The sequence below is a fragment of the Rattus norvegicus genome, chromosome 2, assembly GCF_021556685.1.
Source record: "Rattus norvegicus strain SHRSP/BbbUtx chromosome 2, alternate assembly SHRSP_T2T, whole genome shotgun sequence".
Lineage (NCBI taxonomy): Eukaryota > Metazoa > Chordata > Mammalia > Rodentia > Muridae > Rattus > Rattus norvegicus.
This window is the reverse complement of record NC_141535.1, coordinates 65768959-65913137: the sequence shown is the minus strand read 5'-3', so window position 1 is coordinate 65913137 and position 144179 is coordinate 65768959.

Genomic DNA, 144179 nt, shown 5'->3' with positions numbered 1-144179 from the left:
CTGCAAGAGTCTATGATCATAAAGAATAAATTAAGAAATATCCTGAGTTAAGTGCATGGGAATATACTGATCAAATCATTTATGTTTACATACATCCATTGAAGAGCTTAAATCTAACAAAAATTAAATAATATTTTAAAGTCTGTAAATCAAGATTGCACATTTTACAGAATGTAGTATGAATAACATGTACTAATAATAACTTGCTCTAAACAATTTTAATGCATAAAAGAATAGAATTTGAAGAGATTAAAGTTGTTAGATATATCTTGGCTTAATAAAGGAATTAAATTTATAAAAGATAAATTACATAAATTAAACATAGTACTCAATATCTTTAATAACTTTAAGATTAAAAAATAATATATAACTATAAGGAAGATTCATGGGTCTTTTCTCTACACATCAGAAATGAACATGGTAGTGTAAAATAGAGGATGTATCAATGACTGGATGGTAAAAAATGATTAAAGATATAAAAAAGAAAATAATTAAAATATAAAAGAATATTTGAATTATGTCATGTAATTAAAAGATGCTAATTTATGGAAGTGTTTGGTTTGTATGTTCATGAGGTAAATCTTCAACTTGACAGGCAAGGACATACTACTTTTCTTCTGTCTGTCTATGAACTGAAACTTTGCTCCCATTAAACAAATGGAAAGCTGTGTAAATGGTGAAAGAACATTAAGCCTTTCGTCCTGAAAAGTACCCTAACCCCTTGGCGACAATGGTAGGCTATACACTTTCTATTTGACTGGTATATCAGTCACATCACAGCAGATTTATAGATTTTGCTTACCAGAAGGGGCAGCAATTTTGGAAATGTCACATCAGGTAATTTGATAATGTTCCTGTGGAGGAAAATCCAGTCTATTGTATTGGTTCTTCTGCTTAAGAACTAAGGAGTGGTACAGTGAGACATGCATGAAAAATGTGATAACTCAGTGGCTAATTCAATCATCAACATTTTAGTAATACTAAAACTTGGGACAGCTAGCAACTGGCATCTAACCAGGAAGTGCAGTTTCTTCTTCAGTTTTAGAGTGGCTTATCCTCGGACTTCACATATGCATACACACTACTTACACCTATTTTAAAATGTGTAGAGCTTGATAGAAAGGCAATGAAAAATTACAGTGATACATCTGTGGAAAAGACAATGTGAAATGAATTATAACCTGAATTATGATAGGAGATTCTATATGAGTATTATCTTTCTGCATGGATTTGATAGCATTCCATTCATTAATATTTAGTCCTAATTCAATCTTCATACCCCTTTCTACTTTTGTTAATATGCAAATACAGGTGGAACTATTTGGGTAGCCAAGTATCTAATAGCAACAAATATTGTGAGATCTATAATAATGTTCAGACTGAACAGTTTTAAATATTTCTTCAGTTGTAAGGAAGGCAATTTATAGACTAGCTCTGGATGCATCTCTCATCTATATGAAAATTCAGGACATCGTTCAGCAGTGATTGGATGGCACAGATATGCAACAGCCTGCCGACATTGACATGGAACGCTTCAAATGGGGTACTTACGTTAGAATTCATGACTTTGTTCAATTCATCTTCTTTCAAATATTTTTAGTATCTGATAGATATAAAGGTTTGTCTTCTCTAATTCCTGCTGTTTTATTTTTTAATCTTTTATAGACATTTATCAAACAATCTGAATAAAATTTAAAATATCCAACTACTGCTTTATATAAAGAAAAATCAATCCACATCCTGCAGCTGCACTGTTCCATTTCCAGTCAGGAACTGAGATATCTAGTTCCCACTTAGAGCTCGTATTGGCGGAGTACTCCTGGAACCAATTTTATGGTTTAGCCTCTCTAGAAAGAGAGTGAGCAAATGCTGCAAATTTGACCACAGCATGAGCCACATGGAGTCTCGAACAACAACTTTGCTGTATCGCTTGTTTCTGTGTTCCATAGGATCAAGTGCAAATTTGTTCACCACTTATTTCTACTTCTCTGAATATCTTCCACAGGTTTGAGCACTAATACAACAATGACGTTTTAAACGTTGTTTTATCTTTTCTTAGGGTTTTTAAGAACAGAATTGGTAAAAATGATTTCTATTAAAACCTGAGCAAAAATGTTTGTTTGCTGTATTTTGAGAATTTTGCAACTCCTAATGATGAGTGAGCTCACGTCTCAATGAATGGGAATATGTACCAGGATGACTACCATGAAGAATTTAAAATCACTTTCTCTGGGTATGGAAACTCAAAAGTAGTGTCATCCTCAGGTGGTGTGAGAAATAATTTCATCGAATTTTGGTGTTACTAGTACTATTGAGCTTTCTAGACAGTTCCTAGAAGATAACTATGAAACATGTAAACAAAAACAATATTCACACCATTAAGAGTGAAATGAGGATGTTTTGAACTGGTAAATGTGTGCTAAAAATATATTGAACAAATTGAAAAGTATGTATACTTCATGAAAACTAAATAATAATGCTTATTAAATGATTATCTAATGAATGGACTCCTACACTTCCAGATGTGATAACAAGCATGGTTCAATATTTTGTACTTCTACTCACTTAAATGTTTAATAAAAGCATGTTTTGTGCAATTGTAAATATTTAATGTGTTATTTACTTCATTTTCCAAACTGATTTTATTAAAATATTAATTATATGAGAACCAGCTTGTTGTAGTTTTTATTTGTTTTCCAGCTATTGGCATCTTTATTTAATGAATTCTGTCATTATTACAGAAGCTACTTAGTTATAAAAATCCAGAGACATTTCATTATTCAATAATCTGTATTTCAGCCCAAGAATTGAAATATAATTAATCAAACTGTATTTTCATAACCTTTTTATTTTCCATGATACACATTTAAAAGTGAGTGTGTGGGGTTGGGGATTTAGCTCAGTGGTAGAGCGCTTGCCTAGCGAGCGCAAGGCCCTGGGTTCGGTCCCCAGCTCCGGGAAAAAAAAAGAAAAAAAGGAGAAAAAAAAAAGTGAGTGTGTATCTCACCTCTCGAGGATAGAGAAATACCTCTCAAGTTTAAAAGCCTTGTAAGATGAAAAGGAACTTGTAATTTTATTTTAAAATATTAAGATTTAACAACATCATAAAGATAAAATAATTTATTAATGAATGAATAATTAAACTGAATCTTAAGATTAAGTTTAAGAATGACTGTGGTTAACAAAAAGAAATGTCTGATCAGTCCCACATCAATGGGAGGAAATTTCCTCATGTTTAGGAATTATAATGAAAAAGAAAATAACTATAATTCTCTGCTATAGAAGACATCTCTTCAAGAAGTAGACAAATTGGCAGGAAATAAGACAACATCAATGTTTAAGATGTTTCCAGTTGAAAGACAAAGGAAAAAGGAAAAAAGATCTTAAGTCTTTAAAAAAAAAGAACAGGAAAACAATGTATCAAAGAGCACCATGTTATTTGCACCCAGGGCAATAATCATAAGTTACTTGGCCTTTTGTATTAATGTATCCATTTTGGTAGCTGCCTCAACTAGTCCTCTGTACTTTGAGAGTACAGGAATGGATGATCAGAACATTGACTATTTGGAAAGAGTAGAAAAGTTATGAAAGGAGTTCAGTTTATAGCTTTTCACAATTAGGCAACAAAATGTTCCTGTCACAGGCCAGATCTCAGCCTCTTGACATCATCGAGACATGAACTTTAGGGAATAGATCCATGTTAAGTCATTCATTATTGTAGGTCTCTTTGGCTATCATTCTCTGGTGTAACAGGTGTTGACACTAATCTTTCTGATAGTAATGAGACTATCACTGCCATCTCTTTCCTTACCTCCAGCATTATAAGTATGTTCAGGTTAGTGATTAAACTGGAGTCTCTAAGTCTATTTCATAAGCATGGGGGATGGTGGAAACATTCTCCTCACTGAAACAAATGGTTTAGAATTTTATTATCATCAACTATGGCCAGAGGCCTGGTGCTACCCTGACACTAGAGTGGTATCAGTGACTGTGACACTCAATGGTGGTACATCTTCTTTTCAGTTTATTCATTTAATAGATTGTTTTTATTAATGTTACACGAAAAAGGCAGAAGCAGAGCTGTGATCAGCAGTAGTACTAGAAGAGAAGCTGCTAACCACTGTGGCTGAATTAGAGAGAAGCTGAAAGAAGGCCCCATGGAGTTTAGAGGTCTGGTGGCATGGGTGGGTGTGAGGATATCCACATGGAGACAGGGGAAGCAGAAGTGTGAAAGGAAGGGGGTATGTGATGTGGGACAATCAGAGTGTAGACAGGGAGGGGAATAAAATCTGGAGTATAAAATAAAATAGCAGCAATAATAACAATAATAAAGATATCATGAGAGTAAAGAAAATTAAAATAAAATATTCTATGTGGTTAAACTTCAACAGAATTGAGAAGTATTGATAGAATTATAAAAGAGAGCTAGAGTCGGGGAAAGGGGAGAGGAAGGAGAAAGAGAGACAGAGACAGTGGGGCGAGAGAGAGAGAGAGAGAGAGAGAGAGAGAGAGAGAAAGAGAGAAAGAGAGAGAGAAAGAGAGAGAGAAAGAGAGGAGTGAAAATCAGGAGAGAAAACAAAGAAGATTTGTAATGTAGTATCACCATTTGTGGCTTTGCTGAAATGGAAAATAAAAATGAAACATACTGAAAATTCTTTCTATGTTGACCCATCAACCTGTGCAATCCCTAGCTCAGTTGTATTCTACTAAAATTGAATCACTGGAAAAAATGAGTGAATTAATTTATCTATTAATATAATAACAAAAATACAGATTTTCTTTGTAATAAAATATAAAATCCACAAACGAAATCAGCAGAATAAATGTCTCTTATTCAAGTGTACTACAACATAGAACAAAATTTAACAGTATTTGCTGAATATATAATAATGACATGGAAAACAAGTAAAGCAGTCAAATCCAGGTTTTGAAGGACATAAATATATTCCACATGGATGAATCATTTGTATTATAGGTTGAAATTTCTTTTTTCTTTTATTGGATATTTTATTTATTTACATTTTAAATGCTATCTGCTTTCTCAGTTTCCCCCTGGGGAAACACCCTATCACATCCCCCATCCCCTGCTTCTATGAGTGAACTACTTACACACTTTTAACCACACCTAACTCCCCGCCCTGGCATTTCCCTACACTGGTGTATTGAGCCTTCACATGACCAAAGGCCTCTCCTCCCACTGATGCATGACAAGGCTATCCTTTGATACGCAGGCAGCTGGAGGCATGGTTTGATCCAATTGTACTCTTTGGTTTGTGGTTTTGTCCCTGTTAACTCTTGGGTATCTGGTTGGTTGATATTGTCGTTCTTCCTATGGAATTACAAACTCCTTCAGCTCTTTCAGTCCTTTCTCTAACTCTTCTATTGCTTTCCCAGTTCTCAGTTAAATGTCTGGCTGCATGCATTAGCCTCTGTATTTGTCATGCTCTGCCAGAGCCTCTCTCTGTATCAGGCTCCTGTCAGCAAGCACTTCTTGGCATCCACAGTAGTATCTTGGCTTGGTGTTTGAATTTGGAATGGATCCCCAGGTAGGGCAGTTTCTGGATGCCCTTTCTTTCTGTTTCTGTTCCACACTTGTCTCAGTGTTTCCTCCCATGATTATTTTGTTCCCCCTTCTAAGAAGGACTGAAGCATCCACACTTTGGTCTTCCTTCTTCCTGAGCTTCATGTGGTCTCTGAATTTTATCTTGGATATTATGAGCTTTTGGGCTAATATCCACTTCTCAGTTAGTACATACCATGTGTGTTCTTTTGTGACTGGGTAACCTCACTCAGATACTATTTTCTAGTTCTACCTATTTGCCTAAGAATTTTTGGCAGACATTGTTGCTAATACCTGAGTAGTACTTCATTGTGAATTTGTACCATATTTTCTACATCCATTCCTCTCTTAAGAGACATCTTGGCTATTTCCAGCTTCTGGATATAATAAATAATCCTTATATGAATATGTGTCCTTCTATGAATATATGTGATATAGCATCTTTTGGCTATATGTCCAGGAATGGTATAACTGGGTTCTTAGTAGTACTATGTCAAATTTTCTCAGGAACTTCAAGACAGTTTTCCACAGTGTTTGTAGCAGTTGGCAATTCTACCAACAATAGAGGATTGTTCCTCTTTTTCCACATTCTCACCAGCATCTGCTGTCACCTGATTTTTTTTTTATCTTAGCCATTCTGTCTTCTACGTGAGGTAGAATCTCAGAGTTGTTTTAATTTGCATTTTCCTGATGACTAAGGATGTTGAACATTTCTTTAGGTGCTTATTGGCCATTCTATATTCCTCAGTTGAGAATTCTTTGTTTAGCTATGTACCGCATTTTAATAGGGTTATTTGATTCTCTGGAGCCTTAACTAATTGAGTTCTTTGTATATATTGGATATTAGTCATCTATTGAATGTAGGATTGGTAAAGATCTTTTCCCAATCTGTTGGTCTCCATTTTATTCTGTTGACAGTGTCCTTTGCCTTACAGAATCTTTGCAGTATTAATTAAATTATTTTTAAAAGAAAGAGAAAATTATTCTAATGATATCCCATTAGATTATTGTGACATAGGGAGATTTCATTCATATTATACAATTTTCACAAATATAACATGATATTGCTTTGTCTATGCTGTTTTCTTGTGTCATCAATGTATGTTTTAAGATGTTGTAGTGGGGAATTTGGAACTGGGGACATCCAGTGGGGGTTTCCAGATGCCAGGGGAGCAAGAGGCTCCCAGGACCCAGCTGGGATGACTTTAGCCAAAATGCACAACAAAGGGGAGGTAGATCCTAGAGAACACCTCCAGTGGATAGGCATTCCTATACTGGCCCTCCCATTCATCTCCAAGTTTTTATTTCATACGTATTCCTGTCAAAAGGAAAAACAGGGACAAAAATGTCGCAGATTCTAAGGGAAGGGTCAGCTGTGGACTGCCCCACCTGGGGATCCATTGTTTGCAGACACAAATGCTGGACACTGTTGATGTTGTCTAGAGTCACTTGCTGCCAGGAACCTGATGTGGCTGTTCCTTGGGAGGTTCTGCCAGCCACTGACCAATGCAGATGGGGATGCTTAGAACCAACCATCAGATTGAGCTTGGGAACCCCAGTGGTGGAGCTGACAGAAGGACTGGAAGAGCTGAGAGGTATTGCAAACGCATAGAAAGAACAATGTCTGCTGGCCGGACTACCAGTACTCCCAGGGACTTGACCACCAACCAAGAAGTATACAGGGAAGGATCCTTGATTCCAGATACATATATAGCAGAGGATTGCCTTGCCTGATATCAATGGAAGGTGAGGCGCTTGATCTTGTGGAGGTTTGTTGCTCAAGTGTAGGGGATGCTGGAGAGGTGGGGCAGGTGAAGGTGGGTGGGGAGAAGCAGCTTCATAGAGGTAAAAGTGAGGGAGGAAAGGGTGAATGAGGGATGGGAGTTTTGTGTAGGAGTATCCTGGAAGTGGATAAAATTTCAGATGTATAAGAATGGAATGATTAATTTAAAAATTGTGTTATCTTCTCCCAACCTCGTGTAGCATTTTAATTCTTGGTGGAACACTAATGAAACTTGAGGATTGTCTTAGTTTTGTGTTTATTTCTATGTTAAAAATACCCCACTTATAAAACCAATTTAGGGTCAAATACATTCAACACAACTTACAATTCTTTTTTAGTCAACAATTGTAGGGAAGTTGAGGCAATAGAAACTTACAACTAGTCACATCATATCCAAAGTCAAAAGGAGAAAGAAATGATTTCCTGAATGTTCACTGCGTGTTAGCTAGCTTGTTCTCAACTTGATTTCTCCACTCTTCTGAAGTTCAGAATACTGTGCCCTGAGAATATGTACTGCTCACACTGGGCTATGTATTCCAGTAACAATTAAATTAAAATACCCAAAGAAATATTTATACAATGACTCAATCATCCCTCATTGAGACTCTCAGGTGATTCTATATAGTCCAAAGCTAGCAAATGAAACATATATTTTGTTGCATCTTCTTTCTATATGTGGCCTTGTCTATTTTCCTATGTCACAGCCTTAACATAAGAAATTACAAAATTAAAGACTCATTGATCAAATTTATGTAATTTAAAACGTTAAGAAGAGCAACAATTACATTTACAATAAATTCAAGATGATGTTTTCAGTACAGAAGACTCATGGATGTTTGCTAAGAGAAAAGTCCCCTCTTACTTCCCTGGCTTTTGTGTACAACAAAAATAATTGGAGTTTTGTTGGTGTTTATGAATGGAATATTAAAAAATCAGGACTAGAGAAGATTCTGCTCTTGGTTGCTGAATCCATCTCAGTATGACACATTTGTTACAATAATACAATCATAATAGTGGAACTTGGTCTTCACTTACAGGGACATTTTATCCATATTTATGTTACTTGCTTGCTGAATTTATGTCCATAGGGTATCTTGTTTTCTATACAAAACTAACTTTAATTGGGAGTTTAGTTTAACACAAGTAAAGTTGGGAATATTGTTAAGTATTTAAGTTTAAATATGTTTAAATTCATAAATATTCTGAGATAACTCTAAACTATGACTTTCCTTGAGTAGACAGCATACAGTATTTAAGTGTGTGATTTATAGTTTATCTATTCTATATTTTCTCCCTAAATCCAAACAACAAATTGACTTATGAAATGGTTCATCCAAAGATCATACCTGGGCTAGACCTAGAGACCTGTACATATGTAGCAAATGGTCTTTGTATAGCTCTTCCAACAACTGGAGCATGGGTTGTATCTGACTCTCTTGCCTGCTTGTCTGGGGATCCTGTTCCCTTAACTATACTAACATGTCTGGCCTCAGTGGGATATAATGAACCTACTCCTCCAGTGACTTGATGTGCCAGGGTGGGTTGTACCCTGGGGTTGGAGGTGTTCTCCCTTCTTAGTGGAGAAAAAGTGGGGGGATTTTATTGGAGCCTAATGAGGAGGACAGTGAGTAGAAGACGGCACTGCAAACAAGATATAGAGTGATATAATTAATTAATTAGTGGAAAAATAAATGATTATTAAATAATTCATTAAACAAGGTTGGCTTGCATGTAAAGCCCTCAGAAACTTTATGGTGTTATTTAGGTAATCATTTGCCATACCCAGTTCCTTCTGCAAATATCACAGATTTATTTTAGTAGAATCATACTGAACTAATCTTTGCAATAATGACAAATGCTAATTTCAGACAAATTCACTCTTAATCATTCTAAAAGGCTCCACATTTAATTAAAATATTATACTCTAGAAAGTACTTCTTTAAAGTAGTTTTTTAATTTATATTTTCATCTCAAGTAAAACATAGTATTGCCACAGATACAGAAATATGTAGAGAATCTTCTGAATATTGATGACCTTTTCTCTAGAATTTGGGTCTTTCCAATATAACACAATATCAATACAGATATATAGTATATATAGGATAGACATGCCTTAAGTCTTCTAATTGTATTCACTTTACTACTGTATTTTTAAGATTCATTTTTCCTGCAGGGCTTCCTCGTGTGCTATGTGACACTGATTGTTTGGCTAATACTCCTGCACTCTAATCAGAAGATCATGTACTATGTTCAGTGTTGCTTATATCAATGTATAAAGGGAGAGATAACAAAAGAAAGTCAGTCTATCACATTGCCATATTGCTTAAGAGTGGAGATATGTGAGGCTAACAAAGGCAAGCAGAGCAATGTTTAGGAGAATTATACATTATATATTATGTCTATGACTGTAATTATTACCACATTTTTAGTAAATTGGTCCCAACAAGGAAGTAATCATTGATGGGAATTAAAAGAGTGAAGTAACTCACAATTCTTAGCACACACAGTCTGTAAAGCATCTGTGAACTCTCATCAATTTTGAATGAAATATTAACATATTCTTCCAAAGTGTCAGGGGATGGGTAGATGCAACAGATATGCTTCAGTGGCAAAACTATAAGGTAACATCAGGAAACATTAACTTTAGAGTACTCTAAAGGAAAATGGATAAAAAAAATTCCTGTCTTAGTAGGGTTCAAGAGATGGGCAGACTTATCAAAGTTTATTGTATAAAATATTTTATCTATATTGTTTTGGGTTTTTGTTTGCAAAAAGTGCATTGGGACACTAGTAAATCTGTTACCTGACAATACACACATCACACAAATTAATTAATAAATTCATATTTTGGTATATTTCTTCCTCAGTTGTATTAGCTCCAGACTCAGACATGTCTGAGAAAAGAATGATCATGTCTCTCTATATACTAATTTTCTTCAGTGAAATTTGTAACCTCTCACCCCAATCGGAAAGCTATCTTGAGATTGAAAAAGAAAATTTTAATGTTAAAGGCAATTCCAGGGACAAGACAGGATTCCTGACATATTCTTCGTGAAATGCAAATTTCTGCAGCCAATAGATAAAATAATGTAGGCATTCCTCATAAAGTATAAAATGAACTTCATGGTCTTACTGTTCACAGTGCTCAACCTGGGATCAGCCAGTGTCTCCGTAAAAGGTAAATAAAGAAAATGTAATCTATACATACAAATCAGTTTTGTATAACTAGAAATAAAGATATTACTACAACATTTATAAGAAAATTATTGGAGTTAGAAATAATCATGCTAAGAATGTATTCTTACAAACACTGCATGTTCTATCACCAATAAATTATTGGTGGTACTTAGATAACAACATATTTCTCATTGTAAAAACAAACAGGCAGAAATAATAATAAGTTTGGAACATCCTTTTGCCAAAGGATTGAAAACTGTGCTTTAATACAGTGAAAGATTGAATGAGTTTGAAAAATACCTAAGATCCGCAATAGAATAAAGCAAGTACATCTTACCAAAAAACAATAGGTATGTTAAGAGAGTAAGAGAAAAATGAAAAAAGTGTAAACTTACATAAAACAATATAGAAAACAATCTATATGTTAATAAATCCTTGAAAATAACAGATTTTAATTATTAACTAGAGAAAAACATATTCAAATCATAATGAGACTTTTCACTGCTTACAGTGATGGAATACTTTGTATTAAATTAGCCCTCCCACTGAAAATAATTAGCAAAGCTCAATTACATTCAAAAGTGAACAAAAAAACTGACAAGAACAACAACAAATGAGACAGAGAGTAACAAAGACAAGCAGAATTTTATGTGCCAAGAGGTAAGGGTTGAGCAAAAGAAGTGGAATTGAGCATAACTTCACACCTAAGGTAATTGACAATTCCCATTTGGAAATGCATTAGCAGAATGCAGAACAGATGCGTAGAGGTTATAATGTGATTGGAAAAAAATTAAGAATATAATACATACATAAGACAATTAGATCTTGACAGGCTATACCCACAGAAAGGAGACTGTTTTCATTAAAAAATTGAATAGTATTATCTTTCCCGGTCTCAGAGATTTGTTAAAAACACCAACAAAGAACCTATATCTTCGTGTTTAAAAAGAAAGGGCAATGGAAAAAGGCAGAGAGGGGGAGAGAGAGAGAGAGAGAGAGAGAGAGAGAGAGAGAGAGAGAGAGAGAGAGAGAGAGAGAGAGAGAGAGATAGAGAGAGAGAAAGAGACAGAAAGTGAGACAGAGACAGAGAGACAGAGACAGAAAGACAGAGACAGATACAAAGAGGAAATAATCCAGCAAGACTGTAAGCGTGAGAACTTGAGGAATAGTTGAGCAAATATCATAACATGATAGGTCTTCTCTTTATATGTCCACAAGTGGTACAAGTGGGTCTTGTAGTAGACCTATTTCCAATTTTCTGAGAAAATGCAAATTGACCTCCAATGTAGTTGTACAAGTTTGTCCTCCAACCAGCAATGGAGCAGTGTTCACTTTGCTCTTAATCCTTGCCAACATGAGCTATTGCTTGAGGTCTTGGTCTCAGCCACTCTGAGAAATGTAAGATGGGATCTCAGAGTTGTTTTGATTCGCATTCCCCGATGACTAAGTGTGTTGAAAGTTTCTTGAAGTGCTCTCTATCATTAGAAATTCCTTTTTTCAAGAATTCTGTTTAGATTTGTAACACCTTTTTAAATTGGCTTATTTGGTTTGGTGATGTCTAGTTTCTTAAGTCTTTTATGTATTTTGAAAACAGTACTCTGTCAGATGTGGAGTAGGTGAAAATCTTGCCATATTTGGTAGGCTATAGTTTTGTCCTATTGATGATGTCCTTTGCCTTAGAGAAGCTTTTCAGTTTCATGAAGTCTCACATATTAACTGTTGATCTGAGTGCCTGTCTATTGGTATTCAACTCAGAAAGTTGTCTCCTGTGCCAAGGACATCAAATGCTATTTCCCACATTCTCTTCTACCAGCTTTAATTTATCCAGTTTTATGTGGAGGTCTTTGAGGCACTTGGACCTGAATTTTCTTCAGGGTGATAGATAAGGATCTGTTTGCACTGTTTTACATACAAGCATCCAGATAGTCTATCAACATTTGTTGAATGTACATTCCTTTTCTTCATTGTATATTTCTAGCTTCTTTTTCAAAGTTCAATTGTCTATAGGTTTGTGGATTTGTTTCTGGTTCTTTGACTACATTCCATTGATCAACTTGTCTGTTTTTATGACAGTACCATGTGGTTTTCACTACTATTGTTCTGTAATACAGGTTAAAATCAGGGTTACAATACTTCTAGAAGTTCTTTTATTATATGGGTTTGTTTTGGTCAACTATATTTACAGCAGTTTTCTTTGTAATAGCCAGAAACTGAAATGTTTCTGAAACTAGAAACATAAACAATAATCATAAAATATAGGATAACCATAATAGGGATCATCCCTCAAAAACTTAAGTAACCAGGAGATCCCAAGGAGGAACACTTGAATCTCACTGAGAAAGGAAAATTGAATTATATATTAGGGGTAGGTGGAGGGAGGGGATGGTGTAGGGATGGAAAATAGGAGGAATGATTTGGGGGGAGGTTAGAGAAAGAGAGAGTACTGAGAGAGACAATTAGATACAGTCAGTATCTCTGGCATGAGCTAGAAACCTAGGACAATGGAAGTTTTTAGAAATCTATGAGGACAGCCCTAGCTAAGGCTCCCAGCAATAAGGGACATGGAGCCTGAACTACCTCTTTTATCCAGGCAAGCATTCTGAAGGAGAGATTGAGACAGCAACACAGCCACAAAACCTTAGACCTGAAATTTTTCACCTACAAGATGTTCAGGGCTAAAAGATTGAGCAGAATTTTAGGGAAGGATCAACTAATGACTAGCCTAGCTTGAGGCCCATTCCAAGAGGGCGAACCTACCCACTCATCTTTAATGATATTTAGCAAACTCGCAGACAGGAACCTAGCCTATCATCAGAGACTTCATTCACCAATTGATGAAAACTGATCCAGAGACCCAGAGCCAAACACTAAGTGGAATTTGGTGAATCCTGGCGATAAGGGATAAAGAGATTGATGGAGCAAAGAGGTCAAGAATGCCACAAGATAGCCTACATAATCAACTAACCTGTCCTGTAGGGGGTTTGTAGAGACTGAAGTGACAACCAGAGAACATGCATCAGACATATATGTAACAATCATGCACCTGGATATTTTGGTGGGACTCATAAAATAGAAGCACGGTCTCTTCTATGACTTCATTTCCTGACTTTGGATTCCTTTCCCATAACTGGGCAGCCTTGTCAGGCCTCGATAGATGATGTGCTTAATCATACTCTAATTTGATATGCCAAGGCTATCTGGCATCCCATCAGTGGCTCCTCTTTTCTGAGGAGGGTGAAAGTGTAAAGGAGAAGGACAGTCTAAACGGAAAGGAGGGAAGGGAAGCTGTGGAATGTAAGGTACATAAATTATTTTTATAAACAAACTTGAAAAAAATCACTGTGAGTTGATTTACAACATAGACATCAAGTACACACTATGTTTCAGGTTTTTCATTATGTTTTGAGATCGACATAATTATTTTGTTTATCCCATTTGTTTAACTTGCTCCATTTGTGAATGTAGGTTTTTATGAGGCAACTACCTGTTTTGTTTTTCCTGGTAAAGCTGACTTCTTTCCCTCTTAGATTTTTCCAACTGTCTGTCATTCTTTGCAGCCTCTTGCTTCTCCCCAGTACAGATGACTTGTACATTGCTGTCAGCCTCGTTCAGCTTACATTTGAGACTTCATGTTGGTGAGACCTTACAGACACAAATATTTCTAGGAGAGATAACTCCCAGAATGTTCTCTATTTCTCTGGCTCTTTCAGTCGTTCTGCGCCTTTTCAGCACTTTTCCTGTAGCTTTAGTAGAGAAATGTTTTATAAATTTATCCACTGGATCCCACAACTCTAAATCATTTTTCGCTGCAGTTTTCTGTGGAGGTCTCTTTCTGTAGTAAATAAGCACATGCATGTTCTCTTACAATATCTGTGACTACACAAGCACAGGCAATTGGCTAGGCTCCACTACCACACACGGTTTCTTCCTTGTTGAGCTGGTCTCAATTCCAGTTAGAGCTGCTGGTAATCAACATAGTATGTGTCACATTGCTTTCCCTCAGTTTTATTTTGGAGTGCTGGCTGTTGATATACTTTATAAATATTATAGTTGGGTAATACTTTTTCTTGCCTGTCTCATTTGATATCACCTGGTACCATGATAAGTAGTCCTCAAAAAGGAGCCATTCCCACTTAAGGACCTCTGGGTCCTGTTTGTGAAGAGCATAAGATCTTCAACAATAAGGAGTTACTTTCCATTTGTGGGGCCAAACAAGGGAAATAGCAATAACCTCTTATGGAAAATATGTGCATTATAGACAATATATAACTCATAGATTATTGTTAGATATAATAAATTCTAGGAAGACATCATAATATTTTAAATCAAAATCCACTTTAACAACAACTTATATTTGTGGTGTGTGTGTGTGTGTGTGTGTGTGTAACAAAACAAAACTTAATTTTCACACCAAATCCCAGAAGTTTAGATAAAAAGGAGAAAGAAGAGTTGCTGAGTAACCCTATTTAGAAAGTTTGCTTTATGAATAGGATCCCCGTTGAAGGAATCAGAGAAAGAACTGGAAGAGCTTGAAGGGGCTCAAGACCCCATATGAACAACAATGCCAAGCAACCAGAGCTTCCAGGGACTAAGCCAATACCTAAAGACTATACACGGACTGACCCTGGACTCTGACCTCATAGGTAGCAATGAATATCCTAGTAAGAGCACCAGTGGAAGCGGAAGCCCTGGGTCCTGCTAAGACTGAACTCCCAGTGAACTAGATTGTTGGGGGGAGGGCGGCAATGGGGGGGGGATGGGGAGGGGAACACCCATAAGGAAAGTGAGGGGGAGGGATTAGGGGGATGTTTGCCCGGAAACCGGGAAAGGGAATAACACTCGAAATGTATATAAGAAATACTCAAGTTAATAAAAAAAAAAAAAAAGAAAGAAAGAAAGAAAGTCACAATAATATGATGATAACACTTGAACTAAATCCAGGAAAATAAGAATTAGACAAATGTGCATGGACACTTTGTAGTTAAGGACAGTATAAACTTAAATACTATCAGAAGGCCAGGGCAGCTATTCAGTAGAAATTTATTCAATAATATAACAAAAGTCTTCATTAAGTACACCTGGAAAAATATAAAAAAAGCTTTAGATATTACAAAAATTTTCATAAGCTATAGAAATACCATATTATCTATATTATTAGAGATATAGGTTAGTCCAACAAATGAATAATGAAGGTTATTAAATCCCTCACATGAGAAATAATAGTGTTTTCTGCACATGAGTGAAAATTAGAAAAATGCTGATGTGTATAGGATATACAAACTACTAACCTGATATTCATATTCAATTAAAAATTCCTAAACACTAGATAGTATACTTTGAGAACTTAAAATTGCAAGTAAGGATAATTTTAAATATATAAAAAGTTGAAATATAGATCTCCTTAAAGATATACATATATGCACATAGATATTCGTATCTATTTTTGAGAGTATATGTATATTTATTACACGTATTTAAAAACAGAGGAGCTTTGACAAAGTATCCCTGAGACTACCTAACCTTCATTTGTCTTTGCAATTTTTTTATATTGATATTATATATAAAGTATTCGCTACTATGTTTCTACCACAATACTGCTTACAAATATTAATAAGGGGACTGAGTCAGGCTATAGGTTTTCTTATTTTAGGTATTATTGAGATAAATAGAAAAAGTGAGATTCTGAGTAAATAAATAGCTATAAAACTCATTAGAATGCAATAGGGAACATTTTTTATGGAAGAATTAAAAGATACCAGACGGGATGGCAATTCTGCTCTGCTGTAATTATTAGTAAATGTTTCTGGAAGTATTGGACAAAAACATATGTTATAAACGCAGATTGCAGAGAACTTACTAGCTCCATCATATGGGACTTTCTACTTCAATTATCTTTAACTTTCATCCATCAATAGACAATGCTGCCTCCCAAAAGTGTCTAAACACTTGTCTCAACTCTTCTGCTCTCCTTCAAATCCCGGCATAATAATGTTTGGATCCAAAACATCCTTGGCTACACATCAATTTCAAGGCCAGGCTTGGTGACTAATTACTCCATCTCAAAATTTTAATCAGTTAAATCAAATTAAAAATTTTAAATGCAAGAAATAAGAAATACATAGTCTATGAAGTTAGATCTGATAAAAGGAAAAGATGTTACGGCGTATAAAAAGATAAAATGAAATACTTTGTGGCTCTTCTGTTAATTAGAACAACCATTATTGATCCATTTAGTAGAAACATAAAATACAGAAGTAAGCTCAAGACCATTGTGGAAAACTGGGCAGATAGAATGAGAACTGGAAGACTGGAAAAAAGTGTTGTATAGTTCTTTCTCCTGCACTAACATGTCTACAGTTTTTCTGAACTTGCAGCACCTGTGTTTATCTGAACAAGGTCAAGCTTAAACTCCATGAAAGAATAGTTCCATGAGGAAATACTGGCAGTAAGAAAGAATATTTTCATGTTAATCACATCCACATTTGATAATAGCTATAAAGCATGAACATTTGTTGCATGCTTTTAAATAGGACATTTCTTCATGTGCAAAACCTGTACTCATGTATACCCATCTAAAATCGGATCACTCCAACACTTGTCAAATACATGGAATACCTGATATTCTGATACATGAAATAGAAATTAAAATGTCAATAATTTTAAAATATTAGAGAATAATTACACCAAGACAATGCTGACACCAAGAGTAATGCTGACTCCAACAGGCATTCTTAGGGGTCCTCAAAAAACAAAAGACCTTTACCAATTCTACATCAGATAGACTGAAGAGTGGTAAAATCCAATATACACAAACAACTCAAGATGACAGACTCCAGAGACTCAAATCACCCTATTAAAAAAGATATATGGAGCTAAAAAAATTCTAGGCTGAGGAATATTGTATGGCTGAGAAGCACCTAAAGAAATGTTCCACATCTTTAATCATCAGGGAAATGCAAATGAAAACAACACTGAGATTCCACCTCACACCAGTCAGAATGGCTAAGATAAAAACTCAGGTGACAACAGATGCTGGCAAAGATGTAGAGAAAGAGGATTATTTCTCCATTTTTGATGAGATTAAAAGCTCTCCAGAAATCAGTCTGGAGGTTTCTCGGAAAATTGTACATAGTACTACCTGAGGACACAGCTATACCACTCCTGGGTATATACCCAAAGATGCTCCAACATACAACAACGTCACATGCTCCACTATGTTCATGGCAGCCTTATTTATAATAGCCAGAAGCTAGAAACCAGATGTCCCTCAACAGATAGATACAGAAAATGTGGTACATTTACACAATGGAGTACTACCACAGCTATTAAAAACAATGACTTCATGTAATTCATAGGCAAAGAAGATGGAACTGGGAAATATCATGAGTAAGATAACCCCATCACAAAAAAACATACACAATAGTATGCACCCACTGATAAGTGGATATTGGATATTAGCCCTAAAGCTCGGATTACCCAAGGTACAATCCATAGACCACATGAAGCTCAAGAAAGACAACTGAACTGTGGATGCTTCAGTCCTTCTTACAAGGTGGAATGAAAAATATTGATAAGAGGGAATACAGAATCAAAATTTGGAGCAGAGACTGTAGAAAAGGATATTTAGAGACTGCCCCATCTGGTGATCCAGCCCATATACATACAGCTACCAAACCCAGACAATATTGCTGATGCCAAAAAGTCCATACTGATAGGAGACTGATATAGTTGTCTCCTGAGAGGCTCTGACAGAACATGACTAATACAGAGGTGAGTGCTCACAGCCAACTATTGTACTGAAAACAGGGTCCCCATTGGAGGAATTTGAAAAAGGATTGAAGGAATTGAAGGGGCCTGCAACCCCTTAATAACAACACCACCAACCAACCAGAGCTCCTAGGGACTAAACCACCATCCAGAGTATAGACACTCACAGACCCATGGCTCCAGTTGCACCTGTAACAGAGGATGGACTTGTTGGACAGCAATGGGAGGAAAGGCCCTTGGTCCTGCCAAGGCTGTATGCTCCAGTGTAGGGGAATGTCAGGTTGGGGAGGCGGGAAGGGGTGCGTAGATGGGTGAGGTATGCCCTTATTAAAGAAGGGTGAAGGGGAACGGGATAGGGGATTTATGGATGGGGAAGCAGGAAAGGGGATAGCATTTGAAATGTAAATAAATAAAAATATGCAATTAAAAAAACCAAAAGAATGACTCTTCTTGTGCTTATATGGATGTGGACATTAATTAATATATAAAATATAAGTACCAAGAATTATTTAAGAATGTTAGAACTGTATGTGTACATCTTATTAATCTATTATAAATAGACTTAAATATTACAGCTAAAATAAGCAGGGATAAACAATGAAAAGACAAAATAGGTATTAATATAACTATGGTAATATGAAATAAGAATTTATTAATGCAAAAGTTGAGTTTTGATAGGATCCATAAAACTTGTAAACCTCTAGTAATGAATTTACTAATAAAAGAACAATGATCTCAGATATAATAGGAAACTATTCAATTACTGCTGACCCATGAACTTTAAAAGCCTCTTAGTTTTGTAAAGTCTCTGCATATCTTCATTTGCTCTGAATCACCAAGACCTTCTACATTTTTCATTGTAACTTGTACACCCTGAATGACACTTCTCTCCCACTTTCAGTCTTAAACTCCACCATGATGTCTAATAAACTAATATAATATTCAAATATCTAAAACTGAAGTTATTAAGTGGTCTCACCACAAACAGAGGATGTTAGAAGATAGCAATAATGGACCTCGAATTAACCATTCCAGAGCATTAAAATGTTTCAAAGGACAGGAGTTTACAGTGACAAATAGCACACTAAATATTTTTACTAAAAGCAAGGACTAGTGGATCCAATGCATACAAGTGTTGGAACTTGATCCTTACATGATATATTTTAATAGCAAAATATTCTGAGGTAATTATTTTACAAATCAAGAGAGAAATAAGCTATTTGTGACTGCTGTCATGTGGCTTTCTAAATATTGGGTGTTCTGAAATTTTAATAGAAGCAGAAATTTTGTTTTCTCCACTCTCTGTTCTAATGCCTTTTCAAATGTATTGGGCTTCAGTATTTTGTAAAGAGCATTTCCCAGCTCCACTGTGGCTGGCCTCCACATGGGAATTATGAACAAATTCATGGGATTCCTCTTTGTAGCTGTTGAGAATTTTTCCACAGATATTTTTCATTTAAACTATTCTAAAGTTCGCTTATTAGTAAATAAATAACAATATAAATAGCACCATGTTTTCTTTTTTTTATTAACTTGAGTAATTCTTATTTACATTTAGAGTGTTATTCCCTTTCCCAGTTTACAGGCCAACATCCCCCTAACCTCTCCCCTCCCCTCCCCCCTCCCCTCCTTTATGGGTGTTCCCCTCCCCATCCTCCCCCCACTGCCACCCTCCCTGCAACAATCACGTTCATAGGGGGTTCAGTCTTAGCAGGATCCAGGGCTTCCCTATACACTGGTGATCTTACTAGGATACTCAATGCTACCTATGTGGTCAGAGTCCAGGGTCAGTCCATGTAGAGTCTTTAGGTAGTGGCTTAGTCCCTGGAATTTCTGGTTGCTTGGCATTGTTGTTGATATGGGGTCTCGAGCCCCTTCAAGCTTTCCAGTTCTTTCTCTGATTCTTTAACGGGGGTCCTGTTCTCAGTTCAGTGGTTTGTTGCTGCCATTCGCCTCTGTATTTGCTGTATTCTGTCTGTGTCTCTCAGGAGAGATTTACATCCAGCTCCTGTCAGCCTGCACTTCTTTGCTTCATCCATTGCCTAATTGGGCGGCTGTATATGTATGGGCCACATGTGGGGCAGGCTCTGAATGGGTGTTCCTTCTGTCTCTGTTTTAATCTTTGCCTCTCTATTCCTTGACAAGGGTATTCTTGTTCCCCTTTTGAAGAAAGAGTGAAGCACTCACATTTTGATCATCTGTCTTGAGTTTCATGTATTCTAGGCATCTAGGGTAATTCAAGCATTTGGGTTAATAGCCACTTATCAATGAGTGCATACCATGTGTGTTTTTCTGTGATTGGGTGAACTAACTCAGGATGATATTTTCCAGTTCCAACTATTTGCATACAAATTTCATAAAGTCATTGCTTTTGATAGCTGAGTAATATTCCATTGTGTAGATGTACCACATTTCTGTATCCATTCCTCTGTTGAAGGGCATCTGAGTTCTTTCCAGCTTCTGGCTATTATAAATAAGGCTGCTATGAACATAGTGGAGCACATGTCTTTTTTATATATTGGGGCATCTTTTGGGTATATGCCCAAGAGAGGTATAGCTGGATCCTCAGGCAGTTCAATGTCCAATTTTCTGAGGAACCTCCAGACTGATTTCCAGAATGATTGTACCAGTCTGCAATCCCACAAACAATGGGAGAGTGTTCCTCTTTCTTCACATCCTCGCCAGCATCTGCTGTCACCTGAGTTTTTTATCTTAGCATTCGCACTGGTGTGAGGTGAAATCTCAGGGTTGTTTGATTTGTATTTCCCTTATGACTAAAGATGTTGAAAATCTCTTTAGGTGTTTCTCAGCCATTCAGCATTCCTCACCTGTGAATTCTTTGTTTAGCACTCAACCCCATTTTTTGATAGGGTAATTTGTCTCCCTGCAGTCTCACTTCTTGAGTTCTTTGTATATTTTGGATATGAGCCCTCTATCAGTTGTAGGATTGTTAAAGATCTTTTCCCAATCTGCTGGTTGCTGTTTTGTCCTAACCACAGTGTCCTTTGCCTTACAGAAGCTTTGCAGTTTTATGAGATCCCATTTGTCGATTCTTGATCTTAGAGCATAAACCGTTGGTGTTTTGTTCAGGAAATTATTTCCAGTGCCCATGTGTTCGAGATGCTGCCCTAGTTTTTCTTCTATTACTTTGAGTGTATCTGGTTTGATATGGAGGTCCTTGATCCACTTGGACTTAAGCTTTGTAGAGGGTGATAAGCATGGATCGACCTGCATTCTTCTACATGTTGACCTCCAGTTGAACCAGCACCATTTGCTGAAAATGCTATCTTTTTTTTTCCATTTTGGCTACTTTGTCAAAAATTAAGTGCCCATAAGTGTGAGGGTTAATTTCTGGGTCTTCAATTCTGTTCCATTGGTCTATCTCTCTGTCTCTGTACCAATACCGTGCAGTTTTTGTCACTATTGCTCTGTAATACTGCTTGAGTTCAAGGATAGTGTTTCCCCTGTCGTCCTTTTATTGTTGATGATAGTTTAAGCTATCCTGGGTTTTTTGTTATTCCAGATGAATTTGCAAATTGTTCTAACTCTTTGAAGGAATGGATTGGTATTTTGATGGGGATTGCGTTGAATCTGTAGATTGCTTTTGGTAAAATGGCAATTTTTACTATATTAATCCTGCAAATCCATGAGCATGGGAGATCTTTCCATCTTCTGAGGTCTTCTTCAATTTCTTTCTTCAGAGTCTTGAAGGTCTTATTGTACACATCTTTTACTTGCTTGGTTAAAGACACACCGAGGTATTTTATATTATTTGGGTCTATTAAGAAGGGTGTCATTTCACTAATTTCTTTCTTGGCTTGTTTCTCTTTTGTGTAGAGGAAGGCTACTGATTTATTTGACTTAATTTTATACCCAGCCACTTTGCTGAAGTTGTTTATCAGCCTTAGTAGTTCTCTGGTGGAACTTTTGGGATCACTTAAATATACTAGCATATCATCTGCAAATAGTGATATTTTGACTTCTTCTTTCCGATCTGTATCCCCTTGACCTCCTTTTGTCTTCTGATTACTCTGGCTAGAACTTCAAGAACTATAATGAATAAGTAGGGAGAGAGTGGGCAGCCTTGTCTAGTTCCTGATTTTAGTGGGATTGCTTCAAGTTTCTCTCCATTTAGTTTAATGTTAGCGACAGGTTTGCTGTATATGGCTTTTACTATGTTTAGGTATGGGCCTTGAATTCCTATTATTTCCAGGATTTTTATCATGTAGGGATGTTGAGTTTTGTCAAATGATGTCTCAGCATCTAATGAAATGATCATATTGTTTTTATTTTTCAGTTTGTTTATATAATGGAATACGTTGATAGTTTTCGATACATTAAAACACCCCTGCCTTCCTGGGATTAAGCCTACTTGATCATGGTGGATGATTGTTTTGATGTGCTCTTGGATTTGGTTTGCCAGAATTTTATTGAGTATTTTTGCATCGATATTCATAAGGGAAATTGGTCTGAAGTTCTCTTTCTTTGTTGGGTCTTTGTGTGGTTTAGGTATAAGAGTAATTGTGGCTTCATAGAAGGAATTCGGTAGGGCTCCATCTGTTTCAATTTTGTGAAATAGTTTGGATAATATTGGTATGAGGTCTTCTATGAAGTTCTGATAGAATTCTGGACACCGTCTGGACCTGGGTTCTTTTTGGTTGGGAGACCTTTAATGACTGCTTCTATTTCCTTAGAAGTTATGCGGTTGTTTAACTGGTTTCTCTGTTCCTGATTTAATTTTGGTACCTGGTATCTGTCTAGGAAATTGTCCATTTCCTGCAGATTTTCAGGTTTTGTTGAATATAGACTTTTACAGTAAGATCTGAATGATTTTGAATTTCCTCTGAATTTTTAGTTATGTCTCCCTTTTCATTTCTGATTTTGTTAATTTGGACACACTCTCTGTGTCCTCTCGTTAGTCTGGCTAAGGGTTTATCTATCTTGTTGATTTTCTCAAAGAACCAACTTTTGGTTCTGTTGATTCTTTCTATGGACCATTTTGTTTCTACTTGGTTGATTTCATCTCTGAGTTTGATTATTTTCTGTCTTCTACTCCTCCTGGGTGTATTTGCTTCTTTTTGTTCTAGAGCTTTTAAGTGTGCTGTCAAGCTGGTGACATATGCTCTTTCCTGTTTCTTTCTGCAAGCACTCAGCGCTATGAGTTTTCCTCTTAGCACAGCTTTCATTGTGTCCCATAAGTTTGGGTATGTTGTACCTTCATTTTCATTAAATTCTAAAAAGTCTTTAATTTCTTTTTTTATTTCTTCCTTGACCAGGTTATCATAGAGTAGAGCAGTGTTCAACTTCCACGTATATGTGGGCGTTCTTCCCTTATTGTTATTAAAGACCAGCTTTAGGCCTTGGTGGTCTGATAACACATGGGATTATTTCTATCTTTCTGTAGCTGTTGAGGCCCGTTTTTTGACCAATTATATGGTCACTTTTGGAGAAAGTACCATGAGGAGCTGAGAAGAAGGTATATCCTTTTGCTTCAGGATAGACTGTTCTATAAATATCTGTTAAGTCCATTTGGTTCATGACTTCTCTTACACTGTCTATGTCTCTGTTTAATTTCTGTTTCCATGATCTGTCCATTGATGAGAGTGGGGCGTTGAAATCTCCTACTATTATTGTGTGAGGTGCAATGTGTGTTTTGAGCTTTAGTAAGGTTTCTTTTAAGTATGTAGGTGCCCTTGTATTTGGGGCATAGATATTTAGGATTGAGAGTTCATCTTGGTGGATTGTTCCTTTGAAGAATGTGAAGTGTCCTTCACTATCTTTCTGGATGACTTTTAGTTGAAAATTGATTTTATTTGATATTAGAATGGCTACTCCAGCTTGCTTCTTCTGACCATTTGCTTGGAAAGTTGTTTTCCAGCCTTTCACTCTGAGGTAGTGTCTGTCTTTATCTCTGAGGTGTGTTTCCTGTAGGCAGCAGAATGCAGGGTCCTCGTTGCGTATCCAGTTTGTTAATCTATGTCTTTTTATTGGGGAGTTGAGGCCATTGATGCTGAGAGATATTAAGGAATAGTGATTATTGCTTCCTGTTATGTTCATATTTGGATATGAGGTTATGCTTGTGTACTTTTCTTCTCTTTGTTTTGTTGCCAAGGCAATTAGTTTCTTGCTTCTTCTATGGTATAGCTTGCCTCCTTAGGTTGGGTTTACCATTTATTTTCCTTTGTAGTGCTGGATTTGTAGAAAGATATTGTGTAAATTTGGCTTTGTCATGGAATATCTTGGTTTCTCCATCTATGTTAATTGAGAGTTTTGCAGGATACAGTAACCTGGGCTGGCATTTAGGTTCTCTTAGGGTCTGTATGACATCTGTCCAGGATCTTCTGACTTTCATTGTCTCTGGCGAAAAGTCTGGTGTGATTCTGATAGGTCTGCCTTTATATGTTACTTGACCTTTTTCCCTTACTGCTTTTAATATTCTTTCTTTATTTTGTGCGTTTGGTGTTTTGACTATTATGTGACAGGAGGTGTTTCTTTTCTGGTCCAATCTATTTGGAGTTCTGTAGGCTTCTTGTATGCTTATGGTTATCTCTTTATTTAGGTTAGGGATGTTTTCTTCTATGATTTTGTTGAAGATATTTACTGGTCCTTTGAGCTGGGAGTCTTCACTTTCTTCTATACCTATTATCCTTAGGTTTGATCTTCTCGTTGAGTCCTGGATTATCTGTATGTTTTGGACCAGTAGCTTTTCTGCTTTACATTATCTTTGACAGTTGAGTCAATGATTTCTATGGAATCTTCTGCTTCCTTCAACTGTTTGATTGTGTTTTCCTGGAATTCTTTCAGGGTTTTTTGTGACTCCTCTCTATGGGCTACTACTTGTTTAATTTTGTTTTCCTGGAATTCTTTCAGGCATTTTTGTGATTCCTCTCTGTAGGCTCCTACTTGTTCTCTAAGGGAGTTCTTCATGTCTTTCTTGAAGTCCTCCAGCATCATGATCAAATATGATATTGAAACTAGATCTTGCTTTTCTGGTGTGTTTGGATATTCCATGTTTGTTTTGGTGGGAGAATTGGGCTCTGATGGTGCCATGTAGTCTTGGTTTCTGTTGGTTGGGTTCCTGCGCTTGCCTCTCGCCATCAGATTATCTCTAGTGTTACTTTGTTCTGCTATTTCTGACAGTGGCTACACTGCCCTATAAGCCTGTGTGTCAGGAGTGCTGTAGGCCTGTTTTCCTGTTTTCTTTCAGCCTGTTATGGCAACAGAGTGTTCTGCTTTCGGGCGTGTAGTTTTCCCTCTCTACAGGTCTTCAGCTGTTCCTGTGGGCCTGTGTCTTGAGTTCACCAGACAGATCACTTGCAGCAGAATAGTTGGTCTTACCTCTGGTCCCGAGGCTCAAGTTTGCTCGCGGGGTGCTGCCCAGGAGCTCTCCGCGGCAGCAACAACCTGGAAGATCTGTGCCGCCGTTTCTGGGAGCTTCAGTGCACCAGGGTTCCCGATGATGTTTGGTGTTTTCCTCTGGCGTCCGAGATGTGTATGCAGAGTGCAGTCTCTTCTGGTTTCCCAGGCGTGTCTCCCTATGCTTATTTTAATGTGTGCCATTAACTTCATCCCAATTATCCTTAATGCATTTCAGTCACTACTCTAATGTAAGAGGCACATTCATATTGCTATACCATACAAATCAGATATTTAATTAAAGGTACAGTTTATTCTGAGACCAAATCTTTCTCAACTTCTCACTGTGTGGCATAAGGAGTTTTATAGAGGTACAAATATAATGCCAAGCCAAGCATAATATATCATTCCGGTTCAAAACAGATCATTCAATTACACAAAGGTGTTGGTGTCACACATGTTTAATTCCAGGATTCAAGTCAGCTGATGTATGGAGATCACTGTGTTTGAGGTCAGCCAAATCTACAGAGCAGATTCCAGGATAGCCAAGAAACTTTGTATCTGAAACACACACACACACACACACACACACACACACACACACACACACACACTACCTTTCATTTAAAAATGATACCTATATTCTCCATTCTAAAAGTATGGCCTACTAAGAAAATGCTAAGTAAATATTTTATATGAAATTTCTTTGAAATGTAAGTCTTTAATCCTCCCCCTCCCACTCAAAATACTTCCTCTCAACCAAGCATTCTACTATTTTGATGTTTTTCCCTTCAACTACTCAGTTTTAATAGGGGTTGCATGCAGATACACACTAGTGTGGTTCTATTTACTAGAAAGCGAGCAGCTGATCAATAGCTATACCACTAGGAAAAATGTGTCTCTTCAACTGGAAGATATTTACTGCTATAGCTCCTCAGGCAGTGAAAGGGCTAGATGAGTGTCTGCCCCATGTATTATATGGTTTGGGTTCAGTTGTGTGCAAGACTTCTTGCTAGTAACCATAGTACAAAAAGTTAAGCAACTCAATGGCTATGTCATGTTCAAAACACACTGGTTTGAAGTGCCTAATTAAAGAAAAATGTATCTTCCTGTGGCACTTTTTAATAACTTAAGATAGTTAACATATACAAATAAAATAACAAAACTGTTGTTTTAAGTTTCATATCCTGTTTTAACACTTCATTGTTTCATGATATATTCCTGTCAGAAATATTCAACTTGTCTTATGAAGGACATATTTCCATTATTGGGTTGTAATTTAACCACTGTGTAGAGTAAAGACAGATCTTGAGTTCTCAATTATTCCACATGGGCCTAACTCTATTACATTATTTTTGACAGTGTCAATTAATATTCCTTCCTCATATAATAAATTCACATTACCCTTACTCTTTTGGGCTCTTAGTCATTTTCAGTATGGAGTCCTCCTTTAAAATGAAGTGACAAATTTCCTTGTGGCTCACAAATTTTCAAAATCTGTTTAGTCTGATAATATAGTCCTCAGATTTTTCCCTTAAGCAATACATGTGCACAAAGGGCATTATTAATTTTGTGCATTTACAAACTCTGTATGATTTAAAACTAATGCCATTGTTCTACAAATACTTCTAGGTTGTACAGTGACTGATTAAATTCTGCTTAAGATTTTGCAAAGAAGTACGATATATAATAGTATTTTATATTCCTCTGTGAAGGGTATGGTTTTCTAAATCACTCCCCATTGTTGGCGGCAAGTTCATCTTCCACACAGTACACACTGACTGAAAAGAAGATCAAGTTTGCACATTTGAGATATAAATTTTTAAGATTATTGCCTTTGGTACTATATATCTCTCTTGTACCCAAACCTCTAAATCTTGTAGTTTTTACCACTTTGGTGCTTGAAAGATTTATCTGATGTATCCTTTGTTTATTCTGCTTCTAAGCATTATCTCTCCTGTAACATTTCCTTTGCTCTCAATCTATTTAAAAAGTGCAAAAGAGGTTTTAAATACAATTACGTTATAAACTTTCAAATTGTGTTATAAATTCAGTATAATGAGACAATCAAGCTTGTAAGCACACACACACACACACACACACACACACACACACACATACACACACGCGCACCTTTAACAAAATTTCTCACAACATTTTTGTTAAGTTCATTACTAATTTCAATCCAAACTTTATACAACTAATTTGATTATACAAATTTCAAAATTAAGCCGAAAGCTACTTCTTATGTTTTAATTGCTCACTAGGCATATAACTGTATACCTATGTCTGTACAGATATCTGTCCTTTCTCCTATAAAATTTAGTAACTATTTCCAATGGTGACAGTGCATGAAAATTTAATCAGTGGGGTATAAAGATGTTTATTAGAATACTTATTATTTTCTTCCTAACTGAACCAACCATGTAGGTTTTTGTATTGCCTATTTGATCAGAGTGATCAATAAAATATTTTACAAAATAGAAGTCACTAAGAAATTTAAGCCCTATTAAAATGCAGGCTTCTAATATTTAGTTCAAATTGTGATATTTATTTACAGGTTCTTTCCTTATCCATTCAACATATGGATATCCATGATGTGTAAGATTTGCTTTACCATTGTTTTGGAATATTTGTAACTTACCAATATTCAAATGCAAGCCTGTGATGGACATGCAACCTGTAAAAATTGGATTAAAATAGGTATAACTGGGAAAAGTTAGAATTTGATAGAATTAAAAGAGTTAAATTCGATTTTGGAAGATTGAGACATACAGAGGTGAGTTGAATGAAAATAGAAATAAAAAACATAAATATTTTGACCGTGTAATTACTTGACTCAATATCTATACATTTTAAAAGTCTTGTGGTTACATGTTCTTCTTAGAGGTTTAGTTCAAAAGCTTTAAAACTTAGCTGTTACATATTGTAAATATTTATTTCACTTCTTTGAGGTAGGAGTGGGTGGCAGGTTGGAAAACCACACTCATCAAGGGAGGGGTGAGGGAATAGGGGGTTTGTGGAGGGGAAACTGGAAAGGGGGATGACATTTGAAATGAAAATAAATAAAATAACCAATTAAAATGAGAAACATATTTACTACATATAAGTCTTCTTCAAATATTGGCATAATAATGTGATAGTACTAAAAATTGGGACCAAACTATTTTTCTTTTTTCTTTTTCTTTTTTTCAGAGTTGGGGACCGAACCCAGGGCCTTGCGCTTGCTAGGCAAGTGCTCTACCACTGAGCTAAATCTCCAACCCCTATTTTTCTTAATATAGTTCTTTATACTTCTAAAAAGATTTTACTCCTTGAGGAGGTATAAATCATAAAATTCTCATTTGTTTATTTTTACTTTTCTGCATGCCAAACGTACTTACCAGACCCTGGCCATCTTCTTGGATTCCACTAGCATTCGAACTGTAAAACATTTTTTTTCTTTTTATAAATTACTGGGTATTGATTCTTCCACACAGCATCAAAAAATGAACTAAGTCAAAAAAGCAGGAACCTAATGCATTGGTATTTCTCCATAAGTATGCCAGTACTTGGCATCATTAACATTTCTTACTTGTCTACATGACCTTCCTTATACACTATACTATAAGTATGTGTAATGTAGAAATATTAAAAGGTTTTGTCATTCACTTTCTTTAGGTTATGCATCATCTCCAAGTCATTTTTACAGTGAAAGTGCTACCTTCTTCTCTTTTCTTTTTTTTTTTCTTCTTTTTTTTTTTTCCGGAGCTGGGGACCGAACCCAGGGCCTTGCGCTTCCTAGGCAACCGCTCTACCGCTGAGCTAAATCCCCAACCCCAAAGTGCTACCTTCTTAACACAGAGGATGATTCCTTTCCTTAGAACCTGTTGGCCTGGCATTCACATATTTTCATGACATAAATGTATCTCAGGGATGTAGAGGTTTATAATCAAGATCTCCAAATTATAAATTAGTCTGTGTTTCAAGTTGACCTATATTTAGGTTCAAGCACTAGTATCTGAAACTTAAAATTAGACAAGGAGAGAGTGAAAATCAGAAAAATGAAATATGTTACCTTATATAACATTATTGACAGTTGCTCAAATGTCTTACTAAGACATTAAAATATGGAGTGTTTTAATCAATAAATCACCTTTGAAGAGTACAGCATATGTAGCAGTGTGATTCCATTGCCTACAACCCTTTACTATGGGAACTAAGATAAGAACTACATGGAGAAATCAGGAGTAGGCAGAAGTAAAATTGACTTCAGAAAATTAATGGACACATGCTTTCATCATAATTTTTAAAACATATTAGAGAAATTTTGAGTTGGAGAAATAAATCATTAGGCATGAATTACATGGTAATGTATATCATTCATTTCTCTGTGAATGAATCAAAGATTTTTCAACAATAAACTAGATTGACACTGAGACGGATGTAGTCTACAAAGAACTATTAATTGCAAGAATGAAGGAGACAGAATACCTATCGACAGGAAAGTAAATTGGTGGAGTTCTTTCTTGCATGTCATTTTGTTTTGTATTTTGTCCTTATTTATATTCAGTTTGTTTTGATTTTTAGATATTTTTGAGAGGAAAAGGGGAAGAGAATAAGAAAAAGACAAAAGGAAATGGGAGAAACAAAAGACACAGAGACAGAAAGACAGACAGACACACACACAGAGGGAGAGAGAGAGAGAGAGAGAGAGAGAGAGAGAGAGAGAGAGAGAGAGAGAGAGAGAGAGAGGGAGAACAAGCATCAAAGTGCAAGAACATCAAATTTTAAGTGGACAGCATTAATCATGGATTTCCGAAGAGTAAAGAGAGATGATAAAAATATAAAAAATACTTTAAAACTAAAACACATGAAAATATACAGTGTCCAAATGCTAAAACATTTCTCAGTATAATATGCCACATAACTAAATTAAGATATGATAATTTGTGATGGGAAGTTGCATGAAGGCTTGGGATAACATTCTCTATTGAAACCTTAAAAACTGAATAATGGTAGCCCAAAGTATATAGTGGAATTTCTCTGAAACAAAGCAGGGCATCTAAGACACTGTACTCAGTTACAGGTTCTGAGTTTGAGATGCCTATTTGACTTTCAAAGCTGTTGTGAACGAGTGTACAGAGATGAGTAATCAACTCCACACATATATTTGAGTCATGTGGTGAATGAACACAATAAGAGGTCTTATTATATTCTGTGTATAGGGTATTCATTTAAATCAGCACAGAGAATATATTAAACAGTGTTTTGCCCCATGAAAGCCCTCAGACTTTATTGCAGGGAGACTGATTTCTAAAAGGGACATCACTTATGTCAAAAATATTAGAAACCACAGCTAGAGAGATGTTTTTGTAGATAAGAACATATGTTCTTTTTATTTCTATTAATTTGTTTATTAACTATTACACTCTAATCACAGCCCTTCTCTCCCTTCCCAGTCCTATCCTTACAAACCCTTCCCACCACTACCCTTTCCCCTTCTCCTCAGAGAAGCTAAACCCCTTGGGTACTGCCCTGCTTTGGAAAACCCAGCCGCAGAAGGACTGAGTATGCCCTTACCTACTGAGGCACAACCAGGCAACCCAGGTAAGGGAATAGGATCCAGTAGCAAGAAATAGAATCAGACACAGCCCCTACACTGATTGTTAGGTGACCAACATGCAGACAAAGATGATTACCTGAAAGAAACCTTTAGGGTGTCTAGGTCCAAACCCTGAATGCTCTTTGGTTGGTGATTCAATCTCTGTGAACCCCCTTAAGTCGAGTTACTTTGATACTGTAAGTCTTCTTGTGGTGTTTTTGACCCATCCACCTTCCTCAATTCTATTCCCAACTCATCTGCAAGTTTCCCTGAGTACTGCCTGATATTTGGTTGTGAGTTGTTGAATCTGTTTCCATCCAATGCTGGATGAATCCTCTCAGGTGCCTATGTTAGGCTCCTATCTGCAAGTATAGCAGAGTATCATTAATAGTGTAGGAACTTTGCTCTCTTACATATGATGGTTTTTGAGTTGGGCCATATTGGAATTCTGTCTAAATTCCATGCCCACAGCTACCTGGCAACAGCCAGGTACGCTTTGCCCCACAATTACCTGGCAAGAGTCAAGTATGCCTGACTCACTATAAAAGAGGGTGCTTGCCCCCTCCTCATCCTTTTTGCTCTCTTACATCTTGCTCTTGCCCTCTTGCCCTCTTGCCCTCTTGCCTTCTTGCCCTCTTGCCCTCTTCCCCTCTTCTTCTCTTCCCCTCTTCCAGGTTGTCCCTTCTCTCCCTATTTCCCTCCCCACTTCTCTCCACATGCTTATGGCCTGCCTCTATTCCTCTTATTTCTACTCTTCTTCTATCATTAAACCTTTCCATGAGGAACTATGTTGGCCCATTGTGGTTTTTCTGGAAGCGAGCCAAGATTTCTACCTCAACAGGCCAAACATTGACCAGTCCTTCAATCTCTGCTCCATCTTTATCCTTGTTCATCTCAGAGGCATGACAAGTTTTAGGTTGAAGGCCTATGCTCTTGTAGTTGATAATTGTTTGGGCTTAGTAGCCATGTCATATGACTCAAAAGTACCAAAACTTCTGTACCAGGGTACTAAGAAACATTTTCTTGCCTTTATGGGAACTGTCAACCTATGAACATACTCACATATAGATATATACTCTTATTCTTTAAAATCATTAAGAAAAGTATGAAGCTAAGGTAAAATTGAAACCTTGAACATATTATCTAAAAGCTAGTTGATAATATACATTAGAATCAGTCACAGAATAATATAAATGAGAAAAAAATCCAACATCATTAATAGTTTATTTTATCAAGAGATATTAGTGGTTGTTCATATCTTGATTAACTCTAAATGCTATATTCATGATCAGCTGTTAAAATTCCTTCTACCATCTACAAAGTTTAACCAAGACATATGAGAAAAACATTGGAGTTCTCCAGAATCTAAATTCATATACTATGTTGTATCATCAAGAAGTTGTGAAAAGTGTACATAAATAATTCATCATTGAAACTTGACGATAGGCTAAATTTTGTTTTGCTACAATATAATATTCTTCATTTATTCTTAATATGTTGTTGCCTAAATTTCACAAAAACAATGATAGCTGACATCTTAAATTCAATTAGGAAATGTCCTGAGAGAAGTATAGGCAATACATAACTTTTTAGAGAAAGAATCAATGTTCTCTAGAGATTAGATCTGTATAACTTATCTAAACCCAAGTGATCATTTCTAAATTCATGTATGTACAAGCAACACTACATCAAATCAACAGGTTGTATATATATATATATATATATATATATATATATGTACATATGTATATATGTACATATATATATATATGAATGTTTGTATATCAATAATAATTGTGAAGGTCATAAAGTTGTAAGGAGATATATAAAGGACATAGTAGAGTAGAAATGATATACATACTATATTTACATATGAATCTCTCAAGCATAATAAAATATGAAATAAAGTGAAGTTAAATTATTTTAAATATTCTAAAATATTATTTGGTCTTAGTAAAAAATTAGGAGAGGAAATTCTGAAAATGAAATAAGCGGTATGGAACAATTACAAATGCCCACGTTTCAGGAAAAAATGTCAAATTATAAGTCATGTTAGTCTTCAGAACTTTGCAGTTAAACTATAAGTTCTCCAATCTACCTGCTGCCCCCCACACCCACACACACTTACAGAAAAACAAACACAGGTATACATGCATTTCTTATTTTGGGTAGAAAGTTTCATAAGGACATGATTGAATTATTTCTAACTTAATAAAACACCTATCTTATGATCTTTGTTTTTAACATTTTCATGACTTTATTTCCAAAGGTGCAGGCGTATTCTATATTGTTAGAAGTAATTTATTGACTGACAGGGTATTCAGTTATGCAATATTTCCAATATCATAAGAGGAATGACTAAACTTAGGGATGTAAAGTTTAATGGCATCTTTAAGCTAGCATAATTTACTCTGCTTCCAAATAAACTAAAGGTCACCCTCTGACCATAGCCCTTGAAGCCACAGAAAATAGTCAGGAAACTAGGTCACTGGAAGCATGGAGGACACCAGGAGAAAACAACCTCCTGAGACAACTAAGCAAGGCTCATACAGATTCAAAGAGACTGAAGTGGCTAGCACTGGGCCTGCATGAATCTACAGTAGGTCATCGGCATTTGTGTTATCATGGTTAGTTGGAAATTTGTGGGACTGATGATAATAGGATCTTGTTGATCTCAGACTATGTTGCCACCTCTTGAGATACTTTTCATCTAATTGGAATGCTTGAATCAGCCTTAACATGAGCACTTTGCACTTGGCGTACTATATCTTATTTTTATTTTATTTTATTAATTTAATTTTTGACTCATCTCTTGGATGATTGATGTTTTATTGAGGAGGAAATAGAGGAGAAGTGGGTCTGGAAGAGAGGTGAACTGAGGATGAGCGGGGAGGAATGGAGAGAAGAAAAATTGTGTTCTGGATATATTGTATGAAAAAATAATATACATTCCATATACAGTTAGCATGATTGAAAATAGGAATAATAGAATGTGAGTTCTAATAAACTACAACTGTCTGGTGCACATCTTTAAGAAACATTTTTACAGTGCTGCTTCTTTAGCATGAATATAAACATTGTTTAAAAAATAATCCTTTCCTGCACATTTGTTATCCAGGAACAAGCCTGGGAGAAATTTCTGTGGCCTCAACTAATACTCTAGAGAAGGCAAACTGTGACAAAGAAAAATATAGTTACTATTTGGATTATAAAGTAGTAGATAAATAAAGTGGTGAAAGTAAATACTGTACATAATACTGTATAGTAATGTGAAGCATACATGATATAATTGTGGGAGGAAACTTCTATGAAGAATGTCAAGTAGACTGTATCATCTCATGCAAAATGTGTTGAAGATACCAAGAAAAATCATACACTGTCATACCTAATAATGAAAAGCAACTGCTAATCGTGAGATTTGCAGTGGGAACAAAATAACAGAAGTTAATTCATAGGGGATTGGAAATCATATGGCATAGATTGTATGAAATATTCCATAGGTGTTTGTTTGTATGAGTAATCAAAAATAATAGAGAATTTTATGAGCCAAGTGGTAGTGTTGCATTTTTTTCCATCTTTATTAAATTGGGTATTTCTTATTTACATTTCAAATGTTATTCCCTTTCCCGGCTTCCATGCCAACATCCACCTAAACACTCCCCCTCCTGTTCTATATGGGTGTTCGCCTCCCAATACTCCCTCTATTACCGTCCTCCTCCCAAGAATCACATTCAGTGGGAGTCCAGCCATTGGCAGGACCCAGGGCTTCCCAATCCACTGGTGCTCTTACTAGGCTATTCATTGCTACCTATGCAGTTGGAGCCCAGGGCCAGTCCATGTGTAGTCTTTGGTTAGTGGCTTAGGACCTGGAAGCTCTGGTTGGTTGGCCTTGTTCATATGGAGCCTCAAGCTCCTTCAGCTCTTTCAGTCCTTTCTCTGATTCCTTTAACAGGGATCGCATTCTCAGTTCAAGTGATTTGCTGATGGCATTTGCCTATGTATTTGCCCTACTCTGGCTGTATCTCTCAGGAGAGATACATCCGGTTCCTGTCAGCCTGCACTTCTTTATTTCATCCATCTTATCTACATTGGTGGATGTATATGTATGGGCCACATGTCGGGCAGGCTCTGAATGGACGTTCCTTCAGGCTCTGTTCTAAATTTTGCCTCTCTATCCCGTCCCAAGGGTATCTTGTTCCCCTTTTAAAAAACGAGTGAAGCACCCACATTTTGGTCATCCTTCTTGAGTTTCGTATGTTATATTCATCTAGGGTAATGTGAGCATTTGGGCTAATATGCACTTATAAGTGAGTGAATACCACATGTGTTTTTCTGTGGTTGTGTTACCTCACTAAGGATATTTTCCAGCTCCATTCATTTGCCTATGATTTTCATAAAGTCATTGTTTTTGATAGCTGAGTAGTATTCAATTGTGTAGATGTAGCATATTTTCTGTATTCATTCCTATGTTGAAGGGCATCTGGGTTCTTTCCAGCTTCAGGCTATTATAAATAAGGCTGCGATGAACATAGTGGAGCATGTGTCTTTGTTTTATGTTGGAGCATCTTTTGGGTATATGCCCAAGAGAGGTATAGCTGGGTCCTCAGGTAGTTCAATGTCCAATTTTCTGAGGAACCTCCAGACTGATTTCCAGAATGGTTGTACCAGTCTGCAATCCCACCAACAATGGAGGGGTGTTCCTCTTTCTCCATATTCTCGCCACCATCTGCTGTCGCCAGAGTTTTTGATCTTAGCCATTCTCACTGGTGTGAGGTGAAATCTCAGGGTTGTTTTGATTTGCATTTCCCTTATCACTAAAGATGTTGAACATTTCTTTAGGTGCTTCTCAGCCGTTCAATATTCCTCATCTGTGAATTCTTTGTTTAGCTCTGAACCCCATTTTTAATATTTGTCTCCTTGAAGTCTAAGTTCATGAGTTCTCTGTATATTTTGGATATAAGCCCTCTATCAGTTGTAGGATTGTTAAAGATCTTTTCCGAATCTATTGCTTGCTGTTTTGTCCTAATGAGAGTGTTCTTTGCCTTACAGAAGTTTTGTAGTTTTATGAGATCCCATTTGTAGATTCTTGATCTTTGAACATAAGCCACTGATATTTTGTTCAGGAAATTTTCTCCAGTGCCCATGTGTTCCAGATTCTTCCCCACTTTTTCTTCTATTAGTGTGAATGTATCTGATTTGATGTGGGGGTCCTTTATCCACTTGGACTTAAGCTTTGTACATGGTGATAAGAATGGATCGATCTGCATTCTTCTACATGCTGACCTCCAGTTGAACCAGCACCATTTTCGGACAGTCTTTTTCCATTGGATATATGCTTTCTCCTGTTTCTTTCTGCAGACATTCAGAGCTACTAGATTTCCTCTTAGAACAGCTTTCATTGTGTTCCATAAGTTTCGGTATGTTGTGCCTTCATTTTCAATAAATTCTAAGAAGTCTTTAAATTTCTTTCTTTATTTCTTCCTTTACCAGGTTATCATTTAGTAGATCATTGTTCAACTTCATTTTACATGTGGGCATTCTTTCCTTATTGTTATTGAAGACCAGCTTTAGCCTGTGGTGGTCTGATAGGATGCATGGGATTCTTTCTATCTTCCTATATCTGTTGAGTCCTGTTTTGTTCCCGATTATGTGGTCAATTTTGGAGAAAGTACCATGAGGTGGTGAGAAGGAGGTATATCCTTTTATTTTAGGATAGAATGTTCTATAAATATATGTTAAGTCCATTTGGTTCATGACTTCTGTTAGTCTGAATATGTTTCTGTTTAATTTCTGTTTCCATGATCTGTCCATTGATAAGAGTGGGGTGTTGAAATCTCCTACTATTTTTTTAAGTTTTTTTTTTAAAATTTATTTAATACTTAATAATGATTCTTTGGTTTCCGGGCAAACATCCCCCTCCCCCCTCCTCTTCCTTATGGGTATTCCCCTCCCAACCCTCCCCCCATTGCCGCCCTCCCCCCAACAGTCTAGTTCACTGGGGGTTCAGTCTTAGCAGGGCCCAGGGCTTCCCCTTCCACTGGTGCTCTTACTAGGATATTCATTGCTACCTATGAGGTCAGAGTCCAGGGTCAGTCCATGTATAGTCTTTAGGTAGTGGCTTAGTCCCTGGAAGCTCTGGTTGCTTGGCATTGTTGTACATATGGGGTCTCGAGCCCCTTCAAGCTCTTCCAGTTCTTTCTCTGATTCCTTCAACGGGGGTCCTATTCTCAGTACAGTGGTTTGCTGCTGGCATTCGCCTCTGTATTTGGTGTATTCTGGCTGTGTCTCTCAGGAGCGATCTACATCCAGCTCCTACTATTTTTGTGTGAAGTGCTATGTGTGCTTTGAGCTTAGGTAGGTGCTTTGAACTTTAGTAAGCTTTTAGTAGGTGTCCTTGTATTTGGAGCATAGCTGTTTAGGATTGAGAATTCATCTTGGTGGATTTTTCCTTTGATGATAATGAAGTGTCCTTCCTTATCTTTTATGATGAATTTTGGTTGAAAATCGATTTTGTTCTATATTAGAATGGCTACCTCAGCTTGCTTCTTCAGACCATTTGCTTGGAAAGTTTTTTTCCAGCCTTTTACTCTGAGGTGTCTGTCTTTTTCTCTGAGGCGTGTTTCCTTTGGGCAGCAAAATGCTGTGACCTCATTAAGTATCCAGTTTGTTAATCTGTGTCTTTTTAATGGAGAATTGAGTCAATTGATATTGAGAGATATTAAGGAATAGTGGTTGTTTTTTCCTGTTATCTTCGTATTTGGAGGTGAGATTATGTTTGTATGCCTTTCTTTTCCCTGTTTTGTTGCAAAATGATTAGTTTCTTGCTATTTCTAGGGTGTAGCTTGCTCCTTGTATTGGGGTTTACAATTTATTATCCTTTGTAGGGCTGGATATGTAGAAAGATATTGTGTTAATTTGGTTTTGTCATGGAATATCTTTGTTTCTCCATCAGTGTTGAGAGTTTTGCTGGATACAGTAAACTAGTCTGGCATTTGTGTTCTCTTAGGGTCTGTATGATGTCTGTCCAGCATCTTCTGGCTTTCATAGACTTTGGTGAGAAGTATGGTGTAATTCCGATATTTCTGCCTTTATATGTTACTTGACCTTTTTCCCTTACTGCTTTTAATATTCTTTCTTTGTTTTGTGCATTTGGTTATTTGACTATTTGACAGGAGGAGTTTATTTTCTGGTCCAATCAATTTGGATTTCTGTAGACTTCTCCTATATTTATGGGCATCTCTTTCTTTAGTTCAGGGAAGTTTTCTTCTATGATATTGTTGAAGATATTTACTGGTTCTTTGAGTTGGGCATCTTCACTCTCTTCTATACCTATTATCCTTAGGTTTGATCTTCTCATTGTATTTCCGAATTTCCTGTATGTTTTGGGCCCGTAGCTTTTTCTGCTTTACATTATCTTTGACAGTTGTGTCAATGATTTCTATGGAATCTTCTGCTCCTGTGATTCTCTCTTCTATCTCTTGTATTCTTTTGGTGATGCTTGTATCTATGGGTCCTTGTCTCTTCCTTTGGTTTTCTATAAACAGGGCTGTCTCCCTTTACACTTTATTGTTTCTGTTTCCATTTTCAATTCCTTCACCTGTTTGATTATGTTTTCCTGTAATTCTTTCACGGATTTTTTTAATTTCCTCTCTAAGGGCTTCTAATGTTTACTTGTTTTTTTCCTGAATTTCTCTAAAGGTGTTCTTTATCTCTTGCTTAACGTCCTCCATCATCATGATCAAATGTGATTTTAAATCTAGATCTTGCTTTTCTGGTGTGTTTGGATATTCAGTGTTTGCTTTGATGGGAAAATTGAGCTCCGGTCATGCGATGTATTCTTGTTTTCTGTTGCTTGGGTTCCTGTGCTTGCCTCTTGCCATTAGGTTGTCTCTGGTGTTACCTTTTTCTGCTGTTTCTAGCAGTGACTTTATTGTCCCATAAGTCTGTGGGTCAGGACTATTTTGGGCCTGTTTTCCTGTTTTCTTTCAGCCCGTTATGGGAACAGAATGTTCTGCTTTCAGCCGTGTAGTCATTCCTGTCTATTGGCTTTCAGCTGTTCCTGTGGACGTGTGTCCTGAGTCCACCAGGAAGGTCACTTGCAACAGAAAAGTTATTATTACCTCTGGTCTTGGGCCTGAAGTCGCTGCTCAGGACTGGATTTCAGGTCTTTTTGAGGGCAGCAAACAGAAGGCCCTGCCCCTCCTTCTCTGGGGTCCCTGTCACAGGGCGCCCAGGTGGCGCTAGGCTCTTTCCTCTAGAGTCAGAAATGTGGGCAGAGAATTGTCTCTTCTGGTTTCACAGGTGTGTCTGCCACTCTGAAGTTCTAGCTCTCCCTCCCACAGGATTTGGATTCAGGGAACTGTTTGACAAGGCCCTTTCAGATCCGGGTTCAGTCTGGACCGCAGGTCTCCTGCAGCTTGAGTGCCCCTATCTTCCTGTTCCCAGAGACCCTATACAGTTTATTTTGGGCCAGAGATATGGGCAAAGGTAGGAAGGATTGGCAGTCTCTCCTGCCCTGCAGTCTCAGGAGTGCCCACACATCTGGGCGATGGGCTCGCTCTCCCACAAGTTTGGGAGCAGGGAGCTGTGGGCCAGGATCAGTGAGGTTCGGGCGCCAGCTAGAAACCAGAAGTGTCTAGTCTTAGAGGAATTTTGCCTTTGTGTGTTCTGAGTCTACCAGGCAGGTCACTTGGAGTGGAAAATTTGGTTTTACCTTGGTCTTGGGCATGAAGTTGCTCCTCAGTACTGGGTTTCAATTCTCTGTGAGGGCAGCAACCAGAAGTGGTGTTGAATGCTTTTAATCACTGCATTTAGGAGGCAGAGTCAAGGAGATCTCTGTGAGTTGGAGTCCAGCCTGGTCTACAGACTAAGTTCAATGCTACACAGCACAACTATGTCTGTCTCAAAGGGGGTGCAGGGATGATTTAACAGAAAGAGCAAAAGTATAGTTTAAGTTTCAAATACATCTACAGTTCTCTATTTGAAGTGTCATTGAAATATGCTTGATTGAATATCAGAGTCAACTTGTATAAAACTGATCCTGCAATCAAGGTGGTAGATAATGATGGTCAACAATGAAATGCAAGCAGTAAAATAGGTCAAAATACTCAAAACTGGAGCAAGGTCTTGAAGATACAGTTAATGTCTTTTGTACAAATTGGAGATTGAAGAGAATACTTTATTAAGAAGCATGTTTTACGTAGTTTTCAGGAGTCCTAATGCTAAATCCTTTATGAAGTTTAATAACATATGGTAAAAAAAAAGCAACAAAAACCAAATTAAAACTAAAACCAAAAAACAAACAAATGAACAAAACCTGTGCCTTTTTAGCAGAGTTTCTTTTTATTGTTTCAGGCAACACTGTGATTGAGGAAACAAGATACAATTTGAGAGGCAATATTCTAAAGTCTAATATCATAGATATTTTGATTTAAAAATATAATGGTAACACTGAATAAAATTTATCGATGGGAAAATCTTAGATGTATTTTCTCTTCATAATAGATTAACTAATATTTATAAATGCTAAAGTTTGTCAATTTTTTCCTGTATTATGTGAACCTGATGAACACACATTTTTCAGCTGATGTCATTTACATATGTGTGAAGTATCATGATACAGAGGTTAATTAACAGTATATTTCATAACTGAGTAAAATTCCACATATCTCAAGCAATCATTTTCTGTTACCTAATAACACCTTTGAAACCTTAAAAATATTTTAATATGATATGATAAAACTTTGTTTTTATAATGTAAACAAGACTTTATCATAAATTAAATTAATACTCATGTGTTTCCATTATCTTGAGTGTAAATTGGAATCAAATATCTGGGTTTGTAGAGAAGATTTAGATTTTCTCGCAAACCATTTATAGGGTGAAAAAACAGTCTGCAAAACAGATAGGAGGAAAGGGAGTGTTCTTGAGCTTTGTAAAGTAGTTAGATAGTGAAAGAATTGTCTTACTTAATTTTATAAGTCTTTTTCATGTTTATAATTCATTTCTCTCCCAGGAAGAGTAAGACAGATGTAAATTAATTCATTGCATAATACAAGAATAGGCAGTAATAAAATAGTGGCATTTTCCAAATTGGCAGTATAAGAATTTTTAAAAGAACATGAATATTATTTTCAGATTCTCCAAGGGGTTCACCTTTATGTTATCTGCTAAAAATTAATTATGTATTAGCTTCTCATATTTCATATGTTGGACTTTTTGGCTTGGTCTTCTTCCTCATGATGACCTTGATGCAATCAGAGATAATAGTGTACTTTGCCAAAGACATTAATCAATAACTTCATAATATGAAGCACTATGAATTTTTAAGAGCTTCATCTTGAATTATTCAAATCTTGTATCACAAAAGTTAAAATAAGCTGAGTGACTGAGATTTTTATGATTTTACTGGCCCTATTCTACATTATATTACTTTTATTTACTATTTAATATAGGTATTTGTTTGTGATACTCTCAGTTCTCAATTTGTTCTACATATATTTGTCAATTTGTTATTTGTCTACACACACACACATGCACATGCACACACACACACAGACACACACAAACACACAAACACACAAATCTTTCTAGGAGTAAGAGTTTCAAATAAAAATTTTAATAGGAAAAATTATTTAGCATCAATTATTTGAAAATTCCACTAGTAACAAAATGTAAAAATTAATAGGAGAAATTGCAAATGGATTATTAAGTGAGACTTAAGGTATAGCTAAATGGAATATTTGTTTTCAGTTTTAGATTTGTACTATAGCATCTTAAAAACTAAAATAAATAATACTATCTCAAACAAAAAGCAAAAGTACCTGTAATCACTGTTATAACTTACATAAAAGATATTATTGAATATTATTAAATAATATCAATATGGAAATATAGAATATGGAAGTGAATCTTTAATGAACACATACTCTGATATCCTTCCTTCATTCTGAGATATTGACACACATGGAATTTGAAATACATATTCCAAAATCTTTTATTAGTGTCAAAAATACTTATTTTATCAACGACTCTGTCATTCATTATATTAGAAAATAAAAACTGCTTTTTAGTATGTATATATAAACATAAATTTGCATATGAATATACATATATATAGTCACACATTAATTCTGCTCACTCAAAAATGTATGTCATATTTTAGTGCAAAATGTTTACTTTCAAGAAAATATGCTGCAGAAATGAGTCTATGTAAGATATAACTATAGTTTACTAGAATAAGTCTCCATATATGCGTTAATTCTATGAGGCCAAAGTTCATATGAAATACAATATTTGTTTATCTGAAAACAGCAAACATCAGAAATCATGACTAGTATACATTCTTTTTCTTTTTTTAATTTTTAATTGGAAAGTCATAATTTTGTCTTGTGTTTTGTTTTTTATTTTTCTATTTATATCTTTAACCAGACATAGGACCATAAAATATTTATATTAGTAGATTAGCATGTCAATGTCACTGTTTCACCTTGCACTAAACAAATGGGGACAACACTGCACCCTTATTTTGTTGTATAAACAATAGCATGTGTATTATCTTTAAGAATCATGAAGTTATGATGGTAAAACCATTATAAAGCCCCTATAGCTTATGATAGAAATTAATAAATATGGAAATTAAAACAATAAGAAACTAATTTTGAGAAACAAATGAAGGATAATGTGCTCTCCAATGCCTAATTTGGAAGTGTGAAATAAATTGCATGAAGAAGTGTGTAATTCAGAGTACTGACTACACTGTGGGTGCAAATGATTCTTTGGGTAGATGTGATCACATGGTTTCCAGTTGTTCAGGAGAAGGTAAGAAAATGAGAATAGGGTGACAGAAGAAGAAGGCCTAAACAAAGTGTAGTGATTGTGTGTGTGTGTGTGTGTGTGTGTGTGTGTGTGTGTGTGTGTGTTTCTGTGTGTGTGTCTGTTTGTGCGCATGCGCGTGTGTGGGATATTTTTCTACACAATATATAAAACAATCATTCAGAAACAATCTTTTTCTCTAAATCTCATTTCTGTGCTGAGGTTAATGCAGATGTCAGCTCTGAAGAGTAGTTTATGCAGTAAATTTGGTCTGCTTTCTTATTTTATAAAATATGAAGAATATTAACCCAGGAGACAGGCATAAATCTTTGAATTAAGATGGCTTTTATTATAACATCAGTGTTGTTTCACAGAGTAGAAAGTAGAAAACAATAATTGGTTGATGAAGATAGCATCAGGCAAAACATAACTTATAATGAACTTTGATCTAAATGCTCACCTGGAAATCTTTGGACTATTTTTTAAGTAGACAGTATTCTTTGAAAACATTACCATAAATGTAAATGTCAAGTCTTTTCCATGTGGTTTTAAAAAAATTATATATTGATAAATGAAATGTGCCAATCTATTACAGAAATAAAAAGAGATGTATTGTCTTAGATACTCCTTTGTATTATTCTTTGTATGTTAGCTTTCATATAATGAATTATCCATCCTTAAAAGCAATGGTTCTGCTCTGGTAAATTAGATATATTATTATGTATATTTATCAGTTTGTTAGCTATGAACAGACCCTAAGAGTGGTCTTTCAGAGATGTAACTGAGTTTTAAATAAAAAAACAATTAAAGCAAAAATCAGAGCGTTAAACTAAGTCCCTCTTTTACTTTATAAATTATATTTTAAGTAAAATATATTTTATTCAATTTTAACATAAAATTCTGCAGTGGTTTATCAATGGGATTTTGTACATTCTATTTTCTCTGGCACAAAGTAACTAATAGACTGAAGAGGATCTAATAAGGGCATTACAATAAGAAATGATAAAAAGCACAAAAAATAATTCATGTTACTCATTTCACTAATATAATCAACTATGTTCTATTATAAATGTATATATGGCAGTATAATAAATTATATTTTACATTATATTTGTAGAATATTGATTGTTTGGTGGGATCTAAAACTTTATGTGGGACAGAAAGTTTCTTCATTTGTGTCACAAAGTGTCATGAAGTGTATGGTTATAAATAATGGTGAAAATTTACAGAGATTTCTCTCAGATAAACATTAAATTTTAAAAAAGCTGAATCAGAAAATTAATATAGTTTCTCAATGGCATACATTATTATGTGGCAGAGACCTATTTTTATGACAAAATAAGTGAAATAAATATTTTCAAATATACATGAGACTTGAACAGAAATAGTGCTATAAGAAATTACACAAGGAAATGACAGATATATTATGAAATTTCCTCCTCTTTATCTTATTCCTCAAAGACCATCAGTACCTGATATTTAAGGAATTCAAGATTCAAAAGAAGAATTTAAATATGCCAACATCAGATGTAATTTTATTAGTAAAGGATTCAAAAGTGCTTCCTCCAGGTTGGATTTCTTTTCAGAAACATATTAGGGAGATATAGCCAGAGAGCTGCAATCAGACATTGGAACTATTTTGTTATAACATTAGCAAAGTTATGTATTGGTTTACTATTTCTTGTATATGCAAATGTGCACATAATAGTTATGTTTACACAAATCATAGGAGATATTCTTGAAAGAAACCTTCAATTCTATTGATTCATAATTTCTTGTTCATGATTATATGAGACTTGATTTTGTAATTTTGACAGAAACATAGTTTGCTTTACATCTTCAGCAAACACTATAAAGCTTGTTTGCTTTTATCTCACGAACACATATATTAATGCCTATTTATGCATACAATTGCCTTGAAATATTGAGTTTACATATGTACAATGAATCAAATCAAATTCCACTTATTCTTATGACATTCTAAGTTCACCAGCAACTTAAAAATTATTGTCAGAAAATTATTGTATAAGCAGTTTTTATTAAGTTAGATTTATATCTTCCTTCTAACTTACAATTGAAATACTTTACTATTTATAGAAAAAATTCCAAATTCATTGTAAAATCTGATATATTTTATTAATTAATTTTATTATTTTACAACCTAATCACAGTTTTCCCTTTCTCCCATCTTCCCAATCTTACATCTCCTTCCCTCAAATTATCATTTTTCCCTTTCTTCTCAGAAAAGGCAGGCCTCCTATGGGTCTCAATCCACTTCCAGTAGGACTAGTCACATCCTCTATTGTGCCTAGACATGGCAGCACAGTTATGAGAAAGGGATCCAAAGGCAGGCAAAAAGTTAGAGACATTCTATATGACAGCCAAGAGGCACAACTGTTGCACATGTGCAGAAAAACATTGTTAGTCCCATTGAAGCTCTCTGGTTGTCAGTTCTGTATCTGTGCCTTCTTACAGAACCAGATTCTCTTATCGTAACTTTGACCTTCCTAGATTATCTTATCAGTCTTCCCCCTCTTTCACAGAATTCCCAAAGATCTCCTTAATGTTTTGCTGTGGGTATCTGCCTTTGTTCCCATCAGCTCACACCGGAAGCCTCTCAGGTGAGTGACAGTTGTGCTAGGCAGCTGCCTCCAAGTGAAGCAGAAGAGCTTTAATTGTGTTAATGGTGGGTTCTCTCTTGTGCACAGGTCTCAATCTGGACCAGTAATTGGTTAGACTTCCTGTCCATTTCAGTTCCATCCTTACTCCTGATCCTCTTATAAACTGATCAAATGGTGTGTCTAAGGTTTTGTGGCTGAGTTTGTGCTCCAATCCCTTCATCGGAAGTCTTTTCTGGGTACTAGAGATGGCTATTTCAGCTTCTATATCCCACAATGCGATGGATCTTAGCTAAGGTTCAATCTCACTGATTTCTCGATGTTTCTATTATCCTATGTTTCTAGCTTGTCCTAGATAGTTGGATCCAGACCAATTCCATTTCTCTCTCTCAGTACTCTCTCCCTCTAATCACTCCACATTAGATGCCTCACATTCCTCTACAAACACACACACACACACACACACACACAGATAGACAGATAGAGAGAGAGAGAGAGAGAGAGAGAGAGAGAGAGAGAGAGAGAGTTCCTTCTTTCCATCCATCCCAGAAATATACACTATATTATTTACATAGTGAGACTTAAGCATTCCTTTTAGGGTTCTCCTTGCAACTTAGTTTCTTTAGATCTATGTAGCATGATTATCCTGTATTTTATGATTATTATTCATTTATGCATGATGTATCCCATTATTTTCTTTTTCGGTCTGAGATACTTCACTCCAGATGATCTTTTTGTTCAATCCATTTGCCTGTAAATTTCATGATGTCTTTCTTTTTTAATAGCTGAGTAACTCTGATATTCTTATTGAGGTTGAAACTAAGCATATTATTCTTTGATTTTTAATGTAGAATTAAATTTATTCAGGACATGGCAAGGGGAGTTAAGAGGGTTATAGAGACAGAAAAAGGCAGAGAGAGAGAGAGAGAGAGAGAGAGAGAGAGAGAGAGAAGAGGAGGCATAGAGGTCTGCCATGATTATGAGGAGAGAGAGGAGGAAAGGAATGAGGGGACAAAGCAATAGCAGGAAGGTAAGATCAAGAACAAAATTTATACTTTTATGTAGCACAAATTTACGTGTTTCATTGCTACTCTTTCATTTTATGCATTAAATATGTATGTATTTATTATGACATGGGGTAATACAAAGATCAAATGAATGAGACACATACATGAAATTTATGAAGTAAATAAAATACCTGTACAATATAATATAATTGTTATATGATAAACATTATATTTATCTATATCGGGCTTTCATGATGTACTCTTGTCTATAGCATTTCTGATATTTTTAAATTACATAAGCATTCCAATAATTTTTCCCATTGTGTTTTCATCAAAGAGATGTCATAGCATGGCTTTATGATACAAATGATACATCAGGTAAACATGTCAACTTTCAGCAATATTTTGTATATTTGGAATTACCATTTTATTTGTATCACTTTAATTTGTCTATTTTTGTTTTCTATTATCTCTATGAAGACATTCCAGCTTACTAGACTATCCATTCGACATACCTTTTTCAGAACTAAAGCATTACTAACTTCATTCCTGTATTCCTGTGAGTTTTTCTGAATTTTTGAATATATCCACATTATATTGAGTACTTTATATAGTATTTATTATTTATTGTGAACAGTCAATGATTCTCATATTTTACATTCCACATTCGTTCATTTTGTGTGTATGTTTGATGGCATACTTACAATATATGCATTTTGTTATACATTCCAGTAGATGGGCATAAACTCATACACAAACTGTCTATGTTGAGTGGACTCCCTGGACAAAACAAAAACAAAAAAAAGAAAAAAGAAAAAGAAAAAGAAAAGAAAAGCAAAAAATATGTAGTTGGGATGAAAAATGGAGGTAAGCATGGAGTTGGGGAGCTAGGGACATGGGTTGATGGAATATATTCTTTCCATATAAAAATTTCTTAAATAATATAAAAGAAGAATTTAACATATGCAAGATACAGAGTACAACGAAGTTGTTGCTGATATCTTTTAGGAGCCCTAATATTCCCAAATATGAATTGATTTTTACAAATGTTACACGTGAGTATTGTATTCATAACATTTTTACCACTGTTTTGTTGCACCTATAACTCTGAACTTGTTTTAGATATTCCTTCTTAAATTTGTAATTTGTTCTTCAATATTCATTGTTGCACACATACATATACATAACCTATCCATGTTATGTTGAGTACTTTAAGTTAATGTCTGTCATTTATTTTAAACAGGAAATTAAACCATATTTTACATATTTATATTCATTGTTTTATGTTGATTTTTGAGATACATGTGTCATATGCATTTTGGTATATAGTTCAGTAGCTTGACCTTCTGCCCCCTGACACAGAGACACACATACACATGTATACACACACACACACACACACAGAGAGAGAGTTATTACGTATGGCTTTTATAATCATCCTTAATTTTTTCCTCATTTCCTTCCCTTTCTATATAGTCATCTTATAGTAATCTTCTTTTTCCTTTTCTAGATGAAATTCTCCACTGAATTTTTGTTCTGGATTCCCAGTTAATAAAATCTGTCTAGTATGTTCCTCTTCAGAAATTCACCCTTCCTCCCCTATTGTTCCTTTACACCTTCCTGGCTCTTGTGGTTATCCTCTTCATTCTATTCACATGTAAATATTTATTCCTAACATCTACAAATAAGTGAAAACATGTGTTTTCTTTCATGACTTAACATATTTTCTAGTATATAATTTTTGGTTACTTAATAATAATAATTTATTAGTACCTGACTAGATATCCACTCTCTATGTATCACATTTTTTTCTGCTAAAAATTTGAAGGACATCTAGGATGCTTCACACTTATTATTAATAGAATGGCAATAATCATAGCTAACAAATTATTTGTGGACTATAATGTTGAGTTTTTGGAAACATTCTAAGAAATGGTAAGGCTGAGTTATATCGCAGATTTACTTTTAGCTCTTTGAGAATTCTTAACACTGATGTCTAGAGAAATTATAACAGTTTTCAAATTCAAGAACTAATAAAGGTTCAACTTTCCCCACTTTATTGTCTGTTGTTTTCTTAATCCTAGCCATTTTGACTGAGGTAAAAAGCAATTTCAATGTGGTTTTAATAGTTCCTTCGACACCCGCGGATCCCGGCCCGCAGCAGCTCTCTGCTCCCAGACCCGGTGAGAAGGAGACCCAACCGCCTGGTCAGGTGGGCACTCCTGAGGCTGCAGAGCAGAAGAGACCACCAACACTGCTCACCCCTGCCCACATCCCTGGCCCAAGAGGAAACTGTATAAGGCCTCTGGGCTCCCGTGGGGGAGGGCCCAGGAGCAGCAGGACCCCTGCCAGAGACACCGCCGGACCCTGAAGGAAACAGACCGGCTAAACAGTTCTCTGCACCCAAATCCCGTGGGAGGGAGAGCTAAACCTTCAGAGAGGCAGACAGGCCTGGGAAACCAGAAGAGACTGCTCCCTGCACACACATCTCGGACGCCAGAGGAAAAAGCCAAAGACCATCTGGAACCCTGGTGCACTGAAGCTCCCGGAAGGGGCGGCACAGGTCTTCCTGGTTGCTGCCGCTGCAGAGAGCCCCTGGGCAGCACCCCACGAGCGAACTTGAGCCTCGGGACCACAGGTAAGACCAAATTTTCTGCTGCAAGAAAGCTGCCTGGTGTGCTTGGGACACACAGAAGCAGAATTTCTCAAGAACCGGGCACGTTCTGTGTTTACCGGAAGTCCCACACCCGCAGATCCCGGCCCGCAGCAGCTCTCTGCTCCCAGACCCGGTGAGAGAGAGACCCAACCACCTGGTCAGGTGGGCACTCCTGAGGCTGCAGAGCAGAAGAGACCACCAACACTGCTCACCCCTGCCCACATCCCTGGCCCAAGAGGAAACTGTATAAGGCCTCTGGGCTCCCGTGGGGGAGGGCCCAGGAGCGGCAGGACCTCTGCCAGAGACACCACCGGACCCTGAAGGAAACAGACCGGATAAACAGTTCTCTGCACCCAAATCCCGTGGGAGGGAGAGCTAAACCTTCAGAGAGGCAGACAAGCCTGGGAAACCAGAAGAGACTGCTCCCTGCACACACATCTCGGACGCCAGAGGAAAAAGCCAAAGACCATCTGGAACCCTGGTGCACTGAAGCTCCCGGAAGGGGCGGCACAGGTCTTCCTGGTTGCTGCCACTGCAGAGAGCCCCTGGACAGCACCCCACGAGCAAACCTGAGCCTCGGGACCACAGGTAAGACCAAATTTTCTGCTGCAAGAAAGCTGCCTGGTGAACTCAAGACACAGGCCCACAGGAACAGCTGAAGACCTGTAGAGAGGAAAAACTACACGCCCGAAAGCAGAACACTCTGTCCCCATAACTGACTGAAAGAGAGGAAAACAGGTCTACAGCACTCCTGACACACAGGCTTATAGGACAGTCTAGCCACTGTCAGAAATAGCAGAACAAAGTAACACTAGAGATAATCTGATGGCGAGAGGCAAGCGCAGGAACCCAAGCAACAGAAACCAAGACTACATGCCATCATCGGAGCCCAATTCTCCCACCAAAACAAACATGGAATATCCAAACACACCAGAAAAGCAAGATCTAGTTTCAAAATCATATTTAATCATGATGCTGGAGGACTTCAGGAAAGACCTGAACACACTTAGGGAAGCACAGGAAAACATTAATAAACAAGTAAAAGCCTACAGAGAGGAATCGCAAAAATCCCTGAAAGAATTCCAGGAAAACACAATCAAACAGTTGAAGGAATTAAAAATGGAAATAGAAGCAATCAAGAAAGAACACATGGAAACAACCCTGGATATAGAAAACCAAAAGAAGAGACAAGGAGCTGTAGATACAAGCTTCACCAACAGAATACAAGAGATGGAAGAGAGAATCTCAGGAGCAGAAGATTCCATAGAAATCATTGACTCAACTGTCAAAGATAATGTAAAGAGGAAAAAGCTACTGGTCCAAAACATACAGGAAATCCAGGACTCAATGAGAAGATCAAACCTAAGGATAATAGGTATAGAAGAGAGTGAAGACTCCCAGCTCAAAGGACCAGTAAATATCTTCAACAAAATCATAGAAGAAAACTTCCCTAACCTAAAAAAAGAGATACCCATAGACATACAGGAAGCCTACAGAATTCCAAATAGATTGGACCAGAAAAGAAACACCTCCCGTCACATAATTGTCAAAACACCAAACGCACAAAATAAAGAAAGAATATTAAAAGCAGTAAGGGAAAAAGGTCAAGTAACATATAAAGGGAGACCTGTCAGAATCACACCAGACTTCTCGCCAGAAACTATGAAGGCCAGAAGATCCTGGACTGATGTTATACAGACCCTAAGAGAACACAAATGCCAGCCCAGATTACTGTATCCAGCAAAACTCTCAATTAACATTGATGGAGAAACCAAGATATTCCATGACAAAACCAAATTTACACAATATCTTTCTACAAATCCAGCACTACAAAGGATAATAAATGGTAAAGCCTAACATAAGGAGGCAAGCTATACCCTAGAAGAAGCAAGAAACTAATCGTCTTGGCAACAAAACAAAGAGAATGAAAGCACACAAACATAACCTCACATCAAATATAAATATAACGGGAAGCAATAATCACTATTCCTTAATATCTCTCAATATCAATGGCCTCAACTCCCCAATAAAAAGACATAGATTAACAAACTGGATACGCAACGAGGACCCTGCATTCTGCTGCCTACAGGAAACACACCTCAGAGACAAAGACAGACACTACCTCAGAGTGAAAGGCTGGAAAACAACTTTCCAAGCAAATGGTCAGAAGAAGCAAGCTGGAGTAGCCATTCTAATATCAAATAAAATCAATTTCCAACTAAAAGTCATCAAAAAAGATAAGGAAGGACACTTCATATTCATCAAAGGAAAAATCAACCAAGATGAACTCTCAATCCTAAACATCTATGCCCCAAATACAAGGGCACCTACATACGTAAAAGAAACCTTACTAAAGCTCAAAACACACATTGCACCTCACACAATAATAGTGGGAGATTTCAACACCCCACTCTCATCAATGGACAGATCATGGAAACAGAAATTAAACAGTGATGTAGACAGACTAAGAGAAGTCATGAGCCAAATGGACTTAACGGATATTTATAGAACATTCTATCCTAAAGCAAAAGGATATACCTTCTTCTCAGCTCCTCATGGTACTTTCTCCAAAATTGACCATATAATTGGTCAAAAAACGGGCCTCAACAGGTACAGAAAGAAAGAAATAATCCCATGCGTGCTATCGGACCACCACGACCTAAAACTGGTCTTCAATAACAATAAGGGAAGAATGCCCACATATACGTGGAAATTGAACAATGCTCTACTCAATGATAACCTGGTCAAGGAAGAAATAAAGAAAGAAATTAAAAACTTTTTAGAATTTAATGAAAATGAAGATACAACATACTCAAACTTATGGGACACAATGAAAGCTGTGCTAAGAGGAACACTCATAGCGCTGAGTGCCTGCAGAAAGAAACAGGAAAGAGCATATGTCAGCAGCTTGACAGCACACCTAAAAGCTCTAGAACAAAAAGAAGCAAATACACCCAGGAGGAGTAGAAGGCAGGAAATAATCAAACTCAGAGCTGAAATCAACCAAGTAGAAACAAAAAGGACCATAGAAAGAACCAACAGAACCAAAAGTTGGTTCTTTGAAAAAATCAACAAGATAGATAAACCCTTAGCCAGACTAACGAGAGGACACAGAGAGTGTGTCCAAATTAACAAAATCAGAAATGAAAAGGGAGACATAACTACAGATTCGGAGGAAATTCAAAAAATCATCAGATCTTACTATAAAAACCTATATTCAACAAAATTTGAAAATCTTCAGGAAATGGACAATTTCCTAGACAGATACCAGGTATCGAAGTTAAATCAGGAACAGATAAACCAGTTAAACAACCCCATAACTCCTAAGGAAATAGAAGCAGTCATTAAAGGTCTCCCAACCAAAAAGAGCCCAGGTCCAGACGGGTTTAGTGCAGAATTCTATCAAACCTTCATAGAAGACCTCATACCAATATTATCCAAACTATTCCACAAAATTGAAACAGATGGAGCCCTACCGAATTCCTTCTACGAAGCCACAATTACTCTTATACCTAAACCACACAAAGACACAACAAAGAAAGAGAACTTCAGACCAATTTCCCTTATGAATATCGACGCAAAAATACTCAATAAAATTCTGGCAAACCGAATTCAAGAGCACATCAAAACAATCATCCACCATGATCAAGTAGGCTTCATCCCAGGCATGCAGGGATGGTTTAATATACGGAAAACCATCAACGTGATCCATTATATAAACAAACTGAAAGAACAGAACCACATGATCATTTCATTAGATGCTGAGAAAGCATTTGACAAAATTCAACACCCCTTCATGATAAAAGTCCTGGAAAGAATAGGAATTCAAGGCCCATACCTAAACATAGTAAAAGCCATATACAGCAAACCAGTTGCTAACATTAAACTAAATGGAGAGAAACTTGAAGCAATCCCACTAAAATCAGGGACTAGACAAGGCTGCCCACTCTCTCCCTACTTATTCAATATAGTTCTTGAAGTTCTAGCCAGAGCAATCAGACAACAAAAGGAGATCAAAGGGATACAGATCGGAAAAGAAGAGGTCAAAATATCACTATTTGCAGATGACATGATAGTATATTTAAGTGATCCCAAAAGTTCCACCAGAGAACTACTAAAGCTGATAAACAACTTCAGCAAAGTGGCTGGGTATAAAATTAACTCAAATAAATCAGTTGCCTTCCTCTATACAAAAGAGAAACAAGCCGAGAAAGAAATTAGGGAAACGACACCCTTCATAATAGACCCAAATAATATAAAATACCTCGGTATGACTTTAACCAAGCAAGTAAAAGATCTGTACAATAAGAACTTCAAGACACTGAGGAAAGAAATTGAAGAAGACCTCAGAAGATGGAAAGATCTCCCATGCTCATGGATTGGCAGGATTAATATGGTAAAAATGGCCATTTTACCAAAAGCAATCTACAGATTCAATGCAATCCCCATCAAAATACCAATCCAATTCTTCAAAGAGTTAGACAGAACAATTTGCAAATTCATCTGGAATAACAAAAAACCCAGGATAGCTAAAGCTATCCTCAACAATAAAAGGACTTCAGGGGGAATCACTATCCCTGAACTCAAGCAGTATTACAGAGCAATAGTGATAAAAACTGCATGGTATTGGTACAGAGACAGACAGATAGACCAATGGAATAGAATTGAAGACCCAGAAATGAACCCACACACCTATGGTCACTTGATTTTTGACAAAGGAGCCAAAACCATCCAATGGAAAAAAGATAGCATTTTCAGCAAATGGTGCTGGTTCAACTGGAGGGCAACATGTCGAAGAATGCAGATCGATCCATCCTAATCACCCTGTACAAAGCTTAAGTCCAAGTGGATCAAGGACCTCCACATCAAACCAGACACACTCAAACTAATAGAAGAAAAACTAGGGAAGCATCTGGAACACATGGGCACTGGAAAAAATTTCCTGAACAAAACACCAATGGCTTATGCTCTAAGATCAAGAATCGACAAATGGGATCTCATAAAACTGCAAAGCTTCTGTAAGGCAAAGGACACTGTGGTTAGGACAAAACGGCAACCAACAGATTGGGAAAAGATCTTTACCAATCCTACAACAGATAGAGGCCTTATTTCCAAAATATACAAAGAACTCAAGAAGTTAGACCGCAGGGAAACAAATAACCCTATTAAAAAGTGGGGTTCAGAACTAAACAAAGAATTCACAGCTGAGGAATGCCGAATGGCTGAGAAACACCTAAAAAATGTTCAACATCTTTAGTCATAAGGGAAATGCAAATCAAAACAACCCTGAGATTTCACCTCACACCAGTGCGATTGGCTAAGATCAAAAACTCAGGTGACAGCAGATGCTGGCGAGGATGTGGAGAAAGAGGAACACTCCTCCATTGTTGGTGGGATTGCAGACTGGTAAAACCATTCTGGAAATCAGTCTGGAGGTTCCTCAGAAAATTGGACATTGAACTGCCTGAGGATCCAGCTATACCTCTCTTGGGCATATACCCAAAAGATGCCTCAACATATAAAAGAGACACGTGCTCCACTATGTTCATCGCAGCCTTATTTATAATAGCCAGAAAATGGAAAGAACCCAGATGCCCTTCAACAGAGGAATGGATACAGAAAATGTGGTACATCTACACAATGGAATATTACTCAGCTATCAAAAACAATGACTTTATGAAATTCGTAGGCAAATGGTTGGAACTGGAAAATATCATCCTGAGTGAGCTAACCCAATCACAGAAAGACATACATGGTATGCACTCATTGATAAGTGGCTATTAGCCCAAATGCTTAAATTACCCTAGATCCCTAGAACAAACGAAACTCAAGACGGATGATCAAAATGTGAATGTTTCACTCCTTCTTTAAATGAGGAAAAAGAATACCCTTGGCAGGGAAGGGAGAGGCAAAGATTAAAACAGAGACTGAAGGAACACCCATTCAGAGCCTGCCCCACATGTGGCCCATACATATACAGCCACCCAATTAGACAAGATGGATGAAGCAAAGAAGTGCAGACCGACAGGAGCCGGATGTAGATCGCTCCTGAGAGACACAGCCAGAATACAGCAAATATAGAGGCGAATGCCAGCAGCAAACCACTGAACTGAGAATAGGTCCCCTATTGAAGGAATCAGAGAAAGAACTGGAAGAGCTTGAAGGGGCTCGAGATCCCAAAAGTACAACAATGCCAAGCAACCAGAGCTTCCAGGGACTAAGCCACTACCTAAAGACTATACATGGACTGACCCTGGACTCTGACCCCATAGGTAGCAATGAATATCCTAGTAAGAGCACCAGTGGAAGGGGAAGCCCTGGGTCCTGCTAAGACTGAACCCCCAGTGAACTAGTCTATGGGGGGAGGGCGGCAATGGGGGGAGGGTTGGGAGGGGAACACCCATAAGGAAGGGGAGGGGGGAGGGGGATGTTTGCCCGGAAACCGGGAAAGGGAATAACACTCGAAATGTATATAAGAAATACTCAAGTTAATAAAAAAAAAAATAGTTCCTTCATTATTAAATATATGTAGCTTTGTAAAAATATATTCAACTACCATTTTCTTCCTTTTTTTGAGAACTGTGAATAAATTCTCAATACTTAATAAGAAATTTATATTAATTCACTACAACAAGATTCAGAAAGCATCCATGAAGAGGAAATGGAGGCCATATAAAAGCAATGGGATGGGAGAAATTCTAGAGAATGATGTTTTCTAGATATCAGGATACTTCAAACTCATTGTAATAGCAGTTGTGATTCCTTGGACAAGATTTACAAACATCAGGCATTCCAAATATCAGAATAGTTAGGACCGAAGATATTTTTATTCAAACCTTAGTAAGGATATAATTGCAATGGAGAGTTACTGGTCGAGGTAGAATATTTTTATTGAGTATTTGTTTCCTGATGGGTTGGATTGTCATACTACATGTAACTCAGTTCTAATTCAACTTAATGGATTGTCAGAAGTTAAATAAAATATGATAATTTAGAGTAAGGTGTGATGTACAAGTTATAAGAGACAGATGTAAGTTGATTTTGATCACACTTCATATATATATATATATATATATACATATACTTCAAAAATATAAATAAGATAGAAATAATGGCATTATCATTAGGAGATTTTTTTAACTATTCCATATCCCCCAAATATAAGAATTTTATAATATTAAATTACTGATATATATATAATATAATCAATGTCTAATTATCACAATAGGCACTAATTTGAATTCATCAGTGAGAAAATCTTATTTGCACTTATTGAGAGCTATACTTACCCTCAGTGTTAAATGTGTTCATTTAATTATGTATTTAAAAATACTATTCAATGAGTTTTGTTATAATTGTATGTGCTATAATATCACAAGGCATTTATAATGTAATGCAATTTATACAAATAAAATGCACATGACTTGTAACTGTATCAAAACATTTTTAAATTATCAAACATGAATAAAGCATGGATTTTTAATGTTGATATTCATTTATGCTTTTATGAAAACTAATCATATCTCTAGGATTGACAAAGAAGCTATATCCATAAGACCATAGCAATAGTGAGATATAAGCCAGAGGTAAATAATAATGATCCAAAGAGAAATACTAACATGGAAGTCATAAATCTCAAGTGGCCCAAACTCTAGACAAAAAATAAATAAATAAAAATTATGACTACAGTGAGAGAGATAATTAGTCTCCCACATGGATGAACCCTCATGTTGGTTCATCTAATTCCAAGCAACAGTCCAGAAATTATATATATATATATATATATATATATATATATACATATATATATACATATATATATATTATACACACACACACACACACACACACACACATAAAACAAAGGCACATTCCACAGAATCAACATAGTTCACAGGGCTCACAGAGACAGAATCAACAATGAGGCAGTCTATATGGGTCTGAGCTTGGGTCTCTGAATACATGCTATGGTTGTGTAGATGGTGATTTTGTGAGGCTCTTAATAATTAAAGTCTATGACTATTTTGGTTTTTTTGGGACCCTTTTCTTCCAATTGGATTGCCTTGTCTAGACTTGATATGAGTATATATGTTTGCTTTAATTGTACCCGGTTATGCCATACTTTGTTGACATCACAGGGAGGCCTTCTCTTTTCTGATGAAACTAAGAAGGAAAGTATTTGGAGAGAGAAGGGTTAAAAAAGTGATTTAGAAGAGAGGAGGGATTTGGTATCTGCTTGCACCAGGTGTTGAAAGCCAGTTGCCAGGAGTGCCTACAGAAGTGAGAGCAGAGGTAAGACCAACTTTTCTGTTCCAAGCGACCTGCCTGGTGGACTATGGATACACAAAGGCAGAAATCCTTTGGGAAAGGCCACTTCTGGTTTCTGGATGTACCCAGAACTGAACTGAAATGATCCACCAGCTCCATGCAAGCAAATCCCATGGGGGAGAGAGCTGAACACCCAGCAGTTCAGACAATCCTCAGACTGCAGGAAAGTCCACCACTTATGTCCACTTCTCCGAAATACCTGGCCCAAGAGGAAACTGCATAATGCCTGCGGATACAAGAATATGGGAGCCGTCAGTTGCAGCCTGTGTCCAGAACTGAACTGAGCTTGTCACACAGCTCCCTGTACCCAAAATCACATGATGAAAAGAGCTGTACCCTCAGAAGTGTGGATACTCTTAAGAATTCAGAGGAAACTACCTTTGCTCACATTCCCAATTATAAAGCAAATTGCCTAGTGCCATCTATGTCCCCAGGGCATAAGGACCTAAGAGCACTCAGGGGCAGGACCTTGTCAATTTCTGCCTGCACCAAGAGCTGAAAGCCGGTTGCCAGGAGCACCTACACACCTAAGAGCCGAGCTCTCTTTTCGCATATCCTGCTGAAAGAAAAGAGGTCTATAATAGTGCTGGTACACAGGCCTACAAAGAGAAAAAGCTACTATCAGAGACAGCAGGACAAGCTAACACCAGAGACAACCTGATGGCGAGAGGCAAGTACAGGAACCTAAGCAATAGAAACCAAGACTTCTTGGTATTGTAAGAGCTCAGATCTCCCACCAAAGCAGATATTGTATATCCAAACACATTGGAAAAGCAAGATTTAGTTTTAAAATAACATTTTATGATGATTGAGGATTTTAAGGACATAAATAAATCCCTTAAGGAAATACAGGACAACACAGGTAAACAGGTAGAACCCCTCAGAGAGGAAACACAAAAATCCCTTAAAGAATTACAGGAAAAAACAATGAAACAGGTGAAGGAATTGAAAAAAAAAGTCCAAGATTTAAAACTGAAAATAGAAACAATGAAGAAAGCACAAAAAGGACAACTCTGGAGACAGAAAACCTAGGAAAGAGATCAGGAGTCATAGATGCAAGCATCACCAATAGAATACAAGAGATAGAAGAGAGAATCTAAGGGACAGAAAGTACCATAGAAATCATTGAAGATAATGTAAAATGCAAAAGGATCCTAGCACAACACATCCAGGAAATCCAGGACACAATGAGGAGATAAACCCTAAGTATAATAAGTATAGAAGAGTGTGAAGAATCCCAACTTAATTAACATAGATGGAGAAATCAAGAAATTCCATGACAAAATCAAATTAACACAGTATCTTTCTACAAATACAGCCCTACAAAGGATAAAAGATGAAAAACTCTAACATAAGTCGGAAAATTATGCCCTAGAAAAAGCAAGAAAGTAATCTCCTTGCAAGAACACACACACAAAAAGAGAAACAATGTAGGAACAAAAAGGACTATACAAAGAATCAACAAAACAAATATAAGAGATAGAAGAGAGAATCTCAGGGGCAGAAGATACCATAGAAAACATTGACACAACCATCAAAGTTGTAGTAAAATGCAAAAAAAAAATTAGCCCAAAAAATCCTGGAAATCGAGGATAAAATATTAAAATCAAACCTTGGAATAATAGGTATAGAAGAGAGTGAATACTCCCGACTCAAGGGCCAGTAAATATCTTCAACAAAACTATAGTAGAAAACTTCCCCAACCTAAGGAAAGAGATGCCCATAAACATACAAGAAGCCAACAGAATTCCAAAAAGATTGGACCAGAAAATAAATTCCTCCCATCATATAATATTCAAAACACCAAATGCACAAAACAAAGTAAGAATATTAAAAGCACTAACAAAAAGTCAAGTAACATATAAAGGCAGACCTATAAGAATTACAGAGACCATAAAAGCCAGAAGATCCTGGGCAGATGTCATATACACCATAAAAGAATAGAAATGTCAGCCCAGGATACTATATCCAGCAAAAATCTCAATTAACATAGATGGAGAACCAAGATATTCCTTGAGAACACCAAATTTACACAATATCTTTCTAAAATCCAGCCCTACAAAGGATAATAGATGGAAAACTCCAACACAAGGAGGGAAACTATGCTTTAAAAAAGCACGAGACTAATCTACTTTAGAGGAAACCAAAGGAAGAGAGACACAAAAACATAATTCCACCTCTAACAATGAAAATAACAGGAATCAACAATCACTATTCCTTGATATCTGTTAATATCAATGAACTCAATTCCCCAACCAAAAAAGAAGACATAAACTAACAGATTGGATATGCATTTTGCTGCATACAGGAAACATACCTCAGATACAAAGACAGACACTACCTTAGAGTAAATGGCTGAAAAACAACTTTCAAGCAAATGGTCTGAAGAAAAAATCTGGAGTAGCCATCCTAATACTGAAAAATAAATTGACATTCAAATAAATGTCATCCAAACAGGTAAAGAAGGACACTTCATGTCATCAAAAGAAAAATCAACCAAGATGAATTCTCAATCCTAAATATCTTTACTGCAAATGTAAGGGCACCTACCTTCATAAATGAGACCTTACCATAGCTCAAATCACACATTGAACCTCACACAATAATATTAGGAGATTTCAGCACCCCACTCTCATCAATGGACAGATGATAAAAACAGAAATTAAACAGAGACGTAGAAAAACTAACAGAAGTTATAAAGAAAATGGACTTAACAGATATTTATAGAACATTTTATCCTAAAGCTGAAAGATACACTGTCTTCTCAGCATGTCATGGTATCTACTCTGAAATTGACCATATAATCAGTCACAAAACAGGCCTCTACAAATACAGGAAGATAGAAATAATCCCAGGTATCCTATCAGATCACCACAGATTGAGGCTGGTCTTCAATAACACCCCAAACAAGAGAAAGCCCACATACATATACATGGAAGTTGAACAACACTCTATTCAATGATAACTTGGTCAAGGATGGAATGAAGAAAGAAGGTAAAGACTTCTTAGAATTTAATGAAAACAAAGGCACAGAATATGCAAACATATGGGACACAATGAAAGCAGTGCGAGAGGAAAACTCATAGCTCTGAGTGCCTGCAGCAAACCTAAAAGCTCCTGCACAAAAAGAAGCAAATACATGCAGAACGAGTAGAAGGCATGAAATAATCAAATTGAGAGCTAAAAACAACCAATTAGAAACAAAAACAACAGTACAAAGAACCATAAAACCAACAGCTGTTACTTTGAGAAAATCAACAAGATAGGTAAAACCTTACCCAGACTAACCAGAGGGCACAGAGAGTGTGTACATATTAACAAAATCAGAAATGAAAATGGAGAAATAACAACAGAATCTGAGGAAATTAAAAAAAAACACCAGATCCTACTACAAAAACCTATATTCAACAAAACTGGAAAATCCTGAGGAAATGGACAATTTTATAGACAAATACCAAAGTTAAATCAGGAACAGATAAACCATTTAAACAAACCTATAAATCTTAAAGTAATAGAAGCAGTTATGAAAACTATCCCAGAAAAAGTGCCCAAGATCAGATGGGTTTAATACATAATTCTATCATACTTTCATAGCAGAACTCATACAAATAATGTCCAAACTATTCCACAAAATACAGACAGAGCACTACTAAATTCTTTCTATGAAGCCACAATTATGCTTATACCTAAACCATACAAAGACTTAACAAAGAAAGAGGACTTCAGACCAATTTCCCTTATGAATATTGACACAAAAATGCTCAAAAAAAATTCTCACAAACAGAATCCAAGAACAAAACAAAATGATCATCATGATCAAGTAGGCTTCATTTCAGGGATGCAGGGATGGTTCAATATGCTGAATCAATCAAATTAACCCATTATACAAACAAAGTAAAAAACAGAATAATTTCATTACATGGAGAGAAAACATCTGATAAATTCAACACCCCTTCATGATAAAAGTCCTGGAATGATCAGCACTAATCCCACTACTATCAGGGACTAGACAAGGCTGCCCATTTTCTCCCTACTTATTCAATATAGTACTTGACGTCCTAGCCAGAGCAATCAGACAATGAAAGTTGGTCAAAGGGATACAAATTGGAAAGGAAGAAGTCAAAATATCTCTATTCGAAGGTGATATGATAGTATACTTAAGTCAATTGAAAAGCTCCATCAGAGAACTACTAAGCCTGATAACCAAATTCAGGCTGAGAAAGAAATTATGGAAATGACACCCTTCATTATAGTCCCAAATAATATGATATACCTTGGTAAGACTTTAACCAAGCATACAAGATTTTAACAATGTCTTGTATGACAAGAACATCACATCTCTGAAGCAAGAAATTGGAGAAGATCTCAGAAGATGGAAAGACATCCCATGATAATTGATTGGTAAGATTAATATAGTAAAAATTGCCATTTTGCCAAAAGCAATCTACAGATAAATGCAATCCCAATCAAAATTCCAACTAAATTCTTCATAGAGTTAGAAAGTGCAATTTACAAATTCATTTGGAATAACAGAAAAAAATAGTATAGTGAAATCTATACTGAAAAATAAAAGAACTTCTGAGGGAATCACCATCCCTGACCTCAACCAGTATTACAGAGCAATAGTGATATGTTATTGTAACTGTATGGTAATGGCACAGAGAGAGGCAGGTGGATCAGTGGGAAGAAATAGAATACCCAGAATTAAACCCATACCAATGGTCACTTGATCTTTGACAAAGGAGCTAAAGCTATCCAATGGAAAAAAGGGAAGCATTTTCAATAAATGGTACTGGTTCAACTGGAGGTCAGCATGTAGAAGCATGCCAGTAGATACATTTTTATGGCCCTGTACAAATCTTAAATCCAACTGTATTAAGGACCTCTACATCAAACCAGATACATTTAAACAAATAGAAGAAAAATTGGAGAAGAGTCTAGATCACATGGGCATTGGGGGTAATTTCCTGAACACAACACCAATGCCTTATGCTTTTTGATCAAAAATCAACAAATGTGACTTCGTCAAAGTGCAAAGCTTCTGTAGGGCAAAGGACATTGTCATTAGGACAAAACAGCAACCAACACATTTGTAAAAGATCTTTACCAATCCTACATGCAATTGAGGGCTAATATCCAAAATAAAGAACTCAAGAGGTTAGAATCCAGAAAGCCAAATAACCATATTAAAAATGAGGAACAGAGCTAAAGGAAGAATTCTCAGCTGAGGATTACAGAATGGCTGAGAAGTCCTTAAAGAAATTCTCAACATCATTAGTGATCAGGGAAATGCAAATCAGATCAAAACAGTCCTGAGATTCCATCTCACACCAGTCAGAATGACTAAGATAAAAAAAAACAAAACAAAAACAAAAAAACACTCAGGTGACAACAGATGCTGACAAGGATGTGGAGAAAGAGGAACACTCCTCCATTGTTGGTGGGATTGCAAATTGGTACAACCACTCGGGAAATCAGTCTGGAGGTTCCTCAGAAAATTGGACATTCCACTATCTGAGGACCCATATACCTGTCCTTGGAATATAACCAAATGATGCTCCACCATACAAAAAGACATGTGCTCCACTATGTTCATAGCAGCCTAATTTATAATAGTCAGAAGACAGAAAGAACCGAGATGCCCTTTAAAAGAGGAATGGATACAGAAAATGTGGTGCAACCGCATAATGGAGTACTACTCAGCCATCAAAAGCAATGACTTCATGAAATCCAAAGGCAAATGGATGGAAGTAGAAAATATCATCCTAAGTGAGGTACCCCAATCACAAAAAAAAACAAAACCAAAAAAAAAAAACACCCCACATGTTAATAAGTGAATATTACAGCAAAACCTAGGATTACCAAAGATTCAATCCACAGACCACACAAAGCTCAAGAAGAAGGATAACCAAAGGGCAGATGCTTTACTTCATCTTAAAGGTTGAACAAAAATATTCATAGGAGGGGATATGGAGGCAAAGTTCAGAGCAGAGATGGAAGGGACAGCAATTCAGAGTCTGCCCCACATGTGGCCCATACAAATACAGCCACCAAAACTAGGTAAGATTGATGAAGCTAAGAAGTACATGCTGACAGGAACCACATATAGATCTCTCCTGACAGCCAGAGCATATCAAATAGTGGCGAATGCTAGGAGCAAGCCACTAAACTGAGAGTGGGACCCTTCTTGAAGGAATTAGAGAAGGTATTGAAAGAGCTGAAGGGACTTGCAATGCCATAAGAACAATCAACTAGAGCTTCCAGGTACTAAACCACTACCCAAAGCTTATAAATGGACTGATCCATGGCTCCAACTGCATATGTAGCAGAGGAAGGCCTTATTGTGCACCAATGGAAGGATAGCCCTTTGTCCTGCTAAGGTTGGACCGTCAGTGTAGGGGAATGTCGGGGGCGGTGGGAAGAGGGGGTGGTTTGGGAGAGGAACACCCTTATATAAGAAGGGGAGGGGGATGGAATATGGGACTTATATCCAGGAAACTGGGAAAGAGAATAACATTTGAAATTTAAAAAAAAATCTAACTTAAAATAAAATGAAGAGAGGATGTCTTGGATACTACAGGAGATATAATAATATTTATAATAATAATAACATATATAATAATAATGATAATAATTTCACAAAACTAGCTTTATTCATTTACTCAATGCTAAGATCAATAGTATAATTAACTGTAATAAATTATAAATAAACTGTAATTATTTATAAATAAATGCATATAAATTAATAAGTATTATATGCCTTAAATCCAAAATTCAAATATAATACTAAGAGTTAGAGGACACCTGATCAATTAGTTATAAGTGGCAATTAGAAATATAATTATAGGGGTTGGGGATTTAGCTCAGTGGTAGAGCACTTGCCTAGGAAGCGCAAGGCCCTGGGTTCGGTCCCCAGCTCCGAAAAAAAGAACCAAAAAAAAAAAAAAGAAATATAATTATAAAGTTACAAAAGCAAAATACTGCATTAATTTCTCCCTATGTTTGAAGTGATTCCTTCACGCAATATTGTTGACAGTTATTTGCTATTCATAAACACATACACAGATATATAAACATTACATGCATGTACATACATAGACATGTACACACATAACAGAAATATACATCAATTATATAATTTCTGATTTGAATATTTTTAAGAGAGCAAATCAAAATTAATTATCTGTTTTTTACTGTATAAGCAGAGCAAAAGTTGGTACTATAGAGAAAATTACAAAACAAACCTACCCTTTATCTCTGCTCTTAGCTCTGTCATCTGTATTGCGTCAATTAAGTTAAAGTGATTCTCTTCACTATGATCCATATCAGATTCTTTTCTCATAATTGAAGACTTAAAGCAGGGCCTTATTCTTGCTAAGCGTGGGCTCTAGTAAAATCCTAAATCCCCAACCTCTACAACAGGATTGTTACTAGACAGAGATACTTAAATCTGTTCATCAGATTTATCATTAAACTGTTTCGTCTGTTTCCCTCCTGAAGCATGAGACAAGGGATGCATTTCTGTAGAATCTATACAAAGTTGTCAAGAAAGTCACTCAACTGCAACTCTTCGCCTAATAATAGACTCTGTCATTTGTGAGCTCCCGTTTTCTGGCACCACTGAAATGTTTTCACTTGAACCATTATGGTGCAAGTTGAAGCATGGGGATAAATCTGCCACTGTGTTCCACACAGGATGACAGATCATCTGAGGGAGAGCAGGTCTCTAGGAAAGCAGAAAGTTCTCACTACCTCCTTTTCTCACCCTATGTAAATGCAGGCCTGAGTACAATGAAATGCTGCCTTCTCACAGTGTTATTTATGGGACAGTGTTAGTTGACAGAATTTTTCACTCAAGATTTGACAATTCCTCCTACCATGTAGTTGCTGTACTGAGCATTTTTTTCTTGGAACTGCTGTCACTAAAGGAGAGTTTGTTTCTTTCATGCTGATTCATTATTTTACCATGTGTGTCCCTGACATTTCTTTGCAGTTTTGCACTCATCTTGGCTCTCAGCCTTCATGCCATGTCTATGGATCTGGATTACTATGTCCCTGTGAAGGATAGACACCCTGCCACAGAGCTTAAAGTTTCTTTAGTGGTAATCCTATGCTTCTGTGTCTCCTTACCTGCAAAACCAGGAAAGTCCCAGTATCCTACAATGCATCCAGTGACTGATTACACACTAGAGGTATGGCACTGCTTCATTTCCAGAATTTTGTTCACTGAAACAAAATTACATCCAACTGTTAAGTATAGTTTTGGTGTTCTTTTATTTATTTTTTAATTATCTTTTATCTTTTTTGATTTCATCAAATCATCAGGTCATTATCCCCTTTCAGGTACGCCCTCCAACAGTTCTTCATCCCATTCTTCCTACCCTGCCTCTATTCTTTTAAATGACAATATGAAATAATGGAATATATTCACAATGGTATTTAACACTTCAGAAGGCCCCATTTGTAACCTTTGGACTTCATTCAACCAAAAGTAGACACTTATGCTGAATTGCATTTGATTTTTATCTCTTGATATTCTTTTGAATTTTAGGCTCATCATTATACAAAATTTAAATTCATTGAGATGAAATTATTCTTTATTTTGACTCTGTTATTCTCAGTCATTTATGTTTCATCAGACCTCATCCATATTGGTGAATGTAGCTGCCACCTATTCCACTGTGACAGATATTTGGGAAATTTTCAATGATTTGAGATTTTGAACATGGTTTTAAGAAAAATCTGATTCTGTAACTTCAAGCATATGTCCAAGATTGTCTGTATGAGATACAGCAACTTGTGAGATTGCTAATCATAAAATATTAACTGGTCAGTGGGGTTATATAAAGTAGAATTTTATCCAATGACATTTTTTTCACCATATTACATAGCAGGTAGTTAATGCTTTCTTGATTTGTAGACAATGATGGGAGAAAGAACAGTTTTGGAGTATTCACTTTCAAGCCAACCACAAGCAAAGGTTTGAAGTTAAAAGAGGCCATATGTGACTGCAAATAGACCCAAAGACAAGGCTATTTTTGATATTTTTGTATGAAGTCACGGTTGTATAACCATTGGAAAACAATGCCACACAAGTTTTTGTAATCACAAGGAACTCTTATGATTTTCAAATACAAATATTAAGAAGTCTAAAAGGAATTTTAAATTTTAAAATTCAATTTAGAAACTTATTGAGGAAATATACACTGTGATCAAATAGTAAAACATAAGCTTTGGTGATGATTACACCATCCTTTAACAAAAGATGAACTATTACATTTTACAGTTCTCTAGTATAGGGGAAGAAAGCTTAATATCTTTCAGATAGAAATTGTGTGTCTATGTCTGCAGGCTTAAAAGTAATATTGCACCTGTACACAAGCTAAATTAACATAAACAACAAAGAACCAAAGCCACTTATACTGGAAAAAAGATATACAAAAATAATACCACATCCAGTTTCCCCTGTGCCAGTAGCTAACCCGGCCCCACAAGCCTCTACACAGATCCCCTAGGGAGAGAGCAGGACTCTCAGAAGTGCAGACAATCCTAAGAGCACAGGGGACTCCACCATTCCCCTCACATTTCTTGTCCAAGAAGAACTCTCCTGGAGCCCTCTGGGTACAGGAACTGAGGAGCAATCTGGGAGAAAATCCTTGAGGCTTCCACCTGTTCCCAAAATTGATCCTGTGACACAGCTCTCCTTACCCCAATCCCACTGGGAGAAAGCCAGTCTCCAAGAGTGCTGACAAACAGGATTTCAGGAGGGTCAAGCCACTGCTGGGGGGTAACACCAGATATAACCAAATGGCAAGAGGCAAGTGAAGAAACCTAAGCAACAGAAACCAAGACTACTTGGCATCATCAGAAATTATGTCTCTTACCAAAGCAAATACTAGATATGCCAACAAATCAAAAAAGCATGATCTAGATTAGCAAACACATCTCATGATGATGATAGAGGACTTTAAGAAGAACACAAATAATTCCCTTAAAGAAATACAGGACAACACAGATAAACGAGTAGAATCCTTTAAAGAGGAAACACAAAAATCACTTGAAGAATTACAGGAAAACACCAACAGGTGAAAGAAAATTGAAATTCAGGATCGAAAAATGAAAATAGAAACAATAAAGTAACCACAAGAGAATACAATGCTGGAGATAGAAAATCTAGGAAAGAGATCAGGAGACATAGATGTAAACATCACCAACAGAATGCAAGAGAAAGAAGAGAGAATCTCAGGGGCAGGAGATACCACAGAAAATATTGACACAACCATCACAGAAATTGCAAAATGCTAAAAACACCTAATCCAAAACATCCTGAAAATCAAGGACACAATGAGAAGATCAAACCTAAGGATAATAGGTATACAAGAGAGTGAAGATTCCCAGCAATAAAAAAAAAAGTCAAGTAACATATAAAGTCACACATATCAAATTACCCCAGACTTCCACTAGAGATTAGGAAAACCAGAAGATCCTGGGCATACATTATACAGACCCAAAGAGAACACAAATGCCAGCCAAGGCTACTATATCCAGCAAAACTCTCAAGTGACATAGATGGGGATTCCAAGACATTTCATGACCAAACCAAATTACAACAAATTTTTCAACAAATCCAGCCCTACAAAGGAAAATAGATGGAAAACTTCAAAACAAGAATGGAAACTACACCCTAGAAAAAGGAAGAAAGTAATCCTGCAACAAACCCAAAAGAAGAGAGCCACACATTCCAACTTTAACAACAAAAATAAAAGGAAGCAGTAAAGAATTTTCTTTAATATTCTTAATACCAATGGACTCAATTCCCCAATAAAAAAGATATGGACTTACTGACTGGATAGGTAAGCAGGACCCAGCATTTTGCTGCATACAGAAAATATACCTCAGTTAAGAAGATAAACACTACTTAAAAGAAAAAGAAACAATTTTCAAAGCAAATGGTCCCAAGAAACAAGCTGGAATAGCAATTCTAATATCAAATAAAAATGACTTTCAATCAAAAGCTATCAAAAAAAAGATTCATATTAAAGCAAAAATTCCACCAATTTGCACTCCCAATCCTGATTATTTTATGCTCCAAATGCAAGGGCACCTACATTCTTAAAAAAAAAAAAAAACTTACTAAAGCTTAAAGCACACGTTGTACCTCACACAATAATAGTTGGAGACTTCAACACCCCACTCTCATGAGTGGACAGATCATGGAAACAGAAACTAAACAAAGACACAGAGAAACTAACAGAAATTATTAACCAAAGGATTTAACAGATGTTTATATAATATTTCATCCTTTATTCAAAGAATATACCTTCTTCTCAGCACTTCATGGTACATTCTTCAAAATTGACCAGATAGTCGGTCACAAAACAGGCCTGAACAGATACAAGAAGGTTGAAATAATCCCATGCACCCTATTAGATAAACACGAAGTAAGGCTGGTCTTCAATTACAACAAAAATGATGGAAAGCCCACATAAACATGGAAGCTGAACAATGCTCTTCTCACTGATACCTTTGTCAAGGGAAAAAATAAAGAATTTTATTCTTAAAATTTAATGAAAATTAAAACACAACATACTCATAATTTGGGGACACAATGAAAGCATTGTTAAGAGGAAAACTCATACCTCTGAGTGGCTCCAAAATGGAACTGGAGAGAGCATACATTAGCAGCTTGATAGCACACCTAAAAGCTCTAAAGCAAAAAGAAGCAAATATACTCAAAAGGAGTTAAAGGCAGAAAATAATCAAACTCGGGTCTGAAATCAACCAAGTAGAAACAAAAAGAACCATACAAAAGATCAACAAAACCAGCAGCTGGTACTTTGAGAAAATCAACAAGATAGATAAATCTTTAGCCAGACTGAACAGAGGACACAGAGAGAATATCCAAATTAACAAAATAAGAAATGAAAAGGGGGACATAACAATAGAACTGAGAAAATTAAAAAAAAAACAGATCCTAGTACAGAAATCTAGACTTAACAAAATTGGAAAATCTGGATGAAATGGACAATTTTCTAGTCAAATATCATGTCCTAAAGTTAAATCAGGAACAGATAAACCATCTAAACAGTCCCATTACTCTTAAAGAAATAGAAGCAGTTATTAAAAGTCTTCCAACCTTAAAAATCTGAGGACTACATGGGTTTAGTACAGAATTCTATTAGACCTTCATGCAAAACCTAATATCAATAATCTCCAAAGTATTCCACAAAATAAAAACATAAGGGAAACTAGTCAATTCTATCTACCGTTACACTTATATCTAAACCACAAATAAAAAACAACAAAAAAAGAGAACTACAGAACCATTTCCCTTATGAATATTGAAGAGAAAATACCCAATAAATTATTTGCAAACTGAATCAAAGAACTCATCAAAGCGATCATCCATCATGATCAGTTAGGTTTCATCCCAGAGATGCAGGGATGGTTCAATATACTGAAAACTATCAAAGTAATCCACTATATAAACTAACTCAAAGAAAAAATATAAAAACAAAAACACATGACCGTCTCATTAGATGCTAAGAAAACATTTGACAAAATTCATTACACCTTCTTGTTAAAAGTCAGGATTTCTAGGCCCATAACTAAACATAGTAAAAACAATATACATCAAACAATAGCCAACATCACACTAAATGGAAAAAAAACTTGAAACAAACCCACTCAAATCAGGGACTAGACAAGGCTGCCCACTCTCTTCCTTCCTACTCAATATAGTACTCAAAGTCCAAATCAGAGCAATCAGACAACAAAAGGAGGTCAAAGGGACACAAATTGCAAAAGAAGAAGTCAAAATATCACTATTTGCAGATGAAATGATAGAATACTTATTAGACCACAAAAGTTCCACCAGAGAACTCCTAAACCTGATAAACAAGTAAACAACTTCAGCAAACTGTCTGGATGTAAAATTAACTCCAACAAATAAGTAGCCTTCCTTTACTAAAAGGTAAACAGGATGAGAAAGATATTAGGGAAGTGACACCCTTCACAATCTTCAAAAATAATATAAATTACCTAGGAGTGACTCTAACAAAGCAAGTTAAAGATATCAATGACAAGAACTTCAAGTCTCTGAGGAAAGAAATTGAGGAAGATCTCAGAAGATGGAAAGACCTCCCACGATCATGGGTTGGCAGGATTAATATTGTAAAAAGGTCCATTTTGCCAAAAGCAATCTACAGATTCAATGCAATCTCCATCAAAATTCCAATTCAATTCTTCAAAGTTAGAAAGAGCAATTTGCAAATTCATTTGGAATAACAAAATCCCAGGATAGTGAAAACTATCCTCAACAATAAAAGAACTTCTGGGAGAATCACCATCATTGGCCTCAAGCTGTATTACAGAGCAGTAGTGATAAAAAAAATTGTATGTTATGGGAACAGAGACTGGCAGATAGATCAATGTAATAGAATCGAAGACCCAGAAAAGAACCCACACACCTATGGTCACTTTATCTTTGACAAAGGAGCTAAAACCATCCAATGGATAAAAGGTAGCATTTTCAACAAATGGGGCTGGTTCAATTGGTGGTGAGTCTATAGAAGAATGTAAATCGATTCATTCTTATCACCCTATACACAGCTCAAGTCAAAGTAGATCAAAGACCTCTATATAAAACCAGATACACTCAAAGTAATAGAAGAAAAAGTGGGGAAGACACAAAAACACGTGGGCACTGGGGAAATTTTCCTCAACAGGAACATAAGATGACTTATGCTCTAAGATCAAGAATCGACAAATGGGACCTCATAAAACTTCAAAGCTTTTGTAAAGAAAAGGACACTGTCATTAGGACAAAACAGCAACTCACAGATTGGGAAAATATCTTTACCAATCATACCTCTGAGAGAGGGCAATTATCTAACTTATAGAAAGAACACAAAAAGTTAGACTCCAGAGAGTTAAATAACCCTATTTAAAAAATGGGTTACTTAGGTAAACAAAGAATTCTCAGCTGAGGAATATAGACTGGCTGATAGTACGTAAAGAAATGCTCAACATCCTTAGTCAACAGGGAAATTAAAATCAAAACAGCCCTGAGATTCTCCTTCACACCAGTCAGAATTGCTGAAAGTCTCAGGAGACAACAGATAGTGGCAAGAATGTGTAGAAAGAGGTACACTCCTACATTGTGTGTGGCATTGCAAGGTGGTACAACCACTCTTGAAATCAATCTGGAGGTTTCTTAGAAAATTGGACATAGTCCTGCCTGTGAACCCAGGTATACCACTCCTATGCATATACACAATAATGCTCCAACATACAACAGATACACATATTTCACTGTGTGTATAACTGCCTTATTTATAATAGCCAGAAGCTGGAAAGAACCTAGATGTCCTACATCCTACAAAAAAGAAATGGATACAATGATTTCATGAAATTCATAGGAAGTGGGTGGAACCAGAAAATATCCTGAGTGAGGTAACTCAGTCACAAAAAACACACATGGTACATACTCACTGAAAAGTGGATATTAGCCCAAAAGGTCAGATTACCCAAGATCCAATCCATAGACCACATGAAACTCAAAAAATATGACAATCTATGCGCAGATGCTACACTCCTGCTTAAAAGGGGGAACAAAAATATTCATAGGAGGAGTTACGGAGCAGCGATTGAAGGAACAGCCATTCAGTGACTGCTCCCCCACCCCGGAGTGGATCCAGCCCATATACATATAGCCCACAATCCCAGACAGTATTTCTGATGCCAAGAAATACAGCCTGACAGGAGCCTCATATACTTGTTTCCTGAGAGGCTCTGCCAGAGCATGACAAGTACAGGAGCAAATGATACCATCCAACCATTGAACTGAGAATGGGGTTCCCATTTTATTTGTTAAAGAAAGGATTGAAGGAGCTGAAGGGGCTTGGAACCCCATAACAAAAACAATACCAAACAACCTGACTTCCTGGGGACTAAAGCAACATCTAAAGAGTACACATGGACAGATCCATGGCTCCATCTGCATATGTAGCAGAGGATGGCTTTGTTGGGCATCCATGGGAGAAGAAGCCCTTGGTGCTGCCAATGTTCAACACTCCAATATAAGGGCATGTCAGGGCAGCAATGCTGAAAGTGGTAGATGGATGGGTGGGAGAACACCATCATAGAAGAAGGGTGAGTGAGAATGGGATAGCAAACCTATGGGGGAAAGGGATAAATAACACAGAAGGCTAAAGGGGACTCTTGAATCTCACTGAAAAGGGAAAATAGATTAGGCACTAGAGATGAATGGAGTGAGTGGAATGGATGAGGAAGAGGGTGTAGGAACAGAAAGCATGGGGTCAAGAGAAAATATTAGGAGAAGCTACCTGACTGGAGAAGAGAATCTCTGGTACAAGTTACTTATGACAATGGAAAATCCCAGGAATCTATGAGGGTGACTCCAGGTAAGACTCATGGCAGTCGGGGATATGGCCATCTTCTGTAACCAGGCATGGCTGTAAGCCACAAAACTTTAAATACCCCAGGATAAAATATGGAGCAAAATTTGAAGGAAAGGCCAAACAATGACTGTTCTAGCTTGAGACCCATGTCATGAGAGGGAGACTATCATTGACACTATTAATGATATTCTGCTATAGTTTTAGACAGGAGCCTTGCATAGCTGTCATCAGAGAGACTTCACTCAGCCGCTGATGAAAACCTGTGTAGATACCCACAGCCCAACAACAAGTGGAACTTGAGGAATCCTGTGTAAGTGGGATGGATTGAAACAGCCTAGGGCATCAAGGGCACCACAAGACCTACAGAATCAACTAACCTGTATACACAGTGAATAACAGAGACAAGAGTGCCACCTTTAGAGCATGCATATGACTAATATCAAATCATAAGTTAGAATGTTTCTTGTTTGTTTTCTGTGTGTAGATTGGTTCCATCCATTTTTGATGCAAACATCATGATGGCACTATTTTTAATGACTGAGCAATAATCTATTGTGTACATGTACCGCATTTTCTTTATCAATTCTTTGCTTGATTGTCATCTAGGTTGTTTCCAGTTTCTGGCTATTAGGAATAAAGTTGCTGATTATTTGTTAAAGATTACCCCACCCCTGCTCCATCTGTGTCCCTGCATTTCTTTTAGACAAGACAAATTTTGTTGCAAGTTTTATTGGTGTATTTTTGTTCTTATTCCTCTACTGGGGTTTCTGCCAGGCTACAGGTAGCCTTCTCAGGTCCATATCCCTATTGCTATGCATTTCAGAATAGCTCACCCAGATTGACTGCTGGGAGCAATATTCCCCATATTAACCCCATCTGCCCATCTCCGACAGCTGCAGATTTCTATTCATTCTCCTGGCTCTCTGGCCCTCTTTCCTGTCTCTCCACATACCTGATCCTGACCACCCCCCTTACCCTCTCCCATCTAGTTCACTCCCTCCATCTGCCTCCTTTGACTATTTTATTCCCCCATATAAGTGAAATTCACACATTTTAGCTTGGGCCTTTCTTTTTGTTTAGCTTCTTTGGGCCTGTGGATTTTATCACAGGTATCCTGAAATTTATGGGTAATAAATGAGTATGTACCATGCTTGTCCTTTAGGGTCTGGGTTACCTCATTCAAGATGCTGAACATAAGTGAGCAAGTATCGTTGTAGTGAGCTTGAGCATATCTTTGGTCACATTTATTAATTGTTGATCTTACTGCCTGTGTTATCTATGTTCTGTTCAGGAAGTTGTCTCCTAAACCATTCAAGGCTATTTCTAACATTTTCGTCTATCAGATTGAGTGTATCTGGTCTATCCAGTTTTCAGTTGAGGTCTTTGATATATTTTCACTTGAGTTTCTGCAGGGCAGTAAATTGTATCTATTTTTATTGTTCTACATGTTCATCCAGTTTTATGAACACAATTTGTTGAAGGGGTTTTTTGCCTATTCTTTCTCCTTTTTTGTATTGTATAGTTGTGGCTTTGTCATGTCTGTAGATATATACATTTCCTTCTGGGTTTTTTGATTCAACTCCATTGATCAACCTGTCTATGTTTAAGGTAGTACCATGGTTTGTTTGTTTTTTTTTTATTAATCTAGCTCCATTTTACAGCTTAAAATTAGGTATGTTGATACCTCTGGAAGTTTATTTACTATATGGTATTGTTTTAGCTACACTGTTCTTTTCCTTTTGTTTGTTTCTCTTTTTTCATATGAAGTTGAGTATCATTTTTTCTTAAACTTCTTAAATAGTTGTGTTGGAATTTTGATGAGAATTGCATTGAATCTGTAGATTTTCTTTGTAAGATAGCCAGTTTTACTGCTCATTCTACAAATTCACAAGCATAGAAAATCTTTCTATCTTCAGGTTATTTTTTTTTTAATTTTTTTCTTCAAGGAATTTCTTGTCATGTAGTCTTATTACTTTCTTGGTTAAAGTTACACCAAGATATTTTTATTTCATTTGTGACTTTTGTGAAGGATTTTGTTTTTAATTATTTTTCTTAGCCCATTTATCATTTGTACATAGGAGGGCTTCAGATTTTTTCTGAACGTATTTATCAGCTGGAGAAATGTTGTAGTAGATAGTTTGGATTCACTTAAGGATATGATCATATCATCTGTGAATAGCGATATTTCAACTTCTTCCTTTCTACTTTGTGCCCCCTTTTCATGGTTGTCTTACTGCTCCTGCCTCACACCATCTGTTTTTCTCTCGGTTTAGCTGGTTTTGCTGTCTCTGACAGTGGTTTGATCTTCCTATAAACCTATGCGTCAATACTTCTGGAAGTTGACTTTCTCTCACCTGGATCTTGGTACAGAGAATTGTGGGACCAGGTCAGTTCTGGGAGTAGGCAGAAATAGGAAGGGACCTGTTCTAGACTGCTACTGGGTTCCTGTGGCCTGAGGGCACCAGGCAGGTCCCTTGAGCAGAAGTGGTTGTCTTAAAGTAAAAGAAATGAAAATTGATCTATTCTGATATTGGTTTGGTATTTTATATTAGTGAAATAGCCTAGCCTAGATACCAACACCGAAGGGAATTCTATAAGCCTTTAATGCTTTACACATCCACAAACATATACATAAATATTTGACTCAAAATTTTCCTACACCAATTGCTATAAATCTGAAGATGTATATCAAATCTCATAAGTTATATGGAACACACAAAACAGAATTCACGAAAATATTATTACAAAAAAGTCAATTTTATTTTAATCAAAAATAAATAAGACAACAAATTAGTGAAGAATGAGTTTGTATGATCTGGCTAAGTAAGTGGGAAAATATTAGAAGACATGAGGAGAAAATTGATTATTTTCTTTAAACTGCCTTTGGCTGCTAATGTTACTGAAGATAAGTTCTGACTCCACTCAAAGCATAAAAGGTAGCTCTATACTTGTTCATGATTATTTTTCTGAAATGGCTTCAAAGTCCTTGAGAAAATGTTTTCTCAATTGTAAATTAGTAATATGAAAGAAATTCAAAGCAAAAGTAACAGAGAGAAAGTTAATAATTGCAAATATTTGAAGGTATATATTATAAAAAGGAGAAGTCACTGGCCTAAGGTATGGGAGAAGATTGTAAAGACTGTGTTCCATATATTAAACAGTCTTCATGGCTCACTTTCAGGATCTTATATTATCAATATTAGAAAATTATACAATTTAAAATATTTTATAGGAAAAAAGTGCATGCTGTATTTTTTAATTCTTAGAAAAGAAACAATTTTAGATAAGCTATGAAAGTGTTATAGACTTTCACAAAATATCATCCCATTAATCATTTCATGCAATACAAAACTGTATTGAACAACGTAAAGGATCAAGGATTATCATATATGAGAACAAATTCGTCGTGTAACTTCTATTTAGTCATGCCACTCAATATATTTATTCAATATTAATGATATTTTTAGCACTGAAGACCAGCTTATGCCCTTGTACTCCTGTTTTATGCATTATCTTGTAGATTAAAACTAACACAGAGTACAGATTCTAAAATGTCAATATGTGTATTAAATGACATACAAATAATAGACATTCATTTTTAAATTTCTCCCATAATGATAATTCATAGTAATTGAGAATTATGTTATTATTATGTAGTTATTCTCTGTGCAAAATATTCCTACTACAAAATTAACATCATCCTCTGGGCCTAATAAAAAGGCAGCTGGTCATCTCTCAACTCTGACAATCAATTCTTGTAGTTGTTGATTCCTAACACGGAAACTTGAGGCAATGTATTATGTCAGAGCATAAGTGGTCACATGGTAAGAATAAAACATTTATAATTCACTCCCTAGATCATCACCACCACCAAGTTTCATGAAAGGAACAGAAAGAAATTATTTAAAAGTCAGCTTCCAGTGGTTTTAGAATATAATTATCTGGACTTGAAAAAAGGAAAACAAAAAAGGAAAATTTTCCTGAAAATTCAGTAGCTATCTTAACATTTTGTACTTTTCCATCTCTTTCATCATTCATAATTTAAAAAAAAGCATTTCCTCTTGGCTAAGATCAATTCTCCCATTATATGAATTTTAGTCTGTTCCCTGTACCTCTTTACAACTTTATGCAAATTTGTTCAGCAAGCATTTGCTTCTGTGCCAACAATAACAGTTTACAATGCAGATGTCCCTCCTAAACTTCTTATAAGTTTGTGTTCTCATAAACTGATCCTTATCACCCATTATACTTATTATAAGGTAAAAGTAAGTTTGTTACATCTAACCTAACAAATAATAGAATTCGTTTATGATAAACAAGGTAGAATGGGTGGTTATTCGGCCTTGTGATCTCATGCCTAACTGGCAAACACATTGCATGCTTTTGAGGGCAAATCACTAGCCACAAAAGGATCATAATTGTAAATATAAGCAGAGTTTCCACAAAATTGCATGTCACCTTTCAACAATTGTGAAGTTGAAATAGTGTGTGTTACACCACTGTAATTTAGAGAACAGTTGTATTAGTGTGGATCTGGATATGATTCATTTTATATTCTATTATGTTAAACCAACATTAACACACTATATAATATTCATTTGATTATTTGATTACCTTCATAAAATTTTTATGCTTAGCTACAAATGTGGAAAGTCCTTAACACATTGCTTTATTCTAGCTTGATTGTATACATTGCTCATTTCTCTAAGTACACTTTGAATTTGATTTTTTTCAAGTCTGAGAGATTACATTTAACTGCTTCTTCATTCTCCTCCAATGTTCTTTCCAACTTCTTGCCAGAGAAGGAGGCTTACTCCTGACAGTCAACATCAAAAGTTTGCTGAGTAAACTGAGGCCATTCTGTCTTTCTTTCTGCTTTCTGTATGTATGTAAGTTCTGACAACTAATTTCCTGATTTTGATGTGGTGCCTCCCACTTTTGTTGCCTTGACTTGCCTACCATGCAAAATTTTATTACTTTGAAAGTGTAAGCCAAAAGGGGCTTTCATTCTAAAATTTGCTCTTTGTCAAGGTATTATAAAACAGTATCAGAGAAGTAATTAATACAAGTATATTTAAGAAATAATGTAACATACTTTAGAAAAATGTACATTCAAAATAAGCATTTTTCAAACCATTCTCTCTCCTGTCTTGTAGTTTCAAAAATGACAGCCCCTTTGCATGTGTTGAGAAAATTTAATCAATTAAGAGTGTGAAGTTAGGAACAAAAGAAGAAGAAAATCTAATGACTTTGGAAACCTTTAAGCCCAATCTTGTGCAAAGAAAATAAGTACATCATAAGTTTTCTTTTACATTTGAAAAGAGGTTTTATGAGATTGGACAGCAAGAAAGGTCTTTACACAATTTTCCTTATGCAGATCTGCAAAAAAGGCAAATACAATGATTTCAGAGATAGCACATAATGCAAGCAAATTAGATGTTGCTAGCTAATAGCATGGTCATGGTTGGTTAGGTGATTTGCAAAAATATCAGCAGAAATTAAAATATGAAAAATTATAACAAGCAGAGTGAAGGTATTATATGATGATCTTCTCCGTCCAGATTCATCAACAGAGGAATTGAGTCTTTCTAATGAAAGATGTATGACGATCTGGTGTGAGAAGTTACTTTAGAAGCTCACTGTACATCACGGAAAAAGTTGTAAGAACCAAAGCAATTCAAGCAAAACTGTAAAGAGGCAACAATTAATTGGAGATAGCTTGAAAATTTAGTTGATGTGTGGTGTCTTGATTGCTCCACTGTGGTGCTTCTTTGTATAGGCACACTTCAGGTTCTATATTCCCAATAGAGTAAGTTACAATAAAGGTCATCCCCATTGATTCTTGGGTATGTACCTTAGGCCAGATTTTTGTCTCATCCTAAGGATGCTCCATACCTTGTCATCCGTGTCTTTTGCAAATTTACATTCATTTTCATGGCCATATATTCATCACTCTGTCCTTCTCCAAACCTGATCCTAAACAGCCCCATTCCTCTCTCCATCCTCACTTCCTCCCAGTTCCCTACCTCCATCTGCTTCTTATGACCATCTTATTCCGCTGTCAGAGATGTAAGCTTCCTCTCTCGAGCATTCCTTCTTATTTAGCATATTTGTGTCTGGGAAGTGTAACATGCTACCTGTGTTTTATGGCTAATATGTACTTATAAGTGAGTATATACCATAATCGTCCCTTGGGGACTGAGTTACTTCACTCAGAAATCTATTCATACATTTGCCTAAAAAAATGCATGATGTCTTGTTTTTTATTTTGTTTTATTTTGCATTTTCAGTGTTTATTAGATTGGGTATTATTTTTTAATTTTTTCCACCTTTATTAAATTGGGCATTTCTTATTTACATTTCAAATGTTATTCCCTTTGCTGGTTTCCATGCCAACATCCCCCTAGCCCCTTCCACTCCCAATCTATATGGGTGTTTCCCTCCCCATTCAGAATGTTCCCCATTGCTGCCCTCCCCCCAAGAATCCCTTTTACTTGGGGTCCAGCCTTGGCAGGACAAAGGGTTTCCCCTTCCACTGGTGCACTTGCTAGGCTATTTATTGCTACCTATGCAGTTGGAGCCCAGGGTCAGTCCATGTATAGTCAGTCTTCAGGTAGTGGCTTAGTCCCTGGAAGCTCGGGTTGGTTGGCATTGTTCTTCATATGGGGTCTCAAGCCCCTTCAAGTTCTTTCAATCCTTTCTCTGACTGCTTCAACGGGGGTCCCGTTCTCAGTTCAGTGGTTTGCTGCTGGCATTCGCCTGTGTATTTGCTATATTCTGACTGTGTCTCTCAGGAGAGATCTACATCCGGTTCCTGTCAGCCTGCACTTCTTCCATCTTATCCAGTTTGGTGGCTGTATATGTATGGGGCACATGTGGGGCAGGCTCTGAATGAACGTTCCTTCAGACTCTGTTCTAAACTTTGCCGCCCTATCCACTCCCAAGGGTATTCTTTTTACCCTTTTAAAGAGGAATGGAGCATCTGCATTTTGGTCATTCTTCTTGAGTTTCATATGTTCTATGTATCTAGGGTGATTTGAGCATTTGGGCTAATATCCACTTATCAAAGAGTGCATACCATGTGTGTTTTTCTGCGATTGGCTTACCTCACTCAGGATGATATTTTCCAGTTCCATCTATTTGCCTATGACTGTCATAAAGTCATTGTTTTTGATAGTTGAGTAGTATTCCATTGTGTAGATGTACCACATTTTCTGTATCCATTCCTCTGTTAAAGGGCATCTGGGTTCATTCCACCTTCTGGCTATTATAAATAAGGCTGCTATGAACATAGTGGAGCATGTGTCTTTGTTGTATATTGGAGCATCTTTTGGGTATATGCCCAAGAGAGGTATAGCCGGGTCCTCAGGTAGTGGAATGACCAATTTTCTGAGGAACCTCCAGACTGATTTCCAGAATGGTTCTACCAGTCTGGAATCCAACCAACAATGGAATAGCGTTCCTCTTCCTCCAAATCCTTGCCAGCATCTGCTTTCAACGAAGTTTTTGATCTTAGTCATTCTGACTGTTGTGAGGTGGAATCTCAGGGTTGTTTTGATTTGCACTTCTCTATGACTAAAGATGTTGAACATTTCTTTAGGTGCTTCTCAGCCATTCAGCATTCCTCAACTGTGAATTCTTTGTTTAGCTCTGAACACCAATAATAGGGTGATTTTCCTCCCTGCAGTCGAACTTTATGAGTTTTTTGTATATTTTCCTCTATCAGTTGTAGGATTGGTAAAGATCTTTCCCCAATCTGTTGGTTGCAGTTTTATCCTAACAACAGTGGCTTGGTAGTTTTATGAGGTCCTATTTGTCAACTCTTGATCTTAGAGCATAAACCATTGGTGTTTTATCAGGAAATTTTCTCCATTGCCCATGTGTTCTAGATTCTTCCCCACTTTTTCTTCTATTAGTTTGAGTGTATCAGTTTTGATGTAGAGGTCCTTGATCCACTTCGACTTAAGCTTTGTATAAGGAGATAAGAAAGGATCAATTTGCATTCTTCTACATGCTGACCTCCAGTTGAACCATCACCATTTGCTAAAAAGATTATCTTTTTTTTCCATTGGATGGTTTTGATTCCTTTGTCAAAATTCAAGTGACCATAGGTGTTTGGGTTCATATCTAGGTCTTCAATTCTATTCCACAGGACAATCTACCCGTCTATGTACCAATACCATGCAGTTTTTATCACTATTGCTCTGTAATACTGCTAGAGTGCAGGGATAGTGATTTCCCCAGAAGTCCTTTTATTGTTGAGGATAGTTTTACCTATCCTGGGCTTTTATTTATTCCAGATGAATTTGCAAATTATTCTGTCTAACTCTATGGAGAATTGTATTGGAATTTTGATGGGGATTGCATTGAATCTGGAATTGCTTTTGGTAAAATGGTCATTTTTATTGTATTAATCCTGCCAATCAATGAGCATAGGAGGTCTTTCCATCTTCTGAGATCTTCTGCAATTTCTTTCTTCAGAGGCTTGAAGTTCTTATACAGATCTTTCAGTTCTTGGTTAAAGTCACACCGAGGTGTTTTATATTATTTGGGACTTTTATGAAGGGTGTCTTTTCTTTAATATCTTTGACAGCTTGTTTCTCTTTTGTGTAGAGGAAGGCTACTTAAATATTTGAATTAATTTTATACCCAGCCACTTTGCTGAATGTATTTATCAGGTTTAGTAGTTCTCTTTTGAAACTTTTGGGATCACTTAAATATACTATCATACCATCTGCAAATGCTGATATTATGACTTCTTCCTTTCCAATCTGTATCCCTTCTATCTCTTTTTGTTGTATAATTGCTCTGGCTTGGATTTTGAGAACTATATTTAACAAATAGGGAGAGAGTGGGCAGCCTTGTCAAGTCTCTGATTTTAGTGGGATTGCTTCAAGTTTCTCTCCACTTTGTTTAATGTTACCTACTGATTTGCGATATATGGCTTTTACTATGCTTAGGTATGGGCCTTGAATTACTGTTCTTTCCAGGATTTTATCATGAAGGGGCGTTGAATTTTATCAAATGCTTTCTCAGCATCTAATGTAATGATTGTGTGGTTTTTATCTTTCAGTTTGTTTACATCGTGGATTTCATGGATGGTTTTCCATATATTATACCATCCCTGCATACCTGGGATGAAGCCTACATGATTATTATGGATGATTGTTTTGATCTGTTCTTGAGTTCGGTTTTCAAGAATTTTATTGAGTATTTTTGCATCGATATTCATGAAGGAATTTGTTCTGAAGTTCTCTTTCTTTTTTGGGTCTTTGTGTGGTTTAGTATAAGAGTAATTGTGGCTTCACTGATGAAATTTGGTAGTGCCCTCTCTGTTTCAATTTTCTGCAATAGTTTGGATAGTATTGGGATGAGGTCTTCTATGAAGGTCTGATAGAATTCTGCACTGAACCCATCTGGACATGGGCTCTTTTTGTTGGGAGACTTTTAATGACTGCTCTGTTTCTTTAGGAGTAAAGGGATTGTTTAAATGGTTTATCCCAATTTAGCTCTGGTACCTGATATTTGTCTAGGAAACTTCCATTTCCTCCAGAGTTTTAAGTTTTGTTGAATATAGGCTTTTGTAGTAGGACCTGATGATTTTTGAATTTCCTCTGATTCTGTTGTTATATCTCCCTTTTCATTTCTGATTTTTTTTTTAAATTTGGACACACACTCTGTGTCCTATAGTTAGTCTGGCTAATGGTTTTACCTATCTTGTTGATTTTCTCAAAGAACCAACTTTTGGTTCTGTTGATTCTTTGTATGGTCCTTTTAGTTTCTATTTGGTTGATTTCAACACTGAGTTTGATTATTTCCTGTCTTCTACTCTTCCTGGGTGTGTTTCCTTCTTTTTGTTCTAGAGCTTTTAGGTGTGCTGTCAAGCTGCTGATATATGCTCTCCCCTGTTTCTTTCTGCATGCACTCAGAGCTATGAGTTTTCATCTTAGCACAGCTTTCTTTGTGTCTCATAAGTTTGGGTATGTGGTATCTTCATTTTCATTAAATTCTAAGAAGTCTTTAATTTCTTTCTTTATTTTTTCCTTGACCAGGTTATCATTGTATAGAGCATTGTTCAACTTCCACGTATATGTGGGCACTCTTCCGTTATTGTTGTTGAAGACAAGCTTTAGCCCGTGGTGGTCTGATAGGATGAATGGGATTATTTCTTTCTTTCTGTATCTGTTTAGGCCTGTTTTGTGCCCAATTATATGGTCAATTTTGGAGAAAGTACCATGACGTGGTGAGAAGAAGTTATATCCTTTTGTTTGAGGATAGAATGTTCTATAAATATCTGTTAAGTCCATTTGTTTCATGACTTCTCTTAATCTGTCTATGCCTCTGTTTAATTTCTGTTTCCATGATCTTCCACTGATGAGAGTGGGCTGTTAAATTCTCCTACTATTATGGTGTGAGGTGCAATGTGTACCTTGAGCTTTAGTAAAGTTTCTTTTATGTATGTAGGTGCTCTTGTATTTGGGGCATAGATATTTAGGATTGAGAGTTCATCTTGGTGGATTTTTCCTGTGATGAATATGAACTGTCCTCCCTTCTCTTTTTTGATGACTTTTGGTTGAAAATCGATTCTATTCGATGTAGAATGGCTACTCCAGCTTGCTTCTTCAGACCATTTGCTTGGGAAGTTGTTTTCCAACCTTTTACTGTGAGGTGGTGTCTGTCTTTGCTTCTAAGGTGTTTTTTCTGTAGGCAGCAAACTGTTGGGTCCTCATTAAGTATCCAGTTTGTTAATATGTCTTCTTATTGGGGAATTGAGTCCATTGATGTTGAGAGATATTAAGGAATAATGATTGTTCTTTACTGTTATATTCATGTTTGAATGTGAGATTACGTTTGTGTGCTTGTCTTCTCTTTGTTTTGTTGCAAATTGATTAGTTTCTTGCTTTTTCTAGGGTGTAGTTTCCCTCCTTGTGTTGGGCTTTACCATTTATTATCCTTAATAGGACTGGACTTGTAGAAAGATATTGTGTAAATTTGTTTTTGTCATGAATATCTTGGTTTCTCTATTTTTTTTGAATGGCTTCATAATTTTTTTTATTAACTTGAGTATTTCTTATATACATTTCAAGTGTTATTCCCTTTCCCGGTTTCCAGGCAAACATCCCCCTCCCCCCTCCCCTTCCTTATGGGTGTTCCCCTCCCAACCCTCCCCCCATTGCCGCCCTCCCCCCATAGTCTAGTTCACTGGGGGTTCAGTCTTAGCAGGACCCAGGGCTTCCCCTTCCACTGGTGCTCTTACTAGTATATTCATTGCTACCTATGGGGTCAGAGTCCAGGGTCAGTCCATGTATAGTATTTAGATAGTGGCTTAGTCCCTGGAAGCTCTGGTTGCTTGGCATTGTTGTACATATGGGGTCTCGAGCCCCTTCAAGCTCTTCCAGTTCTTTCTCTGATTCCTTCAACGGGCGTCCTATTCTCAGTTCAGTGGTTTGCTGCTGGCATTCGCCTCTGTATTTGCTATATTCTGGCTGTGTCTCTCAGGAGCGATCTACATCCGGCTCCTGTCGGTCTGCACTTCTTTGCTTCATCCATCTTGTCTAATTGGGTGGCTGTATATGTACGGGCCACATGTGGGTCAGGCTATGAATGGGTGTTCCTTCAGTCTCTGTTTTAATCTTTGCCTCTCCCTTCCCTGCCAAGGGTATTCTTTTTCCTCATTTAAAGAAGGAGTGAAGCATTCACATTTTGATCATCCGTCTTGAGTTTCGTTTGTTCTAGGGATCTAGGGTAATTCAAGCATTTGGGCTAATAGCCACTTATCAATGAGTGCATACCATTTATGTCTTTCTGTGATTGGGTTAGCTCACTCAGGATGATATTTTCCAGTTCCAACCATTTGCCTACAAATTTCATAAACTCGTTGTTTTTGATAGCTGAGTAATATTCCATTGTGTAGATGTACCTCATTTTCTGTATCCATTCCTCTGTTGAAGGGCATCTGGGTTCTTTCCAGCTTCTGGCTATTATAAATAAGGCTGCGATGAACATAGTGGAGCACGTGTCTCTTTTATATGTTGAGGCATCTTTTGGGTATATGCCCAAGAGCGGTATAGCTGGATCCTCAGGCAGTTCAATGTCCAATTTTCTGAGGAACCTCCAGACTGATTTCCAGAATGGTTTTACCAGTCTGCAATCCCACCAACAATGGAGGAGTGTTCCTCTTTCTCCACATCCTCGCCAGCATCTGCTGTCACCTGAGTTTTTGATCTTAGCCATTCTCACTGGTGTGAGGTGAAATCTCAGGGTTGTTTTGATTTGCATTTCCCTTATGACTAAAGATGTTGAACATTTCTTTAGGTGTTTCTCAGCCATTCGGCATTCCTCAGCTGTGAATTCTTTGTTTAGCTTGAACCCCATTTTTTAATAGGGTTATTTGTTTCCCTGCGGTCTAACTTCTTGAGTTTGGTTTCTCTATTTATGCTAAATTTAGAGTTTTGCTGGATACAGTAACCTGGGCTAGCATTTGTGTTCTCTTAGGGTCTTACGGTATCTGTTCCAGGGTCTTCTGGCTTTCATAGTCTCTGGTGAGAAGTCTGGTATAATTCTGATAGGTCTGCCTTTAAATGTTACTTCACCTTTTTCCCTTACTGTTTTTAATATTCTTTCTTTGTTTTGTGCATTTGGTGCTTTGACTATTATGTGATGGGAGGAGTTTCTTTTCTGGTCCATTCTATTTGGAGTTCTATAGTCTTCTTGTATGTTTATGGACATCTCTTTCTTTAGACTAGGGAAGTTTTCTTCTATGATTTTATTGAAGATATTTACTGGTCCTCTGATTTTGGAGACTTCACTCTCTTCTATACCTGTTATCCTTAGGTTTGACTTTCTCATTGTGTCCTGGAATTCCTGTATGTTTTGGTCATACAGCTTTTTCTGTTTTACATTATCTTTGACAGTTGTGCTGATGATTTTTATGGAATCTTCTGCTCTGGAGATTCTCTTGCCTATCTTTTGTATTCTGTTGGTGGTGCTTGTATCTACAACTCATTGTCTCTTCCTTTAGTTTTCTATATCCCTGGTTGTCTCCCTTTGTGCTTTCTTTATTGTTTCTATTTCCATTTTCAATTTCATCACCTGTTTGATTGTGTTTTCCTGTAATTGTGTTCCTTTCAAGGACTTTTGCATTTCCTCTCTAAGGGTTTCTATTTGTTTACTTTTGTTTTCCTGCTTTTCTCTAAGGGAGTTCTTTATGTCTTACTTCAAGTCCTCCATCATCATGATCAAATGTGATTTTAAATCTAGATCTTGCTTTTCTGGTGTGTTTGGATATTCAGTGATTGCTTTGGTGGGAGAATTGGGCTCCCATGATGCCATGTAGTCTTGGTTTCTGTTTCCTGAGTTCCTGTGCTTGCCTCTCACCATCAGGTTGTCTCTGGTGTTATCTTTTCTGCTATTTCTGGCAGTGGCTTGACTGTCCTATAGGCTTGTGTGTCAGGAGTGCTGTAGACATTTTTCCTGTTCTTTTTCAGCCAGTTATGGGAATAGAGTGTTCTGCTTTCAGGCATGTAGTCATTCCTGTCTGCTGGCTTTCAGCTGTTCATATGGTTTTGTGTTTTGAGTCCACCAGGCAGGTCACTTGGAGCAGAAAAGTTGGTCTTACCTCTGGTCTCAGGCCTGAAGTCGCTCCTCAGGGCTTGGTTTCAGCTCTCTTTGAGGGGAGCAACCAGAAGGGCCTGCCCCTACTTCTGTGTCCCTGTGCACAGGGGACCCTGATGGTGCTCGGTGTTTTCCTCTAGAGTCCGAAATGTGGGTAGAGATAGTCTCCTCTGGTTTCCCAGGCATGCCTGCCCCTGTGAAGGTCTAGCTCTCCCTCTCACGAGATTTGGGTGCAGGGAGCTGTTTGACTGGGTCCCTTTATCTGGGTGCAGTCTGAACCACAGGGCTCCTGCAGCTTGAGTGCCCCTATCTTCCTGTTCCGGGAGGACCTGTAAAGTTTTCTCTTCAGCCAAGGATGTGGGCAAAGGTGGGCAGAAGTGGCATACAGTTACCACAATTTCTTTATCTATTTTTCAGTTGAGGGACATATATGTTGTTTCTAATTTCTGGCTATTACAATAAATCTGCTATGAACATAGTTAAGCAAGCGTCTTTGTGAGATGTTGTAGGATTTTTTTTTTTTATATTCCCAAGGTGGTAGAGCTGACTATATATAAATATTCCAAGTTTTTTGAGAAAATGACAAATTGATTTCCTAAGTGTTTGTACAAGTTTGCACTCCCACCAGCAATGAAGTGTTCCTCTTGCTTCACATCTTGGCCAGCATGTGCTCTCTCTTGAGTTTTTTATCTTAGCTATTCTGAAGCATCTAAGAGGGAACCTCAAAGAAATCAGTAGCCCTTCTTTAAACAAATGATAAACTGGCTGAAAAATAATTTAGGGAAATAACATGTTATAGTGGCCACAAATAATATAAAATATCTTGGTCTAACTCTAACCTAGCAAGTGAACCTCTCCATGACAAGAACTTCAAGTCCATGAAGAGAGAAATTAATGAAGATATCAGAAGATAGAGAGTTCTACATCGTAATTGACAGGAAGTGGGAAAGGACTGACTGCCACAGAGATTGAGATTTTGAGACATCTAAGTCCCCCCTCCCCAATGACATACCTCCTCCAATGAAGCCCATCCTATTCCTAAAATGCCACACAACCTAACAGTGTCATAACACATGGGGCTATAAGAGGTTTCATTTATTTAAAGCACCACAATATCTTTCAAAATCTATGTGATCAATTCACAACAAAAAGACAGAGACTAACAGAATGAACGTAAATATGAATTCATACTCTGTTCCATGCATGAAACACCCAATAGCATTAAGGATAGGACTGCCTCAGTATAAAATGTTGGAGACAATATTCCAAGCAAATGGACTTAAAAGGAAATTGTTGTAGCTATTCTAATATATAATAAAATAGATTCTATACTAAAACTAATAAAAAGAGATAAGGAAACACACTATGCATATATTAAATGAAAAATCCAAAAAGATAGCATTGCAATTCTTGACCCCAAACACAAGGGCACCAATAAATGTAAAGGAAACACTGCCGTAGCTTAAATTGTATATTGACCCTCACACACTGATAGTCGGAAACTTCATTACCTTATTCTCACAAATGAACAGATCATACAGACAAAAACTAAGCAGGAAAATTCGGAAACTAATATTTATTTGTAGGACAGTACACTCAACATAAAAAGAATATAACTTCTTAAATACAACTCATGGTACTTTCTCAAAAATTGTCTGTATATTCAAATACTAAGCAAGTCTGAAAAATATCAAAGAAAATAGAAATAACTGCCTCCATACTATCTGACCAAAAGAAAGGTTTATATCAGGATTAAAGATGGATATTAACAACAAGAAAAACAAAAGAAAACTTAAAACTCACTGAAATGAAATAATTATATAATTAATGTAAACTAAGTCAATGCAAAAATAAAATAAGAAATTAAATCTTTACTAAAATGAAAATAAATACAAAGCATACAGAGATGTATGAGAAACAATGCACACAGTAAAAGTTCAGAGCACTAAGTACTTACATAAAAATAAAAATTATATATATATATATATACTTATATATATACATGTGTATGTTGCATATACATAAAAACATACATATACATACATATTGGAGAAATTGCACATTGCAAGTTTATAGCAAACATGAAAACTTTATAAAAAAGAAATAATTCTACCCCTTGAAAGTAGATAAAAAGAAATAATCAAACTAAAGTATAAACACAAAATTAATAAGAGGGAAATATTACCAAAAAATTTGTTCTTGTGGGAAAATTAACAAGACAGAAAATGCATATTCAAAATATCTAAAAGGAAGAAAGGAGCTATACAAATTAGCAAATTCAGAAACAGAAGGAGGGATAGAATAATAGGCACCCAGTAAATTCAGAGAATTATAAGTTCAAGCTTTAATATGCTGTGCTCTGATAAATTGAAAAATCTAAAAATGTCAACAGGCTTTTGATAGGTCCTACTTACTAAAGTTAAATCAGGGTCAGATAAGCAATTTGAATAAACCATCACCCCACCAGTGAAATATAATCAGTCATTAAATAATAATAATGCCAATGTTGAAAATAAAAGGAGAAATATACTAATAAAATTCACAATGATATTGTCAGAAAACAGACATGTGGATCAAGGGAACTGAAGTGAAGAATCAGACAAATTCACACACCTGTGGACACTTGATTTTTAATAAAAAAGCAAAAAAAATTACACAGGAAAAACAAGCACAAGTTGTGCTATTGAATATGGTGGTTTGGTTTACATGTTGAAGTATGTGCATAGATCCTTACTTATCACCCTACATAAAAAGTCCAAATGGAACCAAAATCACACATAAAATTAGATATATTCAACGTGATGGAAAAGAATGTAGGGTATATCCTGGAACTCATTGTCATAAAAGAAGACTTCCTGAAGATAACACAGATAATGCAGTCACTAGGATAAACAATTAGAAAATGTCACCCAATGAAACTGAAAAGTTTCTATTAGGTGAAGAATACAGCCAATCTGATACTGTAATAGCCTACAGAGTGGGAAAAGATTTTCACTTGATCCACATAAGTCAGAGGACTAATATCCAAAATACAATGAACTTAAGAAAAAAGATATAAAAAATCTTTTATGAAAAATTCTTTAATTTTATAAAAAAATTAAAATGCCAGCTGTAGATCTAACTACAGAATTCTCAGTAGAAGAAATTCAAATGACTGAGACAGTTCAAAGACCTAGAATTAAACAAACTATTAATTGTCTAAAGAAAAGTAACAATAAAATGACTCCTAATGATATTATCTATTTTTTTCTTTTTTGTCTTGAATATCTAATATATGTATATTTCAAATGTTATCCTCTTTCCCAGTCCCCCTCTGTTTTCCATCCTCCATCCCCCTGCTTCTATGAGAATGTTCCTCCTGTCCCCCACCCACTCCCACCACAACACCATGGCATTCCCGTACAGTGGAAAATGAGCCTTCACAGGACCAATGGCTTCTATTGATGCCAGACAATGTCATCCTCTGCTACATATGGTGCTGGAGCTATGAGTCTTTAGACGTATACTCTTTGGTTGGTGGTTTAGTCCCTGGGAGCACTCAGATGTCTGGTTGGTTGATATTGTTCTTCCTATGGGATTGCAAACCCCTTAAGATCCTTCAGACCGTTCTTGCACCGGTATCAGTAATGCTCTGGCAGAGAATCTCAGGAGACATCCATATCAGGCTCCTGTCAGCAAGCATTTCTTGATATCAGGAGTAGTGACTGGTTTTGATGACTCCATATGGGATAGATCTCCAGGTGTGGCAGTCCCAGGATGACCTTTTCTTCACTCTCTGTTCCTCTCTTTCTCCCTTTATTACCTTCTGTGAATATTTTTTCATCCTTCTAAGAAGGAATGAAGCATCCACATTTTGTTCTTCCTTCTTCTTGAGCTTAATATTATTGGTGAGTTTTTTCTTAGATAATCCAAGCTTTTGGACTCATTTCCCCTTATCAGGGAGTGCATACCATTTGTTTTCTTTTGGAACAGGGTTACCTCACTCTGGATGATATTTTCTAGGTCCATTCATTTGCCTAAGATTTTCATGTAGTCATTGTTTGTAATAGCTGAGTAGTACTTCATTGTGTTGATGTACCACATTTTCTGCATCCATTCCTTTGTTGAAGGACATCTGGGTTCTTACCAACTTCTGACTATTATAAATAAGGCTGCTATGAACATAGTGGAGCATGTGTTCTTGTTATATGTTGGGCGTCTTTTAGGTATATGTCCAGGAGTGGTGATATTCCATTATACTCACAGTTCAGTGCCTTCTTCAGGCACCATAAGACTAGCTTTCTCCTGCAGCAGATGGGAATGAAAACAAAGACCCAGAGCTTGGCACAATGGAGAGAAAGGGAGAGTTCAGGGAGAGAGGGAAGTAGAGAGGGATGGATGGAAGGAGAAAGAGAAAGAGAGAGAGAGAGACAGAGAGAGACAGAAAGACAGATACAGAGACAGAGACACAGAGACAGACATACAGAAAGAGAGACAGAGAGAGACAGAGAGACAGAGACAGAGAGAGAGACAGAGTGAGACCTTGAGACAAATAGCTATAAGTTGGCTATGTCCATCAAATTGCTTACATTGAAGTTCAGGGAACTCTGGGAGAGAGGAGGAAGAAAAAGTATCAGAGCAAAAGTAGATGAAAGAACCAGGATTACAAACAACTGTGAATCAACTGAGCACAGTTGTTATGAACTCACAAAGATTGAAAAAGGAAACCCAGAACAAATACAAGTCTGCACCAAGATTTCTGCCTATATATTATTGCCTTCAGTAAAGTTTTTTTGATGGGACTCCTAAGTGTGTGAGTAAGTGGGTCTTTCTTGTGCCTCCTCTATGGGTTCTTTTCCCTTTGTGGGTTTGCCTTACTGAGCTTCATTTCAATTTTACCTTCTATCTATCTATCTATCTATCTATCTATCTATCTATCTATCTATCTATCTATCTATCTTTCTATCTATTCATCTATGATCGCTTGTTATTTTCTAGAAGCATGATCTTTTCTAAGAAGAGAAATAAGAGGAGTGGAAATGGACTTGGAGGAGTACAGGAAGGGAAAACTGTAATCAAGATGTATTTTATAAGAAAAGAATATATTTTCAATTAAAAAAGTGTTGCTATTATAATTATGCTCCAAATTTAAAAATAAAATGAAGCTTTCAAAATAAAGGGGCACAGATGAAGATTTGTAATTTAGACTTTCAATAATGTATGTAATAACAATTATAAAATTGAAAAATATTGATTGCACTGTAATTTAAGTATAAAATTCACCATTTTTTTCTTAAGGACAATGTAGACTGACTAAAACACAAACAAGATAAGTGAATTCAGGGAAATGTCACTTTGTGAGTTTGTCAGCAATGGAAGGTTGAGACGGAATGTAGAGGATCTGTGAGGAGGTAAGGACAAGATCCCCCATGTCATTCTAGACAGCAAGAGTGGTTCTTGAGAAAGGCGAGAAAGGTAAATGAAAAGGTGTGTAAAAAAAACAGAAATGAATCTCAAATTTTAAGAAAAATGTTAGATCAGCTAAACCAACAAAGTAAAATCTAACAAGTACTTCCTAGGCACATCCAAATCAAGATTTCAAATCATACCAACAAAAGACATTTGAACTCAGGAAATGGACAAGTGATTTTTACCTCAAAAGCAACACTGAAGAGAAAGAAGTGGAAATAGATATTCCAAACAAAAGATTTAAAACAGCAAGCCCAAGTCTGCCAAAAAATCTATACTTACCTACACTGCCATTGCCATCATTATTTTTTTTTAGTTTTTTTTAATTGGATGTTTTCTTTATTTACATTTAAAATGTTAGACCCTTCCCTGATTTCCACTCTGGTGTCCCCTATCTCTTCCCTTCTCTCGTGCTCTTGAATGAAGTGAAACCAATGATCCATTAAAACCATGATTGAGAAAATACATTGAAGATATTGAATAAGGAATACTTTTATGTCTAAGAAGAAAATACACATCAAGGGATAGCTAGAATAATCTTCTAGAAGACCCTCTAGTTCAATGATACATGAATCAAAATATTTTGTATGTTTTTAATCTAATTACCTGTGTATGTATACTTGGAATAAAATTCTAGAAAATATACATATAATACTCATGATAAGCTATAAATAATTTAGAAAAAAATAAGTTATTTTATTTCAGATGGATTTCAGGAGAGAAAACATGAATAAACATAAGGATTACAGAAACATGAATTAAACTGATAACTGAAGAAAACAGAGATAAAGAAAATCTCCTGGTTTAAGTATTACTTTAGTAAAATATCTTCCATTTTAAAATAGTAAGAAAAATTAATTCTCATCTGAGGAATCTAGATCACAGTAAGACAATTTTTGATCTTACTGAAAACAAAGCATCTGTTAGTGGAGAGGGAAAGAGAGAGAGAGAGAGAGAGAGAGAGAGAGAGAGAGAGAGAGAGAGAGAGAGAGAGAGAGAGAAGAGAAAGAGAATATCTCATACTGGACATTGGATTTTCTACCATATCATTAAAAGCACACATTAAGTTGAAGTTATATCTATGAATCCAAGAAGGAAGAACTTTCTGAAAAAAAAATGTATAACTCATTCTTGTTCAATAGCTCACCATAGCTCAATAGACACCATTGCTCAAGTTACATTTGTTCTAGCACAAAGCCGACAGATAAAAATTCTAAAGATTTATGACTGAAGTCGATCTAACATTCTTGTTCCTCAGAAAATACCCTTGGAAACAGTAACATGCACATGTTTATCAACAATTCTTAAAGCATTTATAATGAAAGGTACAGTAATTTATTAATAGTTCTCTTCAATTATCAAGCTCATGTCTCAGAAGAAATAATACATGAAATATAAAATAATACAAAAAGTATAAACAAATATCTAAGAGAGATAGAAGGCCCTGGTGGACTTATTACAACTCTACTTATTCCATATTTTATTACATTTGAGAATTTGATAAATATGAAACTCATAATATAAATAAACAATATTTTGAGATCAGTTTGTTGATACTTTAGCAACACCTTTCATATCTGAATACTTATGTGCAAATTATTCCTTTTGACTAGGGAACAAAGTAATGTAAGTGGGTACAACCCAGAATCACAACTGCCTACCTTAGATGAAGAAGGGTCATGGCATATTCTTCAACTTCTTCTTTTCCCAGTAGCTGATAATGTCTGACAGGACATTAACCTATTTCAAGGAGTCCACACCTTAATAAAAGGAATTCCTGCCTCTTCTGTTTCTTACATTTCAGTATGTAATGTAACAAATGCTCCCATAGAACTAAAACTAAGCCTTGAATCTGATATTTCTCCACATCTAACATAAAACTTATGTAGTGAATCCAGAACAGCTTTCATGAAAATGTTAGCAATATCCTTCTAACTGGATTTCATCTGCTAGTCCTGCTTTTTTGAGCCAATACCTACTTAGTAACAACAAAGGTATTTTTAAACTGCAATGACATAAAATATTTCACCTTCTCACAATAGCTTCCCTAGTCTTTGAGGTTACTGGGAATAAAGAATAAAGACCTTAAAATGGCACACTACTTCTGAGGCTTCTGGATCTTCATCTCATGATACTCATCACCATGGTGTTATGGCCTGTCATATTGATGGCTCGCTTGCTGGTCCTTAGGAAGAATTTGCTGTCATCAGTATTTTCATTCAAAATTCTAGAATCAGTATCTTCCCAGCACTCTTATGACTCTTTCCTTGCTTTGAATCATGTATTATTCAACTTACGAGTCTTAAAAGATAGCTTTCCTTGTTGCTTCATATAAAAGTATATCTTTGGCACACTCTGAATTTAACTTGTAAGTAACAATTTAATGATAGATTTAGCCTCTATATTTTATAATATGCATAATTTTAAGAGAAGCAATACAAGGCACAGAGACAAAAGTTGAAAGTAATAAGCGATTAGCAGTTTGAAACACAGAAATTTTAAAGAATGGAAGGAAAATAAATTCAAATATTTGAAACCAGTCGAGGAATTTCCAGACATTAATTCCTTCTGTTTATGAGGACAACAGTGTAACATCACAAAATGCCCATGGAATTGGTGATAATATACATATAAAACACTCCAAAAAATGATGATAATGATAAAAGGAAAAGTCACTTACATATATTATTATAGTTTAGCAACTTGTACTAGTTCTTAAAGGTATAAATTATGAAATTTATGATTCATCCTACCTATTCATTTGCTTAGATCCTTAATTTTCTTAAGAAAATTATATTTTATTTCCCATATTAGTCTCTAGCAAGAAAAACATGTATTTCGCTATATAAAGTAACCCAATTTCCATAAAAATTGTAATTATCATTTTGAATAAAAATTCACAGTAGTTCTTCATATTATCAGTTATTAAAAGAGATTATTCTAATCACTATGATAGACTGATGCATTCTGGTAAGCTTCAACATAAGTAGAGACTACTTTTATGAAAATTACAATTATCAAACCAAAAATGGCTTAAGAACGATTTACATTTAAAAGAAATAAAATAGGATTCTATAATACTATAAATTATATGTGCAAATAAATACTATTTAAGGACAATTATATTAGTGATCATAATTTGGCATGCAAATTGATTAAATTTTGAGTTTTTATTTTCTTAGTATTCTTTTAGTCTTTCAATTATTAGTATAACTTGATATTAGTAACTTTTTCCTTGTGAGACAAAGCTTAATAAATTTTTCAATTTGTTCAATATTTGAATAATTTCACCACATTCATGTGAAAATTTGCTTGACATGTTGTCTGTTGATACCTGTTATTCTATCACCTTTATAGTGATCTATACACCTGTGAGATTTAGCTCCTTCTGGTCTGTGTAGTATATTTCAACTCAGAAAACAACAACAAAACCAATTTGTCTTTGTTTAGAACAAATGAACAGAAAATAAAAAAGCAAAATAAAAAATTGCTTAAAAGGTTGTCTGATTTTGTTATTTATTTATTTATTAATGTACTACACTTTTGCTGTCTATGTTGCTACATAGTTTACAACAAATTATTAATGTTTATAATGTAAAATAACTTTATTTTTACAAGTTATATCTCATATAATAAATTTAATGTAATTGTATTAAACAACATTTAATACAATTAATATGTCATTGTAGCTGTGAGGAATGCAAACAGAAACTTATGGAAAATTTATGTCTGTTAAGCTGATAAATGATAAAATGACAGATTGTCAAATCCCATATCCCTGGGTTTTGAGAAGTAGGTCAGTGGAAGAATCTTGTTTAACTTCCAAAAATTTCTTAATTCAAGCCTATCACTGAAAATGTAAATCCAAACCAAAACCAGACCAAAGACAAACCTAAAGAGCAACTAATAAAATTATAATTGCAGTACATTATTATTCTCTTTTTATAAAACTTAGACAATCCATCATTCTTTTAGAGGAAAATTTTGTTACTTATTCTCAGCCGAGTGGTTAGAAGGCTTATGGACAGGAAACCAGGAAAGGGAATAACATTTGAAATGTAAATAAGAAATACCTAATTAAAAAAATGGGAAAAAAAGAAAAAAATGCTTAAATGGATTTTGTATGTGATTATGCAAATGTGAAAATAATTTCTGGTACAAAATGTACACAGGGAAAGATAATTCTCAGGAAAGTTGATACAAGATAAAAATTTTGAAGTATTTGAGAAACTTTTTGTGTGAATCCTTTACCTTGAGTGCATACAGCCTACTGTATTTTAATAACCTTACAAAAAGTAAAACATGCATTACCAATGTGGTCACAGGTCTCCTAAATGCATGAGAAATTATTCACAAGGTAAATGTCTTGTACATAGTGGCTTGCATGACTTAGTTGTCTGGTTACTCACACTAAGCATTTACATAAACTCTGTAATTGACAATCATTCATGCTCTATTCAAAGCACATATTAAAGAGATATAAATAGAACACTTTAAAAAACAACTCTTATCACCCAAAGTATCACAATTATAGCTACTCATCTTTCTTTTCATTATTCTTTAATAACATCTTAGCATTCTTTGACTTTTAGGAAATTTCATTGCCCCTTTTTTTTCTTTAAAACTATAACAGTATTCAAGTTTCCAGCTCTACATCTTTTGAAAGCCATGGGGTAGTATTGTACCCACAGAACTAGGAACCAGTTCAATTTTGAACAGCTTTTGTATGCTAACTTCAGGCAGCCTTTTCAGTCCAGTATCTGCTAGGAACTTCTGTAACAGCCAGCAAGCCACTAGGTACACTATCTTGGGTGCTCAGATTTGTACACATTTTCTTTCCTAATGAAGTGCCATAGATTTACTAATTCTGTCTCACTAAATACTATTTACCATGCCAAAATGATGTCATATTTAATGCCCTATGTGAACTCCATTGAATCACCCTAACATGATGTAATTTCTCTTTCAGCTCTACTCCATGTATTTTAATGGAGCTATTGATGTATGACCTACACATAAAATTCTTCTGGTCAGGATGTTAATTCTTCCTTTCCTTAAGAATACATGTTAGGTGGAATAGCAACAGAAGACATTACGAAAATATTTCTGGTGATGGGATGCAAACTAAAAGATTAGTATACTTTAAACCTCTTTCAATCACTCCTTTGTCTTAGAAATTTTCATACACCCTCTGAATCAGATTTGTCAAGTAATAGCTACATACCTCCCTCTTTTATTATTTTAAGCTATCATATCTTTATGGAATGTTGATTTAAAACTATATATGAAATAGAATAGGAATGTGTAAAAATATTCTTTTAGTAAAATATGAAGAAAAAGAATATGTCACTGATGGAATTTTTACACAATCTTGATGTATCTTTGGATACCAAAGCTCCCATTAAGTGTCTTTCATGCTTTGCTCAGAGCTGTAGGATTGGATATTTGCCCTATTAGGTCTTATTTTACTTTGACCTTATTTTACTAGCCATCCCACAAGTTCCTCTCTTGGAGCAGTTAAACTAAAAAATTTAAAAAGCATACTTATATATTGGATGTGTCTACTTTTACTTTTTTTTCCCAATAGAACATAGTTAAGTACCATAGTTAAGTTCAATCATGCCAGGAACATTGCGTTTTGAACAGCACTTGTGTTTTTACTGTCTGTAGAGATGCATAGTCTTTACCTAGTGACATACATTCTTCATCATGTCTACATCTCCTTTGGCCCCATAACATTCCCAAATATCATCACTAAATACAGATCCCGTTCTCAACACAAAGGCCTATTGGAACACACTATTGTTTTCGAATTACATTCTTCCCTGAGGCCCTACAGATTCATAGTTATTGCATGATATAAAATGATATAACTTTAAAAGTCCTCACCAACTTTAAGTGTCTCAAAACTAGTAAAAAAAATCCAATCTCTAATGTGTGAAAGTAAACTGTGCCAAGAAGGTTGGTGGGTACAGTATGTTGAGACCCATGGACACAGTGGACACACAGCTGAAATATTGGTACTCCCCACTCCCTGCGAGAAACATGTCCAATAACATGTTCCATATTCCCCATATAAGGAAACGTGACCTGGGTCATGCAAGTCCAGAGTTCTCCATGCTAATAAGGTACATAGAAGCCCTTAAGGATTAGCCAGTAAGGTTCCCTTCCCAGACATTCTTCCCGTCAAAAGATATTTAATCTTGGGGCGACCCAGAGAAGACAGTATGTATCCCTTTTTTCACCATGAATAGCCAATAAACTATATGGATAAACGTGGACTGTCTCATCAAGATCTGCCATGAAGAAAAAGAGGATAGACTTTGCCTACAGAGACAAAATTTAAATCTTACATAGATGGCCTCTCAACAGCCAGCAAGCAAGGAATATCACTACCGAGCCAAGACAGAGTTACCCCTTCCCACTCTGGCCCAAGACTTGATGCTGTCCTCGGTTGAACTCCACTACCAACCCTTCATGACTTAGCAATGCCTGTATGCTTAGGGTTTGGGGAGTCTCTGGTTCTGGCCTGTGGACCCCTGATCCTTCGTTCCCGACTCATCTGTGTGGCACTCCAGGGATGACTGGGTACCCAAGGGTCTGAGAACACCAGCTCCAGCTTTCTCACATCTCGGACTGTGTTTTTCTACTCCCAAGTGGTGTCTCAATGCTGTCCTACAGCCCAGCAAGTGCCCCATGTTGGCACTAGGGAAACGCAGTCTAGCTCCCCACAATTCACCTTCCCAAACAGAAGTGCCCAGCAATGGGGCAGATAAGGACCCACACTCTTTTAAGACTGTAGGTAGCTGTAAAGTTGATCTCTCATTAATCAAATAAAAATTATGTACTTCTAATATACAACGTCAACACATACATTTTCTCATAAGAGAAATAGTGTCAAAGTGAGGAAATTTTCAGTCAAAATACGATTTCTATCCTTCCAAATAAGACACAGGTTCTTCTTCTGGGCCTTGTCAGTTATCCTTTTCAAAGGTCTTACATGGCTACTTTTACAGATTAACTGGTATAACACACATCCCTTTCCTGCACTAAATACACTCCCGATGTGCCTTTCTCAATGACATGCATTGTAAATGTTATATCTTCAAACTCTGTGGTTCACACTGTAGCCCTGGCTTCACTGTCACAATTTCATACAATAGCATCAAAAACACCCTTTCCAGGGACTCCCATATTTAAAAATGCATGTATTCTGTCCCAAGTAGCTCTCTGAATTTGCAGGGAAACAATCCATGGACTAGTCAGTCGTTCATCTTTAGTATCCAAAATAAACAAGTACATAAATCTGCCTGTCATCAAAGTCAGCTTTGAAGGAAGCCTGACCTCTATGAACTGCAATGTTAGTAGTTTCTATATTCTGAATATATTGTAAAGATTCTGTAAGCATTTGCATTCTGGAAGAAGGAAAATCCCTAAAACCTTTTAGGATCTATTTTCACAAATTAAGTCCTCAGTTTGTTGGGATCCTATTCTCAGGGCACCTGTCTATGATATGAGTTGATACCCAGCAGTCTGCTTTAATGACCCTAATTTCTTTCTACAATTAAAGAACCCTTGCCCCGTTCCAGTGGATTAATTATAGTTATCCCATTACTCATTTCTCTTCAAACTGTCCATTTATATTACAATGTGCCTTGTTTATATCTCTTTTGCATGGTTGAGTAGTACAAACGGAATCTGTAATGCCTAGTCCAAAAAGTCAGTGTTATTGCTTAAATTTCCTCTTCAAACAAACAAGCAAACAAGCAAGTAAAATCTTTAGGACAAAAGTAGAATACAGTCATTTTTTACTCAAATGTTATGGAAACAAGGCCTAATGAAGATATTAACAGAGTCTTCATATATTCCTTCCTTCCCTCTGAAATTTCATGAACCAAACCTTTGTATAACCATTTTTCATTGCATTACTGATGTCTAAGTTCATGTACAAATGGGATTTTAGTCTCCATCTAAAACATGCATTGGGTGTTTTAAATTCAAAATCTCAATCTTCCACAAAACCAGTTATACACAGTCGTGCAACCTGCACAGTCTGATTTATTATAGAATTGTCACGGCAACTCTGCTTGCTCCAGAGGACTCAGAAAGCAGAGATGATGGGTGAAGGAAGGCTGATCTTAGTTTCAATACATTTTTTTTCTATTGGTTACACTTTTTCTGTTGTTGTGATAAAATAGCATCATCCAATGTAATTTATAAAAGAAAAACCTTTTGGCTTATTTTTTAAATGTTTAGACAGGCATCATTCTGTGAAAGACATGATAGAAGGAGAGTGAGACTGACTTGGCAGTTACAGAAGCAAGCAGATCATGCTTCATCAATATACAGAAAACACACACACACACACACAAACACACACACACACACACACACACACACACACACCGACAAAAGGATAGGATGTGAAATCCTGTGAAATTCTTAAAGCATACTCAAAGTAACATATTTCCTCCTACAAGATACTTCTTGAAACATTCAATATACTTTCAAAAAGTACTTAGACACCTGGTTGTAAAAAAGTCATTTTTCTTTCACACCTTTATGTGTGCATAGGAAAAATGCATGTCTATCATTAAAAATTAGATTAAATTCAAGTTTTTCCTTTTTCTATTCTATAACTTCTATTATCAATTACTGATAATTTTAAGTAATTCATATCTCCTTTTTCCTATCAGATTTAGTAGTTCACCTTACATTATGCTTGTTTTTATAGAAAACAAATAAATTAGCACTCAATCATAAAAAATTATCACTAAAGCACGTATGAGCAACATGAAATGATCTAAGCCACACATTTTATAAAGTTACACAGGTATGCAAATGTTTGTGATGATTTTAATTACATCAAAAGAACTTATGAACTTGAGAAATATAAGACACATGGGTCCACTCAGAAGGAAGTGCGAGCGAGAATAATGTGCATTCAGTACTTAGACAAAATTGTCAAAAGTAAATAAAGATAAGAGTTCCATGTTTTCCACTGTCCTCCACATTCAATGAACACTGTTTAGAGCCTTCAGCTGAACAAGTCATTGTTCAAGTCATTCCTAAATTGCTGTGCTTCATGTCCTTTCACATCTATATTCCTGGACCTCCTGATGTTCAGCTCTATATTTCATTATGCCTTTTAACCAGCTATCAGGGGAATAATTAATGGCTAAACAAAATGTTTGCTCATGAAGCACTGTTTAATCAGTTTTCAGCATCTGACATGTGGAAATTGATTTGACCTTTTCAAAATGTTCTCCAGAGTAGCTTCCAGAGACAAGATTTCTTGAACACACATCCATTTGGAAATCTCTCTCTCCTCTCTCTCTCTCTCTCTCTCTCTCTCTCTCTCTCTCTCTCTCTCTCTCTCTCTCTCTCTCTCTTTCTGTCCATAACTCTATTATTCCTAACTGCATGTAGTATACTTAGAAATGAGGCAGATCTATTTATCTTTTCTGTCTTTCTTTCCTTCTTTCTTTTTATTTTTTGCAGTGCATGCATTTTTGTTGGATATCTTCTTTATTTACATGTCAAATGTCCTCTTTCCTGGTATTCCATCTGGAAATCCTCCATCTCATCCCCCCACCTCCTACCTCCCTGAGGGTCATCCATCACCCACCTAACCACTCCCTCCTGCCTCCCTGCCCTGGTATTCTCCTAAACTGGGTCATATAGCCTTCAAAGGACCAAGTGCCCCTCTTCCAATTGGTGCCTAACAAGACGTATGCAGCTGGAGCTAAGGGTCCTTTCATGTGTGCTCTTTGGTTGGTGCTTTAGTTGCAGGGAGCTCTGGGGTGTCTGGGTGGTTGATAATGTTGTTCTTCCTATGGGGTTGCAAAACCCCTCTGTTACCTCAAACCTTTCTCTAACTCCTTCATTGGGGACCCCATGCTCAGTACAGTGGTTGGCTGCAAGCATTTGCCTCTGTCTTTCTCAGGCTATAGCAGAGCCTAAAAGGAGATAGCTATACCAGGCTCCTGTCAGCATGCAACTCTTGGCATCCCCTAAAGTGATAAGTTTTGGTGACTGCATGTGGATTGGATCCCCATGTGTGGCAGTCTCTGGATGGCCTTTCCTTCAGTCTCTGCTCCATAGTTTGTCTCCATATTTTCTCCCGTGAATATTTTGTTTCCCCTTCTAAGAAGGTCAGAAACATCTATGCTTTTGTCATTCTTCTTCAGCTTAATGTGATCTGTGAATTTTTTCTTGGGTATTCCGAGTTTTCGGGGTAATAACCACTTACCAGGGAGTACATATCATGTGTTTTCTTTTGTGATTGTGTTAACTCACTCAGGATGATATTTTCTAGTTCCATCCATTTGCCTATGAATTTCATGAAGTCATTGTTTTGCATAGCTGAGTAGTACTCCATTGTGTAAATGTACCACATTTTCTGAATCCATTCCTTTGTTGAAAGACATCTGGGTTCTTTCCAATTCCTAGCTATAATAAATAAGGATGTATGAACATAGTGGAACTAAGAACGTAGTGCAGCATGTGTCCTTCTTATATGTTGGAGCCTCTTTTGAGTATATGTTTTCAAGTGGTACAGCTGGGTCCTCGGGTATTACTATGTCCAATTTTCTGAGGAATTGCCAGACTGATTTCCAGAGTGGTTGTACCAGCTTGCAATCCCATCAAGAATAGAACAATGTTCCTCTTTCTCCTCATCCTCATCAGCATCTCTGTCTTCTTTTTATCATATTAGTGTAATAATATAGTAATTATCTCCTTTTGTAATATATGTAATAAACTTTTGTAATATATGTATATTGTAATGTGATGTTTACAGATTATATTACAGAATTATATTGCAAGAATATTGATGATATGTTCTCTTTGAGAATATCTTTCATCTGTACCTATGAATTTCTTAGTCTCTGAAATGTCCAGCACAAGAATAAATGATCTTCAAATCCTTCATTTTATAAATATACACTCTCTGGAATCTCAAACACTGATCTAAATCCTGTTGTAGAGGGCCCCCATAGATATAACAAAACTTTATTTACCTTATTATAAATATTGCCTTTTTTTGCTTTGGTTCTTAACATTATCCTATACAAGCAGTGATATTTGAAACTTGGTAGGAGACATCAGCAGCATTAAAGGGAAGAAAAATGCTAGAGAAGACAACAGTAAAATTCTGAATTATGAGAATCCTTCAACATATTCCACGCTCTCAAAATAGAAAGCCCAAATAAAAAATCAATATATGCAGCCTTCAGAAGATGAAAGGGATCACATTCCAAAAACTAACTTTAAAGCAGGAATCTGGAAGTGGAGGATACTGAAGCTGCCTTTCACCAAGTGAAATACGCTCCTCATATACTTCAACTAACATTTCAGTAAGGGACACCTTGGGCTTTATACATTAAAGACCAAACACTGCTGCATGTTTAAAGCCTCATAAACCAACTGGTGATCAGTTTGCATTGTTATTACATTTGTATTAGTTTCTGATGACATATTACAAAATTAATATAATATGCCTTATTATTGTATATATTATTCTACCTATAATTCATCTAATTAAAATAAAATTTTCAAAGTAAATATGAAAATGAAAAACAGATTATTCTTTGTAAAAATAAATATCAGAAACTTCCACCTTTCCCAGAACAAGGAAATCACAGAATTACTTATAAAAACTATTTCTTTATTCACATTCCTGTCTGAAATACATATAATTTACTTTTTAAAAGATGCATCACCATATTTGAGTACATAATTTACTAGTATAATAAAAATAATACAAACAGGAATATAATCAGTTAATTGCATCCTTATATATCTTTTCCTTCAAACTTTATGCTACTACAATGTACAACAAAATAAATACATTTCGTTGAAATTCTTTTATGATTCATTTGCACAAGGATATCATCTTATACTTCTGACTAAATCTTATTTCTCATGTTAACTACATTTTTAGAATACTTTTTAATTATATGCAGTTTTGTACCTACAAGAGAACTTCAAAAATGCAAGGACATGAAACAGCAATAGTGATATTGCTACTGTGTTTATTTTCCTACTGTGTAAATGTCATATACACAGTGGTGGAAAATATTAGCCAAGTGTAACCATAGATATCTGAACATCATTTGGCTCAGAAGGGGCTATTAACTCCTTGTCTGCTATGGATTCAATGAACCAGGTTTTGCAAATAATTACAAAATGTTGGAGAAGATTTTATTTTTTCATACCACATCTGTAATACTCATGTGTTTCTACTTTCTCAAACATAATATTCATAACTTAATTATAGGTAGAAACTCTGGTTTTATGTGGTCATTTATTTATACTCTTATTCAAAATGATACATTCTTAGGAGAGTTCCAACTTTAAGTGTGAAATTGGAGGCATATTGTTAGAAAAAAATGCCATCTGTACCTAATTGGGCTTTAGTGGACCATAATGAGTGTAGTTCATCCTTTATAGGTGATTAACCTCAGTAATTCTAAATGGTTTTGACATCTTCTTATTAGTCATTATTATGTGATTAACTGAGCTCTGTGAGGAGTAATGAACATGACTCTGATATTTAGGGTTAACTCAACTGGATGTTCTAATTAGGGACACAGGTGTTATTTCATATTTTTATAATCCAGACAAGCATATAGTTCCCAAAATGCTTTGGTCACTACTATTACAATAACTTTGGAATGTTTGCAACCTACAGTGAAGCAGAGGACATTTTAATTTTTACTGTCATCCAACTTAAAGAAAGTTTACAATGTGGGCACAGAAACCAGCCAGGACTATACAGATTTCAAAACTCACTGTTTTTGTATTTATTTATGGAATGATGATGATGAAATCGAGCTAACTGTTTTATATAGTTTAATTTACTTATTGATTTGATACTTGTAAATATTTCACAAAGTCAAAATATTTTTCTGTCTCTTTATTTGAATTTTTGTCACTTGATAAGATTTTACTTTGTTCGATGATTTAAGATCATGAACTTTAAACATAATTTTTCTAAAACCTAGCATACAAGATGGCATCACCAATATCTTTTTAACTTTATTTTTCTTGGATATTTTATGTATTTACATTTCAAATGTTATGTCCTGTCTCTCTTTTCCCACAGAAGCGCCCTGCTCCCTCAGCTTCTATGACAATGCTCCCACTCCCACCCAGCCACTCTAAACTCAATGCCCTAGCATTACCCTACATTGGGGAAATGAGCCTTCACAGGACCAAGAGCTTTACCTCCTATTGATGCTGAACATTGCCATCCTCTGCTACATATGTGACTAGAGTCATGGGTACCTCTGTGTATCCTCTTTGGTTGGTGGAATTGTTTGCTGGTGGGATCTGGTTGGTTGGAATTGTTGTTCTTCCTATGGGGTTACAAGCCCCTTCAGCTCCTTCATTCTTTTTTTAACTCCTTCATTGGAGTTCAATTGTTCATTCCAATGGTTAGCTTCAACCATTCTCATCTGTATCAGTTGGACTCTGGCACAGCCTCTCAGTAGACACACATATCTGGCTACTGTAGGCAAGCACTTCTTGACATCAGTAATAGTGACTAGGTTTGGTGGCTCCATATGGGACGGATTCCCCGGGGTGCGTTCTCAGGATGACTTTTTCTTCAGTCCATGCTCTACTCTTTGTCCCTTTATTACCTCCTGTGAACATTTTATTAGCCCTTCTAAGAAGGAATGAAACATCCACATTTTGGTCTTCCCTCTTCTTGAGCTTCATATGATCTGTGAATTTTTTCTTACATATTCCAAGTTTTGGGGATAATATCCACTTATTACTGAGTGCATACCATGTGTATTCTTTTGTGACTGGGTTACCTCACTCAGGATGATATTTTCTAATTTCATCCAATCCACTTGCCTAAGAATTTCATGTAGTCATTGTTTGTAATAGCTGAGTAGTACTCATTTGTGTAAATATACCACATTTTCTGTATCCATTCCTCTGGGTTAAAGGACATCTAGGATCCTTCCAGCTCCAAGCCATTATAAATAAGGCTGTTATAAACATATTCGAGCATGTGTCTTTGTTGTATGTTGGAACATCTTTTGGGTATATGCCCAAGAGGAGTATGGCAGGGACCTTAAGTAGTATTCTGTCCAATTTTCTGAGGAACCACCAGACTGATTTTCAGAGTGGTTGTACCAGCTTGCAATCCCACCAACAATGGAAGAGTGTTCTTATTTCTCTACACCCTCACCAGCGTCTACAGTCCTGACACACAGTCTTACTTTAAGATGTTTAATTCCTCTTGATAACTCAACCTGTTATGGAAATTAAAATATCTAAAATAGTGTATGGATATCATTTTGGTTCATTGCTATCATTGATTTATCATTAGTTTCTATCAACCTTTTAGTATCTCTAATTTGCAAGTTGAACTTTTTCATTGATGTAGTGTGTGTGTGTGTGTGTGATGAATAGCTTACACAGAGTTCTGAAATCTTCATGTTTGGGAATATTGACTGGAGTACTATGAAGTTTTTACTGTAGACAGTTAGTAATAATACTGTAATGATAATTGGACTTTCTCTTGTCATATCATCAGTAGATATTGAAAAAGGAATATTGTGAAAATGTAATATCACATATTATTTCCTGTATATACTTGATTTATTTTTCCTATCTTTCTACGCAAAAGCACATAAAGTAAAAATTATATTTATGGAGTGAATAATAATCTTCATATGTAATAGTATATGAATATGTATAGCTAATTAAGGTACATTTATTTGTATGACAAGACCTACAATACTATTAACCATGAGCTGAGCTAATTGTCTAGTCATTTTTAAGTTTTGTACAGGCAGAAATTTCTATTAAAACATTTGTGATGAGTGTAAAATATTGTTTCATAAAATATATTTAAATTATTTATTTATTTATCTATTTATTTATTTATTTATTCACTTTATATCATTGGCACAGTCTTCTGCCAGTCCTCCCTTCACATGGCTACTACCTTACCATTTCACCTCTGAGAAGGGGGAGTTCCTCCCTGAGTTCCAACCCACTATGATGCCTCATGTCACTGCAGGACTAGACATATCTTCTCCCACTGATGCTATACAAAGCAGATACATTAGAACCGGATCTGTAAGCAGGCACCAGAGTCTAGGTACACCACTACTCAAATTGGTTGAGGTTTCACATGAAGACTAAGCTAAAAATAAAAACATTTGAAATATATTTTTCAAATTTTATTAAAATTATGAAAAAGGGATTATAATTGTCTTTATGTTGCTGTTTTGCTGTTTTGTCTTATTGACAGTATCCTTTTGCCTTACAGAAACTTTCAGTTTCATGAGGTCCCATTTGTCAATTGTTTAATCTTAGAGCCTGAGCAATCTGTGAACTGTTTAGGAAATTTTCTCAAGTGCCAATGCGTTCCAGGCTATTTTCCAGTCTTTCTTCTATTGAATTAAGTGTATCTTGTTTTATGTGGAGTTTCTTGATATACTGTGACTTGTGCTTTATACAAGGTGATAAATATGAACCAACTTGCATTCTTTTAAATGCAGATATCCAGTTAGAACATCACCACTTGATGAAGATGCTTTCTTTTTTCCACTGTACAGTTTTGGCTTCCCTGTCAAAGATCAGGTGTCCCTAGGTGTGTGGATTTTTTTCTGGTTCTTTGATTTTATTCCATTGATTGACCTATCTCCCTCTGCCCCTATACCATGTGATTTTAATACTATTGCTCTGAAGAACAGCTTTAGGGCAGGGATAGTAATTCCCCCAGAAGTTCTTTTATTGTGAGAATTGTTTTTGCAATCTTTAGGGAATTTTGTTTGTTTGTTTTTTTGTTTCCAGTTGAAGTTGAGAATTGCTCCTTCTATGTCTATGAATAATTGAGTTGAAATCTTAATGGAGATTGCATTGAATCTGTAGAATGTTTTTAAGAATATGGTCAGTTTTAATTTGTTAATCCTATTGATCCATAAGCATGGGGGATCTTTCCATCTTCTGATGTCTTCTTCAATGTTATTCTTTAGGAACTTGAAATTCTTATGATATAGATCTTTTACTTGTTTGGTTCAAGTGAATTTTCAAGGTTGCTTATGCATACTATCATATTATCAGTAAATAGTTATACATTGATTTCTTACTTTCCAATTTGTATCCCTTTGATTCTCTTTTATTGTCTAATTGCTCTAACTAGAACTTCAGGTACAATATTGAATAATTAGAGAGTATGGGTATCCTTCTCTCTCATCCCTGATTTTTGTGATATTGCTTCAAGTTTCTCTTCACTTAATTTGATGTGGGATATTGGTTTGTTTTATATTGCATCTATGGTGTTTAGGTGTATGGCATGAATTCCTGATATCTCCAAGATTTTAACATACAGGGGTATTTTATTTTGTCCAAGGTGTGGTCAGCATCTAATAAGATGTGAATTTTTTCTTTGATTATTTATATACTGGATTACATGGTTGTATATCTGCATATTGAACAATCACCACATTTCTAGGATGAAGCCTAATTTATTGTGTTGAAATTTTTGATTTGTCCTTTGATTCGGCTTGCAAGAATTTTATTGAGTATTTCTACATCACTATTCATAAGTAAAATTGGTCTGAAGTCCATTCTTGGTTTGGTCTTTGTATGTATTAGGTATTAGAGTAACTGTGGCTTCATGGAACAGATGAGGCACTGTTTATTTTGTTTCTAATTTATGGAAGAGTTTGAGGAGTAATGATCTGAGTTCTTCTTTGAAGATCTGGTAGAATTTTACATTAAAATCCATCTGGCCCCAAATTCAGGTGAAAGCAGTTGCTGGAGAGGATGTAGAGAAAAAGGAACACTTCTCTATTGTTGGTGGGATGGCAAACTGGTACAAGCACTCTGGAAATCAGTCTGGACATTCCTCAAAAAATTGGACATTCCACTACCTGACACCCAGCTATACCAATATACAACAAAGACCTTGCTCCACTGTGTTCGTAGCAGCCTTATTTATAATAGCCAGAAGCTGGAAAGAAACCAGATGCCCTCCAACAGAGGAACAGATTCAAAAAATGTGGTACATTTGCACAATGGAGTACTACTCAGCTCTAAGAAACAATGACTTCATGAAATTCATAGGCAAATGGAATGAACTAGAAAATATCATCTTGAGGGATGTAACCGAATCACAGAAAAACATACTTGGTATGTACTCATTGATAAGTGGATATTAATCCAAAAGTTCAAATTACCCAACATTCAATCCACAGACCACAGGAAGCTCAAGAAGGATGACCAAAATGCAGATGCTCCCACTACTTCCTAAAAGTGGGAAAATATCCATAGGAGGGGATGTGGAAGCAAAGTTTAGAGCAGTGACTGAAGGACTGGCCATTCAGAGCCTGCCCCACATGTGGCATATATATATATATATATATATATATATATATATATATATATATATATATATATATATATATATCTCCACCAAAACTAGATGAGATTGATGAAGCTAAAAAAAGCATGCTGAAAGAAACAAGATACAGATCGTCTCTCCTGAGAGGCACATCCAGAGCATGTTCAATACGGAGATCAATGCTAGCAGCAAACCACTGAACTGAGAACAGGATTCCCCTTGTGAGGAATTAGAGGAAGGATTGAAAGAGCTGAAGGAGCTTGCAACTCCATAAGAACAACCATGCCAACCAACCAGAGCTTCCAGGGACTAAACCACTACCAAAAGACTATACATGGACTGGCCCAGGGCTCCAACTGCATATGTAGCAGAGAATAGCCTTGCTGGGGCACCAGTGGAAGCAGAAGCCCTTGATCTTGCCAAGGTTGGACCCCAGTGCAGGGGAATATGAGGGGGAGGCAATAAGGAGGATGGATGGGGGGAATACCTTATGGTGGAGGGGAAAGGGATGGGGGCTCATGGACAGGAACCAGGAAAGTGAATAACATTAGAAATGTAAGTAAAGAAATATATCTAATAAAAAAATTAAAAAATCATCTGGCCTTGGCCTTTTTTGTTTGAGAGACTTTTAATGACTTTTTATATTCCCTTAGGGCTATTGGACTATTTGTATAGTTTACATGATCTTGGGTTAACTTTGGTAGATAGTATCTTTTAGAAAACCCATTTTATCTAGATTTTCCAGGTTCTTTTGAAGTATACATTTCTGTAGTGGGATCTGATGGGTTTTTGTTGTTGTTGTTGTTTGTATGTTTGTTTGTTTGTTTTTAATTTCCTCAGTTTCTGTTGTTGTGTCTCCCTTTTCACTTCTGATTTTGTTAATCTGGATACTGTCTCTGTGCCATCTAGTTAGTTTGGCAAAGAGTTTATCTTGTTGTTCCCTCAAAGAAAATTCTTGGTTTACTTGATTCTTTTTATAGTTCTCTTTTTTTGATTTGATTGATTGATTTCAGACCATGGTTGGATTATTTTCTACTTTCTTCTCCTCTTGGATGCAGCATGAGTTCCTGATCTCTTCAAGACTTTAATTTTGCTTCTTTTTGTTTTAGAGTTTTCAGATGTGCTGTTAAATTGGTAGGGTAGTGTTTCTCCAATTTCTTTATAAAGGAACTAATTGCTATGAATTTAGCACTCACTTCCCTTTAGCACTCACCAATTTCATTATTTCTCATAAGTTTGGGTATGATGTGTCTTTATTTACATTAAATTTTAGAAAGACTATAATTTTTTTTATTTCTTCCTTGATCAAGTTATCATTCTTTAGATAGTACTGTTTCCATGAGTATGTGGACTCTGATTTTAGTGTTGTTATTCAAGTCTAGCCTTACTCTGTGGTGATCTGATAGAATGTTCTTCATCTGATAGAGGGCTAATATCCAAAATATACAGAAAACTCAAGAGACTCCTCGAAAAACTGACATCTCAAAACAGTGGGCTACAGAGTTACAGAGAGAATTCTCAACAAAAGGATCACAAATCTCGCCCTGAGATCCGACCATACACAAATCAAAATGGCAAAAATCAAAATCTCAAGTGACAGAACATACTTACAAGAATGTAAAGAATGAGGAAGACTCCTTTATTCCTGGTGGAATTACAAACTGATACAACCATTTTAGAAATCAATCTGACAATGCCTCAGAAAATTCTACACGAAGAACCAGCTATATTACTCTTGGGCATATACCCAAAATATCCCCTCCATAGCACAAGCACATGTACTCCTCCATGTTCATAGTAGCATTATTTGTAATACCCAGAGGATATAAACAGCCCAAATGTCCCTCAACATAAGAATGAATACAGAAAACTTGCTTCATGTACACAATAGATTATGACTCAGCTATTAAAAACAAGAACTTGATACATTCTGTAGTCAAAAGGAAGGAAATAGACATTATCATCGTGAATGAGATAACAGAAGGATTACATGGTATGTACTCATTGATACATGTATATTAGCCAAAAATTACAGAATACCTAGGAGATAACCCACAGGCTATAAGAAGTGTAACATGTAGAAAGGCCCAAGTGAGGATGCTTTAATCCCACTTAGAAGGATGAAGAAAATAATCAAGGGAGCGGATGGAGAGAAGGACCAATGTAGGATATGGGAAGAGAGGGGAAGTAGGGAACAGGATCAGATATAGGGCAGGGGCAGGAGAGAAGCCAAGAGGGCCAGAGGAATGAATAAAATTGTGCAGCCTTGGGGATGGGGTGGGAGGTAGGGGGACCTCCCTACCTCCATAAAAAAAACAGAGAACTGGGAAGTTAGAGACTCTCAGAACTAAATGGGGCATGATCTTAGACAAAATGCCTAACCACAGGGAAAGGGAACTTGAAGAGTTCCCCACCACACCCCACCCATATGTATACAGAGCCTCAAGTGATAGTACTGGGTTACCAACTCACAGTTAAAATTTGACTCAGAAATATTCCTGTCTACAAGAACTGAAGGGATAAAATTGGAGAATAGCATGAAGGAAAGACTATCCAATGACTTGCCCAACTTGATCCATCTCATGACACCATTGCTTATGCTATGATTTGCATACAGAAAGGAGCTTAGCATGGCTGTCCTCTGAGAGGCCCCCATCAGCAGCTGACTGAGACAGAGTCAGATTTTTATAACCAAGCAGGACAGGGACCCTTGTCATTAAATTAGGGGAAGTATTGAAAAGACTTAACTTGAGGGTGATACCATAGGAAGACCAGTAATCCTAAATAATCTGCACCACTGGGAGTTCAAAGAATCTGAACCACCAACAAGGCAACATAGAGGCACTGGTCCAAAGCCTCTTGCTCATACACAGCGGAAGACTGCTTAGTCTGACCTTAGTGAGAAATGATGCAATTGTGCCTAATCCTGGAGAGACTTGAGGTCCCAGGAAAGCAGGCAACCTGATGGGAGGAAGAACCTTCTTGGAGACAAGTTGGAGGAAGAATAGGATAAGCAAATGTGGGAGATGGACTGGGAATGGGACAACAACTGGAATGTGAGTAAATAAAACAATTTAAAAAGATATTAAAGACTTCCTAGAATTGAATTAAAATGCATATACAGCCTAGAAAAAATGTTCAACGTCCTTAGTTATGAGGGAAATGCAAATCAAAATGACTTGGAGGCTCTACCTTATACCAATCAGAATGGCTAAGAGCAAAAACTCAGGTGATAGTAGATGCTGGCGAGGATGTGGAAAAAGAGGAATACTCTTCCATTGCTGTTGGGATTTCAAACTGGCACAACCACTTTGGAAATCAATCTAGTTGTTCCTCGGATAATTGGAAATAGCTCTATTTGAAGACCCAGCTACTACTGGGCATATACATAAAGGTACTCCAACATATAACGAGTACATGTGCTTCACTATGTTCAAAGCAGCCTTATTTATACTAATGAGAAGCTGGAAACAATCCAGATATCCCTTATTGGATGAATGGATACTGGATGAATGAAGTTTATTTATAAATGGAATATTATTCAGCTGTTAGAAATGAGGACATTATGAAATTTGAAGGCAAATGGATGGAAAATATTATCCTGAGTGAGGTAACCTAGACACACAAAAAAATACATGATATGTACTTAGTGATAAGTGGATATTAGTCAAAATGTATAGGACACCCAGGATACTACCCACAGACAATAGGATGCTTAACAAGAAGGAAGGCCCAAGTGAGGATGCTTCAATTCCCCTTAGAAGGGGAGAAACAAAATAAACACAGGAGGCAAAAAGAGGAAGGGATCTGGGGGAATATGGAAGGTTGAGAAAAAGGGGGGGGGCAATATCAGATGTGGGGAGACAGGAGAGAATCCCAGAGAACGAGGAGAATGAATAGAATTATGCAGCAATGCGGTGTGGATGATAGGGGCAAGTGTAAAAGTCCAAGACACCAGACATGTCAGAAGCTCCCAGGACACAATGGGGATGAAATTAGAATGAAATGCGCAGTAGCAGGAAGATGAACCTGAAGAGACCACTTCCGGTAGATAGACATTGCCCCCAGTGGAGGGATGGGACCACTCATGCATCTCAATTTTTTGATCTATAATTGTTCCCATCTAAAGGAAATTCAGGAACAAAAATTGGAGAAGAGACTGAAGGAAAGGCCAGTGAGAGACCTTCCCAATTTAGGATCCATCCCATGTGCAGGCACCAAACTTTGACACAGTCGTTGATGCCATGTTGTATTGCAGACAGGGGTCTGGAATGGCTGTCCTCTGAGAGGCTTTATCAACACCTTACTGAGACAGATGCAGATATAACCAAACACAGATACAACCAATAATGGAACTGAGCAGGACCCCTAATTAAGTGTTAGGGGACAGAATGAAGGAACTGATGGGAACTGCAGCCCCACAGGAAGAACAATAGTATCAGCTAACTGCATGCATTATAACTCCCAGGAACTGAGCCACCCACCAAAGAACATACATGGGCTGCTAGATATTTTAGAGGACTGCCTTGAATGGCCTCAGTGGAATGTGATCTTCTTGTTCCTGTGGATACCTGTTGCCTCAGAGAATGGGGATGCCTGATGGGTTAGGTGGTAGTGGGTGAGTAGGCAGGAAAGTACCCTTCTAGTGGCAAAGAAGAGGGAGGATGGGGTCGGGGACAACACTTTAAATGTAAATAAATAAAATAATAAAAAGTAATTTAATATAACATTTCAAAATGTGTATTTTCGATGTACATCTTTAATATAGGGTTATGCATATTTGATATATATATTAAATAGACTTAACAAATATGAGAGTTATGTTAAGTATAAGACAATAGTATATCAAAATTTGAGTTCAACACAGCAATGAGCATCTTGAAAATGAAAGTTTTGCATTCCTGACTTCCTATACTCACTGTTTAATACCTTCCTCTTTTTCCTCCAGTGACTAACAAGTTGATGGAGAAGGAAATTAAGTGGTCCTGATCAAAGGAAGCTCCTGACAACAAACAGATTCTGTTAAGCCAGAAATTATTCTCACAATATTCGCTGCTGAAAAACTATTCTGTTATTTCACCATGACAATGAGCATAAATCTGATGTCCCTCTCCCACCCTCTCTCTGGTAATGTAATCCAGCTGGAACGAATCAGTGAGGCGATTCTCTCTAAAACTGATAATCAACTCTTGAAGAGCTACCTCATCATTTACTGTCATTGTTGTCCCTGCTAAATATTACAGAATTTTCTTAGCAATAAAAGGGATGAACAGGAAATCATGATATTCTACAAGAACTTGGGGGAAAATATGTACTAAGAGTTATCAATGAATGCCACAAGTATCTCAAGTTGGTCTAGAGGACTCACTTCTTGTTTAGAAAACACCAGGATTGTTCTTCAAAAGTATTAGAACACATTTCAATGTCAGTGAGTGACACTGACTGGAGGAGTTACTACAGGAAATCATTGAAGGAAATCCTGTCTACTGATGGAGTAGGAGCCTGCTCTTCAACTCCCAAGACTGTGGAGTGCTGTTGATCTCTTCTTAACAAATGCTTCCGGAGAAGATTCTAAAATAAAACTGAAATGCATGAGAATGTTTCTCTTATTTGTGAAAGTTCTCAAGGTTTTGTCATTATATATTAGAACATATATAATATATACATATTCAATGTTTTCAGGGTTGAAAACCAATTCATGGATTTAAAACTCAAGCCACTATGAAGTCAAGAAAAACTATGTAAGAAGAAACTGGTTTAAAAGATAAAGCCTACATCTAATATCCAACTTAATAGTAATAATATCTGAATACTTAAAGATATTAAAAATGGAAAAAAATCTAAAAGCAGGCATACTCAACCCATCTAAATAAATCTGTGTAGAATCACACAGCAACCTAAAACATAACAAAACCTTTTCTTAGCACCTTCAAAATACATAAGATACAAATATAAAGGAGAATTTCAGTTTTATATAACCATGGTTTCATTGATAACATGAGAATGAGTACATCACCTCCAATATCATCAAATCTGTAGCAATTATGGGTAACTTTCTTCAAACTACTTTTTGGTAAACTGTAAAATATTCTATCAATTAAAAAAATGAATGCATCACTGAAATTTGTTCATAGACTAGATTATTTTCTGGTTTTATTTCAAGTTAAAGAGAATATGAACAAGAAATTTGATGAAACTGTCATAAATATAAATTATTTAAAAATCTAGCTAAAATGAGCTGTTTTGAAAAATAATTGAATATCTAGCTGTCATTTAAATGTCTTGTTTTTAAAACTTAAAAAGCTGTAGTAAGCAATGAAAGGTAGGTTTGATGTGTGCATTTCATTGTACTTACATTATGTTGTAATACAGTTAAGGACAACTGTGTGAGGAGGCTGCAATATCATGATTCATGCTTTGTTCTAAGAAGTGAAGCTCTGCTATACTTAATTGTGAATATCATGCTTTAGCTCGATGTCACGTACTTGTTGGAATTTGGAGTAGTAGTAATTTCACATGAGTATCTCTTATGCAATGATGTTTTACTAGCATGACATTAAGAAGGGGTTGTATAAAAATGACTGAGGTGCCTTCCTGTCCCAAGCACATTAGTAGTTAGTTGATATACCTTCCCTGTGCACTTCTCCACCAGCAACTAACTGGCTTAACAAGATTAGTACTTTTGAGAACTAGGCTCCATGATGCCTCATGGATAAAGAGTATGTGAAGATTGCTTAAACTATGTTCAGATCAATAACCTTATTTAATCTGAGACTAGCACAACATTTCTGATCCTAAGGAAAATACAAAAGTAATGTGAAACTCATTTGTTTTATCATTATGAAGTAGAAACAATCAACTTGTCCAGCCATAAAAATGATTTTATTAGGAAGGAACTAAGTATTGAAAATGACCTAATTTCTATTCATATTTAAGTAATTATCATGAACATTTTTGTAATTTATGCAATATTTCAGAATCTGGAGTATTGGTCCCCATGACTACCAAATGTTGCTGCCACCAGACTGCTGCAGAAACATTGCTTTGCCCCGAGTCCCTTCATATTGTCCCCATTTTACCACTGCAGGTTTTCACCATCTGGCATGTTGCTTCTAAATATTGCCAATGAGGCATCTGTCACATTCACATCCCCAGAGGATATATCCCAACAATCACTCATCCTAAGCAATAATAACTCCTCTTGAGGCCAAAAACAAGTTATATATATATATATATATATATATATATATATATATATACTCCCTCTAGCATCATAGAAGCATTTAAATTGAAAAACTAAATAAGCATTCTATGCCTAGCTATTAACTACTGCTCAGTACACCCCTAACCTCTGGGGATATATATCTTATACTATTAATGAAAGTGCAAGAGACTGTCCCTTGTTAGTCTGTTCTTGTGGCCAGCGTCCAAGAAAAGATGTCTATAGCTGCTGAAGCAGAAATGAATTATGTGGGCAAATCAGGGACTTTCTGCATAACACTTTCTCCTTTAAAAGTCCAAACTTCCTTTGAATAATGTTGTTCAATCATGGGCACAGGCTTAGAGAATTCTTAAGCCAAAATTAGAATACACACAAAATGTTCATGTATCTTAAATTTTTAAATTTTGGATCCCTCAGAACTATAAGGCAATCTATTCTTCCAATTTCATATACGATGTTATACAAAGATCCATAACTTTATGTTTAATATAAAATAAAATGGTTATCAAAATTTGAATTCATATATTTCAATAACACTCAGAAATATACTGTAGACCACGTCAATAAGTTTGCATAGAAGCAAATTTGTCAGTTATAAAATTCCACCTACTATCAGAGTTTATGAATCTATTTTTGATTCTCTAACATAGTGGCATTGATAATGAACAAGCTTTATTTTATCACAATGATGGAAGTCTAAGGCACTAGCTTGCTGAAGGCAGTAGCATCTGGTGAAGGCATTCATGATAATTTATTTCATGGTGAGAACCAAATAAAGACAGAGGCATCCTCCTTAAAACATGTTATATGCCACTAATCATTTAAAATGTATGAGTTCTCACGAAATGTACAGTTTTTATTAGGTCTCAAGTTTCAATCCTTTTGAATCAAGGAATTTCAAAAGGATCGATTTTGAAAGGTACAAACTTTGAAAATTCAATAAATATCAAAAGTTCCTTATGTAAAACCTCTGCCCCTTCATGGTAAAACCACATGACAAAGCATATGTGTATTTCATATATTTTTCATATATAATGTTTACACATTATATACATACAAATGCACATACATATACATACATGAAGGCAGATAAATAGAAATGTTTTCTGTTCAATTTCAATTTCTATAAACGACAAATCAATTTTTCCAACTAAACAAAACACTAATTCATGAGATATGCTCTCAAACTAACCATTTACAGTATTTCTTTCCTAAAAACAACACTGCAATGTCTGTATATGCAGCATTCTATTCACTACCTTAATTAACTGGTCAATGATGTAAAGAACACTGGAGATGTACAAGGATTATTGTAAGATCTACCAGGTAAGAATAAAGGAATTAAATCTCCATATCTATTTGGTAAGCATGAGATGCACTGTAATCCCTCTCCCATGAAAACTAAGAGGGATCCTTTTTTATTATGTGCATACTAATAATTTAAAGAATCTGCTTCTGAAGAATTCAATGTCAGATTTTTTTCATGTCATATCTAAATCACTTCTACATTGTTTTAACATGAAACAATTCAGTTGTGGTATTTCCAAATATGGCAAATTCAAACTCGATAAATGAGTAGAGGCCAAAATTCTATCCCACAGCATCATGTACCTGATTTATTGCCGAATAAAGTATTGAAGACTTAGAAAAAAAAGGAATCTTTATTTTTTTAAGTAGTCCCTACATTTTGATGTGAGAAGTGTCTAATCTTGACCTGACAGAAAAAGTACCTAATCCTTGAGGGTGGGAAGACTCTGAAGAATCTACACACAGAGATGTCACTCATTCACCCACTTTATCCATAGTCCCGTGTCAAAATTCATTTCTCATAGTTGTTTTCATCAAAATTAATGTTATTTTCATCCACGTATTTAGATATTCATTTCTGAGTCCTCTAATTCCACCTAATTTTAAGTGAGTTTTTAGTGTGATCCTTAAATAAGGATTAAATCTATTCCCTAAAAACAAAATACAAATATCTGGTTTCCGTTAATTTTCACCATTCTTTGTGGTTATATTAGGTGTAATTCTATTTTCTCTACTTCTGACCTTAGCGACTGCGTATACCAATTTGTTTACTCTACTTGTATATAACCTACAAAAAATCTTACTCTGGGTAGAAAATGCAATGCCCAATGTAATACCGATATAAGGAATGATAGACACATATCCAATAAAACATGTAATCAATTTTATCTGGCAGAGTGAAATGTTTACATTATATAAAATTTTGATAAATCAAGGCATATTCAAGTTGTCATTTCAATTTTATTCATTTATTTTTTTATCTGTATGTATATATCACTCTCATTCTCTGTGTGTATGTTTCTTTCTATCTGAGTGTATGTGTTTGTGCATGTGCATGTGTATGTGTGTGTGTGTGTGTGTGTGAGAGAGAGAGAGAGAGAGAGAGAGAGAGAGAGAGAGAGAGAGAGAGATGGAGAGAGAGAGAGCATTTTCTTCACACCATGTGGTGTTTAGGTATTTAATTCAAGTGCTCAGTCTTGCTGGCAAGTTGTTAAAACAGTGTGGAAATTCACTGACTTATTTTTTTTTCCATAGAAGAGTTTGTCAACTACAATTAAGTCATAAAACAATTTAAACAATTCCTTTTAAGTATATAAAATCCTCCTTATTATATAATAGCAATAACCATGTACCAAGAAGGCTGTACTGCAACATTAAACTCTACACCTCATAGGTAGATTATTAGTTCTGTTAATACTATACAGGTGAACCTCTATATTTAAGGGAATCCAATCCATAGATTCAAACTACTGAATGTTCATTCAACTGATAAAAAAACATGCTATTGAACACAGAGAGACTAAATTTTTGTCATCACTGTGTATACAATACAATATAAAATTGTATTGTGTTGTCAAAGCTTATACATCGTTATTGATTTGAATGTGACTTAGTATAAATAGGATTATATGGATAGACCATATGCAAAAAATATTTCATTTATTCAATTACAAATTCTAATTATTTTATTTATTTACATGACAAATCTTGTCCCCTTCTGGTTCCCCCTAGCAGAATTCTATCACCCATATCCCCTCCCCTTTGCCTCTGAGAGGGTCCCCAACCCCGAAGAATCTCCCCTCCCCTAAGAATCAAGGTTCTACAGGGTTAGACACATCCATTTCCGATGAAGACAGACAAAGCTTTCCTTTGCTACACACGTGCCAGGGGTTTCAGACCAGACCCTTGCATGCTCTTTGGTTGGTGGCTTAGTCTGTGGGAGTTCTGAGGGGTCAGGGTTTAGTTGACGCTTTTGGTCTCCCTATGGGGTTGCCATCCCCATTAGCTCCTTCAATCCTTCCACTAACTCTTCCATAAGGGTTCCAGAACTCAGTCCAATGTTAGTTGTGAGTATCTGCATCTATTTCAATTGGCTGCTTGTAGAATCTCACAGAGGACAGCCATGCTAGGGTCCTGACTATGCTGAGATACCAACATACACCAATCAGAATGGCTAAGATCTAAAACTTAAGAGATAGCACATGCTGGCAACCACAGAACCATAACTATTCATCAAGCACTACTCTAGAATGCTATTTCTATACATTAATTTACCATGAGTTGTTCTATGGAGAGGTTATCATAGATGTCTTAATAAAGGAGAAATCTCCAAAATTATCACAGACCAAATTTGACATGTTGCTTGCAATATTATTCAGGTCTTATACTATGAAACAAAAGTATAGGAGAAAGAGAAGACAAATAATAAACAAATTATTATTCATGTGTTGATTTTCAGGATGATTGAGAGAAAATGCCTAATTTTCTTGCTTGAACTGTGTAGCTGTTGCATTATGAAGCAGTGAAAGTAAGAACTAATAAAACATATAATTTTTGAATAATATTTGAAATTACTAGTATCTAAAGAAGAAAATGATACAGATATCAGGTATACTTGTTCTAGGGAATGGAGTAGTTATCCAAAGTAATCTAGGGCTTGACACAGAAAGTCGATAGAGAGTAGAGGGATAAATAGCTAATGAGCAAGAAAAGGAATTGACTAAAACTCATTAACTGCTTGTATTTAAACATTTCACAAGTGTTTTTTTCAGAGTAAGACTAAGCCACCATCAGTAAATACTAATAATGTGATCGTATTAATCATGTGGTTATTCTAAACAGATTATAAACAACCCTAATCCTGTAGAATATGATATGATTTGTATTGAAATGTCATATCTTTTGAAATAAATTCATTTTGCATGAGATACTACTTCAAGATGTAGCTTCTTATTTGCATATGCAAGCGCACACACACACACACACACACACACACACACACACACACACTCATCCAGTATTAGGATGCTAGAGAGAAGCTCTAAATTCAGGCTTCAACTTTTCGAACAATTATCTCTCAAGAAAACTCCTTCCAAAAAGAACAAAATTCCTTCTAGAGGACTGAGCTTCCCAGTGTCTCAGGACCCCCACACTAGGCCCCACACATAAAAATTAGCACCCGTCATCTCCGTGAGGCTTTCAGTATGAACAACACAATCAAAACCATAACTCTACATTAAATACTAGAATGAAAACCTAAATACCAACATTGTTTCAAAGAAATCATTTAGAAAACTGAATTGTTACAAGTAAAAATATAGAAACATTTTATTATCATACTTTTATTTCTATGTTAGTTTGTATATACATAGAGCTAAAGATATTATATAAATATACACTTATGTCAAACATAAATTATTTTCAACAAATAAAGCAGAAATAGTCCTCTTGGTTAATGAAAACTACATAAAAATTAATTACCACATTATTGTTGTTTCTGAAACTGTCTTGGTTCACAATAGTACATTACAAATGTGATGCCAAAATAGAAAAAAATATGTTCCTATTGTGTTGAATTTCTCTCTCAGTAAGCAGAGCTGTTTTAAATTTCTATTGTATATGTAAGTGTGCCATTGTGCAAGAAGAGAGAAGAGTCAAGATTTCAAAGCCTCATCATTTTCCTGCACTAAAATACTCAATAATGATTCCTCAATAACTGCAAAGGTCAAATTTCTTGCAATATTTTAGTTTATAATTTTAATACAGGTATAAAAACATCTTTGATTGATATAATATATTGTTATATGTTTATTTGAATCAAATGTGAAATTATTAAGACTATTGCAGGGACTCATATTAAATGATAAAATTGTAGTTATGACTTTAGAAATTTAATTACACTTAATAACCAACCTGATGTTTTATTATAATGTTCATAATACAATTAAGAGATTAATTCATTCAACTTTTGGAGTCAAAGCAAATATGATTTTTATTTAACACCATTGCAAAGTTGTATGATATTAATATAATAACTTGGGAAAATGTAGCTCAGAGATACTTACAGAGATGTAATGACTTTAAAATCATGTAATATCATTATATTTATGTACATTGCCGAACGTAGACCTTTTTCTCTGACAAATTTTATGACTTTTAGTATTTGAATTTTTATTTTGACTCTTCTCATCTAGCATGTTTTTAAATTGTTTTAAGAAAAGCTGCATAACCTTTTATAATTCTTCATAAAAGTTCATGGGAAAGCATATGTGTTCTTAAAGATGAATTAATGAATTTTTTGAAAGTTGTGAGTAATCCAAAGTTTAATTATTTCACATGCTCTTCTATAGAAATGCTGATAAATACCCCCTTCATTCTTAGGACAATATATACAGCTATGCACATGAAAACGTGATGCATTTGGTAACACAGTCATGCAGGTTCTCGCTGTTATGGAAGAAACCTCATTTTCTATGTGTAGCTACAAAATTACATGGTTTTCTGATTTTTTTCTTTTTACTTTTTGTAACATTTTTTTGTTCTTCTCTCTTACCTTCTCTAGTTTCTTCTCTTGCTTTCTAGAATATGGGAGATTGGCGACTATTAAGATTTAGGAAGCTATTCACCTGTGAGTCTCTCTCTCTCTCTCTCTCTCTCTCTCTCTCTCTCTCTCTCTCTCTCTCTGTGTGTGTGTGTGTGTGTGTGTGTGTGTGTGTGTTTGTGTTTGTCTCTGTCAGCATGCTTCTTGAACCTAGTAAGAGAAATTCCATAAAATAAGTTCTCTGACAAACTGACTTGACTCAAGTCAAGATCGTTATTTTCCTGGCTTTATTTTCCTGGGGTTTAGACATTCTTAAAAGTAAGTAACTTGCTATAAGGAACCAGAACAAACACACTGGCAGAGTGAATTCCATCTTTCATTGCTACCTAATGTACCTATGTTGGAAGATTTAAGCAGTGACTACTAACCCCATGACTGCTTCTATTCTTTGCCTCCCTGATTGTACCCCCAAATTTATCTTTATTTATTAATGAGTCAAGTCAATAAAAATGACAAAAACTAGTATTATGCCTGATACCCAGTTTGACTATCTACTTCAAATCACAAAGAAATGGGTTAAAGAACGTAAGAAAAAAGCCAGACTTACTCTAATAGTTTTTTTTAAGAAATTGAGATACAAATACAATTAATCTATTAGAATGATATGAGAGGTAGAGCATAGTGTACAAAAGAGTTTACATGAGGATTCTTCCTATAGTGTGTCAAAGGAGGGAAATACATATATAAGAAAAATATTAATTCTCTGAATACAGAACTACACATTTTGAAATTCTGTTTCAAGTTGCTAAAATTCTTTGAATTTATATAAATTTTTAAACCCCATAGGTTAAATTTTTACTATCTAAGCATGAAAGGCCCTCTACAAACTTTGATATCAACATCCTTTCTGCCCTGAAAGCAGCTCACCTGTGGAAATACTTAGAGACATAGTCCCTCAGATAGGGTGCAATAGCCCCTCAAACACTCATGATAGGATTTTGCCTGTCATGACACTGTACAAGACTTGTTCATACACTCTTCGCCTTTGTGTGATCATGTATGAAATTTCAGTGTAACATAAGGCAAATATCAGTTTCCCTATTGCTGTTGAAAACTGTCTGGTCCCTATGTCCTAGTCCAAGGGTGTGCAATATATTTTCTGTTTAGAGCTGGGCACTTAATAGTCATCTGCTTTCTGCACATTCAACAGCTGTGAGTCTCCATATCTATTGCCATCTACTGCAAAGAGAAACTTCTCTGCTGAGGGTTCACAGATGTACTAATTTATAGTTATAAAGATGAGAATGTGGTATATGTTGCAATAGATTTTACCATCAATTTCTCGCAGGAAATGTGTAATCAGGAGCATCAACAATATATTTCCATTGATCAAGATATCACAATCTATGGCCTATGACTTAGTCAGCCACACATTTTTGGCCCAATTAACAGCACCAGAATAGGGTGTCGTTTTGTATTTCAACTAGAGGGTGGTTATTTACTCCAATGTGAATCATTCTAATATTGCATCAGTGTCTGTTTTGTCAAATTAGCTATTATAGCACTACCAAGGTTTATAGCTGGGTGAGATTGAGGATTGTTTTGTTCCCTACTCAGAAAGTGTAAATATTTTTTTATAGCACTATGAAAGCTAGCCAGCAAGGATAAAATATCCAGGTCACTAACAACTTGGTTTTCTATGTTCTAAGACACTAGTATACAATGCAGCTTCACCAGTATCATATGCTGAAAAAAATTGTATTTGTCTTACATTTCCTAACATCTCTATTGAAATAGAGGAGACTATAAGCACATGGAATTATATGTGGGTCTTATCATCTATTCAGTTGATCAGTGACAGATTCTATGCCTATTTTATGCTCCTTGTACTAATAAGCTCTGTAGGATAATTTGATGTCTAGGATGGTGATACCTCAACCAATATTTATTTTTGTTGTTGTTAAGAATTCATTTACATATTCTAAGCTTTTTACTTTCTGATGATATTTGATATTATATCAATTATTATAAGGCTAAGTTAGAATTTTGAAGAGGATTATGTTGAATCTACAGATTACTTTTGGTAGGATAATTATTTCCACACTATTATTTCTACTGTCTAAAGGCATCGGATTTTTTTCACATTCTGGATTTTCCTTTATTTAATTGGAAATTACAATAGTTCTGATGAGTGTTCAAATAAAAATTCTCCATAAAATGCTTACAAAATAAAACCAAGAACCTCCAAAAAAAAGCTAATATGCACATATCTTGACTTTAGACTAGAGATGCAGCAATAGTTCAACATACATAAATCTGTATACATAATATGCCACATGATCATATACAAAAACAAAAAATTATTTTCTCACTAGATTCTAAAAATACCTTTGAGAAAATGAAACATCCTCCATGATAAATATTCTGAAATACCTAGGAAAACAAGGGTTGTATCACAACATAATAAAGGCAGAATACATTAAGTCCACACCAGCTCCTAGGTAACCAGAGAAAAAGACAAAGCATTTCCACTAAAAGCAGAAATATGACAAGGATGGCAAATCCCCTTACTCTTGCTCAATAAAGAGGTTGTTGTCCTACTTCCAGCAATAAGATGAGTGAAAGATAAACTGGATACAATTGTGAAAAAGGGAAGTTGAGAGATGTTTGTTTACAGATTATGTAACTGTTAAAGTCCCTAAAGAATCCACCAAATAACTTTTAGAGCTAATCAATGTCTTCTGCCAAGTGGCAGATCAAAAAGTTTACAAACATAAGTTGATAGCCTTCATATACACAAATGACAGAACAGGAAAGGAATCCTGAAAGAGTATCATCCACAATTGCATCAATAATATTTTAGAGTAAATCTAATGAAAGAAAGTGATGACTTACATGAGGGAAAAATTTAAGATTGTAATAATCATAATCATAATCATAATCATAATGGACAAAAACCTCCAAAGCAGTCAACAAAATATCCACACCCAGGAGCAGTAGGCCAATGAAAATAAAGGGTTTTTTTGTTCTAGTAGTAGTTGTTGTTGTTATTGTTGTTATCTGTGGCCTATTTTGTTTTGCTTTATTTTGTTTTTTGTTTCTTTCTTTGTTTTGATAATGTTTGTATTTTGCTAGTTTTGACTTTGTATTTTGTCATTAGTGTTCGTTGCTTTTGTACTTTTTTTTGTATCTTTGTTGCTTACTATTTTCCTTGTCCTCCTGTTTTCCTCCTCCATCTTTGAAAAGCATAGAAGACATGCAGTATTGTATTACACAAAAGCAAAAAATAAAGAAACAAACAACTTTTCTTAAAGGAAAATTCAAGGTATTTTTGGACTGTGCCTTCTGCCTGGGCAGACCATTAGCATGTCTGCTCTTCTGAAGACCCCAGTGTCTGTAGGCCCTCCAGGGGCCAGGGCCAAAGGTAAGAGATCCAACCAAATAACTGCAGTAGCTGGGAACCTCAAGCATCACAACAGACTCTGGACCCACCTACACCCAACCCTCACACCCTGGTGAACCCCACACACTTTCTGAGTTGTTTCACCTGGACAGACCATCAGCATGTCTGCTCCTCTGAACACTTCAAAGTATGTAGGCCACCCAGAAGATCTACGAGAGCCAGGGCCACAAGCTTCCAAGTACATCCGCAGCAACCAAGGGGCACAGGAGGTAGGCTCAAGACAGAGACACCTGGGCCAGTTAACACCAGAGATAACCGGAGAGTAGACTTCAACACATCACTTTTAATAATGAACAGGTAATTGAAAGAGAAACAAAACAGAGACAGAGTGAAACTGATAGAGGTTGTGAACCAAATGGACATAACAGGTATCTACAGAACTCTTCACCCTAAAACAAAGAGTACACCTTCTTCTAGCACCTTATGGAACCTTTTCCAAAACTGACAATATAATCAGTCACAAAGCAAGCCTCAATTAACCTAAGATTGAAGTAATCTAATGCATCCTATCAAATCAAGATGGATGAGGCTAGTCTTCCATAACAACAAAAGCAACAGAAATCCTACATGCCCATGGAAATTGACAACTTTCTACTCAATGATAACTTGTTTAGGGAAGAAATAAAGAATTTAAAGATTTTCTAGAATTCAAGAAAAATGAGTGCACAGCATACATAAACTTATGGGACACAATGAAAGCAGTGCAAAGAGGGAAGATCATAGCAATAAGTGCACTAATCACTTAACAGCACACCAGAAAGTCCTAGAAGAAAGACGGTAAACACACTCAATTGTTGATGGCAAGAAATAGTCAAACTTAGGGCTGGAATCAATGAAATAGTAACAAAAGTCGACAAAATCAGAAGCTGGTTCTTTGAGAAAATCAACAAGATATTTAAACCCTTAGCCATACTAACTAAAGGGTACAGAGGCAGTATGCAAATTAACAAAATCAGAAAAGAAAAGGGAGAGATTACAGCAGAAATGAAGGAAATTAAAAAAAAATCAAGTCCTACTACAACTACAAAAGCCTATACTCAATAAAATTGTAGAATCTAGATGAGTTCCTAGGCATATACCAATCACATAACAAGTTAAGTCAAAAGCAGGTAAACTATCTAAACAGGTTCATATCCCCTAAGGAAATAGAGGGAGTCAGTACAAATCTTCCACTCAACAAAGAGTCCATGGCCAGATGGCTTCAGTGTAGAATTCTACGAGACCTTCAAAGAAGAACTAATACTAGTATTCCTCGAATTATTTGATAAAATAGAAACAAAAGGAACACTACCTAAATCAATCTATGAAGCTGCAATTACTCTGATAAATAAACCACACAGAGATTCAACAAAAAAAAAAAAAAAGAGGACCCCAGACCAGTTTTGCTTATGAATATCGATGCAAAAATACTCAATAAAATTCTAAGCCTCCCAGGCTGGAGAGATGGCTCAGGGGTTAAGAGCACTTGGGTGTTCTTCTAGAGGTCCTGAGTTCAATTCCCAGCAACCACATGGTGGCTCACAACCGACTGTAATGGGATCCGATGCCTGAAGACAGCTACAGTGTACTCATATAAATAAAATAAATCTTTAAAAAAAAACTTTAAAAAAATTCTAGCCTCCCACTGAGTCCAGACCAGCCAATCCTAAGCTAGATATGTGACAGAAACCTCTGACCAGCCTCTGTATGCTGCCTGGTTAGTAGCTCAATTTCTGGCATCTCACTGTGATTCAGGTTAAGCGAGACTGCCAATCATCCTATGGGGTTGCCCTCCCCTTCAGCTTGTTCAATTCTTCCTAAAACTAACTTATAGTGGTCCTCGACTTTAGTACAGAGGTAGGGTATAAGTATCTGCCTCTGTCTTAGTCAGCTGCTGGTAGGGCCTCTCAGAGTCCAGTCATCATAGGCCCTTGTCTGTAAGCACATCATAGCATCAGTAATAATGTTAGACCTTGGTGTACCCCTTTCCCTGTGAGATGGATCCCAAGTTGGGCCAATCACTGGATTACCTTTTCTTCAGTCTCTTCTCCATGATTATCCCTTCAGTTCTTTAGACAGGAACAATTCTGGGTCAGAAATTTTGACTGTGAGTTAACTACTCTATCCTTCCACTTGAGGCCCTATCTCCTGGAAGTGGACTCTTGGAGGTCTGTCTCCCCACGGTTGGGCATTTCAACTATGGTCACCCACACTGTGTCTTGATTCTTTAATCCCACTTAGAAGGGTGGAAGAAAATAAACACAGGAGGCAAAGAGATGGAGGGACCTAGCTGGTAAATGGGAGAAGTAGGAGAAAAGGGAACAGGGTATCTATTTTTGTTTGTAACTATTACTCTTATGTAACATGATTTCATTATCTTAACTGTTAGATGAAATAAGCATATGTTAATAATTTAATAGTCCCATCAATTAATTTATATTTTCAATATCATTCTCATTTTTTATTTTATTCACAATTTATAAATATATTTTTCTATTTTTTAGTATTCAAGATTATTAATATTCTCATCATATTTTCATAGTAGCTTTTAATAAAGAATTATTTTTGTTCTTTTTCTACTTTGAAGAAGATATCAAAAGATCAAAAGATCTCCCATGTTCATAGTAAAAATAGTCATCCTACCAAAAGCAAACTAGAGATCAAGGCAATTCCCATCAAAATTCCAACACCATTTTTTACAGATGTAGTAACAAATAGCAACTTCATATGGAAAATCTTAAATGACATGATTTTGTTAGTTTAACCAGGTCACTACAGGATACAGTACCTTTGCAATATCTGTGGAACACAGCACTGAAATAATTTTGCCTAATGTACCAGGGAAATGTGATCAAAGCTTTGATTGAAAAATGAAAAATAAATCAGTACCATTTTATTTTTATTCTACATTGAGGAATTCAGTGACATTGTCCTTTTCATATCACCCATTTTAAAATTAAAATCTTATAATTTATATCACTATTGTATTCATGTTAGCAAGATTAAACCATGCTTCTTTGTACTCACAACAGCACAAAATGTCTTCTTGCACAAAAGGAGCTCCCTAAGTGTCCTGGCTCATTCAGATCCCCTGTCCCATCCCTAATGTATCAGCTTTACATCAGTTTCCTAATCATGGCCTCTCTAGATTATTTATGCTTTAAGAGTATTCTGCATATAGATAGTGCGATGCCATAACTATTTGAGAAGAGACGTCCCAATTCCAAATAGTCTCCTCACTTACCCTCCCATCTTATTCTATTTACTTCCATGGGTTAATCCCAAAATGTTTCCTGTATCATATTCTGCTTTATACTCAATTTCCTCTTTCTCTTATATTCACTTATTTCCTTTTCTGATTTTTATTTCCTTCTATGTACATAATTCTGTCTCATGATTATACATATGAGAGAAGACATTCTATGTTTGTTGGCATAAATAAGGATTCTTAGACTTAACACTGTGGCATCCTTGTACCTTCATTTTCTATAAATGTCATCATTTCATTTCTTATTTGCTACACACACCTATCAAGATGGAAAGAGAGTGTATATTTTCATTTGTGCATTGATATGCATATTGTTATTGTGGATGAGGATGAATATAAGCATGGTTCCAATTTGTGAGTTTAGTGGTTTGTGAGGCAAAAATCCAGATTTGAGAGTGCTAAAAGTTATGCTTACATAGCATTGCAGTATGTTTTCATACATATCACAAAGAGTGGTAGAAGGGGGCTGTTTTCTATTTACAGTTTTTGTTTAGAACAATACAGGTTGTATAATATTACATCACTACCAAAAATCACTCATTAGTATCAGAGTATTTCATATATCTATAAACCTTCCTTTTTAAAAATGTATTAATATAAGGGATATTATGGAGAAACTTTGACTATTATTAGTTTAACAAAAAATGATGGTATAATAGTTGACTGTATTTAAAATTTTCTAGATATTTGTTATTAAAATTAATGACTTTATTCAAACAAAGCTGATAAGTATGAGTTAAAATAATTTATGAACCTTAAATTGCTTACTTATGACTAACTTGTAGTGAATAATAAGTCAAAACATTTTATAACATATCATCAATATTGTAGATTTTCAAAACCACAGCACATATTGATATATCTATTTTGCAATGATAGAAATTTTCATGTGGTTTTAACTCATAAGCCCATTAATTAAATGCTTAACATATATACATATTAAATGATAGCAAATATAAAGCTAAAACCAGCATTTTCCAAGAAGAGCAAATGTAGATAAGTTAGAGAAAATTTAAGCATATGGTGCGAAGAATTCAAATCATTATTTGATGTTAAAACTGCTTCTTCTAATTCTGTTAAGAGGTATTTTATCAAATGAAAATATTCAAACTCCATACATGTTTTAAGTAATTATTAATACAAATCAGGAAATTTCTGACATCATATAATACAACAAGAGAGTTAACAAAGGTTGATATATTATATTCTCTTACAAAGGCTATTTTGGACTAAGTATTGGAAAGAAAAAGTACTGAAGAGCCTCAACTCTATTAAAAAGCTATATGATACTTTAAAAACATATTCGTATAACCCTGAAAATGAGTCATTTTTAAGTCTTAAGAGAGTTGTCCATATTTAAACTTTAAAAAGGAATGTTGATATAGCACCATCATTTAATTATACACTTCAAATAGTCCATAAACAGATGGGACTTGGAAAAAAAAACTATAAATGATCCATTTAAGTGTGTTCTGCATCTGGTTCTATCTGCTGTCCAGATGTGGTCTCCGTACCAGAGAAAACTAATAATGCCACTTGTGTCTTGATAAGTTATTCATTTTTTCTCTTTTCCTGTTAAAAATCAGTAACAAGAAAAAACTAGCTTTTGAAAATTCAAAGAGGAATGTATGTATTCTCTCCTACCAGAAAATACAGCAGAACTCACTTTTTATAGTCTGTATGTCTAACAAACATAATAGTTCGTCACCATAGATGATATTTCCCTAGCATCACTGGTGCATTCCAAGTTTACCAGATTTAATGAGAAGTAACAAATAACATTGACCCCTGTGCCCAGGATGAGGTTTAATATATGTACACTTGGAATACATTTCAGCTATATAAATTTCAGGTATATAAATTATACATAGGGAGTAGTAAGAAATTAACAATAAAATTATCCTGCAGAATAAAATAAAAGCAAATACCTGAGGCAATAATAAAATTAACGTATAATATCCCTCTTAGAACATTTCAATCCATTGCCAAGTCCTGCTTGGCCATGTGTAAGGGACAGTATGACAAGGTTCCTGCCGAAAGTGGGCTTCCAGGAGAATTGATTGTTGATGCAGGCAATAGTGTATATATTTTCACATTCCTCCAATGAGGAATATCCACTCTGCCAAGGTGAATGACTTCATGATAATCAGAGACAGCAGGAGTCCAGGAGGCAAGAGCATGTCAATGTCTCAGCAAAATGGTAGACTGCTGTAACCTTCAGGACAGCCCTTGTGGCTTTGGTAAAGAATGCTGAAAACATGAGTTTGAAAATATGTAAATTTTCCAGCAAACCAGTTGCTAACATTAAACTAAATGGAGAGAAACTTGAAGCAATCCCACTAAAATTAAGGACTAGACAAGGCTGCCCACTCTCTCCCTACTTATTCAATATAGTTCTTGAAGTTCTAGCCAGAGCAATCAGACAACAAAAGGAGGTCAAGGGGATACAGATCAGAAAAGAAGAAGTCAAAATATCACTATTTGCAGATGATATGATAGTATATTTAAGTGATCCCAAAAGTTCCACCAAAGAACTACTAAAGCTGATAAACAACTTCAGCAAAGTGGCTAGGTATAAAATTAACTCAAATAAATCAGTAGCCTTCCTCTACACAAAAGAGAAACAAGCCGAGAAAGAAATTAGTGAAACGACACCCTTCATAATAGACCCAAACAATATAAAGTACCTCGGTGACTTTAACCAAGCAAGTAAAAGATCTGTACAATAAGAAGTTCAAGTCTCTGAAGAAAGAAGTTGAAGAAGACCTCAGAAGATGGAAAGCTCTCCCATGCTCATGGATTGGCAGGATTAATATAGTAAAAATGGCCATTTTACCAAAAGCAATCTACAGATTCAATGCAATCCACATAAAAATACCAATCCAATTCTTCAAGGAGTTAGAGAGAACAATTTGCAAATTCATCTGGAATAACAAAAAAAAACCCAAGATAGCTAAAACTATCCTCAACAATAAAAGGACTTCAGGGGGAATCACTATCCCTGAACTCAAGCAGTATTACAGAGCAATAGTGATAAAAACTGCATGGTATTGGTATAGAGACAGACAGATAGACCAATGGAATAGAATTGAAGACCCAGAAATGAACCCACACACATATGGGCACTTGATTTTTGACAAAGGAGCCAAAACCATCCAATGGAAAAAAGATAGCATTTTCAGCAAATGGTGCTGGTTCAACTGAAGGTCAACATGTAGAAGAATGCAGATCGACCCATGCTTATCACCCTGTACAAAGCTTAAGTCCAAGTGGATCAAGGACCTCCACATCAAACCAGATACACTCAAACTAATAGAAGAAAAACCAGGGCAGCATCTCGAACACATAGGCACTGGAAAAAATTTCCTGAACAAAACACCAATGGCTTATGCTCTAAGATCAAGAATCGACAAATGGGATCTCATAAAACTGCAAAGCTTCTGTAAGGCAAAGGACACTGTGGTTAGGACAAAACGGCAACCAACAAATTGGGAAAAGATCTTTACCAATCCTACAACAGATAGAGGCCTTATATCCAAAATATACAAAGAACTCAAGAAGTTAGACCTCAGGGAGACAAATAACCCTATTAAAAAATGGGGTTCAGAGCTAAACGAAGAATTCACAGCTGAGGAATGCCGAATGGCTGAGAAATACCTAAAGAAATGTTCAACATCTTTAATCATAAGGGAAATGCAAATCAAAACAACCCTGAGATTTCACCTCACACCAGTGAGAATGGCTAAGATCAAAAACCCAGGTGACAGCAAATGCTGGCGAGGATGTGGAGAAAGAGGAACACTCCTCCATTGTTGGTGGGATTGCAGACTGGTACAACCATTGTGGAAATCAGTCTGGAGGTTCCTCAGAAAATTGGACATTGAACTGCCTGAGGATCCAGCTATACCTCTCTTGGGCAGTTGCCTAAAAGATGCCCCAACATATAAAAAAGACACGTGCTCCACTATGTTCATCGCAGCCTTATTTATAATAGCCAGAAGCTGGAAAGAACCCAGATGCCCTTCAACAGAGGAATGGATACAGAAAATGTGGTACATCTACACAATGGAATATTACTCAGCTATCAAAAACAATGACTTTATGAAATTCATAGGCAAATGGTTGGAACTGGAAAATATCATCCTGAGTGAGGTAACCCAATCACAGAAAAACATACATGGTATGCACGCATTGGTAAGTGGCTATTAGCCCAAATGCTTGAATTATCCTAGATGCCTAGAACACATGAAACTCAAGACAGATGATCAAAATGTGTATGCTTCACTCCTTCTTTAAAAGGGGAACAAGAATAACCGTGGCAGGGAAAGAGAGGCAAAGATTAAAACAGAGACAGAAGGAACACCCATTCAGAGCCTGCCCCTATGTGGCCCATACATATACAGCCACCGAATTAGAAAAGATGGATGAAGCAAAGAAGTGCAGACTGACAGGAGCCGGATGTAGATCGCTCCTGAGAGACACAGCCAGAATATAGCAAATACAGGGGCAAATGCCAGCAGCAAACCACTGAACTGAGAACAGGACCCCCGTTGAAGGAATCAGAGAAAGAACTGGAAAGCTTGAAGGGGCTCGAGACCCCATATGTACAACAATGCCAAGCAACCAGAGCTTCCAGGGACTAAGCCACTACCTAAAGACTATACATGGATTGACCCTGGTCTCTGACCTCATAGATAACATTGAATATCCTAGTAAGATCACCAATATAAGGGGAAGCCCTGGGTCCTGCTAAGACTGAACCCCCAGTGAATGTGATTGTTGGGGGGAGGGCGGCAATGGGGGGAGGATGGGGAGGGGAACACCCATAAAGTAGGGGAGGGGGAGGGGCTAGGGGGATGTTGGCCCATAAACCAGGAAAGGGAATAACACTTGAAATGTAAATAAGAAATACTCAAGTTAATAATAATAAAAAAAGAAATTATGTAAATGTTCAACTATATAGGGATTCAATATGAGTTATATAAGGAGCTTCACAGATCTAAAGCAACAAAGGCAGCTGCAGTAGCAGCCAGCTTATCAGAAAGATACTAAGGAAGGAGAGAAAGAGATTAAGGGAGTGGTGGTTGCTTGAGATCCGCCCAGCTAAAGTGTTTGTTTACTTGTTTGTATGTCTTTGTTTGTTTATGTTTACAAAGGTTGACTGATCCTGAGTTCAAGGTCATCTTGGGGCAGATGTGGGGTCCCACCCAGCTACTTTATTGTCTGTGCTTGTTCTTGTGCTCTCTGTCACTTTCTAATAATCAAGTGGCTGGGGTCTTGCTGATTCGTGGAATAATCAAAAGAAAACCTGAGGTAATGACGGAACTAATATCTAAATTAAAAAAAAAAACTGAGCTTTTGATCTACAACTATTCATAGAGTTTTTAGACTATCAAGAGAAACTTGTCTTCAAAGAGCAGGATACAGAAAGCAATCTGAATTACATTGTGCATATGGATAAAAGTTTGTGGTATTAGTTTTACTAGGTGTCTTAATTAGAATTACTATTGTAATGATAAAACATTATGACCAAAGCAACCTGGAGAGACAAAAAAAGTTATTTTTATTATACTTTAATATCATTCCTCATTATGTAAAAATGACAGAGCAGGACAGAAATCAAACAGAGCAGGAACTTTAAGGCAGGAGTTAATGCAGAGAGGCCATGGAAGGGAGCTGATAACAGGAATCCAGCAGAAACTGACTAGACCAGCCCCTAGGAGACAACTGTCTTAATTTATGACTTGGATAGTTACTGGTAGATAGGAATGTCTCTTTTGGTAACTTTTCCAAGTAAAAGTACAATTAATAGCAGGAATTTAAGACATTTAAATTTGTGCATCAATCATTTACTAGCCATAAATTTAGGAAACTGAAGAAGTCATAGTTTTTCATTGAGAGTGCCAATGATGCCTTTCCTAGAAACATTCTCTTCATTGGTGTACGCTTAAGTTTCCCTTTCCCTGAAGACATTGTTTAATAAGGGATTAAAAAAATAGAAATCTTTTTTGGAAGTAATTAATTACTTAGCTACCTTAAACGATATTTTTAAATATCCCTAATTGATTTCTGGTTTTCTTTTCTTCCTTTAAAGAGCCAGCACTATGATTAAGACAGAATAATTAGGTGAATCTTAATATTCATTCTCTATGATCTGAAACAACTCATGATTATCTCATAAAATTTTATCATAATCTCCAGGTATAAATAGGTCAAAGGGAAATCTAAATTATATATATATATATATATATATATATATATATATATATATATATATATATATATATACAACTTTTCTATAAATTTCTTTTCCCAAAATAATTAAGAATAAAGTCAATTATTGATTGTCAATTGTCAATTTTCTGGTTTTAAAAAGTTATATTTTTTATTTGAGAACAAGAGGGAGATGAGAAATGAGTATACTTTCTTTAGCATTAGATAGCACAAGAAACTTTCCATTTGCTCAGTGGCTTCATTCTTAGATAAGTTCTACTCAAAGACAATGCGAACATAACAGTTAATTCTGCACCATAACTTCCGCTGGTATTCCTCTGAAATCAGCTAGATTTAAGTGGAACTAGAGCTTCTATCAATTCTTTTCTCAGTAACATGCACCATTAATTTTCTAGGTTACAATTCAGTAATAAAAGGGAAATGTGTTTATTATCTTTTAATCTATTTTCTTATTTTTATTGAAATAAATTGTTTCTTACAATATATTCTGATCACTGTTTTCTCCCTACCATTTCTATTTATATCCTCAGCTCCCCATCTGTCCAACCTCACTCCTCTTTTGTCTTTCTTTAAAAAACAACAGGCAAAACAATTGACGTAGGGAAAGAAGAAAAATGCACACACACACACACACACACACACACACACACACACACACCATCAAACCATAAATCTTAAGTCACAATAAACAAGGTAAAACTAGTCAAATTAAAGCAAAGCAATATAAGACAAAATTTTTTTTTCAAAAATACTACTGAATTCAATGTTAGTCATATACTTCTGGGCATGGACCCAACACTTCAGTAAGTCATTTGTTTGGAGACTGTTAACTATATGTAAATGGAAATTAGTGTTCTCAATATGTTTCATTTCTTTCCTCCTGACTCTGAATATGACCATATCTGGTGCTAGAGTAGCTAACCTAAGAAGACTCTGATACTTACAAAAGGAGAAAATGTAGAAGAGGCTAGAACGATAGCTCATTGTTAAATAAAATATAATACTCTTTATAATGAGGACCTGGAGCTTAATTCTGAATTCTCACATTGGATGACTTACAACACCACTTAATGTCTACCAGCTGACACACTCTTTGCCATTGACAGCCGCCTTGAACTAAGGCTCATGCCCCCAAACAGATATATAATTCACACTGAAATAAAAGACACACATAAGCTTATGCAAAGTAGATTATTATAAGAGATGCGCAGAGATGGCAGCTTTTCCCCAGCAAAAACAGAGGCCTGGGGGCAAGCCTCAGTCTTCCCAGAATTCAGGAAAACAGAAAGAGAGACCCGAAACAAAAACCACTAATCTCCAAACACTTTGTCATTAAGCCACTGATCCAGAATGGTGAGAAAATGCTTTGATGTTATTTAAGAAAATATTTCACACTATGTTTAATCGTTAGCCCTTGGAAACTTCTATACTTTTCAGTCAGCTGTTAATGTGTTCATTCCAAGAGTCAATACTACTTTTCCTGAATCTCCACTGTTCTAGATGGACTAGAAATTTATGAGCCATATTGCACATTTGATAGGTATTGATAGCTATGTGACTAGAAACCCCTGTTTAAGAGTTAGAAGTGGAAAAGGAGACTTAGAAAAGTACATTTCTTGCTCTAACATGGATAGAAATATCAACAGCATATTTTGGCATATTTGATCAACAGCAGTAGTAAAAAGGAAACCTTCCTATACAGAATCAGGGTGGACGTGAAGGCTCCGACTGCAGTGATAAAAGCTCTCACATGCCCAAGTAACCTCTTTACTTCTCAAGAGTTTAGACTAAATTCAACTGTGTTTGAAATGTTCAGAAGTTTTTAGTTCTCCTGCCTATACATTGACTAGCACAGAAAAGCCTAGGAACACTAGTACAAAAGAGAACAAAGAAAAGTCCATCGAAGAAGAAAAGCAAGGTGTGAACCAAAGGAAGGCAAAGATTAATAACTTATTGAAATGATGTTAAATGTAAAATGCAGAACACAGCACTCACATTATAATATAATTAATATGAAATAATGTAATCATAATAATAATGTTAAACAGTCAATTAAATACTGGTTAACAGAACATGTTTGAAAATTGGCTGATAATTTAATTGGAGAACCGAACAATAAAAAAGCAAAAACAAATTGAAGGTTTTAATTCATTACGAAATAATTAATATTTGAATTATTTCAGCTTCTTTAAGATTACAAAATCTGCTTTGAAGCCAAACAAGACATCACTTCCACATGACTGCTAAGTAAATTAGGGAGGAGTTGGAGTTATTAAATTACATTTGTAATTTAATATTTCAGATTCAGTATTAAGGATTGTTGTCCGCATTTAAAACTTAGGAATGGATATTTACTATGGAGAACAATGCAGTGATATATGTGGAAACCCATATGTTTCTGTAGTAGGATGCATGATTCCTTGGTTGTATGATCCAAAATAATAGAGGTGTATCCTATGAAAATTCTATTACTAATTTTTGAGGGACAACCATGTTTATTCATGTAAGCACTTATGTACACTCTTACCACAGTTGGTAAGGTCTCTTTATTTCCTAATATTCTTGCCAGAATTTTCTGTCATTTGATTGCTAAATCATAGCCATTCTGAGTAGAATGACAAATTAATATTTCCACTTAAATTATTATCTCGGATCCATTTTTAATGGTTTTCTGTACAGGACGAGAAAGGTGCAACGTTTCTTTCTGGTCAAAGCAAAATGCCATAAACTGATGCACTAATGAAGGAAGACACTTGTTAGATTTGTGATTATGGGAGTAAGAGAATAGTCCTGGCTATATTGGTATGCTGTGTCACTGTAGAGTGAAAGTGAGAAAACCCTGAAGGGAAATAGCTAAGAGAGAAAGAGTGCAGGCTTAAATTATTCTCTTATCAAAGTTCTTGCCCCATAATGATGAACACTAATCTATGCATGAGGACAAAGACCTCTATGAAAAGCACCTTTTAAGGGTACCACCTGTTTTGGTATTCATTTTTGCAATTACATTTTCAAGAAATTTTTGAAAGGATATCCAAACAGTGGCTGAGCAAGCTTCGCTAGGTTAAAATTACTTTCACATTCAGTTTTCTAAAACGGTGCAATGTGACCCAAACAAACTCACCTTTCACTAGCATGATTTTCGAAATGACTTTCACTTACCAGAACTTAGAGTCATCAATGATTTTTTTTTTTCAGAATAAACTCAGAAGAGGAACCAGCACACGTTGTGGAAAATTAGTTAAAGAACATACAAGTTTTCCTTATTTTGTTTTTTAAATCACTATTTTCATCTGTTTACTCTTTGCTATCACAGTAAACTGTGTGCATTTTGGAATTATAGTATTGCTATTGCATTTATGATTGCTGTGCAAAAATATTGGATTAATTAAAGAAGACCTATGGTAATATAGCCCAAGAAAAGGTGTTAAATCTCATTATTTATTTATTTCAATCAATGCAATTCAGTGAATCTACCCAGTTTGCAAATGGAGATACACAATCTGAAACATGTATATACTTACTTATGAACATATGAAAGTTCTGAAATTTTATTTATATATGCATGCACTTATTTTCATTTTGTGTAATGTATGTTTCTATGTGAAATTACACAGTTTTCAATAAAATTCATATATTTGGATGGATACTCTTGACAGTACAGTAATTTCTGTTTACAATCAAGATATAACTTCAAATCAGGCATGTTTATTATTCAGTAAACACCTCTTGTGTGTTGTACTCTTTGGTAAAAAATGAAACACTTGTGTAGTTGAGAAGGCTAACATCCATTGTGACACATGGCTTATGGCCTACAGGAGCAGCTGAGCAATAGGTCAATAGAGCAGAGCAAAACACAAAGTCTCTCCAGCTGTGAAGCATAGACCTGCCATAGATGTCAAAGATTCAGCTTCTTAACTTCCTGCAAAGTGTCACTCCTCACAGACAGCTTCACAAATCAAACAATCCATCAGGATGGAACTCCTAAAGAGACACTAAAACAAGAAAAGCCACTTTCTTTGTTCCTAAGAGCATAAGAGAAGGCTGGGATGACAATGTCAAGAAAGCAGGCAAACTTAAAATATTGCATGAGCCACTTGAGTAAATTGCCACCTGACCTACATGTGCGAGGATAGAAATAAGGCAAGGAGACTTCCTGCTGATGATTCAAATGTCATTTAAAAGTGAGAGAACACTTGAATGAGAGAACAGACCTTCAGGACAGACTGATACTTGAATCCATGATATAGATGAGAGCTTGGTATTTTTCAAAAGCAGAAAGCATGCAGATGCATGTGCATATGTATCAAGGTCCTAGTTCATAGGCACTTTTACATGATGAGCATGCTTTGCTCTTTGGAACTGTTTAAGGGCACAGGGAGATTTGTTAAATATGAGCAAGACATGTCTCACAAATTGGGTAAAGTAAATGCAATGATATATTTCTTTTATTGATAAATAAAAATGACAATTTAATATGGAAATCTGATTTAAATAAAGACTATACATTTTTGGGGGGGTGGAGATAGTGGCCTGGTACTTCTGTATGTCTGAACTATAAAATGAGTTGAAAACTCCGAGAATGAAAATGATTGATCGAAGTCCAGAGGGGTAGTTAAAGCAAGAACGTGGATATACTCAAATCACAGAGAAGGAGTCCTATCCAAAGCATCTAGTATCTGAAGTGAGGGATCTAATTAAATCTGCCACTAGATATTATCATGTTTGACTTTGTCATAGCTCTCTGTGTGGAGGAAAAACTTCTCACAGGGAATCCAAAGAGCACTGAGTAAGTTTGACTTGTCTGAGCAGGAATTCACACTCTATTCTTAATGTGGAAAATATTCCAAGCTGAGAAAGCACCAATTAAAAAATTATCCTGGTGTGGTGAAAACCCTGAGGGTTCTACAAATCAATTGTAAAATTGTTCTAAAAGGGCATATTAAACCAGGTAGGTTTTAGAAAGGACAAAAATCAAAGGTCTCCAGATTAAATTGAGTTCACAAACTCAAAATCAGACATTATAAAATTGATCCTCTGTGTAAGTCAGCTCACAAGCTCTAGGAAAACTCTTGATTTGAGATTGCAAACTGTAAAGGAATCCTTAGGAGTATAAGACCGCGGTATGACATAAAAAATGCCACACGTTTTCACACATGCATAAAACCTAAATGTGCTTAGAAGAATTAAAGAGAAACTTTTTTGTTCTTGTTAAATATCATGCGGTTAACAGGACAGAATCTTAATTCATCAGTTGGGACAGTCAAGACTGGAGTTAGTGGGCCACCTTCCAGGTCCTACAAGCTATAATAATTGGTTGCAGTAAATTTTGAAAGGAAGAAAAATGACCTTAAAACCAGGTGGACTGGTTAAAAACTTAATTGATGATGAATTATAAGTGAGTATTGTGTCCTACTCTACACAGCCAGACCACTGCAGATTCCAAGCTCAAAAGAAGACAGATATTACAGATAGATAAAAATAAAATACCTTTACTGAAGAGAAATGGTTGTGCTCAGAGAGACTGGATTCTAAGGTTTGCTAGTAAGTTCTATTATATATGTTGGGATGAGAAATATGTGTTTTTCCTTATTAAAAATGGGAAGATAATCAGTACTTCATTCATTTTCTGAGTCAAAATTAAGAATAATATTAAAAGTGTAACAAGCTGTAATTCCTGCAATCATTAATGGCAGCTACAGAGTCTTACATCAGAAGAAGCTATAGGTAAGGGCTTTTTTTTTTTTGTTTGTTTGTTTTTTTGTTTTGTTTTTTTTTTTGTTTTTTTTTTATTAACTTGAGTATTTCTTATATACATTTCGAGTGTTATTCCCTTTCCCGGTTTCCGGGCAAACATCTCCCTCCCCGCTCCCGTTCCTTATGGGTGTTCCCTCCCAACCGTCCCCCAATTGCCGCCCTCCCCCAAACAGTCTAGTTCACTGGGGGTTCAGTCATAGCAGGACCTAGGGCTTCCCCTTCCACTGGTTCTCTTACTAGGATATTCATTGCTACCTATGAGGTCAGAGTCCAGGGTCAGTCCATGTATAGTCTTTAGGTAGTGGCTTAGTCCCTGGAAGCTCTGGTTGCTTGGCATTGTTGTACATATGGGGTCTCGAGCCCCTTCAAGCTCTTCCAGTTCTTTCTCTGATTCCTTCAACGGGGGTTCTATTCTCAGTTCAGTGGTTTGCTGCTGGCATCCGCCTCTGTATTTGCTGTATTCTGGCTGTGTCTCTCAGGAGCGATCTACATCTGGCTCCTGTCGGTCTGCACTTCTTTGCTTCATCCATCTTGTCTAAATGGGTGGCTGTATATGAATGGGCCACGTGTGGGGCAGGCTCTGAATGGGTGTTCCTTCAGTCTCTGTTTTAATCTTTGCCTCTCTCTTCCCTGCCAAGGGTATTCTTGTTCCCCTTTTAAAGAAGGAGTGAAGCATTCACATTTTGATCATCCGTCTTGAGTTTCATTTGTTCTAGGCATCTAGGGTAATTCAAGCATTTGGGCTAATAGCCACTTATCAATGAGTGCATACCATGTATGTCTTTCTGTGATTGGGTTACCTCACTCAGGATGATATTTTCCAGTTCCAACCATTTGCCTACGAATTTCATAAAGTCATTGTTTTTGATAGCTGAGTAATATTCCATTGTGTAGATGTACCATATTTTCTGTATCCATTCCTCTGTTGAAGGGCATCTGGGTTCTTTCCAGCTTCTGGCTATTATAAATAAGGCTGCGATGAACATAGTGGAGCATGTGTCTTTTTTATATGTTGGGGCATCTTTTGGGTATATGCCCAAGATAGGTATAGCTGGATCCTCAGGCAGTTCAATGTCCAATTTTCTGAGGAACCTCCAGACTGATTTCCACAATGGTTGTACCAGTCTGCAACCCCACCAACAATGGAGGAGTGTTCCTCTTTCTCCACATCCTCGCCAGCATTTGCTGTCACCTGAGTTTTTGATCTTAGCCATTCTCACTGGTGTGAGGTGAAATCTCAGGGTTGTTTTGATTTGCATTTCCCTTATGATTAAAGATGTTGAACATTTCTTTAGGTATTTCTCAGCCATTCGGCATTCCTCAGCTGTGAATTCTTTGTTTAGCTCTGAACCCCATTTTTTAATAGGGTTATTTGTCTCCCTGAGGTCTAACTTCTTGAGTTCTTTGTATATTTTGGATATAAGGCCTCTATCTATTGTAGGATTGGTAAAGATCTTTTCCCAATCTGTTGGTTGCCGTTTTGTCCTAACCACAGTGTCCTTTGCCTTACAGAAGCTTTGCAGTTTTATGAGATCCCATTTGTCGATTCTTGATCTTAGAGCATAAGCCATTGGTGTTTTGTTCAGGAAATTTTTTCCAGTGCCCATGTGTTCCAGATGCTTCCCTAGTTTTTCTTCTATTAGTTTGAGTGTGTCTGGTTTGATGTGGAGGTCCTTGATCCACTTGCACTTAAGCTTTGTATAGGGTAATAAGCATGGATCGATCTGCATTCTTCTACATTTAGACCTCCAGTTGAACCAGCACCAATTGCTGAAAATGCTATCTTTTTTCCATTGGATGGTTTTGGCTCCTTTGTCAAAAATCAAGTGACCATAGGTGTGTGGGTTCATTTCTGGGTCTTCAATTCGATTCCATTGGTCTATCTGTCTGTCTCTGTACCAATACCGTGCAGTTTTTATCACTATTGCTCTGTAATACTGCTTGAGTTCAGGTATAGTGATTCCCCCTGAAGTCCTTTTATTGTTAAGGATAGTTTTAGCTATCCTGGTTTTTTTTGTTATTCCAGATGAATTTGCATATTGTTCTGTCTAACTCTTTGAAGAATTGGATTGGTATTTTGATGGGGATGACATTGAATCTGTAGATCGCTTTTGGTAAAATGGCCATTTTTACTATATTAATCCTGCCAATCCATGAGCATGGGAGATCTTTCCATCTTCTGAGGTCTTCTTCAATTTCTTTCTTCAGTGTCTTGAAGTTCTTATTGTACAAATCTTTTACTTGCTTGGTTAAAGTCACACCGAGGTACTTCATATTATTTGGGTCTATTATGAAGGGTGTCGTTTCCCTAATTTCTTTCTCGGCTTCTTTCTCTTTTGTGTAGAGGAAGGCTACTGATTTATTTGAGTTAATTTTATACCCAGCCACTTTCCTGAAGTTGTTTATCAGCTTTAGTAGTTCTCTGGTGAAACTTTTGGGATCACTTAAATATACTATCATATCATCTGCAAATACTGATATTTTGACTTCTTTTCCGATCTGTATCCCCTTGACCTACTTTTGTTGTCTGATTGCTCTGGCTAGAAGTTCAAGAACTATATTGAATAAGTAGGGAGAGAGTGGATAGCCTTGTCTAGTCCCTGATTTAGTGAGAATGCTTCAAGTTTCTCTCCATTTAGTTTAATGTTAGCAACTGGTTTACTGTATATGGCTTTTACTATGTTTAGGTATGGGCCTTGAATTCCTATTCTTTCCAGGACTTTTATCATTAAGGGGTGTTGAATTTTGTCAAATGCTTTCTCAGCATCTAATGAAATGATCATGTGGTTTTGTTCTTTCAGTTTGTTTATATAATGGATCACGTTGATGGTTTTCCGTAAATTAAACCATCCCTGCATGCCTGGGATGAAGCCTACTTGATCATGGTAGATGATTGTTTTGAT